Below are 144,179 nucleotides of genomic sequence, written 5' to 3'. Positions count from 1 at the left end.
GCACAAATTTAACCAAATATTTTGGTTATATCTAAAAAACGAAAACAAATTAGGTGTTTATTTAACGGCACAAACAAATATGACACCAGTTTTGTGCGATTTAGATGAAATAATGGGGCGCAAAGTGACGTTGCGGTTCCCGAAGTGTTTTGATTAGGCAATATCTAAACAATAAATAAACTTTGTTTACGCCATGTACTCCAAAGCACAAATTTACCGTGCTCACCAACAACAAAACTTTCCCCCGGGTCACTCCCGGTGTGTGGTACATTCCACGTCACTTCCGGTGTGTGGTACATTCCACGTCACTTCCGGTGTGTGGTACATTCCCTTTCAGTAAGGAATCTGTTATTGTAAATTTGTTTTGCATCTTGTTAATTTATTTATTTATTTTTTCTAAAATTTTAATTTGTTTAGTGCTTGGTGAAATAGTTATTCCTTTGTAATTGTGTCTGATTATAGGTAAAAATGTTTTTCAAAATGTGAATTTGTCTAGTGCTTTGTAAAAGTGTCTAACTAAAACTTGAGGATAACGATTGCAACAAACCATTTAAGTTCTAAAACTAATCACAGTGAGTACCGTGAGCTTAACCTATTTGAGTAAACAAAGCAATTTGAGCACAGTAAAACCCAATAAATTTAGAGAACTCAAACAAACTAAGTACTGTAAAGTCTAATAAGTTAAGGCAACTCAAACTGTTTGAGGAAACCGATTGCTATTAACCATTTGAGTTAAAAAACAAATCCTAATGAGTACTGTGAACTTACTCCATTTAAGTTGAAGTAATGAGGTATTTAATTACCTCATTACCTTCATCACGGTGTTCAAAACTCTTTTCAATTGAGCAGAATTAACTTTCAGTCAATTTTAAAACAGTCGACTGTTGGGTTTAACAGCGTCTATAAACATAGTTAACTCACTCTTTTGCGGTGAGGCAGTGATCACATAACATAGCCAAGATGGCTCCCATCGAGGAGAAGGAACAAAATGGCATAAACATGCTCAAAACACAGCAGTAAAACATCAAAACCTTGCATTTTCCTGAAAAGAGAGACAGAATGCTTGTAACCCTCGGGAGGAATGAAATAGATGTGCGCGAGAGCCTGTTTGCTCGGCGTTCATGTGACTATTCATTTATTTAGACCCTCATCAGTTAATGCCTCAGTGTTACACCTGGCTCAAGGATGTAACATAATGAGGGAGACGACAAGGAGAAGTATGATCAAAAAGAATATTTATTTAGCTCAATTTAAATTATATAATCAAAATATCAGTATCAGTATGTTCAATCAGTGTGAAATGCAAATGAATGGATGCGGTAAATGTTGTCAGTGATAGTGTATGGATGGAAAGAAAGCATAAAGGCCCAAATTGGAGCGCGGCTCTGGCCAACTGCCAAGTGAATGGACAGCGGCCCCGACAAACTCTCTGCCGGGGTTTAAATAAGGGCGCTGACCAGCATCAGGTGCGCTGAAGGCACGCCCCCAATCTGGAATCAAAATCAAACACAAAACAACGCAGTCCTAACACACCCCCCTAAAAAATAATCCCACATCAAATTAAATCAAATAATAACTATAACATACATACAGGAGTAGGTCAGGGACATCAGTGGGAGACCAAAAATACCGCCTCATCACTCCACCACAGGGGCACGTGACAAGGTAACCACGGCGATGCCCAACTCGAACACAACAGTTTTGCAATGTTATTCTTCAGCATGTGCTGAATCTCGGACTCTAATTTAATGCATTTATCAAAAGGGACACGATAAAAACGCTGGCGTTTGCGTGAAGCGTCACCCACATCATGCTCTATAAGATGCGTTTGTGATGGAACATCCCCAAATAATGATGGAAATTCTCGGATCAAATGTGACAGCTCCACCCGCTGCACAACAGTTAGGCGAGACAACAAATCCTCCAACTCTTTCAAAGTCTCAGAATTATTTAATCGAGGTGGCACTACAGCATCATCTAAAAACTTACCCCCCTCCCGGTCTCCCGCGGAGGACTGTCCCAGCGCCTCAATCGCCGGACTGATCACCCCAGAGGATTTAATGTCAGCTTGACAATCTCGGGAGAAAAAGGGTTTCAGCAGATTTACATGGCAAATTTGGGTTATTTTCTTTCTGTCTGGAGTTGCAATTTCATAATTAAGATCAAACAATGCACGCACTACAGTATACGGTCCCACAAACTTTGCGCAGAACGGAGAGCTCACTAGTGACAGCAACGCCAAAACCTGATCCCCCGGTTTAAATACGCGCTGCTCAGACCGACGATCAAAAAGAGTTTTCATTTTAATCTGCGCCTTCTCCAAATTTTCTTTAGCTGCCTGACCAGCTAAAATCAAGCGCCTTTTAAACCCATTCACATATTCAAGTAAGCTTTGTGGTGGTTGTTTGCCTTTTAACTGATCGCCGAGAATAGAAAGTAAACCTCGAATTTTGTGGCCGAAGACTAAATCATTTGGGCTAAAGCCCAAACTAGATTGCGTGACCTCCCTTGATGCTAACAACAGCCACGCAGGGGCGCCTCCAAGGGGTGGCCAGGGGTGGCCACGGCCACCCCTCGGTAAACTCTGGCCACCCCTGTGGCCACCCCAATATAATTTTGCGGTTGACATTATTGATTTAAATGAACTTATAAATTCCCAATATTTAGATAAATAAATAAATAAAATGCAGTCACTAAATTATTGTTGGTGTTACTGACGTAGCTCTCCCCCTCTGGTTCAATGCTGGTGAAAGCAAACTGACGCATGCGCACAGAAAACCATTCCCGCGCGCCTCACGCACTCCTGTGTGAATCCCGGTTGGTTGTTTGCATGCACGCCGACATAATAGGCACCGCTCATGCGCCGTGAAACCGGAGTAACAGCCTTTTGTGCAGAGGTGTCGGCACGCAGCGAGTTTTGAAAGTCGTTTAAAGTTTATATAATATGATGATGATGATGATGATGATGATGATGATGATGATGATGATGTTACTTTCACTTTCACTAAGCATCGCCCAGGGTGTCATTTAAATTAGAACCACCACTACTACCCTCCCCGATCGTCCTTGACAGCACGCACACACCTTCAATAGACAGCAATGGCTATTTAATATTTACCTTAAGCTACAGTATATCAATAGAAGAAGCTGCATAATAAAATGGTTCAAAAAGCAATTTGGATAAATAATATTATTAGGTATAATGAGTGTGTATAGTAATCCCTTTTGTTCAGTTTGTTCATTTGTTTGGGTTATTAATAAACTCATTATTCTTTCATTCATTTTCTTTTCGGCTTAGTCCCTTTATTAATCCAGGGTCACCACAGCAGAATGAACCGCCAACTTATCTAGCACATTTTGACACAGTGGATGCCCTTCCAGCTGCAACCCATCTCTGGGAATAATAAACTCAATCTTCATTAATTTTAGACATGGCATATCTCGTATGATGTACAATAAAGGCACGTAAAAAAAAGAAGTTATTTATACAGTATATGAAAAGTGTTTTTAAAATAAACATAGATTTTTATTTGGTTTGCACATGTACTTGCTGAATTATTTCAAAGAATAAATTGCAATATTTCAAGTCAAATTAATTAAATTAATAAAAACTACATTATTTCATTTACCAGAAACAAAAATATATCATTACACTGAATTCATTATTTTTTTTGTGTGCCACCCCAAGATTTGGTGTGGCCTCTTCTGGCCACCCCTAAGAAAATTTTCTGGGGGCGCCACTGCAGCCACGGAAGCCCTTCTTCCCAGTCGCGATTTAATTCGACACAATACGCCCGCAAAAGACACTTCAGTGTTTGGTGAAATCTCTCCAGCACCCCTTGACTCTGAGGATGCTGCGCACTGGAACGATGATGTTTAACTCCTAATTGCTTTAAAATCTCTGCGAACATTTTTGAAGTAAAGTTCGTTCCTTGGTCACTTTGAATGACCTTTGGAATACCGAAGATGGAAATGAATTGAGACAGGGCTTTTACTACGGACCGGGTAGTGATATTACGCAACGCGTAAGCCGCTGGATACCGAGTACTTTGACACATTACTGTTACAAGGAATTTACTTCCCGATTTTGAGGGAGGTAACGGACCAACACAGTCTATTAACAAATATTCAAAGGGCTGCTCTACTGGAGGAATGGGATACAGTGGGGCTGGTTTCAGTGGCTGATTAGGTTTTCCGGTCACTTGGCATGTATGACATGTTCTAATAAACCGCGAGATATCTTTTTTCAACAGCGGCCAATAAAAGTGCTGCAAAACTCTAGAATATGTCTTTTTTACACCCAAGTGACCAGCTAGATCGCCATGAGACAATTTAAGTACAACATCTCTGAATTTCTCTGGAACAACAACTTGAACCACTGACTCACCACCACCATCCTCGTGTAACGCAAGCCACTTGCGCAGAAGCACCCCATCATTAATATAATATCCAGTCGCGGCACTCTCTACCTCCTCCGGTGGGAGAACAGCAGCGAACATTTTTTCTAATCCAGGATCATCCCTCTGGGCAACAATGAATTCTGCACGAGAAATTCTTGACAAGAGAGACAATCCAGGAGCGACAGACTCAACAGGAACACGTGTATCATTCAGGTTAGACTCATTCAACATTTTAGACTTAGATCGAGTCACTACACATGACACATCTTCGGATAACTCACAACATTCTTGATCAAGAACAGAGGACGTGGTGACAATCGGTGCAGGTGTCATTACAGGCCACACACTCTCCCCAGCCAAATTATTTCCCAAAATAATGTCCACTCCCTCCACCGGCAAAGAAGGGCGCACTCCCATAATAACTTCGCCGTTCACCAACTGGGATTGTAAACTAAATTTGTGCAAAGGAACAGACAATGTTTGAAGTGCAATTCCTCGAATCAAAACATTCTTACCGACATACGAGCTGGATGAAAATGGAAGTATGGACTCCAAAATAAAGGACTCGGACGATCCCGTATCCCTCAAAACTCTTACAGGTACGCTTTCATGTTCCTCTAAAAGAGAAACAAAACCTTGAGAAATAAATGGTGCATACCCAGTGTTACCTTTAATTTCGGAACAATTTCCTTTTATCACGGAGTCATCCGTACTGCAAACAGCTGGAGTCTGCGGAAAACAATTGGTCAAAAGCACAGGTGCAGTATTTTTATTTTTGCCACGTATCTGCTTATTTTTTAGCAAAGGGCACTCGTTTTTCCAGTGCCCGACCTCCAGACAATACCGGCACGTTGAATCAGATATTGTTCTACGAGAATGTAAATATGGATCAATTTGCTGCGACTGTTTAAAGTGAACATTTCCATTTCCCCGATTCCCAGAACTAAATCGGTTTTTATGAGTCAGAACAAAGTCATCTGCTAATGACGCAGCTTCAGCAGCAGTGCGAGGTTTATTCTCATTAATGTACACAGCAATTTGATCAGGAACGATATTTTTCAGTTGCTCAATAATCATCAATTCCCGCAACTCACTAAATGATTTTACATTAGATGTAGAACACCAGCGATCAAAATGATTACCTAGCTCTCTAGTTACTTCCACGTGTGTTTGTCTCTCACCTTTTCTCCAGGTTCTAAAACGTTGGCGGTATGCCTCTGGAACCAGCTCAAATGCCTTTAATACAGCAGATTTTACGCTATCATATTTTTTCCTTTCATCAACAGAAAGAGCAGTATACGCCTCCTGGGCTTTTCCCACTAATACGGACTGAAGCATAACGGTACGGTCAGTCTCCGGCCAATCTCGTTCATCAGCAATGCTTTCAAACAACGAAAAAAATACGTCTGGATCTCGCTCATTAAACACCGGCAACAACTTCAAATTATTAATGAGATTGAATGAGCCGTCTGTGCGATGAACAGGTGACCCGCTCGCATTTTGGAGTTTTAAACTCTCAAACTTAAGTTGAAACTCTTGGTTTTGTCGTTCTTCAGCTAACTTTTGCTCATGTTTTATTTTCTCGAATTCCATCTCACGCTTTTTCATCAAATCATCCAATCTAAGTTTTTCGATTTCCATTTCACTAACGCGCATCTCTTTTTCGTGCAACTGTTGCATTCTAATCAGCTCTTTTTGCTGCTCAAATGACAAACCAACAAATGACATTTTCTCAGCTGCGGGATTAACCCCAGCTGTTGCTCGTCTCGACGTAACTGGCAAAACCTGAAGTTCACTCAATTTAACTCGAATCATTTCTCTAACCTCATCCTTACGCATTCGCTTATCAACGCCACTCAACTCGTATCGATCTACAATTTCCCAAAGCTGCTTTTTCGAGCACAAATTCAATAGCTCATCCGAAGGAGCACTACAAAATTCTTCCACTGACGTCATTATCAAAATCAACCAACCACAGTTACAACAAATAATCAAATAACCTACTCCCAATTACAATTTACGCAGGTAATTCTTACGGTCAAAAACTGTGCACAAATTCATTAAATTCCCCACCTAACCCTATAGAAAAAAAACTCTAAATAACTATTCCTAATCTTCATGCGCTCCCAAGAGTCGAGCCCTTTGAAGCACTCAGATACCGCTGGTGTGGAACTGAACAGATAGTTCAGAACTACTCCACGGCAGTGCACTCAACCCAGAAGCCGCACAAAAACAACAAACTAAAATAAAAAACAACCAACGCAACGCGCTGCTACAAGCTAACAGGGGAAATTTACATTAACACAGTTTTAAACCGCAAGAACTTACCTTTTCCTAATCGGACTAGAAACCCAAAGCCGCTCCAACAAATATCTCCACCTCCTTGTCTCTCCCACCTATTACACAACAAATACCGATTACGAAAGCCAAAGATCAAATCAACTAAATTTAAATTAGACGAGCCCCCATATGTTACACCTGGCTCAAGGATGTAACATAATGAGGGAGACGACAAGGAGAAGTATGATCAAAAAGAATATTTATTTAGCTCAATTTAAATTATATAATCAAAATATCAGTATCAGTATGTTCAATCAGTGTGAAATGCAAATGAATGGATGCGGTAAATGTTGTCAGTGATAGTGTATGGATGGAAAGAAAGCATAAAGGCCCAAATTGGAGCGCGGCTCTGGCCAACTGCCAAGTGAATGGACAGCGGCCCCGACAAACTCTCTGCCGGGGTTTAAATAAGGGCGCTGACCAGCATCAGGTGCGCTGAAGGCACGCCCCCAATCTGGAATCAAAATCAAACACAAAACAACGCAGTCCTAACACTCAGTGATTGCTTCCTGTGGTCCGCAAGGAGCCAATTATTAGGCATCGCAGACAGGAAATGACAGAACGTGGAGTCACAGGAGGGATTTTAAAAAAACCAAAAATGTATGGATAGCAAGTCGGTAATATTATAAATACGAGCAGTCTCTCTGCCTCTGATCATGAAGTGTTTCATGCAGCTAGGGGAGGTTTCATTCTGATTAATGAATTATCAAACGCAAAGTAGAGTCCGTGTTGTAATCACTGCTTGTCACTTCTCCAAGGAGTGAAATTATACTGTAAAAAATGCTGGGGTTCACACAATTCCTTCATGTTGTCTAAACGCAAATCGAATAATGCAGAGTTCAGACTGCATGATTTTAGCCCTGACTGACTCGCAGACAGGTTTTGATAAATCATTGACAAATGTCTGAAATCACAGGCAAATTCTAAGAGGTGCGATATGAGAGAATCGCCGATGAGTTGCCATCACCCATGAGATATTTGGCATGCTAAATATCTGGACCTGTCGGCGATTCAAATCATGCCATGTTAAATGTGCTGATTGAAAATAACATTGGCGATCACCTACAGCCAATGAGAGAGCAGCATCCACTAGTGTGGGTATCTGCAGGTCAACGGGAGCAAGGGGGGGAAGTCAAAAGGGCTTCTTCTCAGTCTATTTGGACCCAATAAATGGAGGAAAAAGGAGTAAATTTGGCAGGAGCACCGGTGTTTGTTTGACGTGTCATCTGATCAATATCACAACCGGCTCGAAAAAGAAAAACGTTTTGAGAGAAATTGCTAATTCCCTTTAAAGCCAGGTGAGCAAAACAAGTACATTTTCTTCCCCACTAAAGGCTTCTTTCTCATTATGAAGTAAATAAAAGATATACTACAAGACCTCAGGCTGATTTCAGGTCAATTGTCGCGTGTGTTTGGTTGTGAGATGTAGTTTGTGGACCAAGTCAAAGTTGACGGCAATTCTCCTATCATAAAGTCATGCAATGTGAAACCCCCTGTTGCCGATCCGTCCTGCAGTTTAAACACAGCAGTGATGAAATAGCTAACGGAGTAGCTAACCCAGATAGTCATGCAGTGTGAAAACATCTGACGCTACTATTTTAAAAATCGTGCAGTCTTAACTAGGCATAAGTTAACTTAATAATTTTGACCAATTTAGGCGGATTTTACATAAAGAAAATAAGTTGTCCTAAAAAAAAAAAAAAAACTTAAAGTCTGCATGAACCAAAAGCTGCGACCTTTTGTTTCATATTGCGACCTAGTTCCTAGAGAAATAAAATATAATCAGCGGGTGTGGCTTGTTTTTGTCTACTGGGAGCTGATTGGATGTAGTAAAATCTGCATTTCATTCAGCGAGTCGGTAATATTATAAATACGAGCAGTCTCTCTGCCTCTCTGATCATGATGTGTTTCATGCAGCTAGGGGATGTTTCATTCTGATTAATGAATTATCAAACGCAAAGTAGAGTCCGTGTTGTAATCCCTGCTTGTCCCTTCTCCAAGGAGTGAAATTATACTGTAAATGCTGGGGTTCACACAATTCCTTTATGTTGACCCAACACAAATTTAATAATGCAGAGTTCAGACTGCATGATTTTAGCCCTGATTTTGACTTGTTGACAGGTTTTGATTAAATCGTCGACAAATTTCTGAAATCACAGGCAAATTCTGAGAGACGCGATCTGAGAGAATCGCCGATGAGTTGCCGTCACCCATGAGATATTTGGCATGCTAAATATCTGGACCTGCCGGCGATTCAAATCATGCCGTGTGAAATGTGCTCTGATTGAAAATAACGTCCGCGATCACCTACAGCAGGGGTGTCCAAACTACGGCCCGCGGGCCATCTGCGGCCCGCAATCAGTTTTGTGGCAGCTCGCGAGGCTTTTTCTGAATTTCAATAGATTCTGGCCCGCTATACAAAAATGAACTTAATTCAATAAACAACCACCGGGTGTCGCTATCACATGCATTCAATTAAGCAGCAGATCTTGTTAAGATCTATCTATCTATCTATCTATCTATCTATCTATCTATCTATCTATCTATCTATCTATCTATCTATTTATCTATCTATCTATATATACACACAGTTAAAGTCAGAATTATTAGCCCCTCTTTGATTTATTTCTTCTTTTTTAAATATTTCCCAAATAATGTTTAACAGAGCAAGGACATTTTCACAGTATGTCTGATAATATTTTTCTTCTGGAAAAAGACTTATTTGTTTTATTTTGGCTAGAATAAAAGCAGTTTTTAATTTTTTATGAAACATTTTAAGGTCAAAATTATTAGCCCCTTAAGTCTTCAGAACAAACCATTGTTATAAAATAACTTGCCTAATTACCTTAATTTGACTAGTTAACCTAGTTAAGCCTTTAAATGTCACTTTAAGCTTTATAGAAGTGTCTTAAAAAATATCTAGTAAAATATTATTTACTGTCATCATGGTAAAGATAAAATAAATCAGTTATTAGAGATGAGTTACTAAAACTATTATGTTTAGAAATGTGTGGAAATATCATATATATATATATATATATATATATATATATATATATATATATATATATATATATATATATATATATATATATATATATATATATATATATATATAGATAGATGCGTGTTTGTGTGATGTATGTAAAATTTGGCCCAGGACAACGTTTTTTTTTTTTTTTTGCATCTGGCCCAAAAAGTTTGGACACCCCTGACCTACAGCCAATGAGAGAGCAGCAGCATCCACTAGAACAGGTACCTGCAGGCCAGCGGGAAAAAGGGGGAAAAGTTAAGTTATTTTCAGTTTATTTAGACCCAAGAAATGGAGGAAAAACTAGTGTAAATTTGGCAGAAGCGCCCGTCTCTGTGTCATCTGAACCATATCACAACCAGGTCGAAATGTAAAAAAAAAAAGTTGAGGAGAGCTAATTCTCTTCAAAAGCCAGGTGCGCAACACAAGTTTCTAAAGCTAAAGCCTTCGTTTTCCATTATGTAGTTAATAACAAAAGATATATTACCTGACCTCGCGCTGTTTCCATGTCACTTCTTGTGTTTGTTTGGTTGCGAGACGTAGTTTGGACAAAGTTGTCTGTGATTATTCCTATTGTAAAGTCATGCAGTATGAAACCCCCCTGTCCATCCAGAACGCTAGCCCAGATAGTCATGCAGTGTGAAAACATCCGTGACAAGACTGATTTAAAAATCATGCTGTCTGAACAGAAAAAATCTACTTAAAGGTGCAGTAGGTGATTGTCCTCAGAAACATGTCGTGCTGGTTGAAAGTCTCTTCACATTTCAATAGTTCTGATTAAAGTAAATGATCTAAATGTATTTATGTGTATTTTTATATTCTGGGTAAGGCATAAAACTAAAAAATGTTCATCCGATTAAATAGAGTTGGGCTGACATCTCTCATAATTCTGATAAGCAGCTCAGACCGTCTGTCAGCAAATGTAGATTTGGACTTCTGCGCATCTGTTCACGCAGGTCTGCCATTCGCGAGTGCCCGTCTGCATAAGCGGCCACGCGGTCACGAGACAGACCGGGAGAAATCAAATTCTGAATTGAAACTTTTAAAAACCAGAATCAATGTTGGAGTAACTTTGGCACGCTGAACGTTGCACGCAGCTCCGCCGACCGATGTTTGTCCATAGATGTGCTGCGGGCGTTCACGGCAGAGTAAGCGCGTGTGCGATCGGCAAAAACTTGCTGAATCAAAACTTCTTAAAAGCCTGAATCAATATTGGAGTTACCTTTGCACGCTGGAGAAAGGATGACACCATGGCTAAAAGATTTCTCTTGGACGGGTGTTCTGTTTAAAACTATTTTAGCTTTACGCAAAGCAGATGTAACATGGGACGTTGTTGTTACAAATGGGTTCACAGAAGTGTTGTTCAGCCACTAAACCCTACTGAAAAAAACAGCTTAAACCAGCCTAGGCTGGTTGGCTGGTTTTAGCTGGTCGACCAGGCTGGTTTTAGAGGGGTTTTGGCCATTTCCAGGCTGGTTTCCAGCCATTTCCAGCCTGGTCTTGGCTGGTCAGGCTGGGAGATGACCAGCTAAAACCAGCTTGACCAGCCTAGCCAAAACCAGTTATGTCCATCTTAAACCAGGCTGGTCAAGCTGGTTTTAGCTGGATTTAGCTGGTCATTTTCCAGCCTGATCAGCAAAGACCAGGCTGGAAATGGCTGGGAACCAGCCTGGAAATGGCCAAAACCCCTCTAAAACCAGCCAACCAGCCTAGGCTGGTTTAAGCTGGATTTTGCAGCAGGGAAATCTTCCGGTGAAAGATTGATGTGATTATTTTCAGTTTCATAAGGTCCTGTTACAGCATCGATAATGTAGATTTTAATTAGTTTAACAACAAAACACAAGTAAGTACTGCTATTCCGCCTAGTCTTTCCCTATATTGTTTACCATGCAACTCTAAATATTAGCTTTGAAATAGCAAGTCAGTTTGGCTTAGTAATGAGTGTAATTCCTGCATGCCGCCGGACAAGGCAAGCACTTTAACACACGAGAGAGGGTTCTTTAGCTGTCATCTTTAAGTTGCGCGTGCTCCTGTTACAGGAGGCGTGGCTCTGGATGGCAGGGGATGGACGGTGATTCAGAGATTTATGCTAAGCTGTTAGCATTGTGGGAGATCACCTACTGCACCTTTACGTACAGTAACTAAGTATTTGTACTTCACTATATCCCATCTCTGCGCACAGAAACGCCAACTGACCCAGTCTAAGCTCGAACCATCGACCTTCTAGCTGTGAGGCGATCATGCTAACCACTGCGCCACCGTGACGCCCCAAGAAGCTTTTAGAATCACTGTGTTTTTCGGCAAAATTTCACAATTGGGACCGTAATTTACCAGAAACACAACATCACTGGCTCAGCAAGTCACCTGCACCGAAGCATCATGAAGATCAAGGAGACAAATAGCATGTTGGTTAAGGGAAACTCCGCCGCAGGCTTTATGAAAGAGAGCGAAGCTGAAAAACAGTCTGAGAAAGAATGGGTGATCAGACCCCGGGGAACACAGCCATCTCTCTCTGTCAATGTGCCAGCGCTTCCTGCACAGCTCGTGACACTCAGCAGGCCACAGCTGGAGCTACAGACAGCAGAGGAATCAATCTTGCGTTTCCCTTCTGCAATTCTCTCTTTCACCCGTGCCTGCTGTCAGCCTCTGGACTGGCTAGAAGCCTGCTAAAAATACACGCGTGGAATAATAAGGACTGAGCGCTATGCAAAGAGAGACAAAAATCTATAAAAGCATGACAGCTGATGAGTGTGTGTTTGTGTGTATGCGTGCATGATTCCAGCTGCTGTTGTTTTTGGTCACAACCCTCAGGTCAGGCGGTGTGTGTGTGTGTGTGTGTGTGTGTGTAATATGCTCCGTCTGAAATGCTGTGCGACTGCTGACTGCCTGAAACTGCTCAGGTGAGACAACAGCACCGCCGTCGCCATGGTGACCAGGACCTGCTGATGCCTGACAGCTCAACACTCGCTCTCCGCATCCCTGCTGAACTGAACAACTCTCAGTGTGACCAAGACTGATTACAGCATTTCAGGAGACGTCTCGGAAAGCGAAAAGAAGGAGAATACGTGCTGAATGTGAAATGTTAGCATCTAAATATTAGCGTCAAAAATGCTACATCTGTTGTTGGTGTTATGTTGCTATGAAGGTTAATTCGGTTATTACTTTCATTCGTTCATTTTCCTTTTGGCTTAATCCCTTATTTATCAGGGGTTGCCACAGCGGAATGAACCACCAACTATTCCAGCATATGCTTTACACAGCAGATGTGCTTCCAGCTAGCTCACATACACTACAGCCTGTTTAGCTTATACAATTCACCTATAGCGTATGTCTTCCACCGGAGCACCCGGAAGAAACCCACGTGAACACGGGGAGAACATGCAAACTTCACACAGAAATGCCAACTGACCCAGCCGGGACTCAAACCAGCGACCTTCTTGCTGTGAGACAACAGTGCTAACCACTGAGCCACGCATGCCTCCCACCACATATACAGACATATGTCACTGCTAATTGTGTGATTATGCTCATATATTATATAATAAATCATCAAAAAATAAAGATAAATATGACAACAGATGAGTGTGTATGTATGTTTCCCAGTGCTGGGTTGCAGCTGCAAGGGCATCGCTGCGTAAAACATAAGCCGGATAAGTTGGCGGTTCATTCCACTGTGGCGACCCCAGATTAATAAAGAGACTAAGCCGAAAAGAAAATGAATGAATGAATTAACAACAGATTAAGAATATATACACAATACACATTACATACATGTAGATTTTGCATCCAAATTATTATTCAACGTGGATCACATTATCTTCTGTGGCTAAACTGATTTAAAAGAAGCTTTTTTAGAGAAAACTTGCATCTGGATCATCATCATTTGGGGCTCGTGCATGTCAGACTCTATGTATATTCCTCTAAGCTTCCCTGGCAAATAAAGCAGCGTCTTCAGCACAGTCACATCACTCAGTTTTTTTTTTTTTTGGTACTTTTTAATTTAAATTAAAAGGTCTTGGCTCTGTCTGTGCTGTTTAGGCAGACAAAACCTGGCAGGCGCTCTGAGTTAAAGCTTGCGTAAAACCGCAACAGGACCAGAGACAGCGGAGAGACTGAATATTTCCTCTTTTTCTGTTCAATGACTGTGCTGATCTCGCGGTGCGGAAAACACTGAACTGCTGACTGGACAACTCCTTGCTGATACCCACTACTGCACCCTTTACAAACTAAACTACCTGGGAATATACTTGGAAACATAATATAAAATATGAAGAGGTCAAATGAAAAACCCTTTAAATCCATCCGACAACTTTTATTGTAAATGAGCATTTTCTATCAGGCTCCTCTGATTAGGTTTAGAAGTTTTATTTAAATATTTAACGGTAAGGTTATTAGCTGGTAAATGAAATACGTTTGTTTGTTTTTTTGTTCGTTTTTTTTTTTTTCAAAAATTTCACTTTAGACAGTTCTTTGGTTTTTAACAAGGTACATTTTCTTTTGCATCAAAACCAGCTAAATCCACTTGTGCTTATTTTGCAAAAACCTCTAAATCCACCTATTGGGACAAGACGTAATTAGTTGAAAATCACTAAATATGCAATTAAAAATTATTTTACCAAACATAAAACACATACAAAAAAACACCAAAAAAAAAAAAAAAAAAAAAAAAATATATATATATATATATATATATATATATTTTTTTTTTTTTTTTTTTTCCTTGGTTTATCACAGTGGAATGAACCGCCACTTACTTGATAGATTTATATATATATATATATATATATATATATATATATATATATATATATATATATATATATATATATTTATATATATATATATATATATATATTTATATATGTATTTATATATATATATATATATATATATATATATATATATATATATATATATATATATATATATATATAAAAATCTGTCAAGTAAGTGGCGGTTCATTCCACTGTGATAAACCAACTAAAACGCAGAAGGAGAATAAACGAATGAAATCTGTCAAGTAAATGAATTAATCGATAACATTAAAACTGGCATTAATTAAATCTTAACAATCTGTTGTCAATTCTGATATTTGGGATTTAGATTTAATGCAAGTGGAGCAATGTAAACATTGTAAACTAAGCTTGGTAGATTCAAATAATGTAGTGAAAAACATGAAACATCAAAATCTGTGCATTGTCCATTAATATAAAAAGCTTATCAGACATATAGGTAATATGAAGTGATACAAATAATGTATAGTTTTATTTATTATATTTATCTTTTAAAAAAAATAGCTTAAATTAGCAAATAAAACACAAGGTGGGCCAACTGGCCAAAAAGGGGATGTCTCTCAGACAATTTTAGAAGCTGTACAGCTCATTCATTCATTCTCACCATACTTAAGGTCCCCTGTTTATCCTCATAGCATCCACGTGGGATACAAGAACAGCGTCTTGACTCTGTCTTTCGTGAAATGGAGTTGCCGTTTAATGTAGATAGTAAATTAGACTCATTCAAAGTAGCGTCGCTGCGCGAAAACACGTTATGAATGCATGCAACACTTCCGACTGCACATTATGTTTTCTTTTTCGAGGTAAGTGTTTTGAGGTAAGTGTTTTGAGGTAAGTGACGTTTTCATTTACCATTCACTGACAGTTGGACAGGCTAATCCAGTTCATCAAACTCCGTCTTTTAAAATTGAAAGTGGAATAAAACGGTCTCCTCGTAAAATCTGGCGTATCAGCGTGCAGTTACATTAAAAACATATAATTGGTTTCGTGCCTTCTGATTGGTTCTCGGGATGTATCGGCTTTTGCTGTCAAAGGCAAGTGGCGTTTAGCAGCTTTTGCAAACAAACTGTTATTTCTGAACGCGCTGACGCTGGGATTTAGATGATTTGAACTTGTACTACGTGCCTAAAGCATTTACTCAATGTCATTATCTTATTTTTGGCAGAAGTGGCGTTTAACGGCTTTTGCATATGTACTCTTCATATATTCATATCCTTATGGGAAATGTATGTACATATTGAAAATCTGTACCAGCTAAAAAATCTGTTTATTAACCGTTTAGTAATTTCCAAATAAAATGCAACGTCCCCACGATGTTGGGGTACAACGTCAATCTGACATCATTCACAGAAATTCACAGGAGCGCTAATCATTTTTACTTCAACGGTATTTAAAAGTAGCTGAAACAACACAATTATTGAGATATTTTGGGGCAGCTTAATTGTTTTATGCTCAATCTACTTACAGTTGAAGCATTAATAGCTTCTATTAATAAACTAATAATAATAATAAAATACTATTAATAAAATTTCTTTTTCAAATATTTCCAAAATGATGTTTAACAAAGCAAGGAAATTTTCACTGTCTGATAATATTTTTTCTTCTGGAGAAAGTATTATTTGTTTTATTTCGGCTAGAATAAAAGCAGTTTTTAATTTTTTTAAAACCATATAAAGGTCAAAATTATTAGCCCTTTTAAGTTATATTTTTTTCTGATAGTCTACACTGTAAAAAATATCCGTAATTTTATGATTTATTTATTACAAAAATTTACCAGAAATTTTAATTAAAGTCAGTTTCTATAATTTATTATCCGTTATTTTATGGTAAATTTCTGTAATTTAACAGCCATTATTTTACTCTTTTTTTTTTCTTTTTTTTTTCAGAACCCCAGCTGCCAGAAATAAATCATAAAATTACAGATTTTTTTTTTTTTTTACCGTGTACAGAACAAACCATCCTCATACAATAACTTGACTAATTACCTAGTTAAGCCTTTAAATGTCACTGTAAGCTGTATAAAAGTGTCTTGAAAAATTTCTAGTAAAATATTATGTACTGTCATCATGGCAAAGATAAAATAAATCAGTTATTAGAAATTATTTAATAAAACTATTGTGTTTAGAAATGTGTTGAAAAAATGGGGTCAAAAATTAACAGGAGGGCTAATAATTCTGACTTTAACTGTAAATTTGTAAGTCAACTTAATCTATTTATGTTGGGACAACATGAATAAATCTTGTGCTACCCTGTGTTTTTTTATGTACAATGTTTTAAGTAGCTGTTATTGCACTCAAAACGTGTGGCTCCATCACTGTTTCACACCTTAATGCTCTTTTGGCAATATAAATACTAGTTGAGGAATATGCAACTGTGTGTGTGTGTGTGTGTGTGTGTGTGTGAGAGAGAGACCAATGCATGGGTTGTTCCTGCCAAGCCAGCAATAATAGAGCTAATGCTTCCGGAGGAGTTGTCCAGCTCTGCATTAGGTCTAGATGGGCTCATTGATTTCGAGCTAAGAGGCCGAGTCGGACCAGCCCCGGCGCTTACAAACACACGCGGCATCCTGTCCCAAACCAAGCCTCTTATCTCCCCAATGCAATTACAGCCGGTGAGAGTGCATTTTCAGGAAAGGGGAGGGAGGGGATAATGAGCTCTCCTATAGACGGCCACACCCACACAGCGCATTACTGCATTACTCACGGCGGAAATGCATCTGCTGAAGTTTCAAGGGAGAGGCTGCATGAGGACGATAATGGAGTAATGCAGGAGAGAGAGAGAAAGAGAGAGAGAGAGATTAGAGAGTGGCAAGAAGAACTGAGATGAGAGCGAAGAAGAGAGACAAAGAAAACTATATAGAGATAAGCTGAACTCGCTCACAGAGTCACTGAACGTGGTTGTCAGCAGTATTTGAATTATGAGGAGGGATGTTAATAAGTAAATGAGATTTTACATGTACAATTTGCTAAAGTGAATGTACATTGTTTCATTTTATATATATATATATATATATATATATATATATATATATATATATATATATATATATATATATATATATATATAAATATGTGTATGTTGTGTGGTAAATTTCATTAGAACTTCTAGTTTCGAGAGTTCGCCCTTAGCTTATGATTGATTATAAAGCGTGTTTGGCATGCTGTCCCGGGAGAGAGCCCTAAGCTCATGAGATCTTCGAGCCTAGGGCTCCCTCCCGTTGCAGAGCGAGAGGGGTGTTTGAGCTCAGGTAGGTCTCGAGAACTCCCCTGCTTGATAATGGTGAATGTAGATGATGAATAGCTATGGAGAGTGTATTCTGAAATTAAACACTTGTCTGTGATGTCAATTTGGTTTAGTCAATTTGATTATGTTACATGTTTTTGGTTTGTGGGAGGAAACCGGAGAGCCTGGGAAAAAACCATGTAAACACAAACAGAACATGCAAACTTCACACACAAGTGAGGACTTGTCCAGGTGAAGGTCTGAGCCAGTGACATTATTGCTATGAGGCAATGATGCTATCCATTAAGCTTTGCACACGACAAGCGACAGATCGGAAGTCATACATTTCCAATGGAGAGCATTCTGAGGAAAATTCGGATCCGAATTGAGCTGCGGATCTGTTAAAATATTTGAACTCCTGCGACTAGACCGTATGCGACCTGCCGACCGGATATGCCGACTCTCTCTCTCTCTCACACATACACTACGGCTAATTTAGTTCATTCATTTCACCTATAGCGCATGTGTTTGGACTGTGGGGTAAACCAGAGCACCCAGAGGAAACCCACTCCAATATGGGGAGAACATGCAAAGTCTACACAGAAATGCCAACTGACCCCACTAAGACTCGAACCAGCAACCTTCTTGCTGTGAGGCGACAGCACTATCCACTAAGCCACCGTGTTGCCATACAGGATACACTACAGCAAAACAGAAATGACTGACCTAAAACCATTTTTTTTTTTTTGCTGATATAAATGTTTGTGTTCTTACAATTTGCTCAATTTCTCTGGAGTTATAGTTATTTATATAATAAAATCTTTTGTTTGTTTAATTCTGTAAACTGCTGGTGACACATTTAAAAGTAAATAAATGCTGTCATTTGATCCATAAAATGACAACTGGAATAAAGAAAGATGCTATGCTCTCTGGCAGAATTATGCTCTTTTTTTGTCATTTTACCTTTTATAAATTAAAAGAAAAAACTAAATAACATTTTTTTTTTTAATTCAGAAGACTTGTAATCAGGCCTTTATATGATCAAAACAAATATTACCAATTATTGACTCAAACCATGCCTAATGAATCCATTAGAATGTGATAGTCACTCGGGTTAGCAAACGCGGCTGTTGATCCCAAATATTGACAATGTGACTAAAGCAGAAGAGATGAGTCAGGAATCAGACAGGAAGAGTCATACAAGACATAAAAAGACTGAAGAGACAGAGACCGGGAGGCTTTGAAAAGAGAAATGGAGAGAGAGAGAGAAAGACAGACAGAATCATCCTGACTGATGAGATAATTACTTCAGGCCATTTTCTCCTGCTGCTCTGCATTATTACAATGGCGTGTGGGTGCAGCTAATCAGCTTCTATCGTCTGACATTTCGGCTGAACTGGGGTCCCTTAAAAGAGTTTTACCCTTTTATTTGTGGAAACACTAAAGTCAACGAATGCCTGATTACCTGATTATAGTATAAGACTAATATATCTGTAAGTATGATCTTTCTTCATACTGTAAAAAAAAAAAAATCTGTAAAATTTACGGTAAAAAAAAATGAGAAAACATGACAGTAAACTGCAAGTCAACTAGTGTTGGCGGCATGGTAGCTCAGTGGATAGCAATGTTACCTCACAGCAAGAAGGTTGCTGGCTCGAGTTTTGGCTGGGCCATATGGCGTTTCTGTGTGGAGTTTGCATGCTCTCCCCGTGTTGGCCTCTGGGAGCTCCGCTTTCCCCCACAGTCCAAAGACATGCGGTAGAGGTGAATTGAACAAACTAAATTGGCCATAGGCTGCACGGTGGCGCAGTGGGTAGCACAATCGCCTCACAGGAAGAAGGTGGCTGGTTCAAGCCTCGGTTGGATCAGTTGGCATTTCTGTGTGGAGTTTGCATGTTCTCCCCGTGTTCACGTGGGTTTCCTCTGGTTGCTCCGGTTTCCCCCACAGTCCATATTCCCCCACAGTCCATAGACGTGCGGTGTGTGTGTGTGTATGTGTGTGTGAATGGGTGTGTGATGGTGATGGGTTGCAGCTGGAAGGGCATCCGCTTTGAGAACATGTGCTGGATAAGTTGGCGGTTCATTCCGCTGTGGCGACCCCAGATTAATAAAGGGACTAGGCCTTTATACACACACACACACACACACACACACACACACACACACACACACACACACACACACACACACACACTCATTGGCCACTTTATTAGGTACACCTTACTAGGTATATATACAGTTGAAGTCTGAATTTTTAGCCCCCCTGTTTATTTTTTTTTCCCCCAATTTCTGTTTAACAGTGAGATTTTTTTTCAACACATTTCTAATCATAATAGTTTTAATAACTCATTTTTAATAACTGATTTATTTTATCTCTGCCATGATGACAGTAAATAATATTTGATTAGGTATTTTTCGAGACACTTCTATACAGCTTAAAGTGACATTTAAAAGCTTAACTAAGTTAATTAGGTTAACTATGCAGGTTGGGGTAATTAGGCAAGTTATTGTATAACAATGGTTTGTTCTGTAGACTATCGGAAAAAAAATTGCTTGAAGGGGCTAATAATTTTTACCTTAAAATGGTTAAAAAAATAAAAATAAAAACTGCTTTATTCTAGCTGAAACAAAACTGAAATATATATATATACACACACACTTCTTTAGTGTATTTATCTGAAGTCTTCAACTAAAATACACAAACACATTCTGTCTTGGGCGTATAGGAAAATAAAGCTCTACTAGGTCAGCCATTTAGATTGCTGAGTTCATTCACACAACACTGATAGATAGCTAAAACTGTGAAACCCCACAGCAGTTCTTCACTATCTGTCAATACCAACCTGCAGTCAAACTGCTTCAAATGATCGACTGAAGCCTTTCAGAGTGCTAAATAAAGCTGGGGGCAACTTATCAGTGGACTAACAGGATAAAAGCATATAAAGGAAAAAACACACACACACGCACACAACCAGAGATGAGAGGAAAGAAGAGACGAGCAGAGCTAATGAAGAAGGAGTCTTCCTTTGCCTAAGTGCTAGCTTTGCTGCTTCCAGTAAAAGCTGGCCGTCTTCACAATCAATAGCACCATAATTCCACTGCAGTAATTGCCGTTTGTGTTGCGAAACGATAGTAAATCATTAGCCGGTGAGGCCAGCTATAGGCGCGCGGGGAGCTGGAGAGAAGATGGTGACAATCGCTAATAAGGTCAGCAGTGGCAGCTTAACACTTAGCGAAATTCCCATACACTGAACCACCACAGTCTTTCTCACTTTGAGCAGGAAAAAAAATCTGACGGGCCACATGAGTGGGAGCAGTGGATAGAGTTTGATACATTAGTGCCGCTGTTATCAATGTGCGATTTTCACAAACAAAACTGTGAGGATGCTTTGCAGCTACAGTTGAGGTACAGTACTATTTGCAATTGTGCCAGGGAAAATGTTGTTGGAGTAATTTCAAATTAAGCATGTACAAGTTTGTACCCATGTACTGAACTTTTTTATTTTTAAATAATTATTTTTGGTAACACTTTACAATAAGGTTCATTAGTTAATGTATTTACTAACATGAATTAATCATGAACAACACATGTACAGCATTTATTAGGCATAATTGAACATTTACTAATGCATTATTAACATTCAAGTACGAGCTTGTTAACATTAGATAATGCACCATGACGTAACATGATCTCAGGCCTGTGTTCTGTTTAAAATAAAACACGCAGGACGGAGCCAAAAAGAGAAAAGAAAAAAAAGAAGCACTTTTCCGACGGTCCTTTACTAAAGGCTGATTTATACTTCTGCGTCAAACACCGGCGTATGCTATGGTGCTGACGCATAGCCCTTCGCCGTGGCCGTCGCCGTCACTGACGTGCACCTCTCAAAAAATGTAACTACACGTCGCAACGACGCGTAGCGCAAGCTCTATGATTGGTCGGCTTGGTAGCGATGACGAGTCGGGGCGGGACCGAGAGCCGCGCGAATGGCGCGAACCCAATGTAGCGATTGTTTACAAGTGTGGAGTCCCGTGAAGGAGCTCCGGATGGAAAGTTTTGTTTTGTGTTTACCTAATAGTTAAAGTTGTTGCTCGTCCGCCGGTTCCTGCCTCAAAATGAGCGAGTTTGAGCCACTTGTACATCCCGGAAGTGTTTAGAAAAAGCAAAATTGCAGCGAAGAAACTCGACACAGAGGAACATTTACACCTCACTGCCAACTAGCGTTTCGGAAGTTTTAATGCAGACCGATAGAGACAGCGCGCAGAAGTATACATGTTGCATGCGCCGTTGGTTACGCCGGTCACTTGACGTAGAAGTATAAACCAGGCTTAAGCCCTCGCCAACATGCGTTCAGCCGGGAGAGCTCGCGCCGAGCGGAGGTCTTAAGCCTGGTTTATACTTCTACGTCAAGTGACCGGCGTAACCAATGGCGCATGCAACGTGCGTGGCTGTGCATTTATACTTCTGCGCGCTGTCTCTATCGGTCTGCATTAACACTTCCGAAACGCTAGTTGGCAGTGAGGTGTAAATGTTCCTCTGTGTCGAGTTTCTTCGCTGCAATTTTGCTTTTCCTAAACACTTCCGGGATGTACAAGTGGCTCAAACTCGCTCATTTTGAGGCAGGAACCGGCGGACGTGCAGCAACTTTAACTATGAGGTAAACACAAAACAAAACTTTCCATCCGGAGCTCCTTCACGGGACTCCCCACTTGTAAACAATCGCTACATTGGGTTCGCGCCATTCGCGCGGCTCTCGGTCCCGCCCCGACTCGTCATCGATACCAAGCCGACCAATCATAGAGCTTGCGCTACGCATCGTTGCGACGTGTAGTTACATTTTTTGAGAGGTGCACGTCAGTGACGGCCACGGCCACGGCGAAGGGCTATGCGTCAGTGCTGTAGCATACGCCGGTGTTTGACGCAGAAGTATAAATCAGCCTCTAAATGGAGCAGTGGTCGTAATGTTGAGCAAAAAAAAAAAAGAATAAGACAGCTGTGAAACATAACCAGCTTTGCCTTTTTGTAGGAAACACACTTTAGGTCTTTTTAGGGCAAGAGGTTTTTGAGTTATTGCCGTCTATCACTGAACGTGTCAGGTATACCGAAAACAAAACCAACTTAACCGCGCTCATTTCTGGTGCCCCCGTGGATGTACAGCGCCCTTAGCATTGGCCTATACTGCCTATGCCACGGGCCGGCCCTGCATGAACTAACAATGAACTACTGTATTTTCATTAACTAACAATTACTAGCATGAATAAATACAGTAGTAAATATATTGTTCATTGTTTGTTCATGTTAGTAAATGCATTAATTAACATTAACTAATGAACCTTATTGTAAAGTGTGACCTTATTTTTTAAATATATTTAATATACTACAGATTAAGTAACTTTTTAAAGGAATGACAGTTTCATTTAGCAATAATTTAATGTTTGAACTGAACATAACATAAACTTAATGTTTACATGGTTTACTAGGACACAAAATTGTACAATGACATCGGCATGACCTACAATGTAAAAACACATTGTTGTCAGTTTTTTTTTTTTTTTTTGCATATTTATCACACTTGAATGTTTCAGATCACCAAACAAATTTAAATGTTTTTATTTTTAAGGGAAAGGGCAACGCAGTGGCGCAGTAGGTAGTGCTGTCACCTCACAGCAAGAAGGTCGCTGGTTCGAGCCTCTTTTTGTGTGGAGTCCCCCTGTGTTTGTGTGGGTTTCCTCCGGGTGCTCCAGTTTCTCCCACAGTCCAAAGACATGCAGTATTGATGAATTGGGTAGGCTAAAATGTCCGTAGTCTATGAGTGTGAATGAGTGTGTGTGGATGTTTCCCAGAGATGCGGCTGGAAGGGCATCCGCTGTGTAAAAATGTGCTGGATAAATTGGCAGTTCATTCTGCTGTGGTGATCCCGGATTAATAAATGGACTAAGCCGAAATGAAAATGAATGAATAAATGTATTAAGGGAAAACAAACTACAAATCTACATAGCCCTGTGTGAAGAAGTGTTAACACCTAATCCTAGAAACTGCTTGGGCCACACATTTGGTGAAACACATTTTTAAGGTCATGCCACAACATCTCAATTGGATTCGGATCAGGACTTTGACTAGGCCACTCCTAAGTTTTCATTTTGTTTTGTTTTTTCCTTCTGTCATTCACAAGTGGACTTGTTTCTCATCGTCCTGTTGCAGAACCCAGGATTGCATCAACTTGATGTCACTAACGAATGGACATTCCCCTTCAGGATATTTTGGTCCACAGCAGAATTCATAGATCCATTTATCACAGCATGTCTTCCAGGTCCCGAAGCAGCAAAACAGCACCAGACCATCACACTAATACCACCACATTTTAATATTGTTATGATTTTACAATACACATGCCCTCCAAAAAGTTCAGCTTTGGTCTTGTCAGTATTTTCCCAAAAGTCTCTGGGATCATCAAGATGTTTTCAGGCAAAACTGGGACTAGTCTTTATGTTTGTTTTGTCAGGAATGTTTGAATGGTTGAGGGTGGTCGAGGGTGAGGGGGGGTTGTATAGGACATAACCAAAAACCACCCAGCTATACAGAGTCATTATTACATGTTAGGGAAATTAGGCAAATCATTATATTCTGTAGACAATCGGAAAAATGCATCTAATATATATCAGCTAAAATTATAATTGTCCACTGTTCTCTGTCATCCTAAAGTCATCCTAGAGCCCAGGTGTGAGGTCCCTTTCATCGCTGCTTGCAGCTTTAATATTGACCTTAAAATGTTTATTTTTTATTTTTTTAATAAAATCTTTTTTTTATTATTTTAGCAGAAATAAAACAAAAAAGACTTTCTGCAAAAAAGGCAAAAAATATTCTAGGAAATTCTGTAACAAAAATACTCAAAAATAATAACAAAAAAACAAAAATAATGTTATACATTATTTGTAAAATATTTTTAAAAAATAATTACAGTAGGGCAAATAATTTTGACTTCAACTGTATATTAATCCAGTGTTCAGATTATGTCTAGCCTCTTATTTATGTTGATTTATTTTCTATTGTTATGCATCCATTTGGCTGTACTATTAATATCACTATTGTCTTTTGCACTAAACAGAACTTGATGTGTAATGAATACCTGCTGTACTGTAATGCCCTCCAGAACTTAGCATGCTCCAGGCTTACAAACGATCCCATTTCTAGCCTTCAGTAGATTATAGAGGTGGTAAAATGTCCATTTACACAACCTTCAGGACATAGTGGGGGTGAGAGGCACACTGTCTATTACACACTAATGACATCAGAGGAAATCTGATTTCGAGAAAAAATCTGCGAAAGAGAGCAAGCGTGAGCATAAGGCTGCGGTAATGGCTTTATGATTGAGCTGGCTCACAAGTATCGTCTTCACATACACTAAAATACCTCACACACACACACACATGCAAGAACACACACAGACAGAGTTCTAATAGTCAGGATTTCCTATGACACATTAAAAGAGAAGAAAACTAAAAAAAAACTCAAAGAGCTTAATAATTATGATGAAGCATTATATATATATATATATAAATATATATATATATATGTGTGTGTAATAATAATAATTATTATTATTTTTGAATATTTTTATTATTCTAATTATTGATATTAATATTAATCATTAATATCATTTTGAAAAAATAAAATTATATTAATAATAATTCTAATTATTACTATAATAATAATAATTATTATTATTGTTATTATTATGATTATGATTATTATTATTATCATCATCATTATTATTAGTATTATTATTATATTTATTCTTTTTTTTTTTTGGTCTTAGTCCCTTTGTTAATCCAGGGTCGCCACAGCGGAATACACCACCAACTTATCCAGCATATGTTCTATACAGCGGATGCCCTTCCAGCTGCAACACAAGGCAGAAACCGGAGCACCCGGAGGAAACCCACGCGAACACGGGGAGAACATACAAACTCCAAACAGAAATGCCAACTGACTCAGACGGGCTTGAACCAGCGACCTTCTTGCTATGAGGCGATTGTGATACCCACTGCGCCATCATGCAGCCCTATCATCATATTAAAAATTATTAGTATTCATATTATTATTATTGATATTAATAATAATATTGTTAGAATCATTATGAACAGATTAAATATTATTAGTAGTAATAATAATTATTAAAGTATTATTAATATTCATAATATTGCTATAATTATTTTCAATGATTATTATTCTTATTGTTATTGGCATTAATATTGTCAAATCATTCTGATATATAATCAATATATAATAATAACAACAATAATTGTTATTATCATTATTATTATTATTATTATTATTGTTAACATCATCATAAATTATTTTTTTATTATTATTGCAAGTATCATTAATTATTATTTTATTATCATTATCATCATCTTGAAAAGATAAAATAATAATAATTATTATTGATATTATTATTAATATTATTTTTATTGATATTGTTATTATATTTTTTATTATTGTTATAAATATTATTGTTAAATATTATTATTGTTGTTGTTGCTGTTGTTGATGATATTATATAGTTGATATTGTTATGAAAAGATAATAGTAATACTACTACTACTACTACTACTAATAATAATAATAATAATAATAATAATAATAACCATAGTCCTATATAAAATAAGTATACATTTTTATTAAATGTTAATCATATACTGTGATTTGTTTGGTCAGCAAGCAGGAAATGGCTGTGCAAAATTGTGCTGTAAAATCTCAATGATTTTACCTGCGTGACATTCTATTACATCTATTTATGAATTGACTGTAACAGTATCCACAGAACCCTGCAACATTAATAAATGATGCGGATTCTATAACATGTCAAATCAACAAAATATGACAACAATGTTCCTGTCAATTTAGCATTTTTAATTTTGTCTAGATCAGCTAAATCACATATAGACACACTGGCGTACAGACTTATGGGGTACATATTAGAAAGACAGATTTGCATACCTGTTTTGTGTACTGTTTAAACAAACCTTCCAGAAATATATCTTTTATGCAGTCTCCCCTTCATAACTTAAAGAGTTATTTATTAAATTTAGCTTTTTAGTTGGGCCAAACCTAAATATTTCCCAAATGGTGTAGCAGAGCAAGAAAATTTACACAGTATGTTTGATAATATTTTTTTCTTCTGAAGAAAGTCCTGTTTGTTTTATTCCGACTGAAATAAAATATGTTTTTAATCTATTTAAAAACATTTTAAAGTCAAAATAATTAGCCTTTTTGAGCTATTGTTTTTTTTTTATGATAGTCTACAGAACAAACCATCATAATACAATAACTTGCCTAATTACCCCAACCTGCCTAGTTAACCCAATTAACCTAGTTAAGCCTTTAAATGTCACTTTAAGCTGCATAGAAGTGTCTTGAAAAATATCTAGTCAAATATTATTTACTGCCATTATGGCAAAGATAAAATAAATCAGTTATTAGAAATGAGTTATTAAAACTATTATGCTTAGAAATGTGTTGAAAAAATCTCTCTGTTAAACAGAAATTGGGGGGAAAATAAACAGGAGGGCTAAATTCAGGGGAGCTTATAATTTTGACTTCAACTATATATATATATATATATATATATATATATATATATATATATATATATATATATATATATATATATATATATATATATATATACGTTTTTATTTATAAGTCTATATATGATCTTGTCTGTATTTGTGTTTATTGTCATGTTAGCCCTAATAAATGTTAAAGTCTTTTAACTACAGTTTCACTACCTGACAAAAGTCTTGCTGCCTCCAAAGTTTTAGGAGCAGCAAATAATAACTAGACTTCTAGTTGATCATTTGGTATCAGAAGTGGCTTATATGAAAGGCAAAGGCCTCTTTATTACGCTTATTTTACCAAAATAAAATATGATCATGCCTTGATTTTTAATTATTTCATTAGGACAGTAAGGCCTGATTTTGCTAAGACAAAAGTCTTGTCACTTAACATAAATAATGTACAGTATAGAATATAAAGTCATGCTGCAGTGGAAAGAAGAATGAATTTTGTGTACGACTCTCGTAAGCTCGGACGACTGCGTTAACGACAAGACTTTTGTCAGGTAGTGCAACTTTATATAGTACTTATTTGCTTAATCTCACTGTTAAGGTATTGCATTAGCATGTTGCTAAGCAAAACACTGCATGCATAAAGTTGCCATTTTTAATGTTTAAAATAATATTAAACAAAATGCAAACAAATTTCACCATTCTGAGCTTGTTGTGATGCCTTGTGAGATTGCCTTCTCCATGTAGGACATTACAATTCTATTTTACAGCCAATTGCACACGAGATAATTATAAAATAATTATGCTGCATACCTTCTGAAACATTTGTGTCACCTATGAGACATTAGAATAATGTTCATTCATTCATTCATTCATTTTCTTTTCAGCTTAGTCCCCTTATTAATCCAGGGTCACCACAGCGGAATGAATGTATGTGTGTGAATGCAAGAGTGTATGGGTGTTTCCCAGTACTGGGTTGCAGTTGTAAGAAATTGAATGAATAAATAATATTTTAATTATTATTATAAAAATTTTCTATTAAATACTTTTGCCTTAACACTGTTATTGGGTACACTATGTTATTATTATTATTCATTCATTTTTTGTCGGCTTAGTCTTTTTACTAATCAGTGCTCATTATAATGGAATGAACCGACAACGTATCCAGCACATGTTTTACACATCGGATGCCCTTCCAGCTGCAACCCAACACAGGAAATTTAGTTAATCCAGTTCACCTATAGCGCATGTCTTTGTGCTGTTGGGGAAACCGGAGCACCTGGAGGAAATCCACGTGAACACAGGCAGAACATGCAAACTCCACACAGAAATGCCAACCTTCTTGCTGTGAGAGAAGTGCATCAACAAACAGTGTTGCCAGATGTAACTGACTGATTCCAGCCCAAAAAAGTAGGGGGGGGCAGGGGGAGATCTTGTAAAAAGACACCCCATTGCAGCATCTCTGAGACTTATGCTGCAATGTACTTCTCTGGTCAGGTATGCATCTCTAACTCTTTGATTTATCTTTGATTAATGGATGTTGCATTGTTACAGTCTCATTTCTGAATTGGCTTCCTGATGATTTATTATGCAATTGGCAGAATACAATTTTACGTGACAAATAAAATGTTAAGTTTCGATTAATTCTGGAGTTTTGCGAATTCATTGTATCCAGTAGATTACGAGAAGTCTTCATTACCTTTATAGTAGGGCATAATTGAACTGATTAATAGGCGCATTTGATTATTCGTAGCCATAGCGTGCCGATAACATGTAGACCTTTTAGTCATTTGACCACTGGAAGTAGCAAGTTGTATGGGCTTGGCTAAAAATCTGTTTATTTAGGGATTAGGTGAGCGTTATGCAACCAACCTAACTAAATATTAGTTAATCCTGCATCCTCTGACTATTTTCAGAGTGCCGACATATTGTCCGTGAGAAGAAGCGCAAACCCGGGGCGTGGAACTCTGAGCGATGTTGGTCCCTAATGAACGTACAATTTAGAACAAGGGTCACCAATCCTGGTCCTGGAGGGCCGGTGACCCTGCAGGGTTTAGCTCCAACTTGCCTCAACACACCTGCTTGGGTGTTTCAAGTATACCTAGTAAGACCTTGATTAGCTGGTTCAGGTGTGTTTGATTAGAGTTGGAGCTAAAATCTGCAGGACACCGGCCCTCCAGGAACAAGTTTGATGACCCCTGATTTAGAATATCGGACCCCAGAAAATATCAAAACTCTAAATCAAATCATAAATGATGAATGTGATCCGTTCTTACAATTAGAAATACAATCTAAATTTTAGGATCATTTAAACTGGAGTCAGATTGAATTCGGAGCTGAAAAACGAATATAAATAAATTTTAATAAATAATAAAATTATTTTCAGAAGCACTAGAAAAGGCTTACATGCATTAAACCTTCGACCATGCTGTTAGTTTCGTCATTGGGCTAACAGATGGACTCTTACAATCTTATTTACAGCACACATCTGTAAAGATCGGGAATACATTTCTCTATTACAGTGTCCTCTAATGTCTATTTTCAGGATTTCGTAGATGCAGCAATCGTAGCTGACTAACAATCATTTTTACCTCTGATGACAGCAGTGTTACGTTTCCTTTTACTGCAATTACCGAACATGAGTAAATGTCCTCGGCTGAAGTTTCAAACGTGTCTATTTAATCCCGCAACCTCTCGGAGAGGAACCTTATTTGATCTCTCCTTTCTAAGAGGATCGGATCTTTACGTCTCTTCGCATTCCGAGGCAACGGGCTAATTTCCGTATTTAAATATTCATGTATGCAGACGAGGCAGTGTGAGTGCGTTTACACCTACACAGGGTCTGTGACAGACAGACGGTTTGTTTTACAATGAGCTTCCCCCCCTGAGGGAGAGACAGGCTAAAGGGTGGATTTCGTTCTGAAATAGCAACATTAAGGAGGCATTCTGGGGCCGCAGATGAGAAGAGAGTTTGATTGAAGGTTTGTCGTGGTGGGTGGGTGCTGTTGCTGGTGGTGGGGGGGTTGCAGGCAGCAGAGGCCGAGAGAACCGACTGATGAGTACAATACCACCAGCAGGATTTATCCTGGATTATGATGAAGAGTCGGAAAACTGCACAGGCATGGAAAGAGGTTTCTCTCTCTCTCGCTCCCCATATCTCTCTCTCCTTCCGCCTTCCCTCGTTTCTCCCCTTGTCGCTCTTCGCTGGGTCAGCAGAAGCATTCGGAAATGAAATGGGTTTCTTTATGGCAAGTTTACAAGGAGTCTCTCCCTGTTCTGGAAGCATTTTTTGGAGAACACTTAGAGTTAATTAAGGTCCAATAATTTGCAAATGGACTGTAGATCCAGATGCAGAAATTTGTCACCCCTTTGTTGGCGTACTAAAAGAGAGGCTGTTTTAGAGAGGGCTTTTGCAAATGTGATTGTGCAAAGAGATTGTCCCTGCTTCACGTTGTCAATAGGAGACAATGAGAACTACAGCATTAGGCCAAATGTGATTATGACTACATTACAATGGTGCCTGTCAGTCTTGCATTCCAGAGTGCAAGGCTAAACCGGGGCTGTCTTGTAGTGACTTTTATCCTGCACCACGATGTTCTTCATGTCGGAAGAATCCCCTAATGTGGTAACCTCTGAAATCATCATGTGTGGGTTAAATGAATGATGCACAACACGTAAGTGGCATCAGTATATTTGCATTTTGCATATACACCCAGAATTATACATTATAAGACGTTAATATCAGGTTAGATTTAAGCAGTGCTGGGCAAGCTACCTGAAAAATGTAGTAAGCTAAGCTACTCTACCTAAAATGTAGCTTAACTACACTTAAAGCTACCCTCTTGGAAATGTAGCAAGCTAAGCTAAAAGCTACATGGCAAAAGTAGCTTAGTTACATCTAAGCTATTTTTCGCAATTTTCATTTTTAAATCAAAGCAATTTAAATCCAAGTCAGTCATACCTTAGTGATCAATAAATCTGTCAATGAAACATAGTTCGTTGATTTGCCGTTTCCCAAATCCATCGCTCCAACGAACATTCGCAAACTGCGTCGCAAACTTGAGCACTTAAAAAATACACCTCTAGAGCTGTAGTTAGAAACATAGTTCCTGGCTTTGTTATGTTCCCACTCAGGCCCGTGCAGAGACCGTCCAAAGGGCATGAGCAGGATACATTTTTTGAAGAGCGGGGGTACTGATCAGCTGTGTTGTCGCGCGCGTACTGATCAGCTGTGTTGTCGCGCGCGTACTGTAAAGTGGGGGAGGGTGGGTTGAGTGCGCATACTCAAGATCTGTGTTGTCGTGCGGGGACGGAGGGTGTGTCGCGTCACGGGGGCACTTTTGATCATTTTGGAAGGGCACTTTCTATCTAAGACTAAAAAGGGCATGTGCACTGCACAGGTTGAGCCCTATGTGTGCACGTGCCTGTTCCCACTTATCCTCCCTATGCTCCCTATGTCTGTTTAGAACATTCTAACATTCAAAGTTGGAATTGTTAAAAAAGCATCAGGATCTCTTAGGAATAATTTGCTTTCAAACTATTTTTCCAGTTCAGTTTAAGTGATCTTCATGTTTACAATTGTGCCCCCTACGCAGTGCACTTTGAAAACATTGATGTCATTTTGAACACAGCCTCATGGCGAAAGCTATAGATGACCTATTATTTAAAAGCGGAATTTATGTTACGTCTCCAAAGCTTGTGAAAACAAAACGCACAGCATATGTTAATGTTTAATTTAAAGTGGGTTATATATTAAAATAACTCAGAGGAATTCTAGCCTCCAATAAATAAACGCATTCATCCTACCTTCCTTATCTTCGTTTTGAAGAATCCCCTCATCCACCACATCTCCCCCTCTCCTCCTGTACCAGGGGAAGCTCTCGAGACCTACCTGATCTCGGATCCCCTGTCATGCTACATTACTAGGCGGGAACTTTTTATTAAACCCTATTATTCATAATTGTTTCATTAAAGGTAAACGTTTTGGAAAAATATATAGATTTATCTTGGAAATGCAAAATGTTGCCGCAATTCCAGAATCACCTATGTACAGTTGAATTCAGAATTATTAGCCCCCTTTGAATTTTTATTCTTTTGTAATGTTTCCCAAATGATGTTTAACAGAGCAAGGAAATTTTCACAGTATGTCTGATAATATTTTTTCTTCTGGAGAACGTCTTATTTGTTTTATTTAGGCTAGAATAAAAGCAGTTATTAATTTTTTAAAAGCAATTTTAAAGTCAAAATGATTAGCCCCTTTAAGGTAGATATTTTTCGATAGTCTACAGAACAAGCCATCATTATACAATAACTTGCCTAATTACCCTAACCTGCCTAGTAAACCTAATTAACGTAGTTGAGCCTTTAAATGTCATTTTAAGCTGTATCCGCTTGTTAAGTGGTGACGTGTTTGTGACGTATGTATACTGTTTCCGGGTCCAAGCCGCCATTCATTTGAGTGGAGAAATCATTCGTTTATGATCACGTTTTATTCCTATCACACATTTAAGTTAATTTTATATAGAATCATACTGTACACAACAATCTCTGGGCTTGCTGCATAACAAATACAAAAAATTTAACAATTAATAAAAAAATAATCACTTTCTGGCCATTGGATATTAGGCATGGACATATATATTGCGATCGTGATTTTCGAAAGCCTTAAATTGCTTTGTAAACATTTAATATTACAATTTCATGAGTCTCCCCATTCAGTTGAATTGAGCGCTTGGACCCGGAAGCCGCTTCGCGTGACGTCACACTTAATAAGCGGATAGAAGTGTCTTGAAAAATATCTAGTCAAATATTATTTACTGTCATCATGGCAAAGATAAAATAAATCAGTTATTAGAAATGAGTTATTAAAACTATTATGTTTAGAAATGTGTTGAAGAAATCTCTCTGTCAAACAGTAATTGGGGGAAAAATAAACTGGGGGGCTGCTAATTTCGGGGGTTGGTGTGGGCTAATAATTCTGATTTCAACTGTATACAGTATAGTATACACGGGTTTAAATGGCTGCTTAAACAAGCATTTAGCTGTAATGGGAAAGGGCTGGAATAATTGCTGTAATAGACATAGCGCCCATGATATCACAAGATGACTATAAACCATTTATTTCCAGCTTAATTGCCATTGTAATGCAAATATGTGCCCTACGCCTGTGGTGGATCCAGTAAAACCCCTCTGCTTGCGTTTCAGTCTGGCTAATGCGTCTAACTGCATATTAACTAGCAGAGCCCAGTTGAACCGGGCCGGGATGAGCTGTGCATGTGGGAGAAAAGAGACTAAAAAGGCAGCTTTATAGCAATTAGATGTTACGCTGCTCTTGCCTAGTTTGCCGTCTTCTTCTTTTTATTCCCCCTCTCTCGTCTCCATCTCCCATTTATCCTCGTTTCCTTGACTCATCCAATGTACAATGCAGTATGCTACACTGTAAAAAAAAAATCTTGCTGCCTAAATTTGCTTTATTTGAATCGAGGGAACTTTTATAGTCAACTCAACATTCATCAGTCAAACTGACTTAAAATATTACTATAAGGTTTCGTGAGTTAATGTATTTACTAACATGGACTAATAATGAACAATACTTGTACAGCATTTATTAATCATGGTTGATTGCATTAATCATTCATTCATTTTCTTTTCCGCTTAGTTCCTTTATTAATCTGGGGTCTCCACAGCGAAATGAACCACCGACCTATCCAGCACATGTTTTACGCAGCGGATGCCCTTCACCCATACACTCTTGCATTCACACCCACGCATACACTATGGCAAATTTAGCTTATTCAATTCACCTATAGCGCATGTCTTTGGACTTTGGACTTTAAACAATGGAATGACACAAAAAAGTCCTGAACTACTGAAATTTAATACTTTAATTAAAAGCCTTTTATTGGTAATGGCAGCTTAAAGACGCCTCTCATATGGAGAATAAAATCACATGCATTGCTCAGACCTCAACAGAGTGTAAAAATCTTGATGGTTCTGTTGGTCTCATCTATTAAATCTGAGCTTTAACTTGTATTTCCTATTGGATTCAAGTCAGTTGATTGGCTGGGCCATTCTACAGCTTTATTTTATTTCTCTGAAAGCATTTAAGAGTCTCTTTGGCTGTGTTTAGATTATTGTCCCATGTTTCAATCATTCATTTATTTTCTTTTTGGCTTAGTCCCTTTATTAATCTGGAGTCGTCACAGCAAAATGAACCACCAACCTATCCAGCATATGTTTTACGCAGCGGACGCCCTTACGCACTCTTGCATGTACACCCACGCATACACTATGGCAAATTTAGCTTATTCAATTCACCTATAGCGCATGTCTTTGGACTTTAGAGGGCAACCGAAGCACCCGGAGGAAACCCACGGCAACACGGGAAGAACATACAAAGAGTGACAGCGCTACCCACTGAGTCAACGTGTCGGCTGATTGCATTATTAACATCCAAATTCATGCTTGTTAACATTCATTAATGTACCGTGAATTAACATGAACTAACAATAAACAACCGTAACTGTGACAACTGAAATACTGTAATAAATGTATATTGTTTTTTCATGTTAGTAAATGACTTAACTCAGGCCCTGTTTACACTAATGCGTTTTAGCTTGAAAACGCATGAGTTTTGCTACGGTTACGCCATCCATTCACACTACGCCGGAGTTTTCGAGCCCCGAAAATGGAGCGTTTTGGAAACGCTGGAGAGGCCGTTTTCATTCTAAAACGCTGCTGCTCTGTCTCAGTGTGGATGAGGGAGAACGGAGACATCTGAAAACGGAGGCCGGGCTGCTGAGATTCCCTACCTGATTGGGGCTTTTGTGTCATTGCGTATCCTTCCCTTATTCGTCAAGCCCCTATCACATGACTATAACACATGGCTTTAATGCTACCCGAAGACAGCAGACCAGCCTTCACTGTAAACAGCAACATGGACACGGAAATGGGATCGTTGTTTGCACTATTGTCTGTTTTAGGCATCATTGTGCAGTTATTCATTTGTTATGTTTAGTAACAACTCGACTACGTCGTCTGTCCACAAAAATACCTCTCTTGCTTTCTTTGCCATCGCGTTCATTGTTCAACCGCCGTTTGTTGACTAACAATAACCAAATGCCGAGTGAGTCACATGCTTCCTGTTTATACTAGAACGCGCATGTCCAGAGTGCGTGAATGGTCAGGAGATATGTTCAGAAACGCTAGTTGAAACGCTAGTGTGGACGTGGATCGTTTTTGATCTAAAACAGCTTTTTAAAACTAAAACGCACTAGTTTAAACGGCCTCAGAGGTCTCCAATCTTTTATCACCAAAGTGTTTTATCAGACGCTTGACAATCTTACCGTGGACTGAGGGGGATTGTGGGTGTTGGTTTGTAGGTTGCTAGGCGGTCATCAACCGTTTTCTCAGAGGATGACAAGCTGACAAAACATTGCTGTCACTCTGATACAAGTTTTATTTATGGAGAAAATTACTCAGCACTGCAGTGTTTGGGTGTTCAGTGTTTGTCTGAGATAATTAGTTTACCGAAATGTGTATATTCCATACAAGCTGAAGCTGATCGGTCAGTTCTTGTCAGGTGGCTCGAGGTGAATCAATTGAAATTGTGTGCGCAAGCAGCTTGCGCAAACTCTAGAAAAGACTCGATATGCAAACTGCCCCTAAAACGCCGCCATGATTTGTGATCTGCAGCAGTTGATCTTCTTGCCAAGTGTCATGATCACCAGTGATCCAACCATCAGAGATCGCTGGAAAACATTCACACTCACATAGAACTACAAATCTGCTGGTTAATGGACTACAAGAAGCTGTCATGCACCATTCACACACACACAACCGGTTCCTGATCCTGACTGATTGCATACACACAGCTGATGCTGCTCAAGTACTGATTACACACACTTATATACAGCTTACTTTAAGACACTCATTGCTGAGTCTTGGTATCTGTTCTAGTGACATTACAATGCATTTCCTTTGTCTTGCTTTCCCGTGTTTTGAACCTTTGCTTTGTTTTGTTTGATTATTCCTGTATGCTGCTTGTCTACTGACCATTTGCCTGCTATTCCGACTATGACTCTGGATTGACCTCATATACCTGTTTGCTCCTGTGTTGATCATTGCTAGCCTGACCATCCTATTAATAAAACCAAGCATTTGGATCCTCACCCCTGTTGTCAGTCACATCCCCTTGTTACAGCATGGTGGATTCACCTGATTTGTTGACAAATGGGTTGCAGATCCATTCCTTGGCAGTTTGTGGGTCCTTCACTGGGCCTTTTCCTCTTCACAAAGAAACTTTCCAAAGACGTCTGTTTCTGACTCATTTTGCTGCTTGTGGGTTCAATTTTGGCGCTCAAGTGACCCAGATGTAAGCAAGAGCATACAGTCATTTTTCAAAATAAAAGATTCGTTCAGACTCAGATAATAAATAAAACAGAAATAATTTATAATTTCTTCTGCGGCGCGGTACCGATTGATCCATGGACCGATACTGTAAATGGGAGATTTGTGAGGAGTCTACTCATATATGCTGAGCACTGTCTGTAAATATATTTCTTTTGTATATTTTATGTCCAGTATGTGTGTTCTTTAATGCGATTTATCGTTCGACAGCATTAAAGCGCATGAACATTTATATCTACCAATTTATTAATTATCATTTTGCGAACATGCTCATATATGCCCAAATGACAGATTTTCAGCTTGGATTTTCGCACTGCGCTGTTCTGTTCTCTGATTGTTTGATGAGATAAATCATACACCATTTCTATTTTTGTGACAAAGTCATTATGTCCTGCACACTATACGCTGTAAACACTGCATCTGTGAAGCTTCTTTCTTTTAACATAATCAATGACATGGGCCTTATTCCCAAAATAGCATTCCTCTGTCAGCTAAAAATAGCCCGAAATAAAACCTAAAGAGGAAGCAAAGGCTGGAAAAGAGACCTGCCTTCGAGATGCACAAAGAGCTCTGCTATTGATAGTCCTTCGCAGCTGTCACTAGCTATGTTCCAAGACCTAGCGAGCCGCCTATAAAGGCATCATTGCATGTTTCTAATGCAAAAGTAACTTAATTAACCTTCCACCTATGGTGCTATATACAGCAGGGAAAATAAGTATTAAACATGTCGTGTTTTTTTCCTGGGAATAATATTTCTAAAGGAGCTGTAGACATGGAGTTGAACCAGATTTTGGTAAAAATTCAAACAATACAAACATAAAAAATATAAAAATACAAATGAGTGATGTGTAAAAATGAAATGACTCAAGAAAAAAGTCCTGAACTACTAAAATGTGTTTAATACTTCATACAAAAGGCTTTTTTTTTTTTTTTTTTGATGATGATGGCAGCTAAAAGACGTCTCTCATATGGAGAATGAAATCACATGAATTGCTCAATAGTTTTTTCTCAGCCTTCAACAGAGTGTAAAAATCTTGATGGTTCAGTTGGCCTCATCTATTAAATCTGAGCTTTAATTTGCATTTCCTATTGGATTCAACTCAGGTGATTGGCCGGGCCATTCTACAGCTTGTTTTTCTTTCTCTGAAAGCATTTAAGAGTCTCTTTGGCAGTGTTTTGGATCATTGTCTTGCTGAAATATCCACCCTGGTTTCTTCTTTATCATCCTGCTAATGTAGATGTTGGACTGAAGCAGTTAATATTAATTTACACTGACAAAGGGCAGAGGGTCGCTGAAGAACTACAAAGAGATTTCAGCTGCTGTCTGGGCTTTCACAACCTTTTTGCACCTCTACTTCATCTGCTCCATTTCATTTTATCATACCTAACCTAATCTATAAACTAAATAAATTGATTTTCTTTGCATATATGGAATTTTTTAATTGTTTCCAACATCCGGTGGAAAGTTGTAATGTGTATTCATATATAGCGCATTTATTGTGTATGGCCATACACCCAAAGCGCTTCACAATCATGAGGGGGGTCTGTCCCCAACACCACCAGTGTGCAGCATCCACTTGGATGATGCGACGGCAGCCACAGGACAACGGCGCCAGTGCGCTCACCACACACCAGCTATTGGTGGAGTGGAGAGACAGTGATAGAGCCAATTCAGTGGATAGGGATGATTGGGAAGCCATGATCTTATGGGCCAATAGAGGGACTTTGGCCAGGACACCGGGGTTACACCTCAGAGATAAATGTAATGACCTCAGAGAGTCAGGCCCTCAGTTTATCATCTCATCCGAAAGACGGCGCCCACTGACAGTATAGTGTCCCCTTCACTTTTACTGGGGCATTAGGACTCACATAGACCTCAGGTTGAGCACCCCCTGCTGGCCTCACTAACACCACTTCCAACAGCAACCTAGTGTTCCCTAGTGGTCTCCCATCCAGGTACTGACCAGGCTCAGCCCTGCTTAGCTTCAGTGAGTAACCGGTCTTGGGCTGCAGGGTGATATGGCTGTCAAGTTCAAGTCAACTGCACCTTTAGAAATGTGTTTTCTGAGAAAAATTCTGATGTATTCAATACTCATTTCCCAACGCCGTATACTGTAGGTACGGTTATTAAGCTTTATGGACTAGGCAGTTGTAGAAAAAGCATTTAAACAACGTGGATTACACTGCAAAAAATGCTTATCCTACTTGGATTTTATGTCTTTTTTCTAGATGTCTAAAATTCTTAAATCGAGAAGCATTTTCTTGGCAAGCAAAAAAATTCAATTCAGCTTTATTTGTTTAGTGCTTTTACAATGTAGGTTGTTTCAAAGCAGCTTAAAAAAATGGTCATAGTATTAAAACAGTGTAGTTCAGTTTTTTGTGTTTAAGTTCAGTTCCGTTTAGCTCAGTTCAGTGTGGTTTAAAATAACTACTGAGAGTCCAAACACTGAAGAGCAAATTCATCGATGCATAGCTCTACTGATCCCAAACCATGCAAGCTAGAGGCGACAGCGGAGAGGGAAAAAAAACTTCACCGATTGGCGAAAGTGAAGAGAAAAAACCTTGAGAGAAACCAGACTCAGTTAGGCACCACCATATTAATTTCTCCACTGGCCAAACGTCTTGTGCAGAGCTGCAGTCTCAGTAGCAGAGGCTGGAAGCCGGCCTCAGCGTAAATATTGTCTTGTTGTAAAGAAATATTGTCAGACTTAAGTGAGTTTTTTCTTAAAACAACCTAAATAATCTGCCAATATGGTAAGCAACATAATCTTATGTCAAAAGGAAATATATTTTGCTTGTTTTAACGAAAATTTCCCTTAATTTTGGCATATTATTTCTTTAAAAAAAGATTATTGTTCAAAAAGGTAATGATTCACACTCATCAAGTAATGGCTTCGTACTGTTTTTATTTTTGCATTCTTTGAGTGATACAAAAACACAAGCATTTTGGCACAATGCCTTCCTCAGTGTGGGAAAAAAAGAATAGAAATTTTTAAAAAAATGGTATTGCTATTGCTAAATCTGTATTGCTAATGCTATTACATTTGCACATCTGAGCCTTAAAATGCAGAGACAAACTCACTACATTTAGTTCTTTTGTTGTTAGTCTCTATGAAAATTTGCTGGACCCAGAATCTGTCTCACTCTGTTAAAATAAAAGCTCTAGTTGCAACTGTCAAGATTTGTCAGAGAATCTTTATCCTATTTTTCCAGCATTCTTTTGTCAGCTGGTGGTCACTGTGTCCGGTATTCTGATGGCACATCGCTGGGTATATTCTGTGATGGATTATCTATGCTGGCAGAGTCATTCCAAGTGGTTTTCATGTCATGTTGATATGTTACAACCAACATAGCCTCATTCTGAAAACATAGCCCTATATACATTTTTGGAGATTGCGAATTATGTAGCCAGAGGTACGTATGGCTGCATTTTGTTTTTAAAATGAACACTACAGGGTGGTATGACGCCGTTGCTTTTTGTGCCAACATTATGAAGCTGCAGGCCTGGAGACCCAACTGCATGCTAAGACCTGCATGCTCAGACCTGCACTTGCAGACCTTCACAGACCCACCAGCTGTTTGAAAGATCGCCTAACCTGAATTCAACTGCTTATAAATTGTAACTTGCTCTATTTTTATACTATAAAATATTACGCTATGATTGAATAAATTATTATATAAAATATTAAACATACTAGATTATGATTTAATGCTTTAATTCTGTTATATATTTATTAATTGCATTTGCAATTGCATATATTGTTCAGTTACTTAAATATTATCAGCCATTTATTGTTATTTTAATCATTAAGTATTTATCACACTGTTTAGTTGAGGGAATGAATATTATCTCTTTCTTCACATACAATAAATTATAGTACTCTGAGTAATTTTCTCTCAACAAACTTTATTTTTGAGCCCTTTTTCATGAAGTCCTACAAATCATCGAGCTGTAAACAACGCAGGGAAAAATAATGAAAAAAAAAATAACTGTATTAATAAATAGTTATTACGTAGAAAATAACATCAAATTAAATAAATGCTTAACATTCTTGTTAGGTTGATTTTTCATTTCTTTAGTAAAAAACTGGAAATATCTGCAGCATTTGGTGCACAGTATTAGAGTTGGCAGAGACCCTGCTTTTAAAATTTTAATATCCATCTTGGGAAAAAATACACAAGTCACACGCAAATTATTTTTGCTTTAACCTACGAGACAGAGTTCAAATTGTAAATTCTATGCAGATTAACTCATATTGTCAAATCAAAATATCTTATTTGTAATTATTACAGAACTTATTAACAATTGTTAAACTGTTAATGTGTATCTTTTATTGTCTGTGGTAGCACTTTCAGATAGATAATACGTACTGTAGACCAACATAGCACTAAAATATGCTACAAATGTTAATTGTATTAAATATTATACACTTTATTTTAACAGTTTTACTTTAATTTTTTTTATTTTGCCAGAAAGCATTGCTAGAAAATCGCCCCAGAATGGTACAAATATACATAAAATAAGAGCAAGCTGTAAATATCCTAAAATAATGCTATGTTTTGACACTATTTTTGATCAAATAAAACACTGAAATAATCGTTTGTTGGTGACATAAGATGCCTCATTAATTTATGCTATAAGACCTACACATTTCAGGAATCGCTTTAATAAAATCAATAACCTTAGTTGCAGAGTTGGGCAAGCTACTTGACAAATGTAGTGAGCTAAGCTATTAGCTACTCTACTCAAAATGTAGCTGAACTTAATGTAGCAAGCTAAGCTAAAAGCTACATGGCTAAAGTAGCTTAGCTACATCTAAGCAATTTTTACAATTTTATATTTTTAAATCGAAGCAACTTAAATCCAAGTCAATCATATCTTAGTGATCAATAAAACTTTCAATGAAACATATGAGGCATAATAGTTCAGTTCAATTGTTTACTGTAAATAATATGCTGTACTAAACAGAAACACATTAAAGTTTATAACAGCTAAAACAAAAAATTCAATAAAACCAGGTGTTACACATTTAAAATACTATAATAATGTATAGTAAAGAGAAATATTTTTTATAATATATATATATATATGTGAAGTTTATTCATAAACTAATTTCGAGATGAACACGTGATTATGATTGAACACGGCTGGTTCTGCATTAGCATGCATGATCCACCAATCAGACCATTCCTAACCCACTATAAAGAGCCAGGGTTTTTACACTACAGTCATCTTCGGTTTGAAGAATCCCCCCTTCCACCCCTACCTTTTCACCTTTCCCTCCATAGGGCAGCACAGTGGCCCAGTGACTAGCACTGTCGCCTCACAGCAAGAACGTCACCGGTTCTAGTCCTTCAACAGGCCGGTGGTCGTTTCTGTGTGTAGTTTGCATGTTCTTCCCGTGCATGCGTGGGTTTTCCCCGGGTCCTCCGGTTTCCTCCCACATTCCAAAAACATGCACAACAAGTAAATTGATAAATCTAAATTTGCAATTCAGGTAATCTTATAATGCAGCATATCTTATAATAGCATTCAATTTTTAGTCATCAGCTCTTATCAAGGGGGAGTTGTCGAGATCTACCTGAGCTCAAGGCTCCCCTCTCTTCCTCCAAACGGGAGGGAGCCCAGGGCTCAAGAACCTTCGAGCTCAGGGCTCTCTCCCGGGACAGCATGCCAAACTTGCTTATAATCAATCATCAGCTAAGTGTGAACTCTTGAAATACTTCATGAGGTATGGACACAAGGAATCCTGCTTCAGAAATAACTACTCTCCCTCAGTCATCTTTCCATCCAGCAAGTTTCACCAGAGGTGGCAGTAACGCACCAAAAAGTTTGTTGTCGAACACCGTAAAACAGGACGAAGAAGAAATCATCCTTCTCCCTATCATATGGATTTACTTTCCCGGGCTAGGCACCGGTGAATGTCAGTGCCGTCACTTATTGATCCACGATCGCTAAAAGTAGCTTGTGTGAACTTATAAAATAGCTTTGCTACTGAAAAGCTATTTGATTCAGAAAGTAGCAATGCTACAGTCACGCTACTGAGAAATGTAGTTAAGCTAGTAGCGTCACTACTTGTAGTGACTCTACTGCCCAACACTGCTTACTTGCGTGTCTGATGTTGCCACTTCCTAGAAAGTGCTGGTCTGAGCGTGCAGTTGAGTCTCTGGAACTGTCACTTCACCCAACCCAACAGCAGGTCGCACTGTCTGAGAAAACGATAGGTCTGGAGGTGCAGGTCTGCATGCAGTTGGGTCTCCGGGCCTGCAGCTTCACCCTACTCTTTTGTGCTGGCACTTACCTCCGTATGGACGGCTTTTCCGCTGTTACCAGTTTGCCCAGTTAGCTCGCCATGCACGTTGGCAGACTTGATGTGCAGAGAGGAGTTAACCATGATGAAGGGGTTGGAGTCGAGGTGAAGAACAGTTGCAGAAAGCAGGTTAGGCAAAAACCAAAAATAATATAAACAAGTACATGACAGGGTGAGAATGTGGTAAAATCTGAAAACATGGTAAAAATCAGACAAGGGCTTTTTTTCTGGATTGCTTTTTAAAACTGTCGGTTGGGTTAGGAAAGTGGGTGGGCAGGTCAGTCTGTGCTTCTGAAAACACTTTTGGTTAGGTTTAAGGAAGGAGGTCGGTGACGGTCAATCGGTCAGTCAGTCAGTAAATCCGTCAATCAGTCAACAACGACCTCCAGTGGATTTATGAGAGAACAGCAGGCGCAAATAGCAGTCGCGAGAGAAATTTGAGATCTGTAAAAGAGTACACAGCAGCCTCTGGTGGATTTGCAAAAACTGCAAAAAAAAACATAGCTCCTGGGACGTATTTGGCAATCTCCAAAAATGTATATATGGATACGTTTTTAGAAAGAGCCTGGGTTGGTTACTACAGCAGTTAGATCCTCCATAGCAGTTATATGTGAGCATCTCTGCTGAACTCTCATTTTCTCAATCTCCATCTATTCCCCCTAGCACTTCACTCTCTCTCTAACTCTCTGTCATTGCTTTGCCCTCTTGTGAGCATAGGGTTGAGCGTGCCAAGTTGCTGTGCCAGGCTTCCATGTGCTTGGCACAGAGGAGAGCGCCAGTGAATCAGCCTTTTCTCTGAGCCGTACCCTCACTACTGCAGTGGGAACCGCACGTACACACACGCATGCACACACATACACACACATAGAGTGAACAAATTCAGGACAGTTCTGTTCTCTTTCATGCTTTATTTAGCAAAATCACTTCAGAACGCTATGTTTGTCCTATTTGTTATGCTGATGTGATTACAACTGTCACAAAAGGAAACATTTGAGATCAAATGATGTTCATTCAAATCGTGAAGTTGTGGGATTCATGTTAATTTAAAGATTGGAGAAGAACAAGGCATTTTAGCACCTCAGTTTAGCAAATTGTTGGAATTCAAATAATAGTAGCATATTTTAGTTCCAACCTTCCAGGGAGGTGTGTTGAAGAAAGTTGGAGCTAAACTATGCAGGACATCGTTTTCCAGGACCAAGTTTGGACCCCCCTGATCTAAACCAACCCAGACTCATTGGAAATTCGGGTCTTCAAGTAGATTTTTGCAAAATGTAAAATACTCCGGGCGTATGCCTTGTTGAATGTTCCAGATGGCAAATCCACAAGGAGCGATGTCTAATTTTTGGCAAATCTGAAAAAATTTGCTTAACGTGCGTTTAATGTAAGTTTCAAGCCTGATCTCATGAGGAAACGTAAGTATTTTACGTTTTTTCAGTTTAGTGGCTAATTCGTACGAGTTCAGTTGTACATAAATGTACGATTTTAAAAAGGAGGCGTGGCACCCAACCCAACCCCACCCCTAACCCCAACCTTCATTGGGGGATGAGCAAATCGTACTAAATTGTACGAATTACATTGTACAAATTCATACAAATTAGCCACTAAATCAAAAAGTTACGAATTGCCGTGAGATTTTGTTGACGTATCAGATACACATCTTTCTTGTACAAGTCATAAGAAAGCAGGGCTTTTACAGATCACCTAAACCAGCGAATCACTGACCTAAACCCTTTCCTAAACCCAACCAATAGTGTTTTCAAAACAAACATACAGGAAAAAAGAGAAAAATTCACTGCAAGCACTTAGATTTACCTTCATTTTACATTGTTTTTATCTCTTTTGGGGAACTGTGCTTCACCAGTCTTGAACTCTGTGCATGACAAGTACAAAACTCTACAAGGTGAGCAACCGAGCAAATTGACCACACCGGTGTAAGATCATTGCGCCTGCTGTTGTCATGGTACAATAGCAAAGTTTCTTGAATATTAGCCAGAAGGAAAGTGTAGGTCCTATCCATAAAGGCTTAGAAAATACCATCATTTTATTTACTGTTGATTTCAAGATGAAACTACCAACCCAAGCTCATTCTGAAAACGTAGTCCCGCGGACATTTCTGGAGACAGCGGAATACGTCCCGGGAGGTACGTACGGCTGCATTAATTTTTTTCAAGCGAACGCTACGGGGCGATGTGACGCTGTTCCGTTTCGCGCTTGCCTGCCGGCCGGCCGGCCGACCACTTACCTAATTGTGGAGGGCTTTCCCGCTGCAACCCGTTTGTCCACTTAGCTCACCGTGTACGTCGGCAGGCTCGAGATGCAGAGAACAGAATCCCAAAAATTAAGTGAACGAGTTTCGTAACGGTGAGAACGCGGTGAAATCCGAAAACGCGATAGAAAAAAAAAAATCAGGGCTTTTCTTTTTTTGGACAGCTTTTGTAAACTGTTGCTCAGGGGCGGCGGGTGGGTCAATCGGTAAAATTGGTTGGGTTCAGGGAAGTAGGAGGGCGGGTCAGCCGATTGGCCGATCGCGCAGTCAATCATCCGGTCAGTCGGACCGCAGCCTCTGGTGGGTTCACGCGAGAACAGCGCGGGTGCGAACTGCACTCGCGAGAGGCGTTTGAGATGCGAAAAAGCGCACAACAGCGGCCTCTCGTGGATTCGCAAAAACAAAAACTGCAGCTGTACGTACCCGCCGGGACGTATTCCGCGGTCTCCAGAAACGTCCGCGGGACTACGTTTCCACAATGAGCCTGGGTTGGAAACTACAGAAGAGTCAAGCTTTAAATAGGAAAACTACAGCAAATATTTTTTCATTGAGATGCTAATGGCCTAATCTGATTCAATAATCTATGCTAAGCAAAGCTAAAAGGCCTCCACCTCTAGAGAAGTTACAGTAAATGAGCCAATTTTTTTTTGTAAGTGTGTTCCTTTAAGTAGTTTTGTAGTATTTATTATGAGTTGCGCAATGAACTGCACACACACAAAAAAAAATCATATTAATCTTAGCATGAAAATTATTATCATATTGGCCTATAACAATCCTTGTAACTCAAGTCCAACATATGTTTAAGTACATCTTTGGCATTTTGCAAAAATGTAGGCTGAAGCATGTATTTCCAATGAGCCTGCGTTGACATAAACCCACCCAAGGTATTTGATTTCAAAGATTTACACAAAATATAGCTATTTATAATGATTAAAGACTTACAATGCTAAAAATAAAACAGTCACGGCCCTCTCTCGGGGGCAGCATTAGGCAGTCGGCTGTAATTCTAAGATTCATATTGATCTTTTTTAATAGTGAAATGATGAGGTCTCTATGTGCTCATGAATTTTGATATGCTAATAATGACACTCTTGCCAACACTTATCTGATGCTTGAAATGAGCATGTGTCTAGATAGATATCATTGATAAATTTGCTTTATTAACACTTGTGGACCTTACAAAATACTAAGCAAAGGTTATTTTAGACAGCCACTAAGTGCTCTCTGTTATTTGCCATGCTCGCTGGAGTTGAGAAAAAAATCGATTTAAACCAAATAGAATCAAAATTAGCATCAGTGTATTCAATGAATAAAGTGGTATAATATGGATATATAAAATAGAAATATAGTGTTAACCATGCATTTAAAGAGATAGCTTTTACCCCAAAATGAAAATTCTGTCATCATTAACTCAGCCTGTTTGATTTTCTTTCTTTTTTTTTTAACACAAAAGAAGATATTTTGAAAAATGTTGGACACCGGTAACCATTGACATCCATAGTAAGAAAAACATTCATTCATTTATTTTATTTTAGGCTTAGTCCTTTTATTAATCCGGGGTTGCCACAGCGGTATGAACCGCCAACTTATCCAGCACATGTTTTACACAGCGGATGCCTTTCCAGCTTATGTACGTTTCAGATACACATCTTTCTTGTACAAGACCACAAAGCAGAGCTTGTCATACAGATGACTTAGACCAGCATATCACTTCCCTAAACCCTTCCCTAAACCCAACCAATAGTGTTTTCGAAAGCAAACAAACAGGAAAAAAAGAAAACTACATTGCGATCACCTAGATTTACCTTGACTTTTACATTGTTTTTATCTCTTTTGTAAAACTGCTCATACAGGTCAACCCTCCCGTTACTCCTGTATTTTACAGTTCTATCCCGCTATCATCCCGTAAAGGTATTTACCCGTATTTCTACCGTATTTTCAGTCTTTCTCTGAAGGGTGGCAAATACATATTAAAGAGCCGTTCCTCCCTATATGCTACCCATACCGCCGAACCACCAGGGGTCGCCCCTTGCTCTTAAATGTGAGTCTGTTCTGTGCTTTGCTTTGTTTAGGCATGAAAACACTTTGAAATAAATGTTAAAACGGCGGGATTCCCTTTCATTTTTGTTACAGGTGCCATCTCCCCTTCAACTGCAATCCTTAAAAGAAGATATGTTTAAAAATGTTAGACAATGGTAACCATTGATATCCATAGAAAGAAAAACATTCATTCATTTATTTTATTTTAAGCTTAATCCTTTAATTAATCCGGGGTCGCCACAGCGGAATGAACCACCAACTTATCCAGCACACGTTTTACACAGCGGACGCCCTTCCAGCTGCAAGCCATTTCTGGTAAACATTCATACACACTCATCAACACTCATACACTACGAACAATTTAGTCTAGTAAGAAAAACAAAAACCATGAAAGTCAATAAATGCTAGAAGGGACGCAGCCGGTATGGAATTTTCGACATTCTGTATACCAGTAACCGATAACTTTAGATTTGAAAACAGATAAATTATATTTAATAAAGTATAATAAAGACTGTAGTTGCGGCAGATTTGTCCATGACGTGAATCTCCCATGCCACTGCATGCCAAAGTTGCTCTATTGGATTGTGATCTGGTGACTGTGGAGGCCATTTGAGTACAGTGAACTCATTGTCATGTTCAAGAAACCAGTCTTAGATGATTCACGCTTAATGACATGGCATGTGTCGTGGTTTCCGGGTTTTCTATTAATGAATTAAACTTGGTCTGGAGGTTATGAATATCAGAAGAATATAATTTATTGGAAAATATTTTCAAAAAAACAAAAAACAAAGACAGCCTGGAGCAAACCCATCTCGGTCTCTCCCCAGGACAAATCCAAAAGTGTCTTCGTTCTTCACAATATTTATAGAGATTTTCTCTCTCCACCTCTCTTGTTTTAACTCTGACCATTTTAGGATGTTTTCTCTTTACTAAGGGGTTTAGTATGTCTTTAGGAGCTCATGTTATCTTAGCCTCTGCCCCCTGCAATGCAAACACCTGTTTTCGCACCAGAGTTCTCTTTCCATAGATGCAATCTCTTATGAGTGTTTACATACATTGACTTTGGTTCACATACATGTCTCACACTCTCCTGAAAGGCAGATATAACTTCATATGTGTGTTTTACATATACAATCGTTGCTTTACATTTAAACTCATTCTCCAACAGCTCCAAAAAATAGTGGCACCACACATTCCTCAACAGGACACCCATTCGACACACACCACCAGTTGTCACCTTTCTTCTGAAAATACACCACCAGTTGTTGCCCTTTTTCCTCAAAATACATGTCTGAGCATCTCTAGATGGTTATATAGGTTGAAATCTTTACTGCACACTTTTAAGGAATAAAAAAACTTCACGTGTTATCCTGCTGGAAGTAGCCATCAGATGATGTGTACACTGTGGTCATAAAGGCATGGACATGGTCAGCATCAATACTCAGGTAGGCTGTGGCATTTTTCACGATGCTCAATTGGTACTAATGGGCCCAAAGTGTGCCTAGAAAAAATCCCCGGCACCATTACACCACCACCACCATCCTGAGCCATTGATACGAGGCAGGATGGATGCATGCTTTCATGTTGTTGACGCCAAATTCTGACCCTAGCATCCGAATGTTGCGGCAGAAATCGAGACTCATGACACCAGGCAATGTTTTTCCAATCTTCTATTGTCCAATGTTGGTGAGCCTGTGCAAAGCGTAGCCTCAGTTTCCTGTTCTTAGCTGACAGGAGTGGCACCCAGTGTGGTCTTCTGCTGCTGTAGCCCATCCGCCTCAAGGTTGGGTGTGTTGTGCGTTCAGGTATGCTCTTCTGCATACCTCAGTTGTAACAAGTGGTTATTTGAGTAACTGTTGATTTGGTATCCAGTTTTCTTCATGGCTTCTTCTGTGGAGAAAAAAAAGATAAACAGGTTTGGAACAATTGAATGATGAGAGTATTTAAGTTTTTTGGCGAACGCTAAAGGCCTGTGCACACCGGGACGCTTTTTGCTCACAATTTCTGATGATATTTAACGCCTCGTGACTAAATAAAGGACAGCAATGTGATTGTGCACACCAACGTGCAAAACAGCAGACGTAAAATCGTCATTTTTAAAGAAACGCCTCATGCTTGTTTTTTTTTTTTTTTTTTTGTTTTGACACACCGCGTCAAATACTTCTCCATCAATCAGATTGGCACCTTTAATCACGTGAAATTGCATCCATGCTTGTTCGAATTGCTAGTAACTTTACCAACAAGCGTGTCAACTTTCTCCTTTTTCTGTGTTACAAGCAGATGTCAGAAGCTGAAAGTTGTGTAGCGCCATCTAACGTCAACGAGTAATTTTGCATACTCTTCTGCTCGACGCCAGTGAAAATCGTTTGGGTTTGAATCCAGAAAAACGCTAACAATAAACACAAAAGAAAAGCGTCCCAGTGTGTATGAGCCTTAAGTTTTTTGAATATATCAAGCTGCTGTGATCTACCCATTGTAATGTTTTTCAGTATATAGTAAATTGCTGAAAGAGCTGCAGTTTATTTTGTATTTTTAAAGCTATGTTTTATATGTTTTAATAGTAACTTTAAAGTAATTAGTAGTCTGATTACTTTTTACATGAAGTAATTAGTAATCAGATTTAAATTTTCAAATAGTGATCAGTCGTTTGTAATCGATTATTTTTTAAAAGTAATGTACAGGACACTGCTCATCATTTCAGAAAGGCCACCACAAACACATTAAATAAACTTACTTGGTATTTTTGACGAATGAGCTGTATTTCAGCTTTATCTGTGTCTGTCTTTGTCACTGACTGCTGTTTATCTGATCTAACACATGAGAAGCAGACATGCATGTGAGAGGGGTGGGCGGGGAGAAGCAGCTCATTTGCATTTAAAGGCACATGCTACAAACACAGCTACACTGTACTCAGACACTGAAATGGGCAGATTATGGAGGCTAAAATAAATTATCTGATGGGTATTTCAGCCACGAGAAAACGTAAGTATTTTACATTTTGGCAGTTTAGTGGCTAATTCGTACGAGTTCGTACGAGTTCAGTTGTACGAAATTGTACGATTTTGAAAAGAAGGCGTGGCACCTAACCCCATCCCTAAACCCAACCGTCATTGGGGTATGAGCACATCGTACTAAAATGTACGAATTAGACTGTACGAATTAGCCACTAAATGAAAAAGTTACGAATTGCCGTGAGATTGTGTTGGGTATTTTGACCTTAAACTTTACAAACACATTCTGTAGACACTAAAGAGTTATCTTACGTCTTGTAAAAGGGGTAAAATAGGTGCCCTCATAAGTAATTTTAACACATTTGTTTTCATGACTCTTTGTGATATTATGTTTACAGTGTGATGTCTGCACTTGACTTAAGCACTGCAAACTAAACAGACAATGAACTGAACGGACAGCGCAGTCATCTGTAGATGCCTCATGCCTAAAAAAAGCCTGCTATTGGTCATTGCTTTCCACCCCATCCTGAGGGAGCACTTGGCCCTGGCTCAGTCTGGGAACCTGCGCAGGATTCTGGGAAGGTGGCGGAGGCTGGGGAAAGGCGAAAGAAAGGGCTGAACAGAAGTGCTGACTCATTTTAGAGCTGATAAGGGGGGAGACTGGAGACATGAGTGAATGCAATTTCCTCCACGGCTCAGAGAGGCACTCATTGGTTCAGCCGGGGTCAATAGGATGGCTGGTATGGAGATTGCACTTCCAGGCAAGTCCAGTCTGGACGTTTAGACATTTACCAAAGCACATCTTCCTTGCCGTAAGTGCTTCGAAGCATTCACTTCGGCGCTCTCTTTTTCCTTTTACAAACTTCCAGGTTTCTTTCTGCTTAATGCAAATAGAACGGAGGCGTGAAAATAAACTCGCCAGCAAATTTACATGCCCTTTGGACGTGTCACTCGGTAATAGGCCGTGTAAACGTGAAAAGCGAGCCCAGATCTCTTTTATGAGTCAGAAGATCCAAAGCGAATGCTAATGGATGCTCTCGGTTATGTAATTTCAATGAAACCACTGTCCTGGAGGCAAGAAGGAGTCTGTTAAGAAAATCACAGACAAAAGAAACAAGCCTAAGGGCGCCGAATTCAGATTTTATGTAAGTACAGTATGTCTGGTTATCACCAGTGGGTGTATGTTTGTATTTAAGGGTCGTAGTAGACATGTTTTCATATCCTTTTGACATATTTTTTAAAGACAGATTTCAGAAATGCACTCAAAAATGACATTTGCTGCTTTACTAGTTATTTAAATTGAGTTGAAATAACACAATTCTTGAGTTTTTTTGCGGACAACTTAATAGTTTTATGTTCAATCCACTTAAATTTTTAATTACAAATTATTTACTTAATTCCTTCATGTTGTATCAACACAAATCGATTCAATAATTTGGTCAGTTCAGTCTATCAGTATCAGTGTTGAGAAATCTACAATGTGTTTGCTTGTGCGGTTTTCGTTATAAGGGCTATTGAGTATTAGATTTTGATTGGGGTATAAATGTTCTAGGGCTTACGGTAAATTTCAGGTATACAGCTGAAGTACTTCCAGGCATGTCTTAACCACATTACAATTCCATAAACCTGCGTCATTTGATTTAGCTTATTCTAAAGCGGCCATAAACTGAGAAATCAAAGATCTATTGATCTTTTGTCGTGTAAGATTATATTACGCTATAAAAACAGCCTGTTCGGTTTCAGAACTCAAAACTTTTTTTGTTAGCCTAAAGACAGCTTATACTGAAGCCAGTCTGCCAAAATGACAGGGTTGTGAAATGTGCACTGTATCACATCCCTTCTGAAAAATCCAGCTTAAACCAGCCTAAGATGGTTGGCTGGTTTTAGCTGGTTGACCAGCCTGGTTTTAGAGGGGATTTGGCCACTTCCAGGCTGGTTTCCAGCCATTTCCAGCCTGGTCTTAGCTGGTTAGGCTGGAAAGTGATCCAAAATAATTTCAAATATATATATATATATATATATATATATATATATATATATATATATATATATATATATATATATAGAGAGAGAGAGAGAGAGAGAGAGAGAGAGAGAGAGAGAGAGAGAGAGAGAGAGAGAGAGGGATGGATGGATGGATGGATGGATGGATGGATGGATGGATGGATGGATGGATGGATGGATGGATGGATAGATACAGTTAAAGTCAGAATTATTATCCCCCTTTTGATTTTTTATTTTCTTTTTTAAATATGTCCTCTTGTTTAACAGAGCAATGAAATTTTCACAGTATGTCTGATAATATTTTTTGTTCTGGAGAAAGTCTTATTTGTTTTATTTTGGCTAGAATAAAAGCAGTTATTAATTTTTTAAAACCCATTTTTGGGACAAAATTATTAGCCCCTTTAAGCTAATTTTTTTTTCCGATAATCTACAGAACAAACCATCGTTATACAATAACTTGACTAATTACCCAAACCTGCTAAGTTCACCTTATTAACCTAGTTAAGCCTTTTTATGTCACTTTAAGCGGTATAGAAGTGTCTTGAAAAATATCTAGTCAAATATTATTTACTGTCATCATGGAAAAGATAAAATGAATCAGTTATTAGAAATAGGTTTTTAAAACTATTATGCTTAGAAATGTGCTGAAACAATCTTCCCAGAACAGAACAGAAATTGGGGAAAAAAATAAACAGGGGCGCTAATAATTCAGGGGGGCTAATAATTCTGACTTCAACTGTATATGTATATATGACCATATCTATGGCTTCAGATGGCCAGTCCTCCACTGCACCTTGGTCCCACATTCATTTAAAAGGAGCGCTACCCTGTACTAAAATGGCGGCTCTATTGACGCATTCCTTCCAATAGACAACAACAGGGTAGGCCACATCTAATGTAAGTATCTTGCACTTGAACTGGGTAAATAAAAATGAAAAGTCCTTCTGTATATACTCTACTTTAAACGTTTCAAACCAATCTGAATTTACAGCACAGCAGCTTAAACAAGAACAGTCAACACAATTTTACTGAATCATTTGATGGATTTAAGCATTCATAGACTCTTCATTGATTAGGCAAAAGCAGAGAGCATGTTCACTACAATTCAAAGGGTTTTCCTTTCAGTTTCTTCTTCTAGTTTCTCTTTCTCTCACTCCCATCATTTTTCCCACCCTTCACGCTCAACTGCAGTGGAGTTTGGCTTTAAATAGCTGAGCTTTGACAATTGTCTGTGTGCAGCCTACACACACACACACACACATGTGCACACATACATCCTCTCATCCTACTCAGGAGCAGGAGGGTTGAGCTGGGCCTGAGACATCTGGGTGGATCTCAAACAGCCGTGTGGGCAGCCATGCATTTCAGGAGCCAGAGAAACTGACAGCCTGCTCTTTACTTTTCAACACACACGCACACACTCACACACACGTACGTATTCACACACAGAGAGACACACTCACTCACACACATGCACGCACGCACTCACGCATGCACGGACATGCACACACAAGCACACACACTGACAGACACACTCTCATACAAACACACAGGAACTACTGCACGCATGCACAAACACAACAGACATACTGTACACACACACACAATCACACAGACAAACTCACATACAGACACTCAGTCACACAAATACACATGCACATACACATGCTAACACAATACAACCACACAAAAACATACCCACACCCAATGCAGACGCGCACATAAACACACGCATACACACACACACAAACATGGGCACACACAGGTACATACACACTTACACTCAAACACACCTTTTTCCACATTTTTAATTGTTACAGCTTTATTCCAAAAGGGATTAAATTCATTTATTTCCTCAAAATTCTACACACAACACGCCATAATGACAATGTAAAAAAGGAGTTTTTTAATTTGTTGCAAATTTATTAAAAATAAAAACCTGAAAAATCACATGTACATCAGTATTCACAGCCTTTGCTCAATACTTGAGCGATTACAGCCTCAAGTCTTTTTGAATATGTTGCCACAAGCTTGGCACACCTGTCTTTGGGAAGTTTTGCCTATTCCTCTTTGCAGTACCTCTCAAGCTCTATCAGATTGGATGGAAAACGGCGGTGTACATCCATTATCAGATCTTTCCAGAGATGTTTAATAGGATTTAGGTCTGGGCTCTGGCTGGGCCACTCAAGGACATTCACTAAGTTGTTGTAAAGCCACTATATTGACATTGATTTTGATAAAGCTCTGGCTTTCGGTCATTGTCTGGTGATGAGCATAGCCTGGTGATCTGACATAGCCTACTGATGAGCGTTGCCTGTTTTTTTCCAAACATAACACCTGGCATTCACTCTAAAGAGTTCAATTTTAGTCTCATCAGACCAAAGAGTTTAGTTTCTTATGGTCTGAGAGTCCTTCAGATGGCTTTTGGCAAATTCCAGGCGGGGAATGGCTTCTGTCTGGCCACTCTACCATGGTAAAAAATGGCCAAATCGATATTGTAAATGCATGTCTAAAATATCAAATCGTCAATATCCAAATCAAGCTAATTGAGTAATACATATACGAAAAACAGACCCCAGAACATTTCATAAGTAAGATTTAGTTTCTTACGTTTTTGTATGTTATGACCTTTTGTGCTCCACAAGTAACGTCATTAACGATAATTAAGTTACTGCATTCACCACAAGGCAAAGAAGCACCAACTTGCACTAAATTTTAGGCTTATGCTAGTTTTGTTGAATAAAAACAGCAAACAATGAAAAAGAAACTTGTATTACAGTTTTTCTTGTTTGCTTTGACCTGGTTAACTAAACTAGGTTCCACTTCATTTTCATTATCACTATCCCAGCAGAGCAGAAGACCTTGCAAATGTATAAACCCTTTCTCATTGGGTTGACACATTTTCCCAACCCTTTTTCAAAACAGTTAACACAGATATCATTCAAGCAGTCCAAACTTCATTGTTTTAGCTATGGTAACCAAACAGAAACTGTCTATTCCTAACCATTAGAAACTACCAAGATCAGTATCGATTCACTGAAGCACCGGTTTGACAGGCCTTCACACAAATCTTCACTTAGCAATCAGTCTGCAAACATTAAAAACGGTGGAAGGTCTGTGTTGTTCTGTGCCAGCATGGATGGAGGAGGTCAATAATGGCTATGTCCTATACTCCTACAGTTTTTCTTGTTTGCTTTGACCTGGTTAAAGAAACTAGGTTCCACTTCATTTTCATTTTAACTATCCCAGCAGAGCAAAAGACCGGTCTTGCAAATGTGTAAACTCTTTCTCATTGGGTTGACACATTTTCCCCACCATTTTTCAAAACAGCTAACACGGATGTCATTCACGCAGTCCAAACTCCATTGTTTTAGTTATGGTAACCAAACAGGAACCATCTATTCCTAACTATTAGAAACTACCAACATCAATATGAATTCAGTGAAGCACCGGTTTGACACTACTTCACACAAATCTTCAAAAAGCAATCAGTCTGCAAACCTTATAAAACGGTGGAAGGTCTGTGTTGTTCTGTGACAGCATGGATGGAGGAGGTCAATAGTGGCTATGTCCTATACTCCCAAAGGATTTGACTATATATTGGTTTACATGTGTTTTCTCTAATATTTACAGTATTTGATTACTTTTGTCTGTTTTTACAGTATTTCAGTTTTCAGCCACTGTTTGAAAATTGTCATGAATTCAATATAAATGTAATCAAAGCATTTCTTATTCTGGATTCAATTCTTTGCAAAAAGGCAAATTTGACAACCCAAATAGAAAGACAACAAATGGCATTGGCAATAGGCTACAATGACAAGCAATGGTAGTGCACTGAGTTCTGTATTTTGTATTTTGTTGTGCATTGTGTAATGATTAATTGAAAGAGCTCATATACTTGTTTGCAAGTTGTGTAGTTTGAAGGTAAAACTAGCTTTTGTTGCATATTTTAAATGTTTTGACACGGTATGTGCCTTTTGCAAGCAAAATGTGTCATTTTGACCATGAGTGCCGCTGTTTAGGCCTATGTGTTAACTGTTTTGAAAATGTGGAGTTTCAGTTGACAACTACATCCAAGCATTCGAGAAAAACTGTAATAGATTTGACTGTATATTGGTTTACATGTGTTTTCTCTAATGTTTACAGTATTTTATTACTTTTTTCTTTTTTCTGCTTTAAAAAAAATAATATATATATATATATATATATATATATATATATATATATATATATATATATATATATTTTTTTTTTTTTTTTTTTTTTTTTTTTTTTTTTTTTACGTTATTTCAGTTTTCAGCCACAGTTTGAAAAATGTCATGAATTCAATATAAGTTTAATCAAAGCATTTTTTAATTCTGGATCCAATTCTTTGCAAAAAGGCAAATTTGACAGCCCAAATAGAATTCACACTGAGTTCTGTGTTTTGTTTTTTTGTTGTCCATTGTCTAATGATTAATTAAAAGAGCTTATATACTTGTTTGCAAGTTGTGTAGTTTGAAGGTAAAATTAGCTTTTGTTGCATATTTTAAATGTTTTGACACGGTATGTGCATTTTGCAAGCATAATGTTTCATTTTGACCATGAGGCCGCTGTTTAGGCCTGCGTGTTAACTGTTTCGAAAATGTGGAGTTTCAGTTGACGGCTGCATCAAGGCAAACAAGAAAAACTGTATTGTCGTCTAATTAAGGCTAAGTGAACAAGTCGTTCATAACGGAGATTCATTCACAAACAAATTGCTCCCTCCGCCAGAATGAGAAGTGAAAGCAGGAGAGGGGGTGTGTTCCAGGACATGGATTAGATCAAATTTACCAGGTAGGGAGGGATAAGTACATTTCCATGCACACAAACACGCTCTGTCATCAATGCCTGCGTGGTCACTTATCTATCGATGTACAAAGTAATGTAAAATTATAATTTTCGTAATTAAAAAAAAAAAATTGCATACTGACCTCCGGGAAAACTCCCTATCATAGATATATGTGTATGTCTCTGTCTCTCGATGTCCTCCACTGCACCTTGGTCCTGCATTAATTTCAAAGGAGCGCTACCCTGTACTAAAATGGCGGCTCTATTGACGCATTCCTTCCAATAGGCAACAACAGGGTAGGCGACATCTAATGTAAATACCTAGGGAGTTAGTCAAGCTAACAGCTATTAATTGTTATTAACTACAGTCAATCTGCACTTTAAATACAGCTTAAAAGCAGCGCAGAGACTACTAGAGCTATTTTAAAAAATTGACTTGTTTTGTGCTAAAAATAAACAAGAGCTAACATGTAATGTCCGAATGGTGAAATAATATATCTGGAGACAATTCCTTTTAATGAATTGCTTCATGAAATCACGCTGAACCACTGATTATACTGAACTGATGAATGATCTATTTGCAGCTGTTCTTGAGTGAATGACTCACTGATTTAATGATCCGCTTGGAGATGAATTGGGCAAGTCCGACTCAAAAATCAGCCAAGAATCAGAAGCTGTTTGAATCCTAGAGCTAAAGACTGTGAAGAGAACTGCCTGATCATGTGACGCTTTAGTCATCAATGCTGACTTTAAGTATCATCAGGTTTTAAATCCATTGATATGTATTGAATGTAGTGCAAGCTGAATATGCACTAAATCTGTATTGTCAGATTTCTATGAGATCGTTTAATAAGCTTTCCACTGATGTACGGTTTGCTATGATAGGACAACATTTGAACCATTTGAAAATCTAGAATCTGAGGGTTGAAAAAATCTAAATACCAAGAAAACCATGCACTAAAGCTCCAACCGTACCATCATCTTTGTGTTTGGGTACAACCATCATGGTTGGTCCTCCTGTTTTAGGAGAGAAAGGTTAATGACATGTTATTTGTATTCATGTTATATGTTTGGGTGTCTGTTTAGCAGATGTAATGATAATATTGAGGTTTATAATGATGATATAATGATGATACTTACCTATTATCGTTAAGTCCCGATCGAGGAACAGATTCAGGGCTATTTAAGGAGACACCAGACTCAGAGACAGAGTCAGTTTACCTGGCTTTTGAGTGTGTTATGGCAGAACCGTGAGCAATTATTTTTGTTGGATAATTTTAAGTATTGTATATGTGTGTGTGTATGTCTGTATATATATATATATATATATATATATATATATATATATATATATATATATATATATATATATATATATATATATATATATTGTAGCGAGGCAGAGGGAAAACACAAACACAATTGGGTAACGTTACAAACAATGCCCTGGAGGGTGCTTTATTTACAAGTGTTATAGGGGTGAATGAGTGCTCTTCTTAAGGGAGCGTGCTCAAGTGCTCCGGGGAGATGGTGAAGACCGGTGAGAGTTCTGGTGTTGGATCGGTCACGAGCTGGATTCGGCTGTGGGAGAGACAGAGAGAGACAAGCGTTAGCGCAGGGAGTCATGTGGAAATGAAGCTCAGTCTCCTCCTGTGTGGGGCTGGCTTTTATCTCTCCCTGGCTGACGAGGTCCAGCTGTGAGCGATCCGGTGCTGATGAGTTTCCAGCTGGGGTGAATTAGTGACCAGGGCGATGTGGCATCAGCAGACTCGCTACAATATATATATGTATTTATATATATATATATATATATATATATATATATATATATATATATATATATATATATATGTGTGTGTGTGTGTGTGTGTGTATATACACTCATTCACCCCTATAACACTTATATATCTAGGTGGGCATAGATAAAAAAAAATGTATCTAGATTAAAATGGCTCATTTGAATTCTGCCGAAGGCATTCAGAATATGTGTGCTATCCAAATAATAAGTCTTTTAGAAAAGGCTTCTCAAGCCAGGTGGCGCATTGAACCAGGGGCTCATCTCCTGTTTCCAAAATGCATCACAAACTGCTTGAGAAACTGTTCTATGATATTTGATGATGAAAATAAATTATGTTCATTACATAGGCCTACAGTACATAAGCTCAAACAGCGATTTCATACTTGCTTTTGATGTACGTATACAGAAAATGCTGCTTCGCAAAGCCAACTTCACAGAGCCCTGATGCCCTATTCACACGGGGCTTCAGCATCAACACTTGATAGAGGGCGTGTCTGAAGTTGGGGCTGACGTGATCGTCAATGAAATTGGTCAGCCATAGGCTACTGTCTGAGCTGGTGCCCTTTTTATCTTGTTTAACCTTAACCATGAATTTATAAATATGTAATCAGGGATGGGCAAAAATACACTGAAATGTATTTTAAAATAAAATATCAAACACCTCAATTTTACGTGAATCAAAATAATCTACAAAATACAGCCGCCACAACATGTATCAAAATAAAACACTGTATTGTGTACTTTGAAAATACTACTAAATACTTCTACAAGGGAGCATGAAATTTTTCAATAGGATTGTTGGATCAATACTTTCATCATTAAACCGGTTTTGTTGAAGTTAACAATGAGGCTGTAACATAAAAAAAAAGTGAAGCGTTATGAATATTTCTGAATGCGCTGTAACTTAGTTAAGCCTTTAAATGTCACTTTACTAGTATCTTGAATAGCTAGTAAAATATAATTTACTGCCATCAGGGCAAAGATAAAAAGAAATCTGTTATTAGAAATGAGTCATTAAAACTATGATGATTAGAAATCAAGGAAAAAGAGGGCTAATAATTCAGGATGACGGTAACACTTTATAATAACTACACACTATGAATCATTTATTTAGCATTAGTATCTAGTGAATTCATTATTTGTCAAGCATTAAGTCTACATTAATAAACGTTAGTAAACAGTTTATAACTGCAGCTACAAATGCTGTATTCTTGACTTATAAGCACCTATATTATGTGCTTAATAATCGTATTTTCATACTTAGTTAATGATTTATATTTTAATTCTAAATGAAGTATTGTATTATTTACAAACTAGTTGTATTTAAGAGTAGTTGAGGGTTTTAAGGATAATTCAAAATGAGTTAGTAAATGATTAATAAACTATTGAAATCAAAATTTATATTTCTCATTATTCAGGCATATACTAATATGTTAATAAATGCTTTGTTAACTCAACTTCATGCAGTTTTGTGACCTAATCTAAAGTGAGGACTATTTATGCTTTATAAATCCCTTATAAATGACTATTAAAGGCTCAGATTCAAGTGAACAACAATCCTTGCAATCTTTTCTAAAAAGTAAAATTACCATAACGTTTAAACATTGCTGAATAATAGGAGTGTTACAATACGACATAAAACTAGATAAAACAACAACAACAATGTAATAAAATATTAATTTAACAATATAATAGGATGCAATGTTTAAACTCTACAGTGATTTTATTTTAGATTAGGTTGCAAAGATTTATTTTTCATTTAAAGTACAGTTTCATTTGTGTATCTTTAAATTAAATAGGAATGAATAATGTCATTTTTCCTGTTTATAATTTAACTGAGCCTTTATTTGTCATTTATAAGGGATTTATAAAGCATGAATAGTCCTCACTTTAGATTAGGTCACAAAACTAGATAAAGTTGAGTTAATAAAATATTTATTAAAATACATAGTAACCATTAATATATGCCTGAATAATAAGACATACAAACGTTGATTTCAATAGTTTATTAATCATTTACTAACTCATTCTGAATGATCCTAAAACCCTCAACTACTATTAAATACAAATGGTTTGTAAATAATGTGATACTTAATTTAGTAATGAAAAATAAATAATTAACTAAGGATGAAAGTACAATTATCAAGCACATTATATAGGTGCTTATAAATCAAGAATAGAGCATTTGTAGCTGCAGTTATAAACTGCTTACTAACGCTTATTAATGTAGAGTTAAGGCTTAACAGATCATGAATTCACTATTTGCTAATGCTTAATAAATGATTTATAGTGTGTAGTTATTATAAAGTGTTACCAGGATGGCTAATAATTTCAACTCTACGTCTCTCAGATTTGATTAAATAAAGCCAGATTATAGATTTGCAATGATGTGAGGGTGTGTGAATTATGGCAGAATGTTAATTTACCAACCTTTAGGTTAATAATGTCAAGCTCCAGAATTCACTTTATTCTCTTGTACGATACACTATGGTGACCCTGATGTCCAGCCTTTGAGAACAAGCACCGGGGGTCTCTTTCTCTTCAGAGGTGTGAGCATAAACATTAGCAGTATTTCTGCCTGCTCGGTGGGGGCTTGGGCCAGACAGATGGAATCTATTAGAAAAAGAGCTGGTCTATGGAGCTTGTGATGGCTCACACACACAGCACACACAAACACACACACACACACACACACACACACACACACACACACAAAATACGCTCTATTTAGACTGCAACATTTGCCGAAGGGGGATGTCACATGATGTAGTCAAATCAATGGAGCTTCCTCATTCGCCATCACTGAAGGAAATGTATATACCCACATTCTCTTTCTCTCCCTTCTCCGTCTGTTTCTCTTTTCGTCATTGTGCTGCTATTCTTTTATTCACCCTCTACGATTTTCATTTAGATCATCTAGCGTAATGTATGTTGTTTTTCATTTACATGTGATTTTTGCAAAGGAAAAACATCAATGATGCTGTGACTAGATTGTACTCTAATGGATATTTTTCAAAGCCTTCAAGTTTTGGCTGTAGGAAAGCTATTGTAATTTTTCAGTGATGTTGTCCAGGAATAAATATATATATATATATATATATATATATATATATATATATATATATATATATATATATATATATATATATATATATATATATATATATATATATATATACATACACCTAGATGGTTAAAATAGAGCGTGTAATGTAATGTTTAATTAGAGGTTCTTCTGCGCCAAAAAGATTGAAACCATGATCAATATGTGTTTATGTGTTAAACATTACAGCACATATTGATCATGGTTTCAATCTTTTTGGCACAGAAGAACCTGTAATTAAACATTACATTACACGCTCTATTTTAACCATCTAGGTGCAAAGTCCAAAACACATGCAAAAGCATTAAGGGCATGTCAGAATCCATTTTGCTTTTTTAAGGATGGAAAAACACGCTCTTCACCGCGGCGCATGGGGGCACGTGCCTCAGTAAAAATCACCAGTGCCCCAGTAAATGCTTTGAGATGTTATTTACTTCATATGCAAAATGTATTTATTAAGAGTCGTAATTCTAAAATAAAAACATTATTCTCTACGTGCAACCAAACCTATGGTGAAAGCAATGCAGTTTAATTAAAAAGCAAACTGACCATGTGCGTAGAAAAAGACATACCCGTGCACCTAACGCACCGCTTCTGCTTGACACTAACATGCTGCTCTGCTCCAGGTGTAAGTCATTTGAAAAATTGTGAAATCGGATCAACAGTCTTCTATTTGGAAGTGTCGGCACACAGTGAGTTTTGCAACTCAATAAAACAAAGTTTAAATATTATGATGGTGATCTTATTCAGACTAAGCATGGCTCCTTGAATGAAGCAAAAAAGGAGGGATGTTGAGTCAGGGAGGTAAGACTTAATAAATCTAATTCTTGGCAATAATTCGGGTCTAAGACAACACACTACAGATAATTCTAGAAACATCCTTTTTGTGTTTTATAGAATTGTCTATAGAATTCATTCAAATGAATTTAATATTCATGCAAACAATTTTTTTTGTATTATCATCTTAGCATCACTCCAGTTGTGTTGGGTTGTTTTCAGTTACATTAAGGATTCATTTGTTTTTTATTTATTTAAAATTTTAATTGTATAGTAACAATAATACTGTTATTACTTTATAATTGTTTATTATTTTTTGTTTCATTAAATAAAATATTTATTTATTTATTATATAAAATATATTTATTATTATTAAATTTTTTTTTTTTTTTTTTTTTTGAGGGGTAGCTGTGCCCCAGTAGAAATAGTGTCTTATTTCTGATAAAATGACAGAGATTTCAGACAGAAGTGGAAATAAAGGTCTGCAAAATGCATATGAGGGATATATTCCAGCCTGATCTCACGAGAAAACGTAAGTATTTTACGTTTTGCCAGTTTAGTGGCTAATTTTAAAATTTAAAAATTGTACGAATTAGATCGTACGAATTCATACGAATTAGCCACTAAATGAAAAAGTTACGAATAGCCGTAAGATTGTGTTGTATATTCAGGATATAAACGTAACTTGTTGTGCAGCTCAGTAACTTAGTACAACCCCAGCGGTGAGAAGTTTGGATCATTTGAATATAATTAAAATGTTACATATCAGTTCTATATCCCAATTCACAAGCACAACCAAACAGAGGCATCCCAAGTTCAAACTATAAAGCATCTATAAAACCATAAGATTAATTCATTGTTTTGTTTTTTTTCAGTCTCAAGACGGTTTAGTTCATCTCACCTGTCATCAGAGTCCTCAGGTAGTCTGAGTATTTTGCAAAGTCACCAGTCATTTCTCTATAAACTAAAGTTATGTGGGCTGTGCCGGTCCAATAACTGGAAAGATTACTTCATCAGTCTCGAGTCCTCGTGTTTCGAGTCATTCATTCTGCAAGTGACAGCACCATTGATTGACAGTTGATGGGGAGACTGTGCACACAAACGTATCCTTTTCAGACAGTCCTCTAAATTTTGAGAAAGGATGAAATTGCGCATAACCCAACGTTTCTGGGTACCTGCTTTCTGCATTGCAATTCCCATACTAGCATATTTACACAGTTTTCATGCTAATCGCTAATATACCTTTACTATAATGCATTTTGAACAAAATGGTGGAGAGTGACGGGGCACAGTTGTGATTGGCCAGTTCGCCTGTCAATCAAACTGATGACTAAAAGTCAAAGTCCCTGACAGCAAAGTCCCATACGAGCATATTCTCTCAATATTTCATGCTAATCGCCAATATGACTTTAATACAACACATTTTGGACAAAATGGCAGAGAGTGACGGGGCACAGTTGTGATTGTCCAGATCACCTGTCAATAAAATTGACGGCGACGGGTCAAAGTCCCTGACACTGAAGACCAAACTGAACATATTCTCACCATTTTTCATGCTAATGGCCAACATAACTTCCCTACAACGTATGTTGGACAAAATGGCGGACAGTGATGGGGGCACAGTTCCCGGATCAGGCCGGATCAGCTGTCAATAATATGTCCCTTTCAAGGAAATTCTGTACACCCTATTTGTAATGCATCTAGCCAGTTCATCCAAGACCAAAGCCAACATAGGCTTATTCTGAAAATGTACCCCTACATACATTTTTGGAGATTACAAATTATATAGCCAGAGAAACATTTGGCTACATTTTGTGTTCAAAACGAATGCTTCGGAGCTGTATGATGCCGTTCATTTTCGCATTTAGCAGCTGACTGCTTACCTCTATGTGGACGGCTTTTACGCTGTTACCAGTTTGTTCAGTGGCTTGCTGCGTACATCTGAAGATTTGAGACGGGGAACAGAGTTGACAGTGTCAACAGGGTTCGAGTTTGGAGAAGAACAGTTTCGGAAAGCAGGTAAGACTAAAAAAAAGCAAAAAAAAATAAAATAAATATGTAAATTACAGGGTTAGAACATGGTAAAATCTGAAAACAGGCTGCCGCAAGGGCTTTTCTTTTTCTGGATCGCTTTTGAATACACTGTCCGTTAGGTTTAGGGAAGTGGGTGATTGGGGTTATCAGTCGGTTAGTCAGTCAGTCAGTTGACAGTGACCTCTAATGGATTTAAACGAGAACAGCAGGCGCGAATGGCACTCACGAGAGAAATTTGAGATTTCAACAAGCATACAAAGTAACCTCTGGCTGATACGCAAAAACAAAAGCTGCAAAAAAACATAGCTCCTGGGACATATTTGGCGCTCTCCAGAAATGTATATAGGGGCACGTTATCAGAATGAGTCTGGGTTGAATAAAGTCCTATCTAAATAAATAGGACGTCCTGAAATCTTGAAAAACTGCTTGCTGAGATTTACATTAAATTATATATTTCAAATCAGCAACAAAATCTGAATTGATCTGTCCAATTATTGTTGTTGCTTAAGATGTAAGTACATTTAAAACATGTTATTTCCTGTTTGTTTCAGCTACTTAGATTGGCACGATACCAATCTCCTTTATGGCTGTTTAAATGGTAACCAGACGATGCGGGTATAAATACGGGTAGTAAGGAGACTGGAGGACAACACTGGAAGGATAAAACATGTGATAGGATCTGCTGTGATGTTTTTTTTTTCCTGTCAAATTCAATGCAAGCATGCAGTAGCTGCCAAATAAAGGGGCTTGCTGTAACTAACAAGTAAATCTTCACAGATCCCTCTTGTACAGAACAACGTGCCACTGACAATTGTCTATTTCGACTGGAAAGCAGGACTTCCTTCGGTGTGGTGGCCATACTAAATGTACTTTTCCCCTTTTATGGTAATGTGAGTGAACCGTCTTTGTATATCTCCACTTAGTAGTCTTTGGTCTTTGGTCAATTCCATTAGCGCCACCATTAGCACTGTCTAACTTTCATTTACCATATTTAAAAACATACAAAATGGAAGAACTTTAGTTCTCCCCTGCTGAAAAAATAAGCTTAAACCAGCCTAGGCTGGTTGGCTGGTTTTAGCTGGTTGACCAGCCTGGTTTTAGAGGGGTTTTGGCCATTTCCAGGCTGGTTTCCAGCCATTTCCAGCCTGGTCATAGCTGGTCAGGCTGGAAAATGACCTGCCAAATCCAGCTAAAACCAGCTTGACCATCCTGGTTTAAGCTGGATATAGCTGGTTTTGGCTGGACTCCCAGCTTGGCTAGGCTGGTCAAACTGGTTTTAGCTGGTCATCTCCCAGCCTGACCAGCTAAGACCAGGCTGGAAATGGCTGGAAACCAGCCTGGAAGTGGCCAAAACCGCTCTAAAACCAGCCTGGTTGACCAGGTAAAACCAGCCAACCAGCCTAGGCTGGTTTAAGCTGGATTTTTCAGCAGGGTTATATTGATTGTTTTTCATAATTAGTCACTACACAAAATATAACTACAGATTCTTTCATCCCAAACCCAATCACCACAATACCCAAGGTCAAACAGATCATGTCAAAATCTGGCAGATATTGTGTAGCCTGAACCCTGCATAATTGGACTTTCGATTGCAAAACCTCGCAGACGCAGCCCTTGAGACCACTCCTCCATATAACAACTAACAACGCTCTGCCCTATATTCTCCATATATCCCGTCTCTCCATTCCATCTGTTGCCTCTCCCTCGTTATCCCTCTCTCCAGCGTTAAGTCTCTTCCATCTCGCTGTCTAACCTAACCACTGTCTCATGATACATCAAAATCAATAGGGCCATCACAAAGAAACGCATATATGGCCAATTTCCTCCCACCATCCCCCCACATGCTTTTATTCTCCCTCCATCCTTGCATCCAACTCCAGTATTGCTGGCTAATCATATCCCCTCTGTGGCACGACGGAGAAGACAGGAGGCAGACAGACGTTCCTATAGGGTGTGCCCGCTGCCAAACCGCCTGAATCAGACTTCCTCCTTTATTTCAGGAACACCTTTCAGGAGACCGAGAAAAAAAATGGTAGACAGTCTGATGGGGGTGAATGAATAGAATAGCCACCATGCTTTCATACACATTGTCATATATGTTTACACCTATGCCACAAAAGCTTGATGGCGCTTTCAGAGCCTTGACATTGGGCAAATTAGCAAGGTTGATTACTGTAAAAACATGCATGAATATGCAAACGCACACACTGTTGGTGTCAGTAGCGTGGGATGGCAGTGATGCGTATAAATGCATTCGCTTTGTTGGGGGTAGGGAGTAAAGCCGTCTTCGGCATCTATTTTCACATGTGCACAACAGCCTTTTACTAACAGTTTTTGAAATACTTACATTTGAAGTGCCTTCTAGATTAAGGAGATGATCGTCGACATGAAAAACCAGCGGTGTGTACATTTAAACTGCTGCCAAATTGGTCATCTGTAGCTCAGTGCTAAATCAAGATCCCATGTTGTCAAACAATATTACATGCACATATACAATTAAACACATCGCACTTGCCCTCCCACACCCATCTGTCAATCAATTCGCCTGTCAACAGCCGTAATGGATTCTGGCGTTTTTACTGCAGGGATAAATGTCAGTCAAACCTAATACAATACGCCCAAATGATTCCCTTCAAATTATCTTTAGCTTGCTGCCCAAGGTGCTCAGAGATGTCACAACACCCTTGGTTTTATTAAATCCCAGGGATCAGTTTCAATCTCTATAATCCGGGTTGCATACATGTTGAAATTTGAGCTCTTTTTTGCTTTGACCTATCGAGTTGGGATCCGATGGATTGTGGATATAAGGAATCGCTCCGAACATATTTCTGTCATTGATTTTAGTGACTGCTGTAGACATTGATGGGTGATATTATATATTTATATAATGTAGCTATTCAGTTCGGTTTTCATGAGATAAATAAACTAGAAGGCATCTACAGTTGAAGTCAAAATTATTAGCCCCCTTTTGATTTTGATTTTCTTTTTTAAATATTTCCCAAATGATGTTTAACAGAGCAATGACATTTTTACATTATGTCTGATAATATTTTTTCTTCCGGAGAAAGTCTTGTTTGTTTTATTTCAGCTAGAATAAAACCAGTTATTAATTTTTTAAAAAACATTTTTGGGACAAAATTATTAGCCTCTTTAAGCTAATTTTTTTGTTCGATAGTCTACAGAACAAACCATCGTTATACAATAACTTGCCTAATAGTTAACCCTTCAAATGTCTCTTTAAGCTGTATAGAAGTGTCTTAAAAAATATCAAGTAAAATATTATTTACTGACATCATGACAAAGATAAAGTAAATCTGTAATTAGAAATAAGTTTTTAAAACTATTATGCTTAGAAATGTGCTGAAACAATCTTTCCTCCATTAAACAGAAATTGGGGAAAAAATAAACAGTGGTGCTAATAATACAGGCTGGCTAATAATTCTGACTTTAACTGTATGTGCATGGGAAATTTACATTATGATGATTTCTTTTTTCTTTCGGAAGTGTAACCCCACCCAACAAACCCAGATGCACGAAAATCAGCCTTACAAAATCAGAGCTCATTGGGTCATTCCAACCACAGTCTGACAAAATCAAGACAAAATCAAATGCTTCTATGAAGTACGCAGCCTCCATCATTATGGCGTCAACGCCTATATGCATGCTCTGTCTAATTAGCGCCATTAGCATTGATTTATTTTGAATTGATTGAACCTTTATACCTTAATATACTATAGGCAAACTGTTTCTGCATGGCAGACACCAAATTCACAGTGTGTACAGTGACTGTCACGTACACCACCGGCGAGCTCACACATGCTGCTTCAACGCCTCACGCAGTGCTCGACTTTGGTAGCGTGCTCATTCTAGTATGTCTCGATGACTTATCCTAATCCTTATGTCTTAGGTAAATACCAATAGCTGAATCAATCTCCAGTGTAAAGGCATTCCCCTTGTTTCTTCTCTTTTTTTTTGGGCTTGAATTTTAATGAAGATAAGGCAGGAGCTTCCAATAGGAAGACGGAAGAGACCACTCGCACTCAGACGGAGGGTGTCGGTGATGGTATAGATGGAGAGCGCTCATGGCTTCCTTTCTCCCTCCCCTCTTCCCGTTCCCCCTCTCGTCAGCGCTCTCCCGTGGGTGGTACGACCTGGCAGATTACAAAACACCCCTCCCATGTGTCTCTCTACTCTCTGTGCCAGGGTGAGGCTACCGATCTCATTCTCCTGGAGTGTGTGAGTGTGTGAGTGGAGTTAGGAGGCGAGGATGGAGAAAGAGGCGGTTAGTGGAGAGGAGCGAGAGGAAGGATGCATGAAAGAGAGTGTGTGTGAGATCAGAGCTGGGGAAGCTCGTGGAAGCGACAGGACACAATCAGCACCACTGTCTGCAAAGATCATGAGGGTTTCCGAAGGGTAAGTGCAGGCAGCAAGCGCACACACATACACACGCACACATACATGTACTACACGCACACTCACTGATATTGTCTATGTGTGTTCTGATGCCCGAGGCCCTGCAGACCATGCTTCCTTTATTAGGAGTGTGTGTCTCGTGCACACTAGCGGTGGTGCCCTTATAAAGTGCATGTTCTCTTTGTATAACGGTCTGCCACATTATTGTGCTAACCTGTCCACTGTAGAACAGTGACTTCTCTGTCAGAGCCTGGCTGTGGATGAGGCACTGTCCCCTTGGGTTTCCTTAAACAATAAGACTTTTCAAAGATGCCCTCGGAATTTTCGAAAAATCTGGAAAAGGCATGTGGTGGCCAAGAGAACGAACACCTTTGTGCAACCAATTTTTACGTAACGCCACAAAGGATGTCCAGGAATCACTGCATAAGCCCTGTTTAAACTGTGGAGAATCCAAAGCCGTCACACGCATGGGCGCATACATGTCTGTATGTCCACCTTTGTTTAAGATAAAGCAGTGAGTACACAAGTCGCCTTTACATCAAGGCGAAGGTGCAGGAAGTGGCTTCTTTTCAGAAAGCCCTGTCCAATGGAATAGACCGAGGTATTTAAGATAAAAATGGTTAGTGATCTTAGTGACAACCCCCCCCCCCCCCCACCCCCTCACCTATTTAACATATACGTTTATCCGTTATGCTGTAATAGTTGTTGCTTTAACATGTGGAAGGCCAGCGTTTCTAGTCAGAGGTCAGGTGTGGTCGCACTATGGTGGCACCAACAGAACCTTGCCTGGCCGGTAGTCGACTCTTCGACTTGCATACAAATGAACCCTCATCAACATGCTGCAAATTTTCTCAATACATTTTGCGTACAGAACATCGTGTGTCTGCATAAAGGTAATGTATGCGTGCTATGTACTGTATGTCAGTGTGTGTTTGTCAGTGGGGGGCTTCATTAGTGAGCTGAGGGAACCCAGGTACGTTAGGCTGTGTCTCTCACCTGCGTCCATCCACACAGGAGGAGTCTACCCTGACATTTCCGTTTCTCGGCTTACTATAATACGAAAGGCCATTTATTACCAAAGAGCATCCACAAATTGGCACTTCACTAGGGAAATAAATACCTTACTGGATATATAGCCGTGATCTCAAGATCATTTTTTGAGCTTCAGTGAAGAAGATGTCGCTAAAAGGTTTTGAAATACACACACTTTATACATGCTAAGATTGGCGAATCAATCCATATTTAGTTGAATTGTTCGCAATTAGCTGAAGGATGTCAGTGTCTGGCTGCATTTCCATTTTTCACGCACACATATAATATAAGCGAAGTGTGTAGTGCACATCTGAGGCTTTGACATATGATAATGGGTTCTTGATGATGTACAATGAGCCTCGTAAAGCAATGAGGTTCCGCCCGGCTCGTAAGTCATACATGGGTTTGCATGACGCCCTCAAATATTGCCACTCTTGATGTCCCTAGCTGCTCTACGAACAGCGGTTGTGTTTGTGTATTTCACCGCATGCGTATTTATCCCACTCTGAACGCTGAAGAGCATTTATCAATTCCATCATATTAGGACCTTTCAAAAAGGCTGTAGACTAAATTATGTTCAGGCCTGTTTCTTATTATCCTAATTGAAGATGACTCTTTGACATATGTCGAGGTTCATTTGAAGCCATGTTCATAAAAGTCACCTGCATTAACTGTATATACAAAAACCAGACGCAATTACGATCTCATACATGTTATATGGCTTGTAGCGCTTCTTCAGTGAGCCATTTGGACTCACTTGCGCTCCATATGCTCACTGTGGCTTTGGGTGTGGTGCGGTACGCAACCAAATGCTGGACTATCTGTGAGGATTTACCTAAGCTGCGTGTTTGCAAGTGGTTGTGTAACTGTTTGGTTTACTATATATAAGAGGCAATTTGTGTAATTAATAAACAGGCGACATTGCAAAGCCAAAAATTAATCCCTTAGTAGCAATTTCTGACCTTTACTTTGCAATATAGGATTAATGAGGCACATGTGTTGCTCTAATAAGACACAATAAGCTATTATTACTATACCAGTCAGTGACCGTGAGTGTTCACAGACATCTGCTTTGTCGGAAATGAGTCTATATATTTGACGTTTTTCTATTGTAGCTGTCTTCAGAATTGCTTTAACGTAACATATAGTGAATTAATGTACACGAATATATACATATGAAGGGTCTCGGTCCATGGTTAAAAAATAAAAGCATTACTCTATCTATAATGTGAAGCTCTCCCTGTGGATCTGCTCACAAAATGGCCGTAGAGGCAGAGCTGCCCACAGGCTGTGTGATTGACAGAGAATTCCTCCGAGGATGGATGGATGCGCGCTATATGGTGAGGAGCTCTGGAAGTGTGTGTAGGCAGAATCACCAGCGCACCGGGGAGGTTCCTCGTCTTTGTTCTCCAAACCATAACCATTAACAAAAGGCCGTTTGATAGCCATTATTTTTCTAACGAAAATGTATGTGCAATGTACATTATGTCAGATGCATTTTTGAAAGAGATAAAGGTGTGTGTGTGTGTTGAATGTAAAGTGGAAGAGTGTGCCGGTTGCTTTGTGGAGGTTTAAATGTTGAAAATATTATATCTCACTTCTTAATTTTGTATGAAGTTACAATGGGTTTCATGAATTTGAACATTACATGTTAATTTGCATGATCTTTCTGTTAAAGAAACGAAATTATGTTTTTATCCAGTGTTATATTATTAATTAATTCAAATTCTACGTAGTATTTAATTTCCCAAAATGTCATTTAGTCATTTTAATACAAAATATTTCCACCACTGCATTAAATTTCTGAACAAACTCATTTGTATTATCATTTTTTGTCTTACAAAATTAATTAAACTCCGACAAGCTGCTTAAAAATGATCTTTAATACAACAATTACCAACTGAACGAGACCGTTCAAATCGTTTAAACAATACCGTATTGAAAACTCTCGTTTAAATCTGCCGAACAATGATTTAAAACAAATCGTTTTTTATTAACGTCAATGACGTTATTACGAAAATCGCCTTTACATGAAAAAAATGTATTGGCATGCATTATTCCGCTGGTTAATCCTCAGCACAGCACTCGCTAATGCTAAAGTCTATTCAGTGGCACAATAATGCCAATATCAGACAAAGCTTCTCAGCAGAGCAAATGCACAATACCAACGCTGATTAGTCTATTAAAGAGATAACATACCTCCCATCCCCCTCCACCCGTCCCTATCTCTTTCTCTCTCTCACACACACACGCTGCCTCATTTTTTCTCATTGATTGGTTTCCTATGCTGGAATTAGCTTCCCATTTCCGTTCCCGAACTGCGCTGTATATACGGCGGATTTCAATTGTAGTTCTGGAGACCCAGCGAATTTCAAATCAAGTGCGGTTTCCTTATTTAACACACATAATTCTGATCATCAGCTAAAACATTAAGAACCAGGATTTTAAGTGCTTCATGTCTATCATATTTTCTTATATGCTCACTGACAAATCTGAATAAAAATGAAGATGTTTAAGGGATAGTTCACCAAATATTTAACATTCTGTCAGGATTTATTCTCCTTTACTGGTTTCAAACCTTTATGGGTATCTTTATTCTGTTTAAAACATACAAGAAGACATTTTGAAAAAGGTTGAAACCTGTAACCATTGACGTCTATGGTATTTTATTTCTACTATGGAAGTCAATTGGTAAAGGGTTTCAATTATTAATTGATTGTAGAAATTAATTGAGAAAATTAACTGATGAATTGATAAAATTATACATTTTCCTACAATGGAAGCCAATCGTTAAAGAATTTACTCATTATTTAAGATATCGTCTTTTGTGTTCAACACACCCACACACACAAACCAATATATTTTAAACCACTTGCAGCTGAAAAATTAGTGAGTAAATTTTAATTTTGGGGTGAACTATACCTTGAATCTACTTTCATTGTACATTGTAGATGTTCACTGTACGCTATAATTGTGTGTGTGTATATATATATATATATATATATATATATATATATATATATATATATATATATATATATATATATATATATATATATATATTATTTTAGCAATTGAATAAATCAATTGTTAAATCTAACGTATTAATTGATGAAGCAATTTTTAATTGATTGTAGAAAATAATTGAGAACATTAACTGATGAATTGATAAAATTATACATTTTCCTACAGTGGAAGTCAAAGGTTAAAGAATTTACACATTATTTAAGATATCATCTTTTGTGTTCAAGACACTCGCGCGCGCGCGCGCACACACACACACACACACACAAATGTTTTAAATCACTTGAGGGTGAGAAAATAATGAGAAACCTGTAGTTTTTTTGGGGAACTATCCCTTTGCGGTTAATTGTAGATGGTCATTGTACGCAATAATTGAAGTTTTATATTTTATTCAGCAATTATTGATTGATTGAAGAAATTAATTGATCAAATGAACAAATTAATTGATGAAACTATGGGTGAGCTATCCCTTTATTGTACTTTCATTGTACATTGTAGCTTTTCATCGTATACAACTATTGTATATCTATTTTTGAACTATTATTGGCTAATTGAGGAAATGAATTGATGAAATTAATAAATGAGTTGATGAAATTATACATTTTCCTACTAAAGTAGTCAATGGTTTAAGGGTTTCAGCATTATTCAAGATATCTTCTTTTGTGTTCAACAGAAGAAAAATAAATCATTTTTGGGTGAACTATCCCTTTGCGGTTAATTGATGCTTTTAATACTTGTATTTCTATATCTTTTCAGCAATTATTGATTGATTTAGGAAATTAATTGATCAAATTAAGAAATGAATTGATGAAATTATACATTTTCCTACTATAGAAGTCAATGGTTTAAGGGTTTCCGCATTATTCAAAAGGTCTTCTTTTGTGTTGAACAGAAGAAAAATACGTCATGAATATTTGAAACCACTTGAGGTTGAGAAAATAGTGAGTAAATATTAATTTAGGGGGTGAACTACCCCTTTAATATACTTTAGTGTGGTTAATTGTACGCAATAATTGTATTTATATTATTTTTTTCAGCAATTATTGATTAATTATAGAAATTAATTGCTAAAATTAACAAAGGAATTGATGAAATTATACACACACAAAAAAATATTGTGCTTATGAAATCTGACACTCACCCATGTTAAAGCAACACAGCCGATATCCCACGTAATGGAAGCATTAAAAGTTATTAATAATACAGGGAGGACGATTGTGTGTGTTGAGCATCTGCATTCCCCGAGGGTCTCGTGAAGCAGATGTGTTCTATACCCATATCTCTCTGATGGCGGTGTGTAGGGTTTCCCTTCATTTGTTTCTCCTTCATTTCCATACACACACACATACACCAGCATGTCATGTACATACTAGTGTTCAGGCTCACACACTCACACACATGTCATGTGACCAGAGTGGAGTCTCCTCTGAGTTCTTTGTGTGTAGCCTCTCACGCTGTCACACTTGCTGTATGTGTGTGTGTATGTTCTCTGTGGCTCCTGCTGCATATCTGCACACACACTCGCTGCGTGGGCTTTGTGTGGGTGGAGAAAGTGGAGAACAATGATGGGTTCTCTTGTCTGTCTGGTCGCTCGTTTGTATGTGTGTGTGTGTGTGTGTGTGTGTGTTTGTGAGGCTCCAGTACACAAAGGTAAGCACTTTCTTCTTTCACTCTTTGTACTGTATTTACACCTGGTGCCATTTCCTGGAAGATTTATTGTATGCTTGATGCTTTGCTATTATATGGATCGCATAATTGAATTCCTACTCATCGTTGAACGCAAAGTCAATGATAAAGGAATACATACGTAGTTTAAAAGCGTACCTTTGGAATTGATTTCCAGGCTGTCTTTGTCTTCACACCACCCACTTGCCACATGCGTTTCTTAAATACAAGATGGAAAATTAGTTCATCAATTCATTTTATACATCTCCATCTATACCTTTCATCAATTTTCTGTATGTTTTCAGTCTCACATTTATTTATTTACCAAGATCAAAGCATGTTACACTTCCCAAAGACCCACATTCCATCACACTCATTTACCGGTAGGTTGTCTGGCCTTTCCTCTTTCTTTCTCTCCTCTCCTCATTGTCCTCCTCCACCGCCTGACGGAAATGCGCTGGAATCTGTGCTCGCCTATTTCCATATCAAAAGGTGAGGTATCACCATGGGAGTTATTGGCGAGGAAATGTTCGTAATTATTATCACAGGGGTTATATTAGTTCTGCTGGACATAGTTGAGACCAATATGGTTTGATTGAAGATTAATTGAGCTTCTCCTATAGGTCTCACCTCGGCTCGTAACTCTATCACGTGTTTTCAGATGCCGGAGCTTGAATTGTTTTCAAATCTGAAGAGGTATTGATTGCCATTTTTTATCAGGAAGAGCAGGATTTGGTAGCTTTTGTTCTTTATTATGTAGATAGTTCACACAAAAATGAATAAGTACTCATCATTTACTCACCCTCAAGTGTTTCCTTTGTTTTGCTGATGACTGTAGCAGATATTTGAAGATCAATAAAGTACTACAAAGGTCAAGGGCTAGCTGGCTTTCAGCGTTCTTCAAAAAAATCTGCTTTTGTGATGATTAAAACAGAAAGACACTCGAAGAGGTTCGCTACAAGTTTTAAACAAATGTATATTTTTGGGTGAACTATACCTTCAAGAAAAAAAATCCTTTGTTTGACAAATTTCGAATTACAGATTCACACATTTTTTCTAAGATAAGAATGCAGTGAACAAAAGCACATGTAGAACAGTGAATCGTTGCATTGTACCTCAATGTGACAAAAACTTAAATCATTATTCTGTGATGAATGAGAAATATTTAGTGTAATTTGCATTTATTAATCAGCAAATTGAAAAATATAAATATAAAATATAATCAGGGTTTCTGCAGGTTTCACCAAGTCAGATTTAAGACTTTTTGTGACCATTTTAAGACCATTGTGAACAAAATGTCAGACTTTTACAGGGCAAAACAGTAAGGATTTTTTGTAATAGCCAATGTTGCTCATTAAAAATTAAATGTAGATATTTCTTAGCCATATATTTTAAATAATGTGTCAAAACAAGTAAACTCTAGTCATCTACATATTTATTTTTATTGGCATAATTCAAAATTGATGCGCACCATACATTTAAAAGTAATATTTGTAGAAATATATTTGTAAAAGATAATTTAACCATATTAATAAATTTGGCTTTAGTTGAATATTTTTTTAGATAGATTGTTGGTCGTAGTGATCGGGTAGCTTTACATGGACAAAGGCAAAATAAGACCTGTCTAAAAAGTTTTTAAGACATACAACACCATATTTCAGCGAATTAGTTATTTTAAGACTTTTAAGACCCCACAGACACCCTGATTATATGTATATGTATATGTATATGTATATATATATATATATATATATATATATATATATATATATATATATATAGAGAGAGAGAGAGAGAGAGAGAGAGAGAGAGAGAGAGATAGATAGATAGATAGATAGATAGATAGATAGATAGATAGATAGATAGATAGATAGATAGATAGATAGATAGATAGATAGATAGGTAGATAGATAGATAGATAGATAGATAGATCTGTCTGTCTGTCTGTCTGTCTGTCTATCTATCTATCTATCTATCTATCTATCTATCTATCTATCTATATATCTATATATATATATATATATATGTATAAAGATGGCATCCACTTTAAATGAAATATACGAATGCACTACACACACTATATCTCTCAATGCATTAAAGCTCAAAGAGTCATGGCTTCTGTGTTCACTAGAGTGGAAGAATTTGGCTTGAACTGTAGACTCAGCCTCACATGAACTCGCTCCATCCCTCCCTTCACTTCATCTTTCTTCACCTCCTCCCCATCTCATCCGCTCCCCACGCTTTCATTTCTGCAGCTTAGCATGCTACAAAAGGGTCAGGAGCGTAAATCACACTCTAAATCCATGTTAAAACTGCTGAAGATTTACTAGATTTCATCCTCGGCAGGAGCTACCTTTTTCTGACAGCGTGCCTAACAGATGTCAGGGGAAATTGGGATTGTGAAGTTGATGTAATATTCGCTTTCTCAGCTGAGCGGGGAAGGGTGAAAGAGTAAAATGAGTGAAATTTATCCGACATCTTTTGTTCGGATTAATTTGGGACTGATTAGTGTAGCATTGAAAGATTTTGTATATTCATATTTTTGAAAAAGGTAAAACAAAACTGGTCTAATATTGCAGAGGAATTTGTAGGAATAGCCAAAAATATGTTGGATGAGACAAAATTATTGATTTGTTAAGGCCATAAGTTATTAGAATATTAAGTAAAGATCTTGTTGTACACAGTACAAATGCTGGCTTCCACACAATTCCTTCATATTGTCCCAACACAAATCGATTAAGTTAACCTAATTGTTTTTATATATTTAAGTGGATTGAACATAAAACAATTAAGGCATGCCCAAAAAACATAACAAGTGTGTTGTTTCTACTAGGGATGGGTTGATAGACGATGCCATCGTGCATCGGCGATAGCCATCACGATGCTGAGCCAGCATCGCAGATCCTCCACCCCCATCGCAGCAGCAACCCGCTCGCAAAAAACACACACTTAGGCCCTGTTTACACTAATACATCTTAGTTTTAAAATGGCATTTTAGTATGAAAACTGGCGTTTCATGTAGCATTAAGCCCTCCATCCACACTATACAGCTGAAAACGCACACACTCTGTCATGAACTCTAGCATATGCGCACATCTGAGCTCCAGGCAGTCAGAGGGTGTTTTGAGCACAAACCCCAGAGAGCAGTGCACGTCAGACAGTTTATCAAGGATGTAGCGCGGGAAATGTGATGTTAAATGTGATATGTGTTAAATGTGATATTTAATTAACCTTGTCTCTAACGACTCTTCAGTCCTTTGAATCTATCAGGTAACGTGTCACAGCGTCAGTGCTTCAATCTTTCGTTTTCACGCTTGTACTTAGTAATTTAAGCGAAAACCTTAGATGCTGTTGATTGGTTCCTGCAAGTTTGTCGACGCCATTATAACGTACAGATCACTCTGCCTCATGTCAGAGTACTGTAGAAAAGGTGATTGACAGGTGGTCATTTGTGTGTAACTTATCTTTATTTATTTATGATTTGTTTATGGGTAAAACAAAGACCATGCGGGTCAGGTAGTTAAATCGGTAGGCAATAAATAATTCATTTGTTTTAAATTAATTAATTATTCATAAATAATTAATTCACCACCGCCTACAATGACAATGCCATCGTCCATCGTCCAACGTAATGTTTCATACAATGTCAAATTGGTCGGCATCGCCCAATCCTGGTTTCAACTCATTTTGAATAAGTAGTTTGAACAAGCGGCAAAAGTCCTTTTTTGAGTATGATAACACTTTGTACATTTCCTACTGTAAATCTATCAAAACTTTATGTTTGATTAGTATTATGCAGTTGAAGTCCCCATGATTAGCCCCCATATTTATTTTTACCCAATTTCTGTTAAACGGAGAGCAGATTTTTTCAACACATTTCTAATCATAATAGTTTTAAAAACTCATTTCTAATAACTGATTTATTTTATCTTTGCCATGATGACGGTAAATAATATTTGACTAGATATTTTTCAGGACACTTCTATACAGCTTAAAGTGACATTTAAAGGTTTAACTAGGTTAATTAGGTTAACTAGGCAGGTTAGGGTAATGAGGCAAGTATATGTATGATGGTTTGTTCTGTAGACTATCTAAAAAAAATTGCTTAAAGGGGCTAATAATATTGACCTTAAAATGGTTTCTAAAAATTTTAAAACTTCTTTTATTCAAGCCGAAATAAAACAAATAGGACTTCTCCAGAAAAAAGAATATTATCAGACATACTGAACATTTTCTTGCTGTGTTAAACATTATTTGGGAAACATTAAAAAAGAAAAAAATATCAAAAGGGGGCTAATAATTCTGACTTCAACTGTATATTGTTAAGAGTTTAATGTGGACAACTTTTAATGTAATTTTCTCAATATTCAATATTTTTTAACCCTCCGATTCCAGATTTTCAGTTAATTGCATTTTCGCCAAACATTGTCCTGTTATTACAAACTATCCATCAGTAGATTTCCTTTCAGATGATGTGTGCATGCTTTTGTAGTCACAGATGTCTAATTTCTATATACTAGATATTTTTGTCTTATATACAGCAGGGAAAATAAATATTGAACACGTCACCATGTTAATCAGAAAATATATCATCTGCTTAGAATTATAAGGTTCTATCTGACATTTTTGTCAAAATTGAGTTATTGATATACTCTTATTAAAACAACTTAATTACATTATGTGATGTTGTTTATCAATTGTTTAAATTTTAAGACTTTTTATTTTAAAAACAAATGTTACACATGTACTGTTTGCTATGGAATGCAAAAACTTTAAAGCTCAATATTTTAAAATTATTCAGAATGCAGAACCTTTTAAATTCCAAGGTGACAATATTTCTAAAGGTGTGGTTGGCTTAAAATTTTCCCTGGAGGTTGGTAACAACCAAAGGAATCCATACGAGCAAAGAAAACAAATCTAATTACTTTACAAATTAAGTTATGCTTAATAAAATGGCATGACGCAGGGGGAAAGTTTTGAACACATGAAGAAAAGAAGGTGTAGAAAGGCAGTGAAGGCCCAGACAGCAGCTGAAATCTCTCAGTAGTTAGCAACCCTCTTCCCTTTGTCATTGTAAATGAACATCAGCTGCTTCAGTCAAACATCTAGATTAGCAGGAGGATGAAGACGAAACCAGGGTGGACATTTCAACAAGACAGTGATCCAGAACACACCCAAGGAAACTCTCAAATGCTTTCAAAGAAAGAAAATCAAGCTGTAGAATGGCCCAGCCAATTCCCAGACTTGAACCTAATAGAAAACACAAAATAAAGCTAAGATTTGATAGACGAGACCAACAGAATCATCAAGATTTGTACACTCTGTTAAAGTCTGTAATAACTGTAATTGGCAACCAGTGATAAAGCAAAGAAAAGTGACAATATTTGTATAAATTAAAGGTATAGTTCACCCAAAGCAAAAAAATCTGTCATCATTTATTCACCCTTTACTTGCTCCAAATTAATTAGATAATTTTAGAAAGAAGATATTTTGAAAAATGCTGAAAACAACTAACCATTGACTTTCATTTGTTTTTCCTACTACGGAAGTCAATGGTTACAGGTTTTTATATTTAAGAAACTCATAAAGATTTAGAACAAGCAAAGATTGAGCAAATAGTGAGTCAATTTGTACTATCCCTTTAAAGTCATCAACGTTGACACTGCAAATTTTGATTTCACATAGACTTTAGTGCCAAAGAGTTCTGCTTGTGTCATTTAGGAATAATGCTGATGGAAATTGCACAAAAAAGTCAATATTTATCCACTCAAATTGCATAGCTGGTGTATAAGAGGATTAGTTACATGGCATTAGCGTGCTGTCTGCATCATGAGTGTGTCGACTCTGGGATTACGACATGAGGATAATTGACATTCTTCATGAAATGCCAGAAGACAAAATATGATGGTAATAATAAATTTGTGTTTCAAGAAGTAGCCTAGTGATCCGCACTCATTTACATATTTGTGTATTGATGCTATTTTAGTGGACATTCTTGGAGAAACAAAACTACAAATGTTTCAGGGTGCACTCCAAACAAAATAAATCACAATCAAGTGTTTATAACCTTCTGATTTTATTTTAATTAATTTGTCAGTTTTTTAAAATGGTGCCGGATTCCTTAGAATTAATCTAAATCTGTTAAAATTAAATGTTATTAGATTTATTCAGTTAAAAATATGAATTTGATATAAATATATTAGGAAAAGCCAGATCTAATTAGATAAATTCTACCAGATTGGTTTCATTCAGTGACAAACTTGCTGGAACTCCACACAATATATTATATCCTGTGTGTTTTAAATTAATAAACACATTAACAATTAATAACAAATGTGTTAAATGACATTAGATTTAATTATATTTTTAGATAAATCTTGATCTTATTTTTTTTTATTTGTGTTTAACTAATTGAGGAGCAGGGGAAGGAGGGATGTCGCAGAGGAAAGTGAAAGTGAAAAGCAGGCAGGGAGTGATGCGTGTAAGAATCGGTAAAATTAGGTGCCATAGGTGGATTTAGGATCCAGATTCAGGATCTGGCTTGTTCAGGCACAAATTAAAGCCCTGTTAAAAACACTAAAAATACAGTACACTTTCATTATTTCTGTCATAAATCTATTATTTAAGGTATTTAAGGTAAACAACATAATATATAACTAATATATAATAATGACCGGATGCTAATAAACGGTAAATGGTTGCAAACAATTTATATGGGATGAATTAAAACAAACTAATTAAGTTGAACGTTACTATTTCATTTTATTTAGCCCATATAAATAGTTTGCTACCATTTACCTTAAAAGGCACCTATTTTACCCCTTTTTCAAGATTTAAGAGAAAGTCTTTTGTGTCTCCAGAATGTGTCTAAAGTTTCAGCTCAAAACACCCATCAGAGTATTTATTATAGCTTTCTGAATATTGAAATTGTTTGCTCTGAGCACACTGTAGCTGTTTTTGTTGCCTGTGCCTTTAAAGCTAGTTCTCCCTGCCCACCAATCCCACATGCCTGTCAGAATGTGCCTCATTCTCCGGCTGTGTCAGATAAACAGCACAGTGACAGACATGAAGGAAGCAGACCTCATTTAATGTTTGCGAAAAATACTACAGTAAGAACTTTACCAATGATTATTTGATGTATTTGTTGTTGAGTTAATTCAAGCCTTTCTGCAACGATGAGTCACACACAATGTCCTCACAAAGTTCACACACACACAGCACACTTGTTTAACTTTGCACTGTTTTTGCACAGCAAATGTGACAGGAAACACGTTAATATCCACTGCTGTGTGAATATCTGTTATGTTAATGTCCAAAACAAACCTGATTTAATGTCCACAAAGCAGGATTGAAGCGTCTTCTTTTAAATTTGTACTGACACATGGCTGTGGTGATAAAGACAGTAAATTCGCTGTAATTCATTACAAACATACACTGTTTTAAAAACGTTTTAAACTTGTAAAACTCACTCTTGATCACATTTAATGATGATTGATGATCACAGAGAGCTGAACAGACCTTTCAATCTTGTTTGTCTTGTTTATATGATTATACATGTTACTACGGAGACATGTTGATACCCGTGTGTCAATCAAATCGGTAGGCGGGCAAACCCCACTCCTACGTCACATTGTAGTGGGCCTCAAAATAAATAAAGAGACTTATCATCTTTATACCACCCCAATATTACTGTGGACACACTATACCAACACACAGTTCTGTCCAAACAGCTTACAAAAGATGACTTTCATCATTGGTGCCTTATAAAACAATTTAGTAAATCTAATAAATAATTTTTTGTTTAATGTAAAACGCAATTTTACAGAGGTTCAACACAATTCCTTCCTGTTGTTTCAGCACAAATCATTTAAGTTAACATAGTCCCTTTATATATATATATATATATATATATATATATATATATATATATATATATATATATATTTTTTTTTTTTTTTTTTTTTTTTACTTTTTATATATATATATATATATATATATATATATATATATTTTTATATATATATATATATATACATATATATATTTTTTTTTTTAAGTAACGTTTTTTTTTTTTTAAGTAGGTTGAATACAAAACAATTAAGTTGTCCCCAAAAAACAGAGAATTGTGTTGTTTCAACTAATTTTAAATAAGTTGTTTTAACAAGCCACAAAAACATTTACAGGAAAAAAATGAAATATAACTATAAACCGTTTTGGTCATATGGCCCAATGATAATCATTTTAAATAACTGTGATTACAGTCACAGCCAAAATAATCCTTATTATGATTTTGCCCACAATTGAACAGCCCCAAATAAAAAATTTGTTTAAAATCAATGAACTGAACTGCTAAGATTTGGTAAACGGTTGCTGTGAAAGCTGAATTTCCAGCCTGATCTCACGAGGAAACGTAAGTGTTTTACGTTTTTGTAATTTGAATGAATTCGAACGAGTTGACTCGTACGAAAATGTATGATTTTAAAAAGGAGACGTGGCACCTGACCCCACCCCTAAACCCAACTCATACTAAATTGTAAGAATTTGATCGTACAAATTCATACAAATTAGCCACTAAATCAAAAAGTTACGAATTGCCGTGAGATTGCTTTGGAATTTTTGTGGTTCTATAATCTAAAAAGAAGCTCTTCACATGTATTTAATATCTCTGTGCTTAAACAGAAGGCAAGACCTGAATAACCAAATCATTCTGTTGCCCGCTCGCTCTCTGGATCTTCTCTGACCTTTTCTCCTCACCTTATAAAAAACAACGGCCTTCACAATGATATTTGTGTGCGGCACAACTAAACTTCACAGCTGATCCGTTCAGCCATTAGATCCTGCTGTACTTTGCACAGTGGAGATGGAGTGACACACAAAGGGCTTGTAGCACTAGTTTGCAGAGGCTGTTCTTCTACAGGATGACATTGCTTGTGCCCGCGGCAGTCTTAAATGGATTTCACACCCATACCTCCTCAGCGGGAGATTTCTCTGCTGCTGGGCCCAAACTTAGCCACAAACTGTCAGCAATTTTTGAGTCGCTGCTTGAGGATCACAGACGCTTTCTTTGCTTGAATTTTGAGTTAGAGAACTGAAATTAAGAGAAAATATGTATTCATTATAGGGTGTTTTTTTTTTAATTAATTTATTCTTTTTTTTTTTTGGCTTAGTCCCTTTATTAATCCGGGGTCGCCACAGCGGAATGAACCGCCAACTTATTCAGCACATTTTTATGCAGCGGATGCCCTTCCAGCCACAACCCATCTCTGGGAAACAACCATACACACTCATTCACACACTTACATTACGGACAATTTAGCCAACCCAATCCACCACATAACAAATTTCCTGTCAAAGACAATAAAGTTTACTACTACTGCTACTACAACTACTACAACACTTATCTGTTTTATTATGATTTGCAGTTTAAAATACCCTGTAGTTTCAAATATAAAAAGAAAACACTGAGTTTTTCTCTGTTAAGAATTTATAATGCGGTCTCCGTCGCCATCTTTTGGCGCAACCGTCTTTGCTCTGCTCAGTATGACAGGCTGAGCGCCGCCAATCTTTAAAACCATAAATATTTAAAATAGGCACTATCCTTATAAATAAACTGCATCGTTGCAATCTAAACAACTACATTCTTGCCTAAAAAACCCTCAAAAGTACATTATGTTGTCCAACAGCTGCAATATTTGTCAAACTGTGGTGAGTTTATTGATCTGCTGTCACTCTATGTGGGTGGAGTAATACACAAAAATGAAAAGGCTTTAGGAGTGCTGTTAGTTGCAGAATATTGCATGGCTTTCAGCCAATCAGATTCGAGAACGAGACAGAACTGTTGTATATTGCAATATATATATATATATACATATATATATATATATATATATATATATATATATATATATATATATATATATATATATATATATATATAATTTTATAATAATAATTTTTAATAATAATTTTTAATAATATTTTTCCGTTTCAGGTTTCCAAAATTATTATTTTTATACTATTTTTAATGGAAAAATGTAATCATGTAAAGTAACTTTTATTATAATATTATTAGTAGTAAAATTATTATTCAATTATTCAACATATTATTATTATTATTATTATTATTAGTAGTAGTAGTAGTAGTAGTAGTAGTAGTAATAATAATAACAATAATAATAATAATAATAATAATAAATCAAAAAATAAACCTTTAGGACGTAAATATTCCAACCATAAATAGATTATTTAACTACCAATGAGAAAACCAATACGGCCACTATGATAATTTACCAAGCACACACCATCTTTACTAAAATGAAACTCCAGTACCACACGTTTAGTTTTCCTTTGATCTCCTTTACAAACAGACACATAAACGCATGCTAAAAGACATGTACTCACAAATTCATCTATTCAGATTTCCTTAATTCCCTCTCTCAGAGACAGACTTCACTTGAGTCCTGCCAGAGCGGGAATCGACTTAACAGAAGATATTAAATGAAAAATAATCCCCCGAGTGTCGAGAGCTCTGGAAGGAGAGGCAGAAGAGGAAGAGTCTGATCTCTGAAAGAAATAATACTAAAAAGACGCAGGTTTAAAACTTTAATGGCAATCGTTCTGTCAGTGCTGTCTTATCATGTGTGTTTCCCTCCTCGGCTCTTTCTGAGGTAATATTCATCACGTCACGCTGAAAGAATAATTATCGGTCTTTATGTGGAGCGATGTGTTGATCTAGATAATGATACGGGTTCGCCCCAGAAGCCGCCTAGTCCGTGTGGCGAACTATATTTTTATACAATTTAGAACAGGCAGCAATCATTCGGTTCAAGCCCCCGGGCGTCACAATAATTCTGTAAAATTAAAGTCTCCTTTTTGGCTTGCTCCAATTTCCTATCCTAATTTTAAAAGCTCGCGGACTGAGATTCCTTTATCAACTTCCAGCGAGCCACAAGCGCTTCCCGTCTGCGTTGGAGACATATCACTGGAGATCTCAATTAAAATCATCAGGTTAATGGAAATAATTAGACTTTTCACTGTTGGTTTGGCTTTCTTTTTCATTTGCTGTGGATGTTTAGTATATTTAGTGTATTGTTGCTACTATGATGCTATTTTATTAATAAGCTCAGTGATGATAATAAATATGACGCTTCTTTACATATGTTGTAGATTAGACATGATGGGCTCTATTTTAATAACCTAGGTGCAAAGTCTGAAGTGCAGGGCGCAAAAGCATTGAGGACGTGTCAGAATCCACTTTTGTTATTTTAGGGACTGAAAAATACGCTCTGTGTCGTGACACATGGTCTAACAGGGTTGAGCTTATTGTCTTAATGAGCTCAGGGTGTGTTTTGAGCATAAACCAATCAGAGTCTCATTTCCAATTCCCTTTAAGAGTCAGTTGCGTTATGTCATTTGCTGTTAACATGGCAGACTTTGTAAGTAAAAGAGCTGAATGCTTTACTAGCGAGAGAACAGTTAAACACACCATCTGCAGCGCAAGGATAAAGAAGGAGCCTCCTCCATTCGGCCTTTGCTTTCACTTTCCATTTCTCTCTTTCGTGGATAAGGAAACGGTGTTGTCAATGTAATCTAACGGCAATTTGTAACTTTTAATTTAGTGGCTAATTTGTATGAATTCGTACGATCTGATTCATACAATTTAGTACGATTTGCTTATCACCCGATGACAGTTGGGGTTAGGGATGAGATCAGGCTGATGTTGTATGAACAGACATTCATTAGCCTACATAATTCATTTAGTTTGTTAAGCTCAAAGATTTGGAGTTATATCCAAACACACATGCTATGCCCCATATGGTCTAAAACCACCCAACAGGTGGACAAATCTTGGCTTGTTTTTATTAAAACAAATATAAATATGCATATAATAAATAATACTATTAATAATTACAGTATACAAAAGCAAAATGTCGTGATGAAACTAAAAAATCCCCCCAAGATGAAGAAGGCATGGAGGAAGTGGTTTTTATATTTATGTAGAAAGTAATAATTTTGTAATATTTTATTCCTTTAATTATTTTTCATTTGTAAAGATATTTGTGTATTAAGCAATGTTTAAGCGAGGCGCACAACTAACACGCTCGACGCTGGACTTTAGACCTGCCTTCAGCTGGCCTATTGCACAGTCTATTTTAGTTTCTCAAAATAGCAACGCGCCAACAATGCGCTTTAACACCTATGAGTCCTCAAAGTGGCGCAAATGGATTTGCTATTTAAATAATGTGGCGGAAAACGAAAAAATTAAGGTTGCGCTGGTCTGAAAATAGCAACATGTCGGGGCAAACACGTCTTGTGCCTTATTGCGCCGGGTGTATGATAGGGCCCTTGCTATTTACATGGCTTTGTAAGTGGATAAACTGAACACTTCACTAGCGAGAAAACATACTATCTGCAGCATGAGGATAAAGAACGAGCCTCCTCCATTCAGCCTCTTTACTTTTACTCTTTACTTTACTCCTTTACTTTGGTAATAAGGAAACGGTGTTGTACTCACTCCACTGAAGACATCCATTAGCCTACATGTTTAATTTTTTTTGTTAAGCGCAAAGATTTGGTTCAAAACTATTTTTAAATTCAGTTCTAATTTCCAGCAAATGAAAAACTAAACAGTAATGTGGTGAAAGTGTGGTCAAAAAAACACAGTTATATCCAAACACATGTCCTATTCTTATGCACAATATGGTCCAAAACCCGACAGGTGGACAAATCTAAACTTCTTTTTATTCAAACAAATATAAATATACATATAATAAATAATACTGCTAATAATAATAATAATAATAATAACATTATACAAATGCAGATGAAAAAAGGTCACACTTTATTTTGATGATGAAAATAATATATAATGAACTTCCACTGATAAATATTTGAGTCGCATCTTTCTTGCTAGATAAATCCTCAACGTTTTAAACAAACGCATATTTGCGAGCATTGTTTTCTGCGTAAGAAATCACTCTTATCTAAAATCTTCTATTTGATGAATTTAATTAAAATATTAATTGTAAAATGTGCTTTTTTTGCATTGTTCCATTAATGATTAATATCACATTCATCCTTTTTTTTAAATAATTTAATTATTTTCTACCTTTTTTTTTTAATAAAAAATAACATTAGCCAAATCATCAGTCAAGGATCCTTGTCCTTCAAATAATTATATTAACAATCATTTTAATAATCAACACAATTATGCTCATGAATAAACCATAATACTCATAATACAAAACCCGTATCTGCTGAAGGAATAGCATTTCCTGTAGTGTGAGATGTGAATGCTCGCAGATTGAATCAGCATGCAGGAAGCCGGCAATTATCTGAAAGAGAGAAGGTTAATGTACTGTACACTTAACCGTCTATCAGCCTGAAGCCCACAACACAATGATCTTTTAAAGTCACTAATGGCTTTCTGGGAGAGAATCAACATGCGTGTGGAAAAACAGCTGTGCCAGACAGTCTCTCTGTGTGTGTGTGCGTGTGCATGTGAGCGTGTGTCATGCTGTGTTTGTGCCTACAGTCGTCACCTGATTCAATAGCCTTCCAGAAATAAAGACAACACACAAAAAATGGACATTTGTTAATATATATATATATATATATATATATATATATATATATATATATATATATATATATATATATATATATATATATATATATATATATATACATATATATATATATATATATATATATATATATATATATATGTATATATATATATATATAATGGATTTATATAATACATTATATTTAATATGTATAATGTTGTTTTTGGTGTGAGGAACCATAATTATGAATGTATAATTAATTAAAATCTTTAATTAAAATTATTAAAATAAATTAAAATTTATTACAGATGTAAAATAAATAAATATATAAATTATATATTTATAAGTAAATAAATAAATTTGATATATATATATATATATATATATATATATATATATATATATATATATATATATATATATATATATATATATATATATATATTTAATTTGTTATTGATGTTATTTTTACATTTTTCATTTATTTATGTTAGTTTTTATGTTAATTATTTATGTTATTGTATGTTATTTATTTATTTATTTATTTATTTATTTATTTATTTATTTATTTATTTATTTATTTATTTATTTATTTATTTATGTTGTTATTTATTTGTTTATATTATTTATTACTGTTATTTTATGTTATTTATTTATGTTGGCTTTTGTGTTATTTGTGCTATTTTTATGGTATTTATTTATTACATTTTTTTTTTTTTGATACTTTAACTCAACAAAATATTTTAGCTGCTTGTTCAAACTACTTGTTTACAATGAGCTGAAACATCACAATTATTGGGGTTTTTCAAAGAATTTAATTGTCTTAAGTTTAATCCACTTCAATTTTTAAAAACAATTTGGTTAACTTAATTGACTTGCGTTGAGACGACATGAGGAATTGTTTTCGACATGAACTTAGTTACACTATAAAAAATGGCAGGATCCACACGATCGATTCATTTTGGGAAAACATAAAGAAATTAGGTTAACTTATTAATTTTTACTGATATAGGTTGATTGAACATAAAACAATTAAACTGTCGCAAAATAAAATTAGGTCTTGTGTTGTTTCAGTTCATTTTAAGCAAGTAGTTTAAACACACAGCAACCGTAAAACGTTTTGAGTGTATTGAACTTGTATAGATACAGACAATTCTGCCATTATTAACTTGATTCAGAGTTAGGGAAAGGAACTAAATTAGTAATTCGTCTAACCCAGCACAACTACAACACTGTAAAAAGCGATTAGTTGACTACAGTTAAAAAAGTGAGTAAACTTGCTGAATTGTTCAAATTAAGTTAAGCCAACCTAACAGTTACAATAGGTTTACTTATTTTATTTTTAGGTAAAGTCAACTTGTTACTTTTAAGGCTCATTCACTTTAAGTAAAGAATCACTTTTTACAGCAAGAAAATTATTTATATAATATAACTAAAATGCATTGTTGACAATATATTGACAATATGTGGACAATATATCGATGATAACAATACATTAACTACAATTTTTAGTCCTTTTTCTAGAAAACACAGTAAAAAGCCATGATGTTTTTCCTGCATTGAAACTCATCAAACTAAGTTAATCTTGTTCTAACCATAATTTTATAAGTTATGCAAGCTGTTTTGAGTCAGTTTACCATAATGAAGTTCAATGGACTCATAAAGTTAATTTCATTCAGCTTAAAAATGTAAGGCAACCAGGATTTTTTTACCGTGTATTAAATATCTGCGCAAACAACATGCTAATATAATAATAATTGTTGTATTAATCAATCAATAAGTAGAACTGAGAAATACCACACATCTACCATCAGCCATGTACCATTTAATAAAACCCAATATTGTCAATTAGAGAACATTTAGGGGATTTTCCTGTAAAAACACAGAACAATAACTCACACAAAGTCATGAAAAGATGAATCACTGCCGCGTCCAGTGTCACACGCTCACAAATCAGATTGTTTTTATATTTTTGTAAATATATTCCAGCCCAATTTATTCAATCATGTGATCTCGGCGGCGCGAGTGAAGGGAGAATCACTCATGGTCCAGTTTGTCAGCTTTTTGTCCTTGAATCAGTTAGTCAATTAATAAACAATGGGGCCGGAACAAGCGGCTGGAGAAAACCTGCGCTCAATCAATGAGTGTAATCATATGGCTTAAATCTGATATCGAGCCCAGTGTGAAGCGGGTGATTAATGACACTGTTAACTTGGAGAAACAACCCTCTCTCTCTCTCTCTCTCTCTCTCTCTCTCTCTCTCTAACAAACACACTTTAAAGGATAGAACTGACACTGTGGAGAAGTAAACTGTGAGTGGAAGAAGTAATAAAACCAGAACCTGTAAAAAAATGCTGGGTTCCACACAATTGGTTTATGTTGGTTTTATTTTTACAAATTTAAGTTGATTTATCATAAAATAATCAGGTTGTCCCAAAATAACTTAAGAATTGTGTTGTTTCAACTCATTTTAAATAAGTAGTTCAAACAAGTAGCTTTTCCCAGAGATGGGTTTCAGCTGGAAGGGCATCTGCTGCATAAAAAATATGCTGGATAAGTTGGCGGTTCATTTCACCGTGGCAACCCCAGATTAATAAAGGGACTGAGCCGAAAAGAAAATGAATGAATGAATGAATGAATGAATGAATGAATGAATGAATAAGTAGCTTTTTTCATGTAAAACCACAATGGAGAAATGTATATACAGTAAGCCACCATTGACAAAAAAGGAGAAGATTTTGCAATATTACACAGTGTTGAGACTGAGAACTCTTTTGAAACAAAAATGAACTCCAGTATAAGTGATAATAGTCCTTTTTGTTTAAAGAGAGAAACTAATTTTCATATATTTACGCAAAAATTATGTTTGCTACATGTTCAAACGACTTATTTAAAATGAACTAAATCAATACAAACCTTTAGGGTTTTTTGGGGCAACTTAATTGTTTTATGTTCAATCCACTTGAATTTGTAAAAACAATTAAGTGAACTTAATCAATTTGTGTAGAGACAATATGAAGCAATTGAGTGAAAACCCATTGGTCAAAGACTTTGTCCAATTTTTTGATATCTTAACTGATTTATTTACATTCATTATTCATTTTTTTTTACAAAGCAAGTTATTATTATGGGTCTTAAATAGAGTAAATTGCAGAAATACAAACGTCAGCTTTTCTTTTCTAGAATTTATATATTCTTTATATATATATATATATATATATATATATATATATATATATATATATATATATATATATATATATATATATATATATATATATATATATATATATATGTATTGTAAGTTGTAAAAAAATTGTTAATGTTTTTTGTCAATTGTTGTTTTTCAAAATTTAATATTTATTAATGTAATTATATATACAGTATATATTTGTATGTATTTATTTATTTATTTATTTATTTATTTATTTATTTATTTATTTATTTATTATTTTTAATATTTGTTTGTGGTTTTAAACTTCATTGTAATTGTGTCAACAAAATGTCGAAAATGTTATTGTTTGTCTGTGCAATATCATCTGAGTAATGATGTCCCCTCTGTTTTCTTGCAGCCGTCAGAATGGCTCTTCCTCCATGATGTTACAAGAGACTGAGTGCATCCTCAAATGTGTAAGTGTATTGCAATAATAATAATAATAATAATAATTATCATTATTATTATTAAATATTATTATTATTATTATTATTATATCAGATTTTCTTCATCTGTTAATGCACACCTTGCATGAAACCAAGTATGCTTTATTTCTAAACAAAAAAGTTAATGTAAATTATTTCTGGAGGTTCCTCTTTTTATCATTAAGAACAGCAGCTGAAGAGTCTTTGTCCTGTTTCTAGTTCAAATACCTCAAAATTCCTAAATCAAGAAGCTTTTTCAAGACAAGTAATAAATATTGTTTTTTTCAAAAATAATTAATCAAAATTAAGTGAGTTTTTCTCTTAAAACAAGCTAAATATTCAATGGGGTATAAGTGGAAAAACGTTATTCCAAACTAAAACCAAGATTATCTTGCTTACCCTATTGAATATATGGGGAATCTTTAGGTAGGCTATTTGCTCAGGGTTAATTATGGCATGCTTCCAAGGTTTTAACCATAGAGGCGGCAGACGTCTTCTTGCCAATAATTGAAAAAGTTCTGTAAAATTTTAATGAGAAACCCAGAGGAAATAATTTTTGCAGCATGAAAGTATTTTTTATTATACTCAATATTTTTTGATTTTAAAAAAGTCTTTGAAAGTATGTAAAATCTTATACTGTTGTGACGGTAATCACAAGGATACAAGATTTTACTAGCATACTTTCACAGATTTTTTTTTAAATAAAAAAATCCGACTACAATAAAAAATAGTTTTATGCTGGAAAAATGGTTTCTCCTGTGTTTCTCATCCAAATTTTGCCGAAATTTTTCAATAATTGGCGCGAAGACGTCTGCCGACACTGTGATGAAAACCTCTGAAGCATGCCATGGTTAACCGTGAGCAAATACCTTAAAACTCTCTGTTACATTGAACCCTGTTACTTTGTGCCCCGTGCTCCCCTACATACACACTTTAAAACACACAAACGCACGCCTTTATTTATTCTCATTCTTTCTTGCTTTGTCAATATATCGTACTGCATTCTGCTTAATAATCAATTTAAATTATGCAAAAAAAAAAAAAAAGTAATTAGGACGATTCAGTGGCGCAGTAGGTAGTGTTGTCGCCTCACAGCAAGAAGGTTGCTGGGTCGCTGGTTCGATCCTCGGCTCAGTTGGCGTTTCTGTGTGGAGTTTGCATGTTCTCCCTGCGTTCGCGTGGGTTTCCTCCGGTTGCTCCGGTACAGGTGAATTGGGTAGGCTAAATTGTCCGTAGTGTATGAGTGTGTGTGTGGATGTTTTCCAGAGATGGGTTACGGCTGGAAGGGCATCCGCTGCGTAAAAATGTGCTGGATAAGTTGGAGGTTCATTCCGCTGTGGCGACCCCGGATTAATAAAGGGACAAAGCTGACAAGAAAATGATTGAATGAATGAAAAAGTAATTAATTAAATAAAAAGCGGCATTAATATGCGCCCTCTCATGGTAGGTAAGCACAATGCGTACAGCTATACTTCCGATTTGATCTGAGAAATGACTGGGAATAATAAACGACAGAAAACGGTCAAATTACTTATAAAAAGTAGAACAATATAATAAGAAAACATTAGTTTTCAACATCTTAGCATCTTTTAACATCTTAACATAAATAGAAGTGAATGAGACCGGAAGACTCGCGCCAAAAAATTTCAATAGCTGCACCCGCTCGTACATGAAGAACAAGGTCAAAGTACAAACAGATAAATCAAAAACGTCTGCAAAAATCGAATAAAATAGGCCAACGGGCTACAATAATCCTCCCAGTGAATGGATGATCCTCTTACTGCTTTGTCACGCGTCGCACCGTGTGGCCGAGTGAGCGTGTGTAGATTTTCTTAGCTCTCTTTGTTTCGACTGACAGGTAGAAGAGTAGCCGCGTGCCCATTGTGTGCACGCACTCGTGTCTGTGTGTGTGTGTGTGTCTTTGAATGGTTTGAAAGCACCAGGCTGCTATGCCAACAGATCTTTTCAGCAAATATAACCCCAACAGCATGCAGGCTCCCTTTCATTTCTTTTATTTTCCTCCTCTCTTTCTCCTTCTCACCCCCGCCGCATGCGCTGACATTAATCAGATTATCAATCAAATAAATGTAGTCTTTTGAGGCTTCAGCTAAATCTTCTTTCTTTTTTATTCTTTCACTCTTCGCAAAAGTCATTCCAAGCTTAGGCTAATCTAAAATAAGAGCTTTCGATTTGTCTGTTTCAGTGCATTGCTTGTTATTGAGTTAATAAGTTCCCAATTAGGAAGCTAATCATTTCTTATATTAATATTGTATGAAATGTTTATACATGGAATCAGTTAACCTCTTGAATTTATTTATAATGTTCAATCATATGTAATGTTCTGTTTAGTTTGGATAAGTTATATACAGTTGAAGTCAGAATTCGTTCAATTTCATTTTTAAATATTTCCCAAATAAAGTTTAACCTTTCTGTCGAGTTTGGGTGAAATCTGACCGATTTACAATTTAAAACACTCATAAATATTGTGTTTTACATCTGATTGCCTCAAGGCCTCATGCTATCCTCCACACCAGGGGCGCAACAGCACATTTACTGATGGGTATGCGGCTTCAACTTTTACGTGCCCCCCTTCAATCCAACTATATTTTAAAACAGGCAAGTGATAAAAATGTGGACAATATTTCCATCAATAAATGAAAGATATTTTTTCATAAAGATATCAATATGCTTCATACTATTTCAGTTGTGTTCAGAACTGCGAAACTGTATTTTTTGAAGTAGTAAAAAGTATAATTACAATAAGCAAGTTAAGTCGCAAAGAAATGCATCTCATACCACCCCAAACTTCTTCTCAATTTAATTTTCCCTCACTAAATGATTATAGCACCTTGACTAGCCTTGCTTTTGGACTTTTTGTACTACATTTGTCAAAACAAAATGATAGACATGGGAGTCTTAAAGGGCAAAAGAACATTGCAATTACTTCTCACATGCATACTGAGAAGTGTAAGGTCTGTCTTTGCAAGAACAATTGACTGAAACTGCTAAAAGTGAAATAAAAAAGATTGTCAAATGTTTAGTGTAAAAAAAAAAACAGAAACAAACTGTGTGAAATGTTAATAATAAATTCATAAAAATATGTATATGGTATGAAAAATGGGGGGAGGGGTGGAATGATTTTTTAATTTAATAAAATACGATATTATTCGCGTATAAAATGCTAAATAAACATTTTTAACAATATGTATATATATATATATATATATATATATATATATATATATATATATATATATATATATATATATATATATTATTTGAAACTTTTAATATGGATAATTTAAAAAATAGTTTTTGCACAATGGCGCCCCCCATGTGTGGCGCCCCTATGCACCGCATATACTGCATACCCCCTTTTTGCGCCACTGCTCCACACTGTGCACTTGAACCTATAAAAGTGATGATCACTTCTTTCATTGAATTCTGAGTGTTTTAATCAACCTTGTTACATCTGTGGTGTTCCTGGTCAAAAGTGACCGCCATAGGAAATGAATGGGTATCCAGGCTATATTCATTCATTAGACAGAAAACATCCCCCATACACACCACCCCAACTCACTCAGTCACTCACTAACTCACACATTTCAGACAGAACAATGTCTTTTGGTACACATCTCTTTTCTTTTTTGCCGATCCTCCTGCCTGATCTCACAAGGAATAACTATTTTACGTTTCACTCTAAAAAACCTGGGGTTATTTTTTCTACCCAAATCTTGGGTTTGGGCATTGGGGTAATTTTGCGGGTTATTTTCAGAGTCTTGGGTAGTTTCAACCCAGCTCTTTGGATCAAATCAACTCACAGCAGGGGCTGACTGGGATACCACATATTATGTACTAATTTGTATAAATGCAATGAAAATAGTGTAACATAAACGCAGATTCCTTGTGTTTTCTGATTAATAAAATTAGATTTATGCTTATAGCAGCCCTTCGTCAGACCTTTCTGAATTTTGAAATGTCTTACTAGCATCTTTTGTACACCTGTAATCAAAGCTGCACATCCCCCACTGTACTTCAGTGATGCCTAGTCAAAACAACACAATTGCTGGGTCGTCTTTCGCAGGCATTTTAGGATCAAATTATCCTGTTATTTAAGTAAAAATAACCAATTACTGGGTAGAAAAACAAACCATTTATGGGGTTAAAAATAATAACCAATTACTTGGGTTAATTTAACACCTGATGTGTTCTGTCCTATATTTACCCAGCAGTAGGGTTAAAAACAAACCAATTTGGGTTTTTTAGAGTGTTGGTCAGTTTAGTGACTAATTCTGTTTTAGGGGCAGACACTTTTTCACACAGGGCTATTTAGTTTTGTATTTTGTTTCCCCTTCATTTAAAAACTGCATGATGCCTTTGCTTGTGCTATCTTTAGCCCCTTTCACACAGTGATACCGGTAAATATCCGGAAAATTTCCAGATCGACTTTACCGGTAAATTCAAAAAAACGCTGTTCACACAGGCGTGGACGTTACGGAATTTTTCTGGAAAAGAGCATTCAAACATTCATTCCAAAATACCGATAAATTCTGACATCATTAACCAGAAATGAGGTCTAAAAGGCTGCGCTTGTATTTGTAAACATTTGACTATGTTATAAACTCTGTGCATGGATCAGTATTGTAAACAACTTCGATGAAATCATATAGAGAAACACTTTCACATGTCGAGATGTACATGATATGTGTGTGTGCTGGCGCTCACCGGCTCCTTCACGGGCACACGCGACGCATCACGCAACTTAAGGAAGCAGAGCTTGAAGGTAAACAAACAACGACTTCTCATAAGCATCTCATCGATGATTTTTTACACAGTTGGCATTAAGAAGGAACATAGAAATGTTATCTGACTGACATCTAGCAGCTAAATGTGTCTGGAAAAATATTCAAAGGCTATTATTTTTCATAAATCGTGCGGACATGAATGCGTCTGACTGTTGTGTCTGACTGATTGGCTAAACAGACGTCTCACGTCAGCATGTTCTAGAACTGCACGCGATCTTTCCGGCAATCTTCCTTCTGCGTTCACAAAAGCGCAGCATTTCCGGAAAATTACTGGTAATGTTACAACTTCTCTTTTTTCGGAAAATAGCCAGAACGAATTTACCGATATTTTCAAAAAGGGCCTGTTCACAAATACAGACCTTTCCAGGAAATTCTCAGAGGTCTGTTTGTGTGAAAGGGGCTTTTGGCTAACATTTAATGTTGTTTCTTGATCAAAAACAATAAAGAATTTCAAAAATAAGAAATCAAGAAGGGGGCAAATACTTTTTCACACCACCGTATATCTACTGCCCTTAAGCTCTTTTACTCACACATATTTAACACCGCTAAATTGAAACATTATTTTTGAGCCATTTAGCGACCTATCGGCCATCATTAGCCATAACTGCTAATCGTTACATAATGTGGTTAATGTTGTGTGCTTTGCCTCTCATGTTAGAGCAGCCTTTTTTTTCCAGCCCTCCTGCCTCTCATAATGTGTCTGCTGTCAATCAAAATCTTGTTCAGCAAGATGACTGATTTTATCATGTACCACGCAGCTCCACTGATTCTTGTGGTTATGGATTTTTTAATAGCACTGATGATTAGGCGAGATGTTGACGGTGGGGAGGAGGAGGGGATGAAAATGGCTGCAGAATGACTTGCATTTTGTGGATTCTACAGGGAGGCTTATAATAACAGCGGGACTAATTAGCAGAAGACGACTTTAATGGACTTTCTCGAGCATTTCCAGTGAATGTCCTTACCGTCCGTCTGCTCGGTTTAGCAAGACATACTGTAGAACATGAAAAAGTCTTGACCATATTTTTTATGTAAATATGTATATTTATTTCTTGTCTTTGTAATGATGGCAATATTTACATATTATTTCACTATGTACTATAGTATTCAGCTTAAAGTGCGAGTTAAAGGACCTATTATGCAAAAAATCACTTTTATAAGAGGTTTAAACACAGTTGTGTGGCAACAGTGTGTGAATACAACCAGCCACTAATGGTAAAAAAAAAAATTTTTCTTACTTGGTGAAAACTGACTGTAGAAACATTTTGATTGACATTTTCCCTTTGTACATGTCATCAGAGTGGGAAAGCCCCGCCCATTAGTGATGATCTTTTTCTCATTAGCATAGACAGCCCTGAGTGAGAAGCAGCCATCCACCATTAGATTTTTAGACGTTTTAAATGTGCAATAGGAGTTTATAGCTCCACCTACTATTAAAAAGAGGGCTGGGAGCATAATCTCATTTGAATTTAAAGGAACAGTCACCAGAATTGCATATTTTGGATCAAAGAGTAAAAGAGCAAGTTTCAATAATTTATAAAAACCTTATTTGAGTGGTATTTTGAGCTGAAACCTCACATACAAACTCTTGAGACATCAGAGACTTATTTTACATCTTGGTTAAAGGGGTATAATAGGTCTACTTTAAAGGGTAATTAGGTTAATTGGGCAAGTTAGGTCATTGCACAACAGTGGCTTTTAAAAAAATAAATATATAAATCTTCTTAGGAGGGCTGATAATATTGACCCTAATTATTCTCTCTCTCTCTCTCTCTGTGTCTCTTGTCAAGTTAATTACCATCTTATATTACTACTTAAGTATTTATTTAAAAATATTTGTATTTTAAATGTTTTACTGCTAATATTTTTACATTTTATGTTACAGTTTTATAAACAATGTTATGAGATTAATGTTTTAAATGTACAATTTTGAGAAATATGAAATATTTATATATTAAACACTGCTTTTATTCTTCAAAGTAAAAAAAATATCTAAAAAAGTCTCAAAGTCTGACCATATATGTTAAATAAATATGTGAAACAATTGTCTTATCTTTGTAACGATGGCAATATATACTTATTATTTTGCAATTGACTATAGTATTCAGCTTAAAGTGCAATTTAAAGGGGACCTATTATGCAAAAATCACTTTTATAAGAGGTTTAAACACAGTTGTGCGGCAACAGTGTGTGAATATAACCAGCCACTAATGGTAAAATTATATATTTTTAATCTCACTTGATAAAAACAGACTGTAGAAACAATTTGATTGACATTTTCCCTTTGTACATGGCATCTGAGTTGGAAAGCCCCACCCATTAGTGATGATCTCTCCCTCATTAGCATAGCTGAGTGAGAAGCAGCCATCCACCATTGGATTTTTAGACGTTTTAAATGTGCAAATCGGAATTTATAGCTCCACCTACTAATAAAAAGAGAGCTAGGAGCATAACCTCATTTGAATTTAAAGGAACAGTCACTAGAATGGCATATTTTTGATCAAAGAGTAAAAGAGCAAGTTTCAATGAGTTAAAAACCTTATTTTTGTGGTATTTTGAGCTGAAACCTCACATACACACTCTACGGACATCAGAGACTTATTTTACATGTTGCTCAATGGGGCATAATAGGTCTACTTTAAAGGCTTAACTAGGTTAATTGGACGAGTTAGGTTAATTAGCCAAGTCATTAGGCTTAATAATATTGACCCTAATTATTCTCTCTCTCTTTCTTTTTTTTCTCTCTCGTCAAGTTGATTACTATCCTATATTACTACTTAAGTATTTATTTACAAATATTTCTATTTTAACTGCTTTACTGTTAATATTTTTACATTTTATATTACAGTTGTTAGTAACACTTTATTCTGATGGTCCATTAGTAGACTGTCTGCTTAATATCTGCTGATACTGCTCCTTCAACAGACATTTAACTCACTATAAGAAACTTTGCAAGTACATATTAACTTACACTAACCTCAACCTCACAGTCTACTGATAATCTAATGAGAATAAGTTGGCATGTAGATCCAGTTTAACTTAAACAGACCATCAAAATAAAGTGTGTTCCAGTTTTAAAAACAAATGTTATGAGATTAATGTTTTAAATGTACAATTTTGAGAAATATGAAATATCTATATATTAAGCACTGCTTTTAGTCTAGCCAAACTAAAACTACTTTTTTCCCAGAAGACAAAAGATTATAAGAAATACTGTGAAAATGTATTTACTCTGTTAAGCATCACTTGCCAAATATTTGAAAAAGTCATTGAAAATGCATATTATTATTTTTATTTAGTACTGTCTTGAGTATGATATGTTACATGAGATGTTTACACACAGTAAACCCCAAAAAGTAACTCAAACCATTTGAGGAAACCGATTGCAACAAACCATTTACGTTCAAAAACTAATCCTACTGAGTACTGTGAACTTAATCCATTTGAGTAAACAAAGCAATTTGAGCACAGTAAAACTCAATAAATGAACTCAAACCAACTGAGTACTTTAAAACTCAATTAGTTAAAGCAACTTAAACCGTTTGAGGAAACTGATTGCTATAAACCATTTGAGTTAAAAAAAAAACTAATCTATATGAGTACTGTGAGCTTGCTCCATTTAAGTTGAAGTAATGAGGTGTTTAATTAACTCATTACCTTCCACAACAAGTTCAAAACTTTTTCATATGAGTAGAATTAACTTTCAGTATATTTTTAGTTAACTACACTCATTTTATTTGATAAAGTTGGGTGTTGGGTTTTACAGTGCATGTTTACCAAAAACTTACTACAATTTTTAGAATAACCCCTTAAAATGTTTGTGAACTCTTTAATTTTAAAAATAATAATGACCCAAACACAACTATTTAAAAAGGTTCCAACACTCACTGTAAAACCCAACAGTCAACTAAATATTTAATTTAGTCCTAACGGATAAACAGCTCTCGTAATTCAGCATGCTTTGACTTTCATGAAACATACATTTACCTGTAGGAATGACATCCCACCCTACTTATAATTCTCTCTTCATATAGTCGTGTATATAGCTATTACATATCCATAATGCTCTGTGATATGGCCTGGTTCAGATTGTATTGCTTTTTCACTACAATCGATCCGCTCCAGAGTTCGTTTCGATCAAGCCGAGACCACTTCATTCAGGCGATCTCGGACCGATTGTTTTATACGAATCTGAGCGCAATTGCTGGAGTCACATATGCCAAACAAACCGCACGGACTAGGGAAATGCGCTGGGTTCCGAAACAAGGGTGCTTTCACCCCTGTAGATCAATTATTTTGTTCTAAAACAGGGATTAAAATTGTTACAATGTTTATTTTTGTTCTTGATGCGGTTTGCTTTCACACGACAAAGTTTCTAAAAGGACCAAAATAGCTAAAAACAAGTCCTGTGCGAGTAAACTCTCCTCACATTATTCAAAGTTTCACAGTTTATTTTACAGAGTCCCACTCAGTAGTCATGCGTCCTTATTTTAATTCATGGCGATAAGCAATAAGACATTATAAGCGAAAAGCTGCGCTTTCATTTTAAATGGTGACACCCACAGACATCGTCACTAGATATAAATCAGAGGCAAGACTTTCTCATACAAAATTTTGCATTACAGGCTTAACATTATAATGGGAAATAACAGATCAACTAAGACAGTTCAGTCAATTGTCCTAAAGGATAAACAGCTCTTGTTAATAGTTGACATGAAACGCACATTTACCACTAGGAATGACATCCCGCCCTACTCATAATTCTCTCTTCATATAGCCGTGTGCCTATTACATATCCATAATGCCCTGTGATACAGCTTGGTTCAGATCGTATTGCTTTCTCACAACAATCGATCCGCTCCAGAGTTCGTTTCAATTGCGTCGAGACTACCTCATTCAGGCGATCTTGGACCGATTGTTTTGCCGCAAATCCAAGGCTATATACATACAAACTTTTAATTTGCAGCCGAGGGACTTCTGGTGACCTGTCTTTCCAAATTGTCACGTTTAAGGTCTGATTTATTTAAAAATCAGTAATCTTTACTGCCTGTAAATATTCGATATGAAGTGGGTCTCAGATCGGACAAGAAGCACCGCATTAAACTCCATTTCCCCCTGCCATGTCTTTAAAATATGACAGTTTATTTTACCCCAGGATTTTTAATGGAATTTCTGCACTAGTCTGTTGCAACTTATGGCACTAGTGGTTGCAACGATCTCGTTCTACGCTTGAACAACTAAATAAAGGCTTAAGTCTATTTAAATGAATGGATTGTAATTACATTACAACATCGATGCTTTAAAAACAACCTTGTGATATTAAAATTAGTCACGGTAGGCTTTTACCGGAAGTTTATTGTTGGCTATAAAACTCCCCTGCTGAAAAATCCTGCTTAAACCAGCCTAGGTTGGTTGGCTGGTTTTAGCTGGATGACCAGCCTGGTTTTAGAAGGGTTTTGGCCCTTTCCATGCTGGTTTTTAGGCATTTCCAGCCTGGTCTTAGCTGGTCAGGCTGAAACATGACCAGCTAAATCCAACTAAAACCAGCTTGACCAGCTTGGTTTAAGCTGGACATAGCTGGTTTTGGCTGGTCTCCCAGCCTGGCTAAGCTGGTCAAGCTGGTTTTAGCTGGTCATCTCCCAGCCAGACCAGCTAAGACCAGCCTGGAAATGGCTGAAAACCAACCTAGAAATAGCCAAAACCCCTCTAAAACCAGCCTAGGCTGGTTTAAGCTGTTTTTTCAGTAGGGTCTAGCAGTGCATAGAACCCATTGCTAAATTCACATATGCCAAACGAACCTTGCTAACTGGGGAAATGCCCCGGGTTCAGAAACAAAAGTGTGAAAGCACCCTTAAATTCAGTTTTATTTTGTCGTCTTGCTTTGTTTCTATTGATGTTGTTTTATTTTACTTTATTTCAACCAGTCTTGGTGGCGCAGTGGGTAGCACATTCACCTCACAGCAAGAAGGCCGCTGGTTCGAGCCTCAGCTGGGTCAGTTGGCATTTTCTGTGTGGAGTTTGCATGTTTTCCCCCTGTTCGCGTGGGTATTCTCCTGTCCAGTTTCCAAAGACGTGATACAGGTGAATTGAGTATGCTTAAAAATTGACCGTAGTGTGTATGTGTCTACCAGTGATGGGTTGCAGCTGGAAGGGCATCTGCTGTGTAGAACGTCCGCTGGATAAGTTGGCGGTTCATTCTGCAGTAGCGACCCCAGATTAATAAAGGGACTAAGCTGAAAAAAAAATGAATGAACCAGTCTTTAACTCTCTTTCATTTTTTCTAGCTAACTATACGCCTTTCCTTTTGTACAGTCTTTTCTTTTTCACTTTCTCTTTTCTTTTCTATTTGCTCTATGAGTTTCATTCATATTAAACACAACAACACCAAGTTATGTTCTGTTTGAATGCTGTGACATTGCAGTCCTGAAGTCCAATGTAAAGCGAAACTCACTGTTTTGTTTTTATCTCGCTCTCTCAAACACATCCACACAAACAAGCTCTCTCTCTTCCTCTCCGTCTCCCTTTTTCTGACTGCAGTGCCACGCCTGCCGAGCGCGCAAATAACACACTCCTCACACTCATAGACTTGTCTGGATACAAACCGGTTCAGATAAGCACCAGCATACAATTAGAAATCTATTTAAAGAATTTATTTTCAATCAATCCAGCAAGAGCTTTTAAATTCGCATAATTAGCTGAGAATGACTGCACAGTGTTTCCACAAGCGAATTGAGAGGATGTAGAAAGCGAGCGTAGCATTTAGCATCGCTAGCCGTTGTACGCCGAACAGCAGCATATAATGGGAGGTAAAGACAGCCATTTTGTGTCTAGAGGCTGTGCTGTAGTGTCTGAATACAGCAGGGAGCACAGAAATGGAGAAAGAGTCGTGCAGCGAGGAATCTATACTCCTGCATTCCTGCGCTTTCTCAGTTCTTGGATTCAGTCTTGGGGGGTTTTAATAGAAGGGTTTCGATTCTGTAGGTTATGTTCATAAAAGAAAGCGTGTCTTTAAGTGGTAGCATTGTTTCACACTGAACACATTCTCAGTGAGGGTGTATTTACTGACTTTCTGGAGATCACAAGGCCATCGGATGAGCGTATGTCTGTGTGTGACTGTGTGTTTGTGTATGTGTGATTGTGTTACAGCAATCAAACGTTTCATATAATGACCAGCTGACTGGCTTTTTCCATGTCTATAACGATATTATAGTGCAATCTTCCTGATCTTGAGCTTCCTCCACTGATTCTCAATTGGGTTTATGTCAGGACTCTGGCTGGGCCACTGCAAAAGGCATTCATTTATTAATTTTCCTTCAGCTTAGTCCCTTATATATCAGAGATCACCACAGTGGAATGAACTGTCAACTTATCCAGCATATGTTTTACACAGCGGATGCCCTTCCACCCGCAACCCAGTACTGGGAAACACACATACACTACGGCCAATTTAGCTTATTCAGTTCACTTATACTGCATGTCTTAGTGTTGTGGGGGAAATCGAAGCATGCGGAGGAAACCCACAGAACATGCAAACTCCACACAGATAAACCAACTGACCCAGCCAGGGCTCAAACTACCGACCTTCTTGCTGTGAGGTGACAGCGCTAACTACTAAGCCAACATGTCACCCCCTACTGCAAAATGTTAATGTTTATTTTGTGTTTATGTGTGCGGGTGTGATTGTGTTTGTGTGTGTGTGTTTATGTTTGTGTGTGATTGTGTAACAACAATCAAATACAATTGCTTACCAGCTTTTTGAATGTCTCTACTGGTACTTTTGCCCATTCATTTTTAGTGATGAGCTCTAACTCTTTCCGGTTGGAGGGTCTCCTTGCAATCACCCCAATCTTTTGCTTCCTCCACAGATTCTCAAATGGATTTAAGTCAGGACTCTGGCTGAGCCACTGTAAAACGTTAATGTGTAATTTGTGTTTGCTGTGTGTTCAAACTGCTTAGTTAAAATGAGCTGAAACAAGACAATTGATGAGTTTTTGCGACAACTTAATTGTTTTATGTTCAATCCACCTAAATGTGTACAAACTAAGTTTACTCCATTCCTTCATGTTGTCCCAACAAAAATTGATTGTGTGGAACCCAGCATTTTGTAGTGTGTGTGTGTTTATGTGTTTATGTGTGTGTGTGTGTGTGTGTGTGTGTGTGTGTGTGTGTGTGTGTGTATGTGTGTGTGTGTGTGTGTGTGTGTGTGTGTGTGTGTGTGTGTGTGTGTGTGTGTGCGTGCGTGCGTGCGTGTGTTGCTTAATGTATGCATTACAATTCAGATCATTAGCTTGTCACAAGACTCCAAGACTTTCACTAGTTATAAGCAAACTGCCTTCTGGTTTAACAGATTAAAAATAAATAAATACATACATATAAATAAATAAATAAATAAATAAATAAATAAAACAAATAAAACAAATAAATAATAAATAAATAGATAAACAAACAATAAATAATAATTAAATACATGGATAGATAAACAAATAAACAAATAAACAAATAAATGATAAATGATAATAAATAAATAAATAAATAAATAAATAAATAAATAAATAAATAAATAAATAAATAAATAAATAAATAAATAAATAAATAAATAAATGATGCTGACTGTACAGTAGCTATTGGGTTATCGTCACAGCTAATTTCTTTCTTATCATTAACATATCATTTTGGTAACACTATATTCAATTGATTACAATTTATTTTAAGATTTCATAGTTACAGTGTGAATATTTGTTTAACTACTGAGTAATATTAATTACATATGGTTAGAGTTAGAATAAGTTTAGGCCTTAATAAATCATAATTACTAAAGTATAGTACAACTACATCAGCTTAAATATAAGTGTTACACCTCTCTTTTAAAGTGCCGTTGTTGCAGTTGCTCCATACACATAAAAAAAATTACTTGTTCAAACTACTTATTTAAAATGAGTCGAAACAACAAAATTCTTACATTTTTTTGGGGTGGACATCTTAATTGTTTTATGTTTAATCCAATTAAGTACAATAAATTATGCATATAATGATCTAACTAACCCTAAATATAATTTTCATCTTAATCCTAACCATATATTAAGCACAAATAGTTCATGAATATGCCTCAATATTTGGGGGGGGGGGATTTGAGTCGCAGACTTTTTGATTTACATTTTTGAGTGAATCTAAAATGCTCAAACATTAAAGGTCTGACCTGATAGTGGAATATCTAATTAACAGCTCCATTTACAACTGCTAGCATGTCCTAGCATGTTTGAAGCTCATTCATTTTGGAAAATGAGCTTTATAGGAGGAAATTACATGTGTAATAATCAAATCATTTTTTTTTTTTTTTTTTTTTTTTGAAAATGGTCTTTAAAATGTCCATCAAAATTTTTTTCTCCAAAGTGACTTTTTCAAAAGAGCAGCTGGGAGATGGACTGATGCTTTCTTGCATTTCGTTTTACTTTGTGGTTTGCCTTCGGCAGCTGCAGGGAATGTGATAAGAATATATCTGGCGCATTTTGCCTGGCACCTTTAAAATGACCATGAAAATAACACACACACACACACACACACACACACACACACACACACACACACACACACACACACACACACACACACACACACACACAAACACACACACAAACACTGTTTTGTTATTTAATTGAGCATATGCCATAGATTTGTGTTTTCAACCTACAGTACAGATTCACAAATGCAAATCTGATTTAAGCATTATCAAATAGAATGGTCACATAAATAAAATATTTTTGCTGATAAAATATAGCTACTTATGGCATTTGAATTATATTATAGTATATTATATTATATTATATTATATTATATTATATTATATTATATTATATTATATTATATTATATTATTATATTATAATATTTTATATTATATTATATTATATTATATTATTATATTATTATTATATTATATTATATTATATTATATTATATTATATTATATTATATTATATTATATTATATTATATTATATTATATTATATTATTATATTATGTCAAAATTTCAACATGTTTATGGAATATCTTGTTAAAACCTTTCATTCTAAATCTAAATTATACTTATCCTTGACTGCTTCATAGTTATAAGTTGCTGTTGTTGTTTTGATAAGAGATCTATATCTTTTATATATATATATATATATATATATATATATATATATATATATATATATATATATATTTTTTTTTTTTTTTTTTTTTTTTTTTTTTTTTATTAACCTGTTTTTTTTTTAAGAAGACTTTATTACTTTTAATATGATTGTTGAAGTTTGTAATAATAAAGGATCAGGATATCTGCGACTGCGAGAAATATTCATAGACTTAGATAGCAATGTTTTAGTATAGCTCAGAGTCGGCTACAATGAAAACAGTATTTTTTTTTTCAGTAGCCTAAATAAATCCTAATCATTTAAATGCTTTTACATCAGCTGTATTTAAAAATATAGCCCATGAATAGCCTAATAACTATTATAATAAAAACTATTAACTATTATATTAAGAAATTATAAAAAAAAGGCTTGTTTTAATATCGCGAGATGCCCTGAAACTATATTAAAAAACAGTTAACTCCCAAAACACTGTTAACTCATTTATATGAATGCGTTAATGAAAAATCATTCACACATTATCTGTTTTAACTGCATTTTGCAACTCAAAGAGGGTATTTTCAACTGCAAGGATCACAATAAAACAAGAAAGATCCTGACTTCTGCCAGATAAGTCAAACATGCTGATTTTTCTCCACAAGAATCGTTAAAAACAAACTGAGAGTCATTTTCCTTTGAACCATTGAAGCCTACTTTCTTTTACAGGAAAAAAAAATATTTATTTGTTTCACAATTATTGTTTTATTTTACATTTAAAACATAATAATAAAATGAAGTGTTGTTAATTCTGTTCAATAAATTTTTTTTTCCATTTAAAAAAAACACTACAAAAAGTATCAATAAGAGAACCGTTAAACTACCAAATTGATAAGTGGTATCGATTAAAGTAGTAAAACCGTTAAAACCTTAACAAAACCCTTCCCTAGTCACAACCCAGTACTGGGAAACACCCATACACTTTCACATTTACATGCATGCACTCATACACTACAGCCAATTTCGTTTGTCCAATTCACCTATAGTGCATGTCTTTGGACTGTGAGGGAAACCGGAGCTCCCGGAGGAAACCCACACCGACACGGGGAAAACATCCAAATTGCACACAGAAATGCCAGCTGGCACTCGAACCAGCCACAGTTTTGCTTTGAGACAACAGTGCTAACCACTAAGCCACTGTGCCACCAGTTAAGTTGTCCCAAAAAACACAAGAGCTGTGTTGTTTCACCTAAATTTACATACGTTTTTCTTTGAGTGTGTATGTCAGATAAAATACCTCACGTGAACACATACAAGCATCCATTTGTTGCCTAATGTCAACAAAAGCTGCATAAATAATGTTTTTAATATGAGACTTTATGTAATTCTCCATAAACACAAGTAATAATTGACTCTTTAATTGTATTCCCCATGAACGTCCAAATATTGCATCTTCATTAGCGCTGTATTTTGGCAGAGCATCAGTTCTCCAGTCAGACATGTCCAGCCTGCGTCTGAATCTGTGTTGTTGTGATTGTTCGACTGATCCTTCTGTTCTGTTTCCCTGCTGGGACGTCGAGATATGTGGAAACTGTGAAGTCAAATCCCCGAATGCGAGACGGGTGGGCAAGCGTTCTTGCTGACTAAGCTTAGCTGTCATGAGAGCTCAGAAACAACGAGTCGCTCTGTCGAAACTTTGATGCAAACTCTGCTGCGTTTGAGGAAGCAAGGCTTGCTGGGATTGAGCCACACACACTTAGCTCAGGGTAATTTCCTTAAGAGCTTTAATTACGGTCAGGAGCCATTAATGTTTTGGCCAGCATTTAGCAAAGCAGACCGAGTATAAAAAAAACTCTGTTTCCCATCTCAGGAGCTGTTTGCCTTGCAGAAAATTGAATCCATAAAGACATTTAGCAAATGTCCTAGTGTAAATACAGTTAAAGTCAGAATTATCAGCCCTCCTGAATTATAAGTGTGATCGACTTTTCACTGTTACCAGTTTGCCCAGTAGCTCACCATGTACGTTGGAAGACTTGAAACACAGAGAGGAGTTGACCACAATGCCGAGGTTTGAGTCCAGCAAATAACAGTTCCAGAAAGCAGATAAAACAAAAACAAAGGGCAAAAATTAAATAAACAAGTAAATAACAGTGTGAGATGTCTGTGTGGTAATATCTGAAAACATGGTAAAACTCAGGCGAGGGCTTATCTTTTTCTGGATTGCTTTTCAATACAGTCTAGATTGGGTTAAGGGAAGGGGGTTATCGGGTCAATCGGTGCATTTGAAAACACTTTCAGTTGAGTTTGGGGAAGGGGGTGGGTGGGGTGATCAGTCAATCAGTCAGTCAGCAGGCTCAAATGACACTTGTGAGAAAAATTTGAGATCTAAAAAAAATAAGCGTACAGAGCGGCTTCTGGTGGTTTCGCAAAAACAGTAAAAAAAAAAAGAATAAAAAAAAGGTACCTATATTTTGCGCAGTCCAGAAATGTATACAGGGGCACATACCAGAAATAAACCTGGCTTAATAATTTGATATAAGCATTGTATAATGATAATTTGTTCTGTAGGCAATTTAAAACAATATTGCTACTAATATTGAAAAAATAAAAACTGCTTTTATTCTAGCCGAAATAAATCAAATACATAAAAAACTTCAAAGACTTTCTCAAGAAAAATATATATATAAGAAATTACTGTAAAAAAATTATTGCTCTGTTAAACATCATTTGGGAAATATTTCAAAAAGAAACAAAAATTCACAGAGGGGGGAATCATTTTGGATTTAACTGTATATCAAAACTAGCTTTTTTATTAGTAATATGCTTTGCTAAAATGTATTTTTAAATTAAATTCTTGCACCCAACCACTTCCCTAAACCCAACGGATAGTGTTTTTTAAAAGCACACATTGACCCACGCTAACCCACTTCCTTAAACCCAACCAATAGTGTTTTCAAAAGCACTGATTGACCAGCGCTCACCCACTTCCCTAATCTCAACCAGTAGTGTTTTCAAAAGCACCAATTGACCAGCATCCACCCCCTTCCCTAAACCCAACCGATAGTGTTTTTAAAAGCACCAATTGACCAGCATCCACCCCCTTCCCTAAACCCAACCGATAGTGTTTTTAAAAGCACCGATTGACCAGCATCCACCCCTTCCCTAAACCCAACCAATAGTGTTTTTAAAAGCACAGATTGGCAGCGCCCACACACTTCCCTAAACCCAACCAATAGTGTTCTTTAAAATCACCTACTGACCATCATCCACCCCCTTCGCTAAACTCAATCAACAGTGTTTTTCAAAAGCAATCCAGAAAAAGAAAACCCCTCGTGACTGCCTGATTTTTACCACGTTTTCAGATTTGACCCAACTCTCTCCCTGTTATGTACTCGTTTATTTTAGTTTTAGCCTTTTGTTTTGGTTTTACCTGCTTTCCGTTCTGCACCATACTCGAACCCTGTCGTCACATTCAGCTCCTCCCTGCATCTCAAGTCAACCCAATTTTCATTTCCAAACAAAATGACATCAATTTGACATCATGTTGATGTCTTGTGCCTGCTGGGAAATTGCTTATGGGTTTGTAAAACAAATGACAGAAAAATATATATGGAATTATTTTATATATTCATTTTTATTAATGGATAAGTAACATTTAGATTATAAATGCACTACTCAGAGGAAGAACCGCCTGACTCAAAGCGGAGGGTGGTAGTCTCTGTTTATTTCGTGGTAAATTGCCAAATTATAGACAAGTTTAAAGCAGTTTTTCCTCTTAGCAGCGCAATATTTCACCAAATTTTTTGGCAGTTATGACATGCTAGATATCCTAGTCCCTGCATTGAATCAACAGTCCTGGCAAACTGAGAGAAAGCACGCAAGAAAAATGGCTATAATAGCATCATTTTAAAGCGTGTTGTTAATATAAAGCTGTTTTAAAACATATCGTGTTTGATGTATTAAATACAGCACTTTGAAATTGTCCCATCTGAATGCTTCATTTTTAAAAAAAGATTAATCAGCCACTATAGCGCGCAGCGGCACCGCAGAGGTGAGAGCTGCGCAGTTGAAGATTATTATTAAACGCTCACAAATCTGCGAGGTCAATCTGTATATTAAACTTCAGCGTGCTTCAATAAGGCTATTACAATCCTTAAAGGCTGCTGGCAGCGAGTGGAGAGGGAGGGGTCACTTTTTAACACACACACGGACACATGCTCATGCTTTTACAGACCCATGGCCAAAGTTTCCTGTATTTCCCTTATGCCTTTGTTGTGTTTTTTCTTTTCTTTTTATGGCTCTGCGCTGTGACAGTCTGGGTTTGAAGGACACTGGCAGACATCCAAAAGTCTCTTGCCTCTTCTGGCCCTTAATTGAAACCTTAAAGAAGTTCTTGGCTCAAAAGCCCTTATGTGGGCTTTGTCGCAATTAGATTGACCATAAAGGGCATGCGAGCTGATGAAACAGGATTAGAGGGGGAACATATTGCCTGGATATTACATGTTCATCTATTTGGGAATTAACATGGATTAACCTGCGCTGGATGAAGATGGGATAGTAGAACGGCCAAATAATGGAGTCACAGGCATTTTCATATGAAAAAAATACTTCAGTAAATTAGTTCAAGTCACTTTAGTCTTTGAAGTGAAATCGGAAACATAAGTGACACACTATTAAGACTTCTACCATGTTGTAATCATGATAGAGATATCAGTATATTCCCCACTATTGTGAATATTGTAATCTTCATTGAGTAATGCCAACACAAAGACAATTAGTAACTTTTTAGATTTAATGGCTGATTTGTATGATAGGTGGCTCAGCTCACCTCACAGCAAGAAGGTTGCTGGTTTGAGTCCCGGCTAGGTCAGTTGGCATTTCTGTGTCTTTGCATGTTCTCCCCGCGTTAGTGTGGATTTTTTTTTAAGGTAAATTACTGTAAACAAGTGTAGATAGAATTGTCTAATTTGATTGATGTGTGTTTGTGATCAGCAGGTGGACCTGCAGAGATGGATGATGAGGATGACCTGAGACTGTTGTCTCTGATGGAGCAGGACAGCTGGTGTTGTGAATCAGGCCGCCGTGGTGAAAGGGTACGGCTTCTTCACAACACCAGGGTCTCACTTCATCACACACGGCAACACCATTCACATACTGTCACACAAACACCAGTGTCCAGTGACCCAGCCAGAGGATGCAGATGTCTGTTCGCCGATCACTAACATAAGTCAGAACTATATTCTGTCAATCAAAAAAATAAGTTTGCTGTTTGTTCAAAATACGTATTTAAAATGAGCTGAAACAACACAATTCTTGAGTTTTCTTGGAGGGACAACTTAATTGTTTTATTTTTCATCAACATAAAATTGTAACCATTAAGTAACTTATTTGATTTGCGTTGAAATGAAATGAAGGGATTGTGTGGAACCCAGCATTTTTACAGTACTGTAAAAAATGATTTATTGTTTTGACTTACCCGGGTGAGTTACCCGGTTGCCTTAAAATTGAGTTTATTGTAATTATAAATGTGAGTTATAATAACTTGAGTGATTTTGTTGTTTCAACTAATTTTGCTAATATTTTGTGTTGTATCAACTTCTTCACGCAGTTTAAGTTAACTTACAAATGTAAGTATACTCAGCTTCATAGCGTAAAATTGTTGAGTGAACTAACTTTTTTAAGTCAATTTAATATATTTGATTGCTTGAAGAAGTTGATACAACCTCATTCGAAGTTATATCAGCAAACAATTTGTCAACTCAACTTAAAATTGTTTGTTGTAACAAAAACCTGAAAAAGTTACCTGGTTGCCTTGAAATTATGAGTTAAATCGACTAAATATTCTTTGTTGTAACAATTAACAAAGTTTACACAGTTGACTTACAATTAAGAGTTCAATGAATTCAACACAAGTTAACATGACAAATGCATTTTAAAAAGTAACAGAACGTCAGCACAAATAAACTGTAATAACATTTATTATAACTTTAATTCAATTCAATTCAGCTTTATTTGCATAGCGCTTTTACAATGTAGACTGTGTCAAAGCAGCTTCACACAAATGATCATAGTAACTGGATTAGGGTAGTTCAATTTTTAGTGTTTAAGTTCAGTTCAGTTTAGCTCAGTTCAGTGTGGTTTAAAATCATTACTGAGAGTCCAAACACTGAAGAGCAAATTCATCAATGGGTAGCTCTACCGATCCCAAACCATGCAAGCTGCAGCAGAGAGGGGGAAAAAAACTTCACCAATAGGCGTGAGGAAAAAAAAAACCTTAAAAGAAACCAGACTCAGTTTCTCTTCAAGAAAACATTTTTATTCAAGTAGAACTTATCAATTCAATAAATTCATATTAAAACTCCTTGAAGTAACTGGATACAATCTGTAAATTCAAACACCTCTAAAAAAAAAATCATGCCAAAAGTTCAATTCAATCGTTATAAATAATTTCTTAAACACCATTAAAATGAACCTTTTGAAATGTTTCTTCATCTATTCAACATTTTAAAGGCTTACATCAATTCATAACATTTTATTTTGAAAAGTGTGTTTACAACTGATTTTGTTCCCCCATGCTGAAACTGATATTCTATGCTTTGCAAAAGTTCACAGAGTAAGAAACAAACTCTTAAGTGTTTTTATTGGATTTTTGCTCACCCATGCACTTACTGATATCCATGTTGTTCATTCAACTTTAAGGACTAAATCCCAATCCAGTGTAATGAGTTGCTTAAATAAAAGGATTTGGCTGGTTGTTTTAACTGCTCATTTAAAATGAGCTCAAACAACACAATTTTTGAGGGTTTTATTTTTGAGACAACTGAAATATTTTATGTTCAATCCATTTATATTTGTAAAAACTGATAAGGTAAATTAATTGACTTGTGTTTGGACAACATGAAGGAAATGTGTGGGACCCAGCATTTTTTTTTTGTAGTTCTAATATTAATACCATAAACGTAATATCAAAGTAATTGCAATATAATTTTTGAATGGCAGTTGAGGTTAATTATAATTTCATTTTTTTATTATGTATTTTTATATGGTATTTAAATAATGTGTATTTTTGTATTAATAAATATTAATAAAAACAATAAAATTGGGTTGGTGCTGGTTGTTGTTTTTTTCATGTGTGCTCTTTTTATTTCTAATTATTTCAGTAAATTCTATAAAGCATCAATTAAAGTTTAATAGAAACACACATTTTATTATCGGCTTATTATGTTATTGTTGATTTGATATTATATAATTACTTGTCAGTATCACTTTTAAAACATTTTATGAAACAGAAACATTCTGCAAATGAACATGCATAATAATAAACAAAATACATGTATTACAATTATGGTGCGGAATTGTTACTTTGTGTTTTGATTTAGATTTTTTCATATTTATTGTCATTTTGCCAGTAATTTCTATGACAAAAAAGGTAAACATAAATGTCTGATTGTTACGATTACCAGCGATCAGATTCCATAAGATCGCTGGTTTGCTCTATCAATAACCATGGACTACACTTCCGCCTTTGATGGACTACATATTCATACATGCACTCCGGCCACACTCACACATGCTTCCTCATCTAGACTGGTTACTCGCACCACCTGAGGATTGTCAGAGACTGATTGCACTCACTACTTCAGCCACACACACACCCATTCAGTTTGCTGAGTCTTGTTTATCTGGTGATGACACTACAACGCGTTCTCCTTGTCTTATATCTCCGTGTTCAGACCTTAGCCTAGATCATCCTTGTTCTCCTGTTTAGCCGCCTGCCCTTACGACCTCTCGCCTGTTACTGTTTATTGATAGAGCAAACCAGCGATCTTATGGAATCCGATCGCTGGTAATCGTAACACTGATAAACAATAAAGCCAATTTTTGTTGTCCATTTTTTATCATACAGGTTTTCTACAAATATTGTATTATTATTCATTCATTTTCTTTTCGGCTTACCCCCTTTATGAACCGCCAACTTATCCAGCACATGTTATACGCAGCGGATGCCCTTCCAGCTGCAACCCATCACTGGGAAACACCCATACACTCTCATTCACAAACATACACTACGGACAATTTTAGCTAACCCAATTCACCTGTACCGCATGTCTTTGGATTTGTGAGGGAAACCGGAGCACCCGGAGAAAACCCACACCAACACGGGGAGAACATACAAACTCCACACAGGAATGCCAACTGACCCAGCCGGGACTTGAACCAGTGACCACTATGACAAAAAAGGTAAGCATAAATGCCTGATAAATAATAAAGCGAATTTTTGTTGTCCGTTTTTTATCATACAGGTTTTCTACAAATATTGTATTATTATGATGTATTATTATTATTAATTAATTCATTCATTTTCCTTCAGCTTAATCTCTAATTCAGAGGCCACCACAGTTGAATGAACCACCATTATTACTATTATTATTATTATTCATTCATTTCTTTTCTTTTCGGCTTCGTCCCTTTATTAATGAGAGGTCACCAGAGCGGAATGAACCGCCAACTTATCTAGCACGTGTTTTATGCGGCGGATGCCCTTCCAGCCACAACCCAACACTGGGAAACACCCATACACTCTTACACATACTCACATATACTACGGCCAATTTAGCTTATTCAATTCAACTATAGCGCATGTATTTGGACTGTGGGGGAAACCAGAGGAAACCATGGGAGAAAATGCAAACTCAACACAGAAATGCCAACTGACCCAGCCAGGGCTCGAACCAACGACCTTCTTGCTGTGAGGCGATTGCGGTAACCACTGCGCCACCATGCTGCCTATTATTATTATAATTAATATTTTATACTATTGTTGTTGCTCTTATTTATTGCATTATTATAATATAGTGTGCCTATTATTGTATCTATCCTGTATCACGTTTGAAAGTTCAATAGCGTATTGAAAATGAACATGTATAATTATATGTATGTATTAACAAATGTACTTTTTTTCCTTGCTAAAATATTCTATATCAGTGGTTCTCAAATTTTTTTCATCAAGTACCACATCAGATAAAAATTACCTCTTTAAGTACCACCAAAATGAGCAGTATTGAAATACAGTAGCGTAGTAGGCCAAGTAAAGCAGTTACAGCTCTCCACAGCTAAAAATGTGGCAGATTACCTCAGAAATATAGGCTATATGTCATATATGGCTTATTATGTACATAATTTTTGATAAATTTTGAAATGTGTGTAGCATGTACATCACATATTTAATTCCTCTTTGTACCACTAGAAGGAAGCCTGCGTACCACTAGTGGTACACAAACCACAGTTTGAGAACCACTGTTCTATATCATTATCAACATAGGCAGAAAGAGCATATAAGTAGAAGTGACATTATTAGTTATACATTTACAGCATTTGCTCCCTCTAGTGGATACAAACCGTTTTTAATAGTTTGCTCAAAAATGAAAATGATTTGCTTACCTTCAGGCCATCAAACATGTACTCTTTCTTTCTTCTCTGTAAAACTTTTCTTTCTTCTCTTAAAAATTGCGTGCAGATGATGACTTTTATTCCATTATGAATAAACTCTTTATTAAACTATAATCTCAACATTGCATATGCTGCGATGTGACTGTTGCGGATGCACACATTGCAATATCAATTCTGAAACGATATATTGTGCAGCCCAAACTTGAATATAGGTTAGTTGTCTTTACTTCTTTTCTGTCCTTGGCCAAAAACTTGCTCAAACATTGTTACTGCTGTTTAAGCATTATCAAAACTTTACATAGATATAAAAACAAATGTAAACAAACTAGGTTGTTGCGTGTTCTATGATATGCTGTAATAAATTTAAACGTCATTGTTTTTCTCATAATTTACTATATAGTTGAAACTAAAAGTTTACATACACTCTAAAAAAGGAATATTTTAAGGAATTTAAAGGAATTTTTTAATGCCTGATGGTAAATCATACATACTAATGGTTTACTATTGTAGGTTCGTTAGGATTACTTAAAGGATTTACATTTGCTAAATGCCAGAATAATAGGAATTTTTTTTATTAATTTCTAGACCGTCAAAAGTTTACACACATTTCCTTGTTTTTTTTTTTTTTTTTTTTTTTTTTTTTTTTTTAGCTTTGCTTTTAAACAGTAAAACTTTGGTCAAATGTTTTGGGTATCCTTCCACAAGCTTCTTACAATAGTTTGAAGGTATTTTGGCCCATTCCTTCTGACAGAATTGGTTTAACTGGGTCTTTTCTATAGGATTGAGTTCAGGGCTTTGTGATGGTCACTCCAAAACATTCACTCTGTTGTCGTTAAAGAACATTTTAACTAATTTGCCAGTATGCTTATAGGGCAGGGGTCACCAACATGGTGCCCACAGGCACCAGGTACCAGGTAGCCCACGAGGATTACATGAGTTGCCCACAGGCCTGTTCTAAAAATAGCTCACCAATGCACCATACCAGTAAGCTGAATATAGTATTTTTTTAAGCTATTCTTTTTTAAATCACACCTGCATTGGTGTAAAATTTGTTAATGACATTAAGGTATATATATATATATATATATATATATATATATATATATATATATATATATATATATATATATATATATATATATATATATATATATATATAAAAACAAAAAACTATTTTAGACAAATAAAGTGTTGCATATTGATATTTCTGTTTCTTACCTTGTTAAATCATTGTTGAGAACTATTGAGAGAAATCATTAACATGATCAGTGTCTTCACACAGATGAATATCATTAATCATTAATAATAACAACATATGATTAAAAGTAAATTGAGAAAAATTGTTATTTAAGAAGTGTGTATCAAACTGGTAGCCCTTCACAATAATTGGTACCCAAGCAGTAGCTCTCAGTTTTAAAAAGGTTGCTGACCTCTGTTATAGGGTCATGGTCTGTTTGGAAGTCCCATTTGTGGCAAAGTTGTAATTTCCTGGCTGATGTCTTGAGATGTTGCTTCAGTATTTCTTCATGATGCCATATATGCTGTGAAGTGGACCAGTCCCTCCTGCAGCAAAACAACCTCACAACATGATGCTGCCGCCCCCATACTTCAAAGTTGGGATGGTGTTCCTAAGCTTGTAAGCTTTCCCATTTGTCCTCCAAATGTTACTGGTCAACAGTTCAATGTTCAACACTTCAATGTTAGTTCCATCAGACCACAGGGCATGTCTCCAAAAAAATAGTCTTTTTCCCAGTGAAATTTAGCATATTAGTAATCTGGCTTTTTTGTTGATTCTGGCTTAATGATTTTCCCATGTTGTCACAAAAGGAAGCAATGTGTTTTCATTCATTTATTTTCTTTTCGGCTTAGTCTCTTTATTAATCTGGGGTCGCCACAGCGGAATGAACCGCCAACTTATCCAGCATATGTTTAACACAGCGAATTCCCTTCCAGCTGCAACCCATCTCTGAGAAGCAGTGTGTTTGAGGTTTTCTTTAAATACTATTGTACAGTTGTGCCTCAATTAACTCAAATGTTGTCAATTTGCCAATCAGAAACTTCCAAAACCTAATTTTAGACTGTGATCCTAATTAATTAATTACTTTATTAATTTATTAATTAATTCAAAAATTTTTTTTTGTTAGATTAGTTTCAATTTTGTCTTTGGTACTGACTAATCTAATGTATAGCCTATATATTTTTTTTAAAAATATTTCCTGAATTATGTTTTACAGAGCAAGGAAATTTTCACAATATGTCTGATAATATTTTTATTTTCTGGAGAAAGTTTTTTGTTTCATTTTGGCTAGAATAAAAGCAGTTTTGTATTTTTAAACACCATTTTTAGGTCAAAATTATTAGCCCCTTTAAGCTGTATTTTTTTTTTTTTTTTTGATAGTCTACAGAGAAAACCATCATTATACAATAACTTACCTAATTACCCTAACCTGCCTAGTTAACCTAATTAACCCAGTTAAGCCCTTAAATGTCACTTAAAGCTCTATAGAAGTGTCTTGAAAAATATCTAGTCAAATATTATTTAGTATCATCATGGCAAAGATAAAATAAATCAGTTATTAATATATGAGGCTAATAATTCTGACTTCAACTGTATATATAGGCCAATGTAAAGCATTCTATATAAATTATTCAAAAGAGAGATCGGTGCACTGTAGCTTACCCTACTTTATAATCTTTATTTTCATTTAATAACCTTTAGATGGCGCCAGCACTTATATATCGCAATTTTTACACAAGCAAGCAGAGACATGCAGACGATTAGTTCTGCCTGGTTCATGGATCGATGCCATTCGCTGCACTTGCTTTGCTGAAGTAGGTGTTTGATGGCTACTGCCTGGATGATTGGGCCTGAATGGAGTGCTTTAGTTCAGATGGAGTTTCAACCACAGCGAACATGTCGGATTGCGTAACCCCCAGGTAAACAATGTTGTGGTGCTTTGCACATGTCTGACAAGAGGTGTGTGTTGGTGACTAAGGCTGGGTCAGTTGTGGTTATTTTTAGGCGCGCAGAGTTTGTGTTTGTCCTTGTTTACAGTGTTTGTCAGCCTGTGTTTTGAATGCGTTTAATCTAAGCTCTGTGAATGTTACCGAGTTTTTTTGTTTCGTTTGTTTTGGAATGAAACTGTTTTTCGTCGTGCTGTTTTTTATTTATTTTAGCTTGATGTGTCAAAGTGAGAGGACTGTGATAGTTCTGTGCACTATATGTAGGTCATACTTTAATCCATTCCTGAAGCTGACCTGAGTTAAAGGGCTAGTTCACACAAAAATTAAGCATGTGCATTATAAAGCAAGTTGGTTTTATGTTCGCACATTCTGACTTTTTCCTTAATATCTATCTATATATCTGCCAGTATGCTTATAGGGCGTATAAATAATACGTATATATATATATTTATATATATATTTATATATATATATATATATATATATATATATATATATATATATATATATATATACGTATTATTTATACGCCCTATAAGCATACTGGCATACTGTATATATATATATATATATGTATATGTATATATATGTATATATATATGTATGTATATATATATATATATATATATATATATATATATATATATATATATATATATACGTATATATATATATATATATATATATATATATATATATGTGTGTGTATATATATATATATATATATATATATATATATATATATATATATATATATATATATATATAATATTATATTATATTCCTTAATATATAATATATGTGTATAATTTCAGATAAGTATTGTTTGCAAACTCTAAATAGCGAAATCCGAAGACCAAATTAAATCCCAGAGTGGATGAAAACATCCCCAACAACACACAAGGGTTAATATACAAACAATCTGTCATGCTTTTCTTTTCTCATGTGTCTGGATTTCTCTCAGCTGAAGTAACTAACGTGATGTATGTGACCACCTTCCTGCGTTATATAAGGTAAGTAATAACCACTTGTTTTTTAAAATAGTAAAAACTCTTTAAATAGTTCTTTTTGAGTCCTAGCAGCATAGGAAATGTCTTGTTTTTCTAATGATATTTCACTCTTCCAGGCTTGGTGGTAGATGTGTTTCTGCTCGTGTCCTTCAGAGGAGGAATCTCTCAGGAGCGGATGCCATTAATGCTCTGCGGCCCTTTTACTTTGCAGTGCACCCGGATTTCTTTGGCCAGCATCCGAGAGAGAGAGTAATACTAATAAAAAATTTGATATTGCTTTTATAACTTATTAATAGGAATTCCATAAAGTACATACATTACAGTACATGAGCCCCTGGTTTCACAAACAAGGTTTAAGGCTAGTCAAGATTAAATTACATGTTTGAGCTGTTTTAACTCAAAATCACTTGGGGTGAGATGTCTTAAAATACATCAGTGTCATTTTCTTGTCTCCAGGTGCACACCAGTAGTATATTATATAAGGTCATTTTTATAAATGTGGCTTAAATAGCCTAATTTAACCAAGGCTTAGTCCTGGCTTAATCTAAGCCCTGTTTGTGAAACTGGGCCATACAGTTTTATTGTTAGTGTTTGAATGATTTTTTTATATGTTAATATTAGTACTAGGTGACGAATAATTGCTATTAAATCTATCCAAAATAAATAAATAAATAAATGTTTTGCATTAATTATTTAATTAAATCAACGTATATTTGTATCATGTAGTTATCATCTAAATATAAATAACCATTTTCTCAAATATACAGTTGAAGTCAGAATTATTAGCCCTCCTGGATTATTAGTCCCCCTGTATATTTTCTTTAATTGAAAGAACATTTTTTTCAACACATTTCTAAACATAATAGTTTTAATTACTTATTTCTAATTACAGATTTTTTTCATTTCCATGTTGACAGTACATACAATTTTACTAGGTTAACTAGTAAAGTTAGGATAATTAGGCAAGTCAGTGTATAACAGTGGATTGTTGTGTAGACAATTGAGAAAAAAAAAATATTGCTTAACCAGTTAAACTCTTTTTTTTTTTTTTACTACTATAAACTTTTATTTAGAAAAGAAGAAATTTACAATATAAATCAGGAAGTAATCTGTAGAAGACTTGAATACAAAAATGTACAATTACAAAGTGATAAGAACAATAAGTAAAAAAAAGTTATAAAAAGAAAAAAAAAAGAGAACAAAATAAAGAAAGGGGAAATACAAAATTAAATTAAATAAAAAAAATACAGAAAGCATTAATTATTAACATAATGGAAGTATGATATTTTCATAAGTTTCATTAACTTGTTGAATTTTTTTAAATTTAATTAAATCAACGTATATTTGTATCATGTAGTTATCATCTAAATATAAATAACCATTTTCTCAAATATACAGTTGAAGTCAGAATTATTAGCCCTCCTGAATTATTAGTCCCCCTGTATATTTTCTTTAATTGAAAGAACATTTTTTTCAACACATTTCTAAACATAATAGTTTTAATTACTTATTTCTAATTACAGATTTTTTTCATTTCCATGTTGACAGTACATACAATTTTACTAGGTTAACTAGTAAAGTTAGGATAATTAGGCAAGTCAGTGTATAACAGTGGATTGTTGTGTAGACAATTGAGAAAAAAAATATATTGCTTAACCAGTTAAACTCTTTTTTTTTTTTTTTTTTTACTACTATAAACTTTTATTTAGAAAAGAAGAAATTTACAATATAAATCAGGAAGTAATCTGTAGAAGACTTGAATACAAAAATGTACAATTACAAAGTGATAAGAACAATAAGTAAAAAAAAGTTATAAAAAGAAAAAAAAAAGAGAACAAAATAAAGAAAGGGGAAATACAAAATTAAATTAAATAAAAAAAATACAGAAAGCATTAATTATTAACATAATGGAAGTATGATATTTTCATAAGTTTCATTAACTTGTTGAATTTTTTTAAATTTAATTAAATCAACTTATATTTGTATCATGTAGTTATCATCTAAATATAAATAACCATTTTCTCAAATATACAGTTGAAGTCAGAATTATTAGCCCTCCTGAATTATTAGTCCCCCTGTATATTTTCTTTAATTGAAAGAACATTTTTTTCAACACATTTCTAAACATAATAGTTTTAATTACTTATTTCTAATTACAGATTTTTTTCATTTCCATGTTGACAGTACATACAATTTTACTAGGTTAACTAGTAAAGTTAGGATAATTAGGCAAGTCAGTGTATAACAGTGGATTGTTGTGTAGACAATTGAGAAAAAAAATATATTGCTTAACCAGTTAAACTCTTTTTTTTTTTTTTTTTTACTACTATAAACTTTTATTTAGAAAAGAAGAAATTTACAATATAAATCAGGAAGTAATCTGTAGAAGACTTGAATACAAAAATGTACAATTACAAAGTGATAAGAACAATAAGTAAAAAAAAAGTTATAAAAAGAAAAAAAAAAGAGAACAAAATAAAGAAAGGGGAAATACAAAATTAAATTAAATAAAAAAAATACAGAAAGCATTAATTATTAACATAATGGAAGTATGATATTTTCATAAGTTTCATTAACTTGTTGAATTTTTTTTTGTTAGATAGACGTATAGCTTTAAGCAAGGAATCAGTTTTAATTAAAAAATGGCCAAATGAGGGAGAGGATTTAAGAAATGTTTGTTTGTGGATAAAGAACTTTGCATATAATATAAAAATGTATATAAATATTCTTAATTTTTTTTCTTGGGACTAGAATAATAACAAATAATTAAGGTGCTAATAATATTGCCCTTAAAATGGTTTAAAAAAATTTAATTGCTTTTATTCTAGCCGAAATAAAACATATCAGACTTTCTCCAGAAGAACAAATATTATCGGAAATGCTGTGAAAAATTCCTTGCTCTGTTAAACATCATTTGGGAATTGAAAACAATTAATAAATAAAATGTACAGGAGGGCTAATAATTGTGACTTTAATTGTATGCATGCTTTTGTGCATTTATTATATATATAAAAAATATACACAGTACACACACACACACACACATATATATATATATGTATATGTATATATATATTAATCTTTGCACGATTAAACTTCCTGCATAGAGTTTCGAGTGTTTTATGTTGTTTTGTTTGTGTTTTATAGGAGGTGAATGAAAACTCCCTCAAAAGGCTCAATGGTTATCTGGAAAACATTCAAAAGCCCGGCGAGAGATTTCCAAAACCTACAAACTTCACTTTTTATGTCAGGGACACAAAAGAAAAATCGGACCCCAATGGTAGTTTGCTAGTTTCAGGTAACGACAGTATTTTTATTTTCACTCTGTGCTTTTAGCTGCCAAGCTCCAAAGAAAATCAAATCCTCCTGAAACAATGCCAGTAATTTATATGTTGCAATTGTTTGTTTTCCATACAAAATTAAATAAATAAATAACAAAATTTTCTTCTTCTTTTTTTTTTTTGTATGGAAAACAAACGACTTTGCAGGAATCTTTTAAACTGATCAGGAGTGACGATTTTTTTTATAGGTTATAGGGCGTATAAATAATACGTATAGAAAAATACTATTTTAAAAATATATTTAATAAATTATTGTAAATATCTTTAAAGAAAAACTGTACAAAAGCACGCACATCCCTCTTAACTGGGTGCTCAGCCAAAAAATGCAAAAGGTGCAAATTAAATATTCATCAAAGGCGGCAACACCAAAGCTCCAAAAATACAAATTTATTCAATTAAAAAAGTTGACACAAAGCGTTTAATATTAAATAAAGGTATTTTTTGGAGCTTGGGTGTTGCCGCCTTTGATGAATATTTAAATATCTTTAAAGAAAAATGCACAAAAACATTAACATGTTCTATGGAAGTTCCTATCTTCAGTATAAAAGGTAAAATGTTTGTTGCTACTTTTTAGCTCACATTTCTTATGGCTCTTATCTTACAACTTGCACAAAATATATGAGCAATTCAGCATTATGGATGTGACATTTGCAGTAAAGACTCCAAACAAAAATTGGCATAGAAAGTATATGTTGACATTATATTGAAAATTTCGTTTATATTTTCCAGAACAACTGACCACAGAGTTATGGATCACAAAAATATCAATCTGTCAACATGTTTTGTGCTTTATATGAGGAAAATACACATACCTTATGGATGTGACAAAAAAAGTCTGCGGGTTTACAGTATACAACATACTTTGAAGAAATTCTGTAAACTAAACCGCACAGCCCAAAAGAAACAATATTAATCAAAAGGATAAGAGTCAGCTCTCTATAAAACAAAAATGATTGACTTTTATTTCATAATTTCACATTTATGGTGAAAAAGTGTCGTTATGGATGTGACATCTCTCCGTTATGAATGTGTCAGGTGTGAAATTGCCACCTGTGTGACTTTGGTAAATCAAATAGAACAGTTTGAAAGCATTGACAGATGCATTTTTAAGTATTTCTAAAGCACTGTAAAATACTTGCTTACAAAAAGCACCCAGAAGCTGTTTCTATAATTTGGTGAAAGCTTAATTTTTTTCTTGGCAAGGTTGACATTTGCACGGAATTGCTCATATTTATTTAATCTCCATAAAAGAAAAAAAAAAACTGAATTGTGGGACATTAATTAAGAGAATATCTCAGAGCTTTAAAATAAAATCAGGAAAAAGTCAGAAATTATTAAAAGTTTTAAAATGACTAATTCATCTCTCACCATTTGAGTCTATATTTTGCAATTCTGACGTTTTTATTTTTCTCAGATTTACAAGTTATAGGCCATTTTGAGGGAGGTAAACAATAACAGTGGTCCTAATGTATTTCCTGAATTACCTTTTTAATTTCCACAGCTCTCAACAATCCAAAAAGGTCCACATGTTGGTAAATAATTTTAGGGCAGCTGTTTTAACATTATGATATGATGAAATTGCCAACAAGCAGGAAATGTTCGTGAGCCAGTGACATTGCAAGAATTAAGAGTTAAACACTCTAATAAGGGAAAAATGATGAGATACAAACTTTTAGTTACCTTTTTTTTATGTGGCAGAATCACGTTTCCACAGTTTTCAACATGATTAATAGTAGGAAATGTTTTTGAGGATCAAATCAGCATACTAAAATTATTGAGCAGTCATGTGACACTGAAGACCGGAGTTCTTCTTAGCTATCAGGAATATATTGCTTTTTAAAAAATGAAATAGAAGAGAAAATTAGTTGTAATATTTCCAAAATATCAAAAAAATTTCATTTTCGTTTAATATTGCTCACCCTTAACCAGTGTTTCCCAAAGGTGGGGTCGCGGGACAATCACAGGGGGTCTCTTGGTAATTTCTAAAAGTCTAATAAATTTAAGAATTTATTAAAATAAAATTAGAATTACCATATTTTATCCATAACTAACAGAAAATAAAAATAGTACGTAATAGTTAGATAAAAAATAACAACAATCGGCCTTTCGATTTATTTTATATAGAAAGGGTGTGTATACATTAGATTAATAGTAAAGCAATAACATCAGCTGCAGCAGATTGATTTTATAGCACCAGATTAAACTTTCTGACACAATAATGGCAAAATAATACGTTAAAAATCAATACAGGCCACAACTGAACAATGAGGATGATCTCCAAGTGGCACTCTTCAAAATCAAACCAAGAATAGACTTGTGCTGAAAACATTGTGCCCACAAATCTCATTACGTGAGCTCGATGTTAAATGAAACAAATTAATAAATGACTAAAAATTATATGGTTGTTGGACTTTTTTCTGTTGTCAATATTCATGTTTATATAGGCCTAGTGTTGTGTGCACAACGTGTGGATATTTATAATCACCATAGAAGATAGTGGTGGTTGGAAGTCACTGGATATTTTGGGCGTCGCGGGTCGAAAAGTTTAGCAAGCCCTGCCCTAAACAGTAGTAGATATATTTTTTTATATTATTTTAATTGTAACAATTCTTATTTCCCCAGGTTTCCGGTCTGTGAGTTTCACTCTACAGTCTAAGGATGTTCTGAGCACAGTGCTGGATGTTCTGAGATCATGTAGTCTTTCGGTTGAGCATATGCAGGATGTGCTCAAGCACGAGACCACAAAGAGCTCGACACAACAGCCTGGAACAGCTTTCTATCGGCCCATCAAATGGGACAAGACGTATTATACTTTCACTGGATTCAGGGACCCAGAACAGGAGCTGGAGCAGGCCAGAAGAGTGGAGCCCACACTCAGGTATTCAGTGAGACAGCTTACCTCTTCACCAATTCACATAAAAATAAAAAACATGTCATGACCCTTTAAGTTACCATTACAATCGTAGCACTTTTTTTTCTGTTCTTGATTTTATTGCATTGCATTTTTAACTAATTGCAATTTTATTAAAAGGGAAAAAGAAAGAAATTACATTTAAATGAATGTAACCTATATGAGGCTAGCTTTAAAGCCTTTTGACCTTTTAACAAGATGTAAAATAAGTATTTTGTGTCTAGAGAATGTGTATGTTGAGTTTCAGGTCCAAATACCCATCTGGGGCCTCATGTACGAAGACTTGCGTGGAAATCTTACTAAAACATTGCGTACGCACAAAGCTGTAAATGTGCGTACGCATAAAAAATTCAGATGTATGAAACACTGCGTACGCCAAATCCCACGCATATTCTTTGTACATCCGAATGAACGTGAAACTAAGCGCAACATGCACGAGCACAAAACCCCTCCCTGCCTCCTCCCCCGTATGAATATGCTAATGACTCTACTTTGGCAAAACCAAAGGAAAAAGCTCTCCGTTTTCATCTGAAATATCTTCATTTGTGTTCTGAAGATGAAAATAACACAATTCATAAATTATATTAATAACGGAATATTCATTTTTGGGTGAATTAAACCTTGATCAACATATGCAAAAAAAATATCTCTGCATTATTTTCCATTGTTTTGACCACAGCAAGTATTTAAAAGCTAACTGCAAGTTCTTAATTAAGAGGATAGTTCATCCAAAAATGACTTTTTTTTTCTTTCTTTTTTTACTATTTACTCTCCCTTAAGTGTTTCGAAATCTGAGTTTCTTTCTTCTGTTGTAAACAAAAAAAAAATATTTTGAAGAAAGCTGAAACCGCTGGCATTGTAGGGAAAACCAAATACTATGGAAGTCAGTGATTACAGGTTTCCAGCTTTCTTCAAAATATCTTATTTTGTGTTTAACAAAAGTAAGAAACTAATAAAGGTTTGAAACAAGGGTGAGTAAATAATTACATCATTTTAATTCTGGGTGAACTATCTCTTTAATGTTTAATTGCAAGTTTGTACAATTGTTGAAGCTCTTTTATTGTCACACAAGAAACTTTCTCCAGTGCTTCTCCATAGAACACAGTCTCCTCAAGCCATTTGGTGTATTTACTATGAATAATGGTTTTGTGCTTTTTAGTACAAGAAGTAAAATGCACATTAAAACCCAGATGAGCCCAGGCTTAGCAGGAACCTTTCAGTGGGCCCCATAGCCTGACACTGAAGCTTTGGAAACATTGAGGTTGTGGAAATTCAGTAAAAAAAAAAGCTTGTCGCAGATATTTAACCCTACAGAGGCTGTAGTATATGGGCCTCTTCTGCTGTGAAATAACAATAAAATATAGTTATTGCTATTAATATTATTATTATTATATTTATTATTTTTATTTTTTATTTTTATTTATTTAAGTGCGGTTTTAGGTTTTAAAGTAAGTCCCTTTGGATAAAATCCTCTGCAAAAACAAATAAATATAAATGTAGAAAAAGTTTTAAATCATTAGGAATATCTTAAGATGAACATTTACTCCAATAAAGTTTATTTCGTTTCATTTTCCATGCAATTTTTAGGAAGCAGTATGAGAGCATATTGTGTGATGCACCAGGTTTTTGGAACATTTATTTGTGCATTTCCTGATGTTCTCTTGTTTCAGTTTTTTTTTTTTTTTTGATGACATTACACTATATGCTTTGCTTCCAGAATAAAACATTGGTTATTAGATAAATATCATATAGAGGTCAGATTTACTAATGCCCAAATCACACAGGGCATCAGTGGCAATGCTTGCCATTCACTTTAAGGTTGCCGAGCTGAAATGTAGATCTGTTGGCACCATGTCAGCAGCTTATTTATGCTCAGTTTGGACCGTTAAATAAAATTGTTTTTGTTTTTTTTACTTAAAGAACTAGATAATTAAAGATTTTTTCAACACATTTCTAAACATAATAGTTTTAATAACTCATTTCTAATAACTGATTTATTTTATCTTTGTCATGATGACAGTACAGAATATTTTACTGGATATTTTTCAAGACACTTCTATACAGCTTAAAGTGACATTCAAAGGCTTAACTAGGTTAATTAGGTAAACTAATCAGGTTAGGGTAATTGGGAAAGTTATCGTATATCGATGGTATGTTCTGTAGATTATCGAGAAAAAATAAGGGGCTAATAATTTTGACCTTAAAAAGGTTTTAAAAATTAAAAAACCTGCTTTTGTTCTAGTCGAAATAAAAAAAAAAGACTTTCTCCAGAAGAAAAAATATTATCAGACTTACTGAAAATTTCCTTGCTCTGTTAAAAATTTTTGGGAAAATAAAAATAATAATAATAATAAAGAGAGGGGGGGGGATGCTGGGTGTGGGGCTAATAATTCTGACTTCAACTGTATTTATATATATATATATATATATATATATATATATATATATATATATATATATATATATATATATATACACACTTAAAACAATATTGTACATTATTTTTTATTTGTTTGTCTTTATTTTCAGTTTATGGCTGAGAAAAAATGAGCCAGAAGCCACAAAGAAACAGAATGCCAGTCTTCCACATCGTGAAGAGCTGAAAAGACTAAAAAGAGAGCTGATTCAGAAACTCGGTTTATTAAATATAAGGTATGAACTCTTACATTCTGTAAAATACTTCTCATTCAATCCAGAATTTATTCGTATGCTAATATAGGGTGGTGTGACATTGTGGATACTCAATGCATTATACTAAGGCTAATTCTTCAGTTTACAATGAACTCTGTGGTACTGCTTTATCCATGTTAAAACATGTCTTGAAAAGGGTATATATTTGTTCATCATTCAACTTTCATATATTTTGTCTGATGTGGAATTTATTTAAAATTATAATCGCTTAATCTAAAATTTAAGTAAAATGTAGTAAAATTTAATTGTAGTAATTATTTTAATGAAGATAAAATGTATATAATGTAAATGTATAATAGAGAATGTTTATTATAAATAATGTAAATTTATCATAGAGAAGATTAAGCACAAATTTATTATGGATTTTTTTTTTTTAAGTCAACCAGACAATGCAGCGTTAAACAATGAAAATCTGAATATACAGTACATATTGCCCATATTCTTCACTGCAGAAGTGCGCACTAAAAGTGTATATTTATTGATCAAAATATGCTATTATAATTATGTTTGTATATTACATTTTTAAAATAAACTAATGCTTGAATTGAGCAAAACTGGTCTCAAATGACTTAAAACCATTTAAAATATTGCATATTATTATTATTCACTGCCACATTTTGCAATAAGGTTCATTAGTTAATGTTAGTTCATGTATTTACTAACATGTTTTAATAATGAACAATACTTGTACAGCATTTATTAATCATCGTTTAACATTTACTAATGCCTTGTTAAAATCCAAGTTCATGCTTGTTAACATTAGTTAATCCACTGTGAGTTAGCATGAACTAAGAATGGACTTTATTATCATTAACTAATGTTAACAAAGATGAATAAATACTATAGTACTGTTATAAATAAACTTTACAATGTTTGTTTAGGGTAGTAAATACATTAATTAATGCCTCCTTAAGTGTTACCTTACATTATTATATATGTTTTTAACTGTCTATTCATTGAAGAATTCTGAAAAATAGTGTATTGTAGTTTTAATAGAAATATTCAACATTAACCATTTAAAAAACCGTTGACTAAGCACAAATTTTGTGTATCAGAATTTATGTTTCACATGACACTATATACTGGAGTTTTGCCACCACAGAATTATCGGTCGCACTTTAAAATATTGTTTGATTAGTTAATGTTCGTTAATGTTTTCATGAACATTAATATAACAATAAAAAATACATGTGTAGTATTTATTAATCATGCATCAACATTAGGGCTGCACAATGTATCGTTTCAGCATCGATATTGAATGTGTAAATATGCAAAAGCCACATTGAAGGAGTCAAGATTATAGTTGAACAGGTACAACATTTCAGAACACATGAGAATTTTGGAGTCATTTCAGTTTAACCAAAATCGAGTGAAAGTTGCGTGTGTTTTTAAGGCATGTGTAGGCCCACAAAGAATCTGACCGAGCGGAATCCCGCAGATTTTTAGCCCATTATTGATTCTGTTTATTTACTTGTGTGAATGTGTGTATATTTATTCAGTTTTTAAATTAATTTCAGTAATAATATTGACCAATATGAAAATATTGATATCATCAGTTTACAAAACATTTTGTGAAGTCATATTTTCTGTCTATTAGTAGAGATATTGGGCTGTATTTTGACTGTCCATGCACAGAGCGCAAAACACAGGGCGCAAACGCTTTCAGGGCGTGTCAGAACGCATTTTTGCTAATATAAGGATGGGAAAATCTGCTTTGCGCTGTGGCGCATGGTCTAAAAGGGTTGAGTTTATTTTCTTAGTGAGTTATAGGTGTGTTTTGAGAATAAACCAATTAGAGCCTCATCTCCCATTCCCTTTAAGAGCCAGCTGCGTCGCGCCATAAGGGCATTTTGACGTAAAGTAAGTTCACTTTCGCTTTTGCTCTCGTGGATAGGGAAACCTTTGCACAGACATCAATTAGCCTATAAATAATTAATTTCGTTTGTTAAGCGCAAAGATTTGTTTCAAAACTATTTCTAAATTCAGTTCTAATTTCTAGCAAACGAATAAATGAACAATAATAACAAAGTGTGGTCAAAATACTGAGTTATTTCCAAATACACCTGCTATGCCCCACATGGTCTAAAACCTGACAGGTGAACAAATAAGCTTGTTTTTAATAAAACAAATATAAATATGGATATAATAAACAATACTGCTAATAATAATAAAATTATACAAAAGCAATTTGAATGAACTGGAAAAGCCTCCCGAGATGAAGAAAGTAAGGCAGTGTTTTTTAAATTCATGTAGGCTAGAAATTAATATGTTTTGTAATATTTTAATCATTTATATTTATATCCTATATATATCCTTATTTTATATATATATATATATATATGTATATGTATATATATATATATATATATATATATATATATATATATATATATATATATATATATATATATATATATATATCCTTAAGATATTATATATTTTTCATATGTAAAGATATTTGTGTATTGCTCTGAATCTTGTTTATAGTGTGTAAGCCAGGTGCACTTTGCGCCAGACAATAGACCGACTTTGTTGTGGTCTAAAGATCAGACTATTTACAGTTTCTCAAAATAGCAACGTGCCAAAACACGGCTGCTTTTTTAGACCAGAACGCATATGGGCGCACATTTGAGTGCAAATGCATTTGCTATTTAAACAGCGTGGCGCAATGCCTCAAAATGACCCTTGCGCCGAGCTAAAAGTAGCAAAAGAGTATTGCGCTGCGCCTTGCGCTACACTGCGCCACACTGCGCCGGGTTTATGATAGGGCCCTTTATATGAGAGACTTGCTTTGAAATAAAGTGGATCTAATTGGATTTCCATTGTAAACATTCAATAAAAGTTTAAAAGGTATTATTTTTATGTCAAATATTAAGTTTTTAGTTATGATTCTCCCAAAATCATTTCGCATAAATTCGCCGATCTTTAACAAAATTCTCTGCAGAAATAGCAAAAACTGCCCGCAGATTCTGTCTGGCCCTAGGCATGTGTAAACGTTTTAAGCAAATTTAAAGCATTTGGGCATACGGAATTATTATGTTTGTAGCTTTAACAAAGATTAATCATATATAATTGTGTACACAGTGAAGAATCTACAGCTTTATTGTACATTTGATTATTTTATTTCTGTACCTGTTTACTGTTAGACTCCTTCATTTGTATATTTGCTCTGCTTTATTTATCTCTGCTTGTAGTTTGTTTATTATATATATTTTATGCACTCCCTCACAAAATCATCCCAATCAATCTAAAATTAATGTTTAAAATAAAAAATCACAATATAAATCACAGAAAATATAAATATTGCAATACATGTTTTTTCCCAATATCTTGCAACCCTAATCAACATTTACTAATGCCTTATTAAAATCCAAATGCATGCTTGTTAACATTAGATTAAGCACCATTTAACTAACAATTAACTAATGTTAATAAAGATGAATAAATACTGTAATAATAAAAGTACTTATATTAGTAAATACATTAACTAATGGAACCTTATTGTAAAGTGTTACCAGCCATTTTTGCAATATTTTCCCAATATATTTTGGTCAAGTGCTGTCTGCATGAGCTTAACATTTAAAAAAACACCAACCTTATAGTTATTTTTATGCCAGTATATGTAATACTAAAAGCTGTAGACCTGCTGGACACAGTATCTTGTTCTCACATCCTGTTGCCAGTATCATGTGGTTTTCTGTCCTGTAGATGGCAGCGCAAATGGGGAGTTGCACACAAATGCAGTCAGCTGCAGAGTCTGAGTCGCCTCTCCACACAAAGCCCCGAGGCTCTGCTCAACCTGAGAGGTAGCCATGAAAATACCATTCATGAGATGGGATTAGATGGGCCCAAATGTTCCATGTGTACAAATATTGACTCCGTTTTCTCTCTTTTTATAAAACTTAGGGCACATAATCATTTTTACTGACCAATCAGGGATGAATGCCTCTGGGCATGTGATGTTGGGAACAACAGATGTCCACCATCAATGGACAAAGGTACAGCACACATATGAAACCTCATTCTAATGTTTAGTTTGTAAGTGAAATATCATTAGAAAATAGAAATGTGTTTTTTTCTTAATTAAAAGATAATTAAGCTGTGTGTGTGTGTGTGTGTGTGTGTGTGTGTTTGTGTGTGTGTGTGTGTGTGTGTGTGTGTGTGTGTGTGTGTGTGTGTGTGTGTGTGTGTGAGTGAGTGTGTGTGTATATAGAGAGAGAGAGAGAGAGAAATTCTTATTTACTTTATTTTGGCTAGAATAAAAGCAGTTTTCAATTTTATAAAAGCCATTTAAGGGACAAAATTATTAGCCCCTTAAAGCTATTTGTTTTCAGGTAGTCAACAGAACAAAACTTCGTTATACAATAACTTGCCTAATTACCCAAACCTGCCTAGTTAACCTAATTAACCTAGTTAAGCGTTTAAATGTAACTTTAAGCTGTATAGAAGTGTCTTAAAAATTATGTAGTCAATAATTATTTACTGTCATCATGACAAAGATAAAATAAATCAGTTATTAGAGATGAGTTATTAAAACAATTATGTTTAGAAATGTGTTAAAAAATCTTCTCTCCGTTAAGTAGAAACTGGGGAAAAACAAACAAATACAAACAAACAAATAAATCCATATACTGTATGCAAAGAAAACAAATCTGTGTAATGAAATGTGTAGTAAAATGAAATTACACAGGGAAAAGTATTGAACACATGAAGAAAGAGAGGTGTAAAAAGGCAGTGAAGGCCCAGACAGCAGCTGAAATCTCTCAGCAGTTTTTCAGCAACCCTCTGCAATTCATCAGTGTAAATGAATATCAGCTGCTTCAGTCCAACATCTACAGGGTGGGCCATTTATATGGATACACCTTAATAAAATGGGAATGGTTGGTGATATTAATGTCCTGTTTGTGGCACATTAGTATATGTGAGCGGGGAAGCTTTTTAAGATGGGTGGTGACCATGGTGGCCATTTTGACAGTATAGCGGGTTAGTGTCAGCTTTTATATTTAGTGTCGGATTAATATTTGCTGGGAGGGAAAATTTATTTGTTCACTTCTGCTATTTATACTTTGACTTGCATTTTAATTTATTTATTTCTTCCACTTAGCTGCAAACTAAAATCAAAACTGTATAAAGAGCACACAAACATACTGACAGTTATAGGTACTGTACATTGTTATGAGTCAGTGATTCTTATATTTGGCACAAATCCACCAATTTCCACTTTCTGACTTCTCTTTCTATGAATGAATTGTGTAAAAGGACTGGTCATGCATGTTTCCTTGCTGGTTACTAATGCTATATTGCATTACACAACAATTAGTCTATCAGGCTTTTTGGCTAAAAGAAAAGTTAAAAAAAGAGAAATCATGGTTTAATTTGTTATTATTAGATTATTTTTAAATTTCACCTATCCTGCTGTGCATGAACTAAGCTGTTGAATGGTCAGCGTATGAGGTGCCTAGGCTCTAGCTTCAATTTTTATTCAATTATTTTGTTATCTGTTACGTTTTATGTGTTGAATATACCCCTGTGATGCATACTGCAGTCCTTTTTTTGTCTGGCTTTATCTGATATCTCACCTGTTTGCCAAAAATGTCTAATTATATCCCTGGGAATGTCTGACACTGGCGCATACATATTGTAATAGACTCATTAATAGCTTTTTAGCTATTAATAGACTCATTAATAGCTTTTTTCCTCAAGCTATTAGACTGCTCAACTCACCCATGAAAACTGGATTATAAAATCACAATCCACAGCCCACACACACAAAAATCTGTGGAACTGTGAGAAAAGCAAACTCAATGTTTTTATGTTAATATTCCTTGCACGTGTAACATGTTTACAAAATTCACTTACCTCTAAGCTGCTACTTTGCACTTTGCACTTTTGCCATACTGCACCTAATTGCACTACAATAAATACCTCAACTTGGTCATATTCTGGAACAATAGGATATATGGTAGCTGTTCACAGTTTATTAGTGTCTATTATTTAATTTATCTTGTACTATATTAGTTAAATGTTTAGTTTATGTCTAGTGTGTGTCATATTTTTGTTTTTAAATTGCACATTGGAGTATGGGAGAAACGCAATTTCAGTCTGCTGTGTAATGTACTGTTGCATGGTTTGATTGACAATAAAGTTGACTTGACTTGACTTGACTAATAGACGTGTCAGGCACTAAAGCTTGACAGGCTTAGCAACAGTAACTAAGGAGGGCGGGTTTTAGCAAAGGTTTCAGTTGAAAGCGGTAACCCTCACTCCTTATTACTAACATGTACGCTGACTATAATGCATTTCTTTGTGTCCATTTCAGCTCTTTGAAAGACTACCAAGCTACAGAAGCCTGTTTGAGCAGTCGGCCGCACTGAAGGAGCGCATCAGTCACCTGTTGGGAGGGATTCATGTAGTCCACATGGAGCGGTTGGGTCCAGGTCTGACTCTGGAGGAACACTATAACACCCTCAGCAGCTTTCTCAGAAGAGTCTCACCTCAGCGTCTCTCCCTGCACCCCCGCAGCCTGCAGGGCCTCTTGATGACCTTGGAAAAGTAAATACTTGTATACTTCCATTCCAGCCTTTTGTTTGAGGGACTTTGTTTACAGCTTTTAAATATTTTAAGGCAGGGTGCTCCTAATTGCACAAGATGAAATGAACGAGAAGATTCCTATGATAAAAATCATCTTTTGTAAGCTGTTTGGACAGAACTGTGTGTAAATATAGTATGTCCACAGTCATATTGAAGTGATAGAAACACAACATTTCTCTCTTTTTTTATATATATTACATGACATTAAAATAGTATCCAAATCCCTCCCATATTAAGATCCCCACCACAAAGTGACATAGAAGTGTGGTTTCCCCAGCCACCAATAGATTGGCAGCTGCATTTTAACTTGTCTTCGTAGTAACGCATATAATCATATCAGTAAGACGGGATGTGCGCAATGCAACTGGGATTAAAAGATCTTTTCAGCTGTCTGTGATCAGCTGTGATCATCATGTGTGATCAAGAATGAGTTTTACAATTTTAAAACCTTTTAAAACAGTGCATGTTTGTAATGAATTACAGCGATTTTACCGTCTTTATCACCACAGCCGCATGTCAGACCAATTATAAAAGAAGATGCTTCAATACTGGTTTGTGGACGTTAAATCAGGTTTATTTTGTACATTAACATAACGGATATCCACACAGCAGTGAATTATAATGTGTATCCTGTCACATTTGCTTGGGAAAAACAGTGCAAAGTTAAACGCGTGTGCTGTGTGTGTGTGTGTGTGAACTTTGTGATGACATTGTGTGTGAATCATCGTTGCAGAAAGGCTTGGATTAAGCTTAACCAATACATAAAATAAGCATTGGTAAAGTTCTTAATGTAGTATTTCTCAGAAACGTTACATGAGTTCTGCTTCCTTCACCGTCTGTCACTGTGCTGTTTATCTGATGCAGCCGAGGTGGAGATTGAGGCACACTCTGACAGGCACATCAGAACGGTGGGCGGGGAGAGTTTTTTTTTTAAGCTGAAACAAAAAAGACTTCTCTTAAATCTTGAAAAAGGAGTAAAAATAGGTGCCCTTTCAAGGGGAAAGGAAGCACTTAGTCAAGTTTACATTATTTTGTAAATTGATTTCCACTTTTATGCAAACATATACCAACAGTTGAATTATTAGCCCCCTTTTGAATTTTTAACATTTTTTTTATATTTCCCAAATGACATTTAACAGAGCAAGGAAATTTTCACTGTATGCCTGATAATATTTTGTCTTCTTGAAAAAGTCTTATTTTTTTATGTCGGCTAGAATAAAACCAGTCTTAAGTTTTTTTTAAAAACCATTTTAGAGACAAAATTATTAGCTCCTTTAAGCTATTTTTTTTTCCGATTGTCTACAGAGCAAACCATCATTATACAATACCTTGCCTAATTACTCTAATCTGCCTGGTTAACCTAATTAACCTAGTTAGGCCTTTAAATGTCACTTTAAGCTGTATAGAAGTGTCTTGAAAAATATCTAGTCAAATATTATTTACTGTCATCATTGAAAAAGTTAAACAGAGGGGTGAATAATTCAAAGAGGCTAATAATTCTGACTTCAACTCTATGTAACAAACTCAATTAATGTAATAATTTAGAAGAAAACAACATGTTTTACTATAGCATTTAGACCTAGGGCACTACCATCTTGGAATATCGCTGTGTCTGACATCATGGGGTTGGTTCTGTTCCCTTAGCTGAGCAGATACAGTGGAAGTAAGTTACTACTACTGTTGCTGATAAGGACATCTGTGGTTTTATCTAAACTATAAACTGTTATGCCAGTACTTCTGTGTTATTTGACTGTTTGTAAACTAAAGATTGAATCTCTTTCTTGATCTTTGCGTTTTTTAAACACAGATTTGACTGCAGCGATTCGAAGGATTAGTAAACATATGCAAATCACCATAATTTATAATTTATGTTGCGTGGGTGTTGAGATCCCGATCTTTTAAAGACTAATCCTGCAGCTTATACTAAATACATTAATACAGGCTAAACAAGCAGTGACAGAAAACACCTTTAATAACCTAAGAAACCCACCACATCCTGAATAACACACCACAACTTATTTCGTCATTATATTTTATCTCTCATACAAATTTAGTAAAGAAAAAAATTATTAATCCATAAGGCACGTGTTCTGATCTGCGCGTTGTGATCGGTATAAATCACGAATTAACCATGATTCATTACACCTCTAGAAATTCATTCATTTTCTTTTCGGCATAGTCCCTTTATTAATCTGAGGCAGCCACAGCGGAATTAACCTCCAACTTATCTAACATATGTTTTACGAAGCAGATGCCCTTCCAGCCGCAACCCATCACTGGGAAACATCCACACACACTCCTTTACACACATACTCATACACTACGGTCAATTTTACCATACCCAATTCTCCTGTACCACATGTCTTTGGGCTTGTGGGGAAAACCAGAGCACCCAGAGGAAACCTACATGAACAGGGAGAACATGCAAACTCCACACAGAAATGCCAGCTGAGGCTCGAACCAGCGACCTTCTTGCTGTGAGGCGAACCTACTGTGTAGGCGAACCCCCCCCCCCAGAAATTAATTATTAAAACTATTGCTTAGAAATGTGTTGAAAGGATCTTTCTGTGAAACAGAAATTGTAAAATAAAATACACAGTGAGACTAATAATTCTGACTTCAAGTGTATATATAATGATATGTCAATAAAATATGCACTTGTCATAGGTTTCATTATTGATGTGACCAGGCTCTAAAAGTAATCCGAAGAGTTACATTCATGACAACTTGACCGCTGTAGCTTGAAATCCTACAAGTCAGAATAGTATCAGTAATGCGCATCAGCAGAGATCATACTGAACAGATTGCGGATGAATGGTAAGATGTTATTCCTGTGGCTCTGTTGTATTTCTGACTGATGCGTCTCCTCACTGTTCTCCGAGAAGTCTTTGTGCTGCTTAATGTCCCGTCAATCATTGTTGTTTTTTCCCCTATTCTATTCTGTTACCATAGTGACCGCTCCACCCCCTGCCTGCATGAGATGGGCCACTTCATCATCCCCACCATGTGTGACACCCTCCAGCTGCAGAACTTCCTCCAGAGTCAGGCTCACGAGGCCCGCAGACGCATGCTGAGCAAAGACAAGTCAGTGTTTGACCGCTCATCACTAAAACTAATCAATTACCCTGCGCATGATTCATCTTTCAGTTCTCCATCATTTGTTTCTATAATATTTGTTTGTTTTATTGATGCAGTATGTTAAATTGTTTTCTGATTACTACATAAAAGGTATGTGGCTTAGTTAAGTGCAAGGATTCTCCAAAATTGGTTTTAAAGGTCCATTTTAAACCCTGTTGTATGGATCGCTTTGACCATATTTGGAAGGGTCGTGAATATTAATAAGCTCTCAGCTCTGATGATTCAGCAGCTCATGTCAGGGCTTGATGCTCAAGCCTGGTTTATACTTCTGCATCGAGTGATCGCTTTGATCCACGGTGCATACCTTGCAAGGTGCTGTGCATTTATTTTTCTGCGTGCTGTTTGTTGTTGCTCTGCAAAAACACTTCCCAAACAATAGTCGGCAATAGGGGTATTTATGTTCATCTGTGTCTTGTTTCTTTGCTGGTGTTATGTTTATTTTCTGTACGCTGCCTTAAAGGTGCAGTAGGTGATCTGCCAGAATGCTAGCATTAGCATAATAGCTTAGAAATTTAACGACCCTTCCCTGCCCTTCAAAGCCACGTCTCCTTAAGTCACAAACGTGTGAATGCGCATTATTAGGTCACTCTGGCAGCCCTGGCGACAACGCTGTCTGCCTTCAGCTCCGGCGGCGAGAGCGTCAAAATTCGTTACATTGACCTCGTACTTAAAGGGGCCGATGCAGCATATCAGTTACATTCCTGCATAAAACATGCTTTCTAGCGTTAAAATGCTGCGCACTTCTTATCAAGTTCACTCAACAATGGAAGATCACGTTGCATGTGGTGTGGCTTTGCTCTATTTAATTATCCAATGTCTGAAATATCTTGAAGCAGCATTACTGTTTTGCACTGTTGCATGAGATTCCCGCTTTTTTAAAGATAATTAAATATATATATATATATATATATATATATATATATATATATATATATATATATATATATATATATATATATATATATATATATATATATATATATATAACATTAATGCACATCAGTAACTCGCTAGTAACTTATTTAATGTATGTTCCTGTAAGAAAACATCGTAAATAATTAAAAATCCGGCGAACGCAAAGTTCATAGGTCTGAGTTCTCTGAACTCCTTTCAAGCGTTGGACTTCTTCATTCTGATTGCATGCCGCCTAACCGCGTCATAGCTCATTACCATAAAGTTGACTTGATTTCAACTCTCCTCGACGCCCACACCAGCGGAGACGCGCCGCACTGCTCCTTGCCGCTTATCGCCGCCAGCTCTCATTGAAAATGAATGACTTCCGACTATTTTGATGCTCTCACCACTTTCGGTGTGAACCAACGGCTATACAATCTTCATAAACTTAAAAATAAGGTGATAATGTTCTTGGTTGTAATCCCACTAGGAAAGTATGTACCTCATTGGTTTCATCTTGATCGTATTTCACCAGAAGCCTCAAATTCAAATGGTTTATTCAATTTTGCATCGTTTTTGGGGGCTAATAGACTTTCAGTGGTTGAACTTAAATGGCTTTGCATTATAAAAAAAAAATGTTTGTAGCTTTGCAACGACAAGATTACTCCTTAAGATGTTTTATATAGCAGCTCTTTAAAGTCTGCTTCTATTAAACCACAAAGCATTGTTTCTACAGGTTGGAGGCGGAGGAAGAAGACATCATTTCCAGCTGTCTGGAGGATTTGTGTCTGCGCAGCCTGTCTAAAGAGCCCAGCGTGTCCAGCAATCAGATGATCCCCTGCTGCCGGCGTCTGATGGAGGAACGATCTCCTCAAATGCAAGGTCTTCATCTGTGTGTGTCGCATTTCTATTCAGTCATGCAGGACGGGGATCTGTGTATTCCCTGGAACTGGAAAGGCTGAAACATATCAATGAGCTTTATATCGGATTACTTTACCTCCCGGGCTCATGTAGTACTATTAAAAATAATAGATACTGGCCTAATGTTTAGGCATAAATATAAATGCACTTTTGGATGTAGAGTTCTACCACAAAGTGTTGATGGTTATCAGGCAGTAGGGCACTATGATGTAATGTAACTTAGCACTGAATAGGTTCTAAAGATTTGCACAGCTAATCACACACATGAACATTAGCATAATAATCCCTTTTGTGTTTTTTTCACTGCAGATTAAAAATTAAGTCACTATTTACTCACCCTCAAGTGCTACCAAATAATAATAATAATAATAATTCCTTAAATTTATATAGCGCTTTTCTGGGCACTCAAAGCGCTTTACACATGGGGGGAATCTCCTCATCCACCACCAAACCTTTGTCTTTTTAAACGAATATATAAACTATTGACTTTCATAGTAGGGAAAACAAATACTATTTCTAAGTCAATGGTTACCGGTTTTTAACATTTTTCAAAATAGCTTCTTTTGAGTTTGACAAAAAAAGACACCCAAGCTAAAGGAGGAGTAAATGATGACAGAAATTTCTGTTTTTTTGTGTGAACTTTAGCTTAAAGCATTTAGTGTGTTCCAAAAACAGCTTTTGGAAATGCTGATAATTGCGGAAGTTCATTTTCAGCATAAAGCAAAATAACAATATCTCACAATTCTGACTGTGAGACCTAAATGAGCACTTGCGGATATTATTTAAGTCACTATTTACTCACTCTCAAATGCTTCCGAACCTTTATGTCTTTTCAGAATATATTTTGAACGCATATTCAGAAATATGTTACAAATGATCAACTATTGACTTTGATAGTAGAAAAAACAAATCATATGAAAGTCAATGGTTTCCGGGATTCAACATTTTTCAAAATAGCTTCTTTTGTGTTTGACAGAAGAAAGACACCCAAACTGGTTTGGAACAAGTAAAGAAGGAGTAAATGATGACAGAAATGTCAGTTTTTTTTGTGTGAACTATCGCCTAAAGTATTCCAAAAACAGCTTTTGGAAATGCTGATAATTGCGGAAGTTCATTTTCAGGATAAAGCAGAATAACAATAGAAAATGTGATCGATCTCGCAATTCTGACCTTTTTACTGTTCCGATGTAAATGAGCAGTCCTGAGAAGAAAATCTCAATTGTGAGAATAAAAAGTCGCAATTACACTTGTTTATGCTCGACAAAGAAACTTTTTTTTTCTGTCAATCGTCATTCGGATTTTCTATCTTGCAAATATTATTTTAGTCACTATCTACTCACCCGCAAGTGCTTCCAAACCTTTTTGTCTTTTCAGAATATATTTTGAACACATAACATAATCAGAAATATGTTACAAATGAACAACTATTGACTTTCATAGTAGAAAAAACAAATACTATGAAAGTCAATGGTTACCGGTTTTCAACATTTTTCAAAATAACTTCTTTTGTGTTCGACAGAAGAAAGACACCCAAACTGGTTTGGAACAAGTAAAGGAGGAGTAAATGATGACACTTGACACATACTTCTGTGAAATATCCCTTAAAGTATACTAAAAACAGCTTTTGGAAAAGCTGATAATTGCGTAAGCTTATTTTCAGAATAGAGCAGAACAACAATTAAAAAATGTGACCGATCTCACAGTTCTGACCTTTTGTCTGACGGATGTAAATGAGCAGTGCTGAGAAGAAAATCTAAATTGTGAGAATTAAAAAGTCATAATTAGTCATGCTGCTGCTTGGTTCTAAGATCACATTTGCACAAATACTGGGCCATATTTATTTTCAAACCCTGCTTTTGAGAAAACTACAATTTTAAAATGATTTCCAACCAGCCAAAGTGGCTAGTGGGAGCGGCTATCTAACCCGCCACAGCTGAAATCTATTTGTATTTGGCGGGTTGGAGGGTGTTAATGTCAAGCCCTGATTATTTGTATTATTGCTTGCCAAAAGCGTTATTAGAATTCTCACAATCTTTTTTTTCTGGAGGGGTAATCGCTCAGATGCGAGTTTACATTTGAATAGTGACATACAATCTCAAATTGTAAAAAAAAGGCAGATAATTGTCAGATAAAAAGTACTTTTATGAAATCACTTTTGTCAGAAAACTAAGCTTCCATAGATCATAAATTCATCTCTTTTAATCTTAAAGAAACAGGGAAGGTTTCTTTGGATGCAATTTTGGATTTTTTTTATGCACATTGTTGGATTTGGGGTCTTCAGTGCAGCGTGCCACTGCAGTCATGGTCCAAATGAGTGATTTCTTAAGTTTTTGTCATTTCAAACCTGAATGTTTCTTAATCACAGAAGATAAACGCATTTCTTACGGTAACACTGACTGCCAAAATCTAAAATGCACAGTCGAAATACTTGTTTTCTGCGCAACTACAGAAATGAGAGTCAAAAAGATTCTCTGAAAATGTAGTGTTCTCTTCTGTGTGTACATTATCAGTCCTGAATGCTGCAATGGTGTCTGTCCTGAGACGTACAGTATATCTGTGTTGTTTGCTGCTGTGTTAAAAGTTTATAACTATACGTCTGTATGCCCAATAAATAGTGAACTATGTAAAAACTAGGTTTTAACCATGGTTCCAGTTTGAATGATCACCATTGTCATTTTCTACATGTTTGCTTTGGCATGTTTAATGTTGGACAATTCTGTGAATTATCCACTGTAATCAACACCAATAAATATTATAATTCAGATGTGTAATATACTCATGTCTGTAATATGTTTTTATCTTATTAATTAGAGTAAAATTAAGTTTCGCTAGTCTCTCTGTGGATAGCACTGTCGCTTCATAGCAAGAAGGTCTCTGGTTCAAGTCCCGACCGGTCAGTTGGCATTTGTGTGTGGAGTTTGCATGTTCTCCCCGTGTTGGTGTGGGTTTCCTCCAGGTGCTTCGGTTTCCCTCACAGCCCAAAGACGTGCACTATTGGGGAATTGAATATGCTAAATTGACCGTAGTGTATGTGTGTGAATGAGTGGGTTACAGCTGGAAGGGCATTCACTGCGTAAAACATATACTGAATAAGTTGGCGGTACATTCCGCTGTGGCGACCCCTGATGAATAAAAGGACTAAGCTGAAGGACAATAAATGAAG

At 36.0% G+C, this 144,179-nt stretch overlaps 1 protein-coding gene, 2 long non-coding RNA genes and 1 other non-coding gene across 5 annotated transcripts; 3 read left to right on the top strand and 1 right to left on the bottom strand.

Annotated features, from left to right (window-relative positions):
* The first annotated feature begins 34,260 nt into the window (after positions 1–34,260).
* On the top strand, positions 34,261–41,109 carry LOC141378163 (uncharacterized). Its single transcript, XR_012391998.1, has 3 exons — positions 34,261–34,326; positions 37,763–38,229; positions 38,793–41,109. It is a non-coding gene; the product is annotated as an uncharacterized lncRNA (long non-coding RNA).
* Positions 41,110–58,569: 17,460 nt separating this feature from the next.
* Positions 58,570–61,999, bottom strand: LOC137487833 (uncharacterized). The gene is made up of 2 exons (XR_011006597.2): positions 61,371–61,999; positions 58,570–58,723 (listed from the first exon to the last, which is right to left on the bottom strand). It is a non-coding gene; the product is annotated as an uncharacterized lncRNA (long non-coding RNA).
* Positions 62,000–69,043: 7,044 nt separating this feature from the next.
* On the top strand, positions 69,044–143,791 carry tcaim (T cell activation inhibitor, mitochondrial). 2 transcript variants are annotated; one of them, XM_682578.8, is made up of 13 exons: positions 69,044–69,267; positions 92,129–92,186; positions 119,317–119,492; positions 120,484–120,532; positions 120,646–120,778; positions 123,677–123,827; positions 126,493–126,748; positions 129,311–129,433; positions 133,181–133,278; positions 133,379–133,470; positions 135,792–136,024; positions 139,016–139,147; positions 140,832–143,791. In XM_682578.8, the coding sequence occupies exons 4-13, from the start codon at positions 120,501–120,503 to the stop codon at positions 141,055–141,057; spliced, it is 1,476 nt and encodes a 491-aa protein (XP_687670.2). In that variant the 5' UTR covers positions 69,044–69,267; positions 92,129–92,186; positions 119,317–119,492; positions 120,484–120,500; the 3' UTR covers positions 141,058–143,791. The 2 variants fall into 2 exon arrangements, with proteins under 2 accessions (XP_687670.2, XP_073781922.1); XM_073925821.1 differs by having other exon boundaries at positions 119,313–119,492.
* mir138-2 (microRNA mir-138-2) lies at positions 112,150–112,235 on the top strand. Its single transcript, NR_161919.1, has one exon. It is a non-coding gene; the product is annotated as a microRNA mir-138-2 (primary transcript).
* Positions 143,792–144,179: the final 388 nt, after the last annotated feature.

The sequence above is a fragment of the Danio rerio genome, chromosome 16 (assembly GCF_049306965.1).
Source record: "Danio rerio strain Tuebingen ecotype United States chromosome 16, GRCz12tu, whole genome shotgun sequence".
Taxonomy (NCBI): Eukaryota; Metazoa; Chordata; class Actinopteri; order Cypriniformes; family Danionidae; genus Danio; species Danio rerio.
This window is presented reverse-complemented; position numbering and strand designations above follow the sequence as displayed.

Excerpts from the sequence above, each read along its gene's own strand:
- tcaim (XM_682578.8), top strand. The coding sequence starts at position 120,501 with ATGTATGTGACCACCTTCCTGCGTTATATAAG. Across the intron at positions 123,828-126,492 it reads TGGTAGTTTGCTAGTTTCAG|GTTTCCGGTCTGTGAGTTTC; the intron begins GTAACGACAGTA and ends TTATTTCCCCAG. Across the intron at positions 126,749-129,310 it reads AGAGTGGAGCCCACACTCAG|TTTATGGCTGAGAAAAAATG; the intron begins GTATTCAGTGAG and ends CTTTATTTTCAG.